The sequence below is a fragment of the Bos mutus genome, chromosome 8, assembly GCF_027580195.1.
Source record: "Bos mutus isolate GX-2022 chromosome 8, NWIPB_WYAK_1.1, whole genome shotgun sequence".
Classification (NCBI taxonomy): Eukaryota; Metazoa; Chordata; class Mammalia; order Artiodactyla; family Bovidae; genus Bos; species Bos mutus.
In genome coordinates this window covers 100081968-100226146 of record NC_091624.1, presented here as the reverse complement: position 1 = coordinate 100226146, position 144179 = coordinate 100081968, and the positions used below count along the sequence as shown (strand labels likewise).

The 144179-nt window shown below is 43.2% G+C and overlaps 2 protein-coding genes and 1 non-coding gene across 4 annotated transcripts; 2 read left to right on the top strand and 1 right to left on the bottom strand.

Annotated features, from left to right (window-relative positions):
* Positions 1–6633: 6633 nt before the first annotated feature.
* RIGI (RNA sensor RIG-I) lies at positions 6634–54971 on the top strand. Its single transcript, XM_005909148.3, has 18 exons — positions 6634–6874; positions 13079–13213; positions 16157–16338; positions 17293–17440; positions 18480–18599; positions 20066–20167; positions 20569–20722; positions 21470–21728; positions 23865–24027; positions 26309–26428; positions 29832–29989; positions 30925–31060; positions 32148–32296; positions 35066–35156; positions 37712–37882; positions 39337–39488; positions 49671–49814; positions 52072–54971. Exons 1-18 carry the CDS (start codon positions 6769–6771, stop codon positions 52408–52410), a joined length of 2829 nt encoding a protein of 942 aa, XP_005909210.1. The 5' UTR covers positions 6634–6768; the 3' UTR covers positions 52411–54971.
* Positions 54972–59867: 4896 nt separating this feature from the next.
* On the bottom strand, positions 59868–124777 carry ACO1 (aconitase 1). Of its 2 annotated transcripts, none has more exons than XM_070375985.1 (21): positions 124634–124777; positions 98741–98859; positions 94936–95104; positions 93415–93552; positions 86915–86984; positions 86612–86795; positions 85956–86095; positions 83773–83944; positions 82237–82337; positions 81165–81281; positions 79897–80056; positions 78242–78377; positions 77192–77276; positions 76267–76423; positions 75004–75128; positions 73322–73426; positions 72445–72587; positions 68695–68842; positions 64800–64922; positions 61494–61679; positions 59868–60724 (listed from the first exon to the last, which is right to left on the bottom strand). In XM_070375985.1, exons 2-21 carry the CDS (start codon positions 98835–98837, stop codon positions 60611–60613), a joined length of 2670 nt encoding a protein of 889 aa, XP_070232086.1. In that variant the 5' UTR covers positions 98838–98859; positions 124634–124777; the 3' UTR covers positions 59868–60610. The 2 variants fall into 2 exon arrangements, with proteins under 2 accessions (XP_070232086.1, XP_070232085.1); XM_070375984.1 differs by lacking the exon at positions 124634–124777 and adding an exon at positions 124171–124192.
* Positions 71866–71938, top strand: TRNAE-UUC (transfer RNA glutamic acid (anticodon UUC)). Its single transcript has one exon. It is a non-coding gene; the product is annotated as a tRNA-Glu (tRNA).
* Positions 124778–144179: the final 19402 nt, after the last annotated feature.

Sequence of the window (144179 nt, the reverse complement as noted above, 5' to 3'; positions counted from 1 at the left end):
CTGGGTCTGGAAGATCCCATGGAGAAGAAAATGGCAACCCACTATAGTATTCTTGCCTGGAAAATCCCATAGACAGAAGAGCCTGGGGGACTTCTGTCCGTGGGGTCACAAAAGAGTCAGACACAGCTTAACAACTAAACAACAACAACAACAACAAAAAATTAGAATGGCCTTATATCCAGTAAAGAAATTGAACTGTTATGAAGAATCTTCATGTATCAATCTAGAGGGGTGGGAGATGGGAGAGAGGTTCAAAAGGGAGGGAATATATGTGTACCTATGGGTGATTCATGTTGAGGTTTAACAGAAAACAACAAAATTCTGTAAAGCAATTATCCTTCAATGAAAATAAATTAATAATAAAAGAATCTTCAAACAAAACTCCAACCCCAAGTGGCTTCACTGGTGTATTCTGTTAAATATTTAAGGAAGGAACAATACCTGTCTTATACAAACTTGTTTTATAAGGTCAGCATAAGCCTAAAATTATAAGAAAATGTATGACCATAGATACAAATATATAACCATAGATACAAAATATTAGCAAAATGAATCCAGAAATATATTTTTAAAAGGGTGCTACTTCATGATCAAATGTGATTTATCCTGAGAGTTCTAGGTTGATTTAATATTAAAAAATCAATAAATGAAATTCAGCATATTAACAATATATGATCACCTCAATAGATACTAAAAAGTTGAGAAATTTGACACCTATTCATGACTTAAAAAAAATAACTGAGCAAAGCAGAAATGAAGAAAACATCAATCTGATAAAAGGCATCTAGGAAAAACCAATAGCCAACCTGTTTACTGAATCCAAGCTTGTACCACTCTCTGTATGACTGGCCAATAAATTCAGAGACAAGTTGCTGGGGCAGGGAATAATGACTTTGTTTGGAAAGCCAACAGACCAAGAAGATGGTGAACTAGTGTCCTAGGGAACCATCTTTCAAATGTTAAAACTAAGCCTTCTTTTATATTATGACTTCCCTGGTGGTGCAGATGGTAAAGCATCTGCCTACAATGCAGGAGACCCAGGTTCGATCCCTGGGTCAGGAAGATCCCCTGGAGAAGGAAATGGCAACCCACTCTAATACTCTTGCCTGGAAAATCCCATGGACAGAGGAGCATGGTAGGCTAGAGTCCATGGGGTCGCAAAGAGTCAGACACAACTGAGCAACTTCACTTCACTTCTTCTATATTAAAAGGGGAAGGGGTGTGGCTGGTGGTTGCAAACTTCATGGCATTGGAATCCTTTGTTCTTACTGCTGTTGACCTAGGTCTGGCATAATGTTCCTACAAACCTCCGACAAGACAAATATTATGCTCTGCTTTCAAATTTTTATCTCTCTATGAATAGAAAGGTGTTACACCTCTAAAGATCGGAGTCTTGAGAATGGACTATCCTGTATATTTCAGGCTCAAGGCAGCATTCTTTTGAGTTTGAGGAGCCCTTGGTGCAGAGTCAGTATGACTAAGCACAGGCGACAGACCACACAAGTTAGAGCTAAAGGAATGGATTCAGTATGGAATCAGGTTTGTTCTTCTCTGTTAGAGTTTGTAATTAAAGTGAACATTGATTGTTTCCCTGCTGAGATTAGTAATAAGGTAGGAGAAGGCAATGGCACCCCATTCCAGTACTCTTGCCTGGAAAATCCCATGGACGGAGGAGCCTGGTAGGCTGCAGTCCGTGGGGTCAATAAGAGTCGGACACGACTGAGCGACTTCACTTTCACTTTTCCCTTTCAGGCATTGGAGAACGAAATGGCAACCCACTCCAGTGTTCTTGCCTGGAGAATCCCATGGACAGAGGAGCCTGGTGGGCTGCCGTCTATGGGGTCGCACAGAGTCGGACACAACTGAAGCGACTTAGCAGCAGCAGCAGCAGCAAGGGTGTCAACTCACTAGTTTTATTCAGCTTTCCTTTGAAGCCGTGCTGCTGCTGCTGCTAAGTCGCTTCAGTCGTGTCCGACTCTGTGGGACCCCATAGACGGCAGCCCACCAGGCTCCCCCGTCCCTGGGATTCTCCAGGCAAGAACACTGGAGTGGGTTGCCATCTCCTTCTCCAATGCATGAAAGTGAAAAGTGCAAGTGAAGTCGTTCAGTCGTGTCCGACTCTTAGCGACCCCATGGACTGCAGCCCACCAGGCTTCTCCGCCCATGGGATTTTCCAGGCAAGAGTACTGGAGTGGGGTGCCATTGCTTTAGTAGGTGCCATATGGGAAAGAAGCAAAATAAAAGGTATAAAGATTGGAAAGAAATAAAACCCTGTATTCCCAAATGGCATACTGTTTACATAGAAATTTTTAAGAACTCTACAGAACATTAACTCTAGAGCTAATAAGTGAATTAGTGAATTGCATAATACAAGCAAATTAGTAAATTCTATATACCAGCAACAAAAAATTTAAAATGACACTTGAAAAGCAATTCAATTTACAGAAGCATCAAAGAATGTAATAGTTAAGAATAAGTTTAATAGATATTTAGAAGATCTATACTTGTAAAACTATAAAATAATGCTGAGGGCAATTAAAGACCCAGATAAATGAAAACTTACGTTCATGGATTTGAAGGCTCAATTCAGTTCAGTTCAGTTGCTCAGTTGTGTCCGGCTCTTTTCCACCCCATGAATTGCAGCACGCCAGGCCTCCCTGTCCATCACCAATTCCCGGAGTTCACCCAGACTCACGTCCATCGAGTCAGTGATGCTATCCAGCCATCTCATCTTCTACTGTCCCCTTCTCCTCCTGCCCCCAATCCCTCCCAGCAACAGAGTCTTTTCCAATGAGTCAACTCTTCACATGAGGTGGCCAAAGTACTGGAGTTTCAGCTTTAGCATCATTCCTTCCAAAGAAATCCCAGGGCTGATCTCCTTCAGAATGGACTAGTTGTATCTCCTTGCAGTCCAAGGGACTCTCAAGAGTCTTCTCCAACACCACAGTTCAAAAGCATCAATTCTTCGGCACTCAGCCTTCTTCACAGTCCAACTCTCACATCCATACATGACCACAGGAAAAACCATAGCCTTGACTAGATGAACCTTTGTTGGCAAAGTAATATCTCTGCTTTTCAATATGCTATCCAGGTTGGTCATAACTTTCCTTCCAAGGAGTAAGCGTCTTTTAATTTCATGGCTGCGGTCACCATCTGCAGTGATTTTGGAGCCCCCAAAAATACAGTCTGACACTGTTTCCACTGTTTCCCCATGTATTTCCCATGAAGTGATGGGACCAGATGCCATGATCTTCATTTTCTGAATGTTGAGCTTTAAGCCCACTTTTTCACTCTCCTCTTTCACTTTCATCAAGAGGCTTTTTAGTTCCTCTTCACTTTCTGCCATAAGGGTGGTGTCATCTGCATATGTGAGGTTATTGATATTTCCCCCGGCAATCCTGATTCCAGCTTGTGCTTCTTCCAGTCCAGCGTTTCTCATGATGTACTCTGTATATAAGTTAAATATACAGGGTGACAATATATAGCCTTGATGTATTCCTTTTCCTATTTGGAACCAGTCTGTTGTTCCATGTCCAGTTCTAACTGTTGCTTCCTGACCTGCATACAAATTTCTCAAGAGGCAGATCAGGTGGTCTGGTATTCCCATCTCTTTCAGAATTTTCCACAGTTTATTGTGATCCACACAGTCAAAGGCTTTGGCATAGTCAATAAAGCAGAAATAGATGTTTTTCTGGAACTCTTGCTTTTTCCATGATCCAGCGGATGTTGGCAATTTGATCTCTGGTTCCTCTGCCTTTTCTAAAACCGGCTTGAACATCAGAAAGTTCACGGTTCAGCTGAAGCCTGGCTTGGAGAATTTTGAGCATTACTTTACTAGCGTGTGAGAGGAGTGCAATTGTGCAGTAGTTTGAGCATTCTTTGGCATTGCCTTTCTTTGGGATTGGAATGAAAACTGACCTTTTCCAGTCCTGTGGCCACTGCTGAGTTTTCCAAATTTGCTGGCATATTGAGTGCAGCACTTTCACAGCATCATCTTTCAGGATTTGAAATAGCTTCACTGGAATTCTATCACCTCCACTAGCTTTGTTCGTAGTGATGCTTTCTAAGGCCCACTTGACTTCACATTCCAGGATGTCTGGCTCTAGGTCAGTGATCACACCATTGTGATTATCTGGGTCGTGAAGATATTTTTTGTACAGTTCTTCTGTGTATTCTTGCCATCTCTTCTTAATATCCTCTGCTCCTGTTAGGTCCATACCATTTCTGTCCTTTATCGAGCCCATCTTTGCATGAAATGTTCCCTTGGCATCTCTGATTTTCTTGACGAGGTCTCTAGTCTTTCCTATTCTCTTGTTTTCCTCTATTTCTTTGCATTGATCGCTGAAGAAGGCTTTCTTATCTTTTCTTGCTATTCTTTGGAACTCTGAATTCAGATGTTTATATCCTTCCTTTTCTCCTTTGCTTTTTGCTTCTCTTCTTTTCACAGCTATTTGTAAGGCCTCCCCAGACAGCCATTTTGCCTTTTTGCATTTCTTTTCCATGGGGTTGGTCTCGATCCCTGTCTCCTGTACAATGTCAGGAACCTCATTCCATAGTTCATCAGGCACTCTATCTATCAGATCTAGGCCCTTAAATCTATTTCTCACTTCCACTGTATAATCATAAGGGATTTGATTTAGGTCATACCTGAATGGTCTAGTGATTTTCCCTACTTTCTTCAATTTAAGTCTGAATTTGGCAATAAGGAGTTCATGATCTGAGCCACAGTCAGCTCCTGGTCTTATTTTTGCTGACTATATAGAGCTTCTCCATTTTTGGCTGCAAAGAATATAATCAGTCTGATTTTGGTGTTGACCATCTGGTGATGTCCATGTATAGAGTCTTCTCTTGTGTTGTTGGAAGAGGGTGTTTGTTATGACCAGTGCATTTTCTTGGCAAAACTCGATTAGTCTTTGCCCTGCTTCATTCCATATTCCAAGGCCAAATTTGCCTGTTACTCCAGGTGTTTCTTGACTTCCTACTTTTGCATTCCAGTCCCCTATAATGAAAAGGACATCTTTTTTGGGTGTTAGTTCTAAAAGATCTTGTAGGTCTTCATAGAACCATTCAACTTCAGCTTCTTCAGCGTTACTGGTTGGGGCATAGACTTGGATTACTGTGATATTGAATGGTTTGCCTTGGAAATGAACAGAGATCATTCTGTCGTTTTTGAGATTGCATCCAAGTACTGCATTTCGGACTCTTTTGTTGACCATGATGGCCACTCCATGAAGGCTCAATACTGTTAAAAATATCATTTCTCCTCAAGTTCATCTGTAGGTTTCATGTAGTTCTGATCAAAATCCCCATATGCTTTTTTAAAAATAAGAATTAGCAAACAATATTTCATGAAAGTAACAGTCACTCAGAGGTGTCTGACTCTGGGACCCTTTGGACTGCAGCCCGCGAGGCTCCTCTGTCCATGAGATTCTCCAGGCAAGAAAATTTCATAGCAAAATCCAAAGATCCCAGAACAGTCAATATACTTTTTTTCTTTCGTATTTTTAAATTTATTTGGCTGTATCAGGCCTCAGTTGCAGCACACAGGATCTTTAGTTGCAGTATGTGGGATCTTTAGTTGCAGCATGTGGGATCTTTAGTTGCAGCATGTGGGATCTAGCTCCCCACAAGACATCACACCAACGCCCTCTGCACTGGGAGCAAGAGTTTTAGCCACTGGACCACCAGGTAAGTCCCAATATAGTCTTTACAAAGAGACATAAAGCAGTATCAACAAATAGATAAGTGGAGCAGAGTAAAGTTAGAGTAGTGCACAGTCAGTTGATTTTTTTGACAAAGGTGCCAAGCCTTTTCAAAGGGAAAAGTTTTCGAGGAAGCAGTTTGTGTGAATCAAGTACAAGTATGGAAAAAGTGAAAGCTTAACCTCTACCTCCTCCCACAACAAAATTAATTTGAGATGCCCATAACCTAAAGGTAAAAGCTGAAAATACAAAGACCCTAAAAGAAAACACAGAATATCTTTAGTAGGCAAAGATTCACCAAAAGGACACAAAAGGCAGTAAACAAAGAAAAAAGTGGCAAATTAGGTTTCACCAAAATAAATTGATGCTCAAAAGACACCTTAAAGAGAATGATCTAAGTCGCCGACTGGGAGAGGATATTTGGACTACATATATTTGACAACAGCGCACTATTTCATACCAGGCAAAAGCCCAAACCAAACAAGCGAACAACAAACTGACCAGCGTGTGTATTTCCTGGGCTTGCATCCCCTGCAGCTCTCTCACACTCCAGGTGGGAATGCACCACGGGATGGCCACTTTGGAAAACAGGTGGCAGTGTCCTGTGAAGTTAAGACACTAGACCACAGGACCCAGAAACCTGGGCAAAGTGGTGACACCCGCATGCATTTCCCCAAACTCAGAGAATTATAAATTAACACCTATGCATGTTACCGTATCTAAATTTCATGGCTCTAAAAGCCAAACACAAAGTAGGATGAAGTGAACACCAAAGAGCAACTCGCAGGGGTCCCCTTGGGTCCCTCGGGATCCGCGAGCTGGCGAGGAAACGAAAACATAATGGCGCAGGTTGATCACGGAGCCTGGGGGGTGCCCTGCCCCTAGTTTCAGTTTCGATTTTCCCTCCGCAGCCCGGCTTCCCCTGCAGCTCCGCCTCCGCGCTGGGCGCTCTCCTCGGCAAATTTCTCGCGCTTCACGGCTGTATTTAGGAAGAGCGGAGCCGAGCTCAGCGGAGCCCAGCAGAGCGCAGGCGAAGCAGGGGGTCGCGGGGAGCGGAGCCGCAGGCATGACGGCAGAGCAGCGGCGGAATTTGCACGCCTTCCGCGACTATGTCCGGAAGATCCTGGACCCTACCTACATCCTGAGCTACATGACCCCCTGGTTTAGGGACGGTGAGTGGTTGCCGCCTGCCCCTTGGTGCAAGAAAACAGTTCAGGATTTCTTTCTTATTCCACTGCTCAACCCCCATCCCGGTCTTTCAATCAATACAGTTAACGCCAGGTTTGTGGCGAGATCTTCGCAATATTTTAGACTGGGGATTATCAAGAGTTTGAGAAGCCCTTGGAAGCCCACATGGGGAAACTGAGTCCTAGCGAAGTGAAATGACTTGCTTAGAGCTGCACATTTGTTTAGACTTAAAGCTGGGGAAACATGTCGCTGTCCGTTTCATTTATTTCTACTAATACTTGTGTCCGTCTACCGTGTTGGTCTTTGCGCTGACATCAGAGATTCAGAATGAGATACAAGCCCTTCCTTCAAATACTTTAAAGTCCAAGGGGTTGGTGGAGACAGGTGAGGACCGAAGAACACAAATGATAAGTTGAGACTCACTCTGCCAGATCTGGATCTTATCAGCAAATGACTGGAAACTTTTATAAATTTGATTTTTATTTTATATTGGGTATAGTTGATTTACAATGTTGCACTGGTTTCATGTACAGCAAAGTGATTCAGTTATACTTACACCATTCTTTTTCAGATTCTTTTCTCATATAGGTTATCACAGAATATTGAGCAGAGTTCTAGGTGCTATACAGTAGGTGGTGCTCCGTAGATTACCTGTTTTGTATTTAGTAGTGTGTGTATGTTAATCCAAGACTCTTAATTTATCTCTCTCCCCCACCTTTCCCCTTTGGTAACCATAAGTTTGTTTTCACAGTCTGTGAGTCTATTTCTGTTTTGTAAATAAGTTCATCTGTATCATTTTTAAGATTCCACATATAACTGATATGATATGATATTTGTCTTTCTCTGTCTGAGTTCACTTATTATGATAATCTCTAGGTACATCCATGTTGCTGCAAATGGCATTATGCCATTCTTTTTTATGGCTGAGTAATATTCCATTGGATATATGTACCATATCTTTTTTATCCATTCCTCTGTCATTGGACACCTAGGTTGCTTCCATGTCTTGTCTACTGTAAGTAGTGCTGCAATAAATGCTGGGGTGCATGTATCTTTTCAAATTATGAGAGGATCAAGACTCACTGGAGGGAACGGCTTTAGGCTTCAGTTCAGGTGTTTCCCCACAGCGAATGAGTCCCATGATGATGGATAATGGCCATTTTACAGATTTGTATTGAGGTACTTTGTGCCAGAGGTGAGCAGAGCCTTGGGGAGAAGAGAAGGGAGGGGGTGCCTGGAAAGAGTTGAGATGAAAGAGGGAGTGTGCTCCAAACGCCTACATAACTTTCCTGATGTGAGGCAGTTTTTTGAAACTGTATTAAAGCAGACAGGTAACTTGCGTGCTAATTGCTGCATACAACCAAAGCACAGGTTGTGGAGCCAGGAGTGAAAGAATGCCACCAACACGAAGGACTCCCACTTTGTAGCTATGCTCAGAGAGAAGTAACAAAATAACATCCTAATGATGGTAGAGAAGTTGGGGCCCTTGAAGAATGTAAGCCATGCAAGCAAGACATCTGTCTCTTCCAGAAATCCTCCAAAGAGTGAAATACTATCAGGGATGTGAATCCCATTCTTTCATGTACTGTGTAGTGATTTAATAACCAGCAACTTAGCAGTTAAGGTGTGCGTCAGGCATTAGGCTAGCACTGGCTAGCATTAACACACATTACTACACGTATTAGTTAATAGGAAGCATCCTTTTAGGAAATGAAGGATCGATAGGAATGGTTCTGCCCTGAGATTAGAGTGCCTGTGCGAAGTCAGGTAACTGAACTTAATAAAGTGTGATGAGTGCGTTGATGGAAAACCACAGTGTGCTTATGGGAGTGCATGGGTGGGATTGTTTTTTAATACATATTAACTTTAATTTATAGTTATAATACAACACAATAAAAATACCAAAAGTTTCTGTGGAGTATGTTATCTCCCTGAATAAACCTTAAAAAAAAAAAAAAGACAATAAACTCCTCATAAAATAAAAAAAACCCAAAAGGTAAGTTTAAAAAGTGAGCTTGAGGTAGCTCAAGTGGTAAAGAATTGCTTGTCAGCGCAGGAGACATGGACTCAATCCCTGATCCGGGAAGATCCCACGTGCCGCGGAGCAACTAAGCCCGTGCGCCGCAACTATTGAGCCTGTGCTCTAGAGCCCGAGAGCCACAACTGCTGAGCCCCCTGCCACGACTGCTGAGGCCTGCATGCCTAGAGTGTGCTCCACAGCAAACGAAGCCACTGCAGTAAGAAGCCTCCACACAACTAGAGAGTGGCCTCAGCTCTCTGGAACTAGAGAGCCGCCCACGTGGCAATGAGGACCCAGTGTAGCCAGAAATAAATAATTTTTTAAAAGCAAGCTTAAAAATACTGTGTATAATATTATCTTATTTTTGAATGTTAACAATACCGTAGAGTTCTTATTTCAAGTCCAGCCCCATAGACAGCTGTTCTCATATAGTTGGTTGACATCTTTCCTGTTCATTTCTTTGTATTTTATCACATAAACTCTTTGCTTTTCCACCCCACTTTTTCTGTTTCTGTTACACTGATTAAATTATCTATCCCTCCCCTGCCTTGTTTTCTCAGCTCTTTTGGTTAAATCCTAACCCCAGGCTTCAGAATGTGACCTTAAGACCCAGCAATCTTGTGCCTAACAGTATATGTACTTAAGAGAAATGAATATATATGTCCACACAAAAACTTGTACATGAACGCTTATAACATTACTGTTCATAAAAGACAAAATGTAGAAACCTAAATGCCCATTAACTGATGAACAGATAGACAAAACTGGTATATCCATACAATGGAATATTATTCAGCAAGGAAAAGGATTAAATATGATACATGATTACAACATGGATGAACTTGAAAACATTATGCTAAGTGAAAGAACCCAGCCATAAGGACCACTTACTCTATGATCCCATTCATATGAAATATCCAAAATAGGCAAATCCATAGTTGCCATGGGGGATATGGGGAATGACTGCTAATGGGTATAAGATTTCTTTCTACAGTAATACAAAGGCAGTAAAATTATATAGTGGTGATGGATTTACAGCTCTAAAAGCCATTGAATTTTATACTTTAAAAGGGTTTGTTTTATTGTTGCAGAGACCTTGGCAGAAAAGGGAGGCGTTCCTTCCTGTCTTCTTACATTCATTCAGCATACCTTTGTTAAGTGTACATTGAGTACTAGGTCTTCTAAACTCTGAGAATACAGAGGTTAACCTGCCAGACAATTGGAATTACTCCTTAGAATTTACATCCCACTGGCACTAGGACTTCCCTGGTGGCTCAGATGGTAGAGCGTCTGCTTACAATGCAGGAGACCTGGGTTCAATCCCTGGGTCGGGAAGATCCTCTGGAGAAGGCAATGGCAACCCACTCCAGTACTCTTGCCTGGAAAATCCCATGGAAGGAGGAGCGTGGTAGGCTACAGTCCATGGAGTCACAAAGAGTTGGACACGACTGAGCAAGTGACTTCGCTTTGCTTCGACAGTGGGGAAAATTATCAAATGTCGGGTCATACGAAGGTAACTGTTTGGTTATCAGCCCAGACATGGAGTTACTGTGCAAAATCAGTAAGACCACCAGCTGGTTGGTGGATAGTTGTCTGTTACCTGGCCTCACTGTGTCTTCTTTAGCTCCTGCTTTTTCTTTTCTACCATATTTCCTATGGGCATGAAATAAATAGACTGTCAGATATTTCTCCAGCAAAGACACACTTTTTCAGGATCAGCAGAGAACTGCAGTCTGGAATCTGCAATCACGGCAGCCCCATGCAGGTCCCTGCAGGGCAAAGGAAGAACACTTTAATAGAGGAGAAAAGGAGTCTGGGAGGGGCTGTAGTAAACAGTCATTGGCTTTTCCCTGGCTCAGTCCTTGCCAGGAAGGAAGTCTGACTTCTTCCTCTTGGGCTCTGCTATGGGCACAGGGCATGAGAGCGCCCCCTTCTGGTCTCCTGACTCTATTGTGATTTCTGTTTACTAATTTTTTTTTACATGTCTTAGCAAAAGCCTCCGAGAAGGCAATGGCATCCGACTCCAGTACTCTTGCCTGGAAAATCCCATGGACGGAGTTGCCTGGTGGGCTGCAGTCCATGGGGTCGCTAAGAGTCGGACACGACTGAGCGACTTCACTTTCACTTTTCACTTTCATGCATTGGAGAAGGAAATGGCAACCCACTCCAGTGTTCTTGCCTGGAGAACCCCAGGGACGGGGGAGCCTGGTGAGCTGCCGTCTATGAGGTCGCACAGAGTTGGACACGAATGAAGTGACTTAGCAGCAGCAGCAGCAAAAGTCTGGAAATAGGACCATGAAAGGACCTCTGTTTATTCTAACTCTGGTTGCTGTTTAGTTCAGTCACTCAGTCGTGTGTGACTGTTTGCAACCCCATGGACTGCAGCATGTCAGGCCACCCTGTCCAACACCAACTCTCGGAGCTTACTCAAACTCATGTCCATCGAGGTCGTGATGCCATCCAACCATCCCATTCTCTGTCGTCCCCTTCTCCTCCTGCCTTCAATCTTCCCCAGCATCAGGGTCTTTTCAAATGAGTCAGTTTTTCGAATCAGGTGGCCAAAGTATTGGAGTTTCAGCTTCAGCATCAGTCCTTCCAATGAATATTCAGTACTGATTTCCTTTAGGATGGACTGGTTTGATCTCCTTGCAGTCCAAGGGACTCTCAAGAGTCTTCTCCAACACCACAGTTCAAAGCATGAATTCTTTGGTGCTCAGCCTTCTTTATAGTCCAACTCGTACATTCATACATGCCTACTGGAAAAAACCATAGCTTTGTCTAGACGGACCTTTGTTGGCAAAGTAATGTCTCTGCTTTTTAATATGCTGTCTAGGTTGGTCATAACTTTTCTTCCAAGAAGCAAGTGTCTTTTAATTTCACAGCTGCAATCACCATCTGCAGTGATTTTGGAGCCCCCCAAAATAAAGTCTGTCACTGTTTCCCCATCTATTTCCCATGAAGTGATGGGACCAGATGCCATGATCTTAGTTTTCTGAATGTTGAGCTTTAAGCCAACGTTTTAACTCTCCTCTTTCACTTTCTTCAAGAGGCTCTTTTGTTCTTCGCTTTCTGCCATAAGTGTGGTGACATCTGCATATCTGAGGTTATTGATATTTCTCCCGGCAATCTTGATTCCAGCTTGTGCTTCATCCAGCCCAGCATTTCTCATGATGTACTCTGCATGTAAGTTAAATAAGCAGGGTGACAATATACAGCCTTCACATACTCCTTTCCCGATTTGGAACCAGTCTGTTGTTACATGTCCAGTTCTATCTGTTGCTTCCTGACCTGCATACAGATGTCTCAAGAGGCAGATCAGGTAGTCTGGTATTCCCATCTCTTTCAGAATTTTCCACAGTTTGTTGTGATCCACTCAGTCAAAGGCTTTGGCATAGTCAATAAAGCAGAAGTAGATGTTTTTCTGGAACTCCCTTGCTTTTTCAATGATCCAACAGATGTTGGCAATTTGATCTCTGGTTCCTCTGCCTTTTCTAAATCCAGTTTGAACATCTGGAAGTTCACGGTTCACATACTGTTGAAGCCTGGCTTGGAGAATTTTGAGCATTACTTTACTAGTGTGTATGAGTGCAATTTTGCGGTAGTTTGAGCATTCTTTGGCATTGTCTTTCTTAGGGATTGGAATGAAAACTGACCTTTTCCAGTCCTGTGGCCACTGCTGGGTTTTCCAAATTTCTGGTTGCTGTGTCCACTGTAATTGTCACTGATGACAGGAGTGGCCCTGTCCTCACACCCTTTTAGTCCTACGATTAATTCAGACTTTTGAACCAGAAACTTTCAAATGTTAGAAGAAGTCATGGTTTTTCTACCTAACCTGGTGCTACCATGAGTTCTCACTTGTTAAGGGGAGACTCTTGCAGACATCTTTAAGAGACTCCTTTTCTTAAGGACTGCCCTCCAGTGTGTGTCCAGACTTCCACAACAGACTAGGAGAAGTTTCCAGAGAGGCTGGGGGTAGGGTTGGGGGTAGTGAAGAATGGGTATGATTGACCAAGACGGAGAACTTGCTGCTTTCCTGCAGGTCCTTCCGTTGCTGTGAATCCCCAGCCCCGTTTGAGAAGATCTGACAACCCTTCCAGTGATTAGTGGTTTTACTTCCAGTGATTAGCGGTTCTGCAGTTTGATGAGTCCCTCTTGCCTCTGTTTGTAGATGTGGTGCAGCACATTCAGGCCAAGAAAAACAACAAGGGGCCCATGGAGGCTGCCTCCCTTTTCCTCCAGGTCCTACTGGAGCTCCAGGAGGAAGGCTGGTTCCGTGGCTTTTTGGATGCCCTTCAACAAGCAGGTTAGTTCCTTCTTTTTACTCACAAATCAGAGTTATTACTTGACTGTTTAAAGATTCTGTAAAGGTGAAATTCTATTAATTTATAAGTATCCACGTTTAGTTTATGTCTCAATCTGAGGCAATGTAAAGACTATTTTCAGGCAGATGCTATAACTGCCTACTTGAAATTTCCAAAGGAATCTGTAGAGAGGTTATTACAACTAATGGAACAGTTTAGCATGTTTATTGGATATAAGATCAGTATACAAAAATTAGTTGTATTTCCACCCACTGGGAAAAATGGCAAATGTAATCCAAAATAAAATACCATTTCTAATAGTAACAAAAGTTATATTTAGCAATAAATCTAGCCAAAGGTGTGTGGAGTCTGAATAGAGAAAATGACAAAAGGTTTTTGAAAAAATAAAAGAACTTCTAGGGAATTCCTTGGTTGTCGAATGGTTAGAACTCTGTTCTTTCACTGTCATGGCCTGGATTCAATCCCTGGTTAGGGAACTGAGATCCTGCAAGCTGTGCGGCAAAACCGGAAAAAAAAAATCCTGGCTAAGTGGAGATATATACCTATGCACGTGGAGAGGAAGACCATAGAAGTGTCAGTTCTCCCTACACTGAGCTATACATTCAATACAATTCTAAATAAAAATCCTGCATGCTACTTTGTGAACTTGACAAGCAGATTCTAAACTGTATGTCGAAGAATTATGACCCAAGAATAGTCAGTACACTTCTAAAGAAGAATTCAGTAGGTTGGGGGTTCCTTTTTTAGATATCAAGATCTATTAAAAGTCACAGGCATTGATACAGTGTGATGCTGGTCCTGGTATTGAACAACTGACCGATGAAATAGAATGGAGAGCCTTCAATCAGACTCGTATATTTATGGAACTCTGATGTACTGGAGATCACTGGGAAAAGAGGATTATTCAGAAAGGAGGGACTTTTTGATACATTGCAGTGGGCCATTTAAAATGGGATAATGTTAAAAACCAGGCAAATCCTAACTTTCATATCCATGTGGATACAAATAAACTTGTCTTCCTTACGTCATTCCATGTACATACATACACTTGCACACACACAATAAGTCAAAAGAATTCAAGACTTAATTCATAATAGCAAAAGATCAACTATTTTAGACCAGTATATAGAAGAGCATTTTTCTGACCTTAGAGTATGATAGGATTTATGAGATAAGACATTAAAACATTAACCTAAATTGATAAATTTGAGGATATTAAAATTAAGAGTATATGTTTATCAAAAAACACTATACAGAAAGTGAAAAAATAAGAGACAAACTAGGGGAGGATATTTTCAAACTACATTATCACCAAGGAATTAGTATCCATGATATATTTAAAAGGCTTAAAATCAATTAAAAAAAAAAGAAAATATTTACAAGGCAAAAGATGTGAAGTGAGTTTTCAAAGAATAAGAAGCATGAAAGGTTAATACACATGAGAAAAGACTCTCAGCCCAATTAGCAATTAGGAAGTTGTACATTAGGAACATAATAGCAAAATCTAGTAAGTCCAACAGTGGGAAGGCTCAAAGAGGATTTTTAATAATGGGAAATCTGAAGGATGACAATAGGGAGTGTAAATGCTACAACTGTTGAAAAACAATCGGCATCAGCTCGTATAGTTACAACTCTCCTTCTGTCCAGCAGTTTCAGTATTAAGTATATGCCCAGAGAAATTCTTAACACATATATTCCAGAATGCACATACAAAGAATGTTCATACTATAATCAGTTGGTAATGCCAAAAACAAGCAAGCAAAGAAACAAAACTAGAAGCAACACCAGTATCCTTCAGAAAGAGAATAGATAAATCCATTTTGTGACGTTCACACAAGAGTCGATTATCCTGCAGTGGAGATGTACGAACAGAGCTACAGATGACAGCACAGGCGAAACTTAGAAATGCAATATTAAACTTTCTAAAAAGTCAGATAAAATTGCATTTAGTGAAGAATAAAATTAAAACATTTCAAACAAGCTTAAACTAAACATGTATTCTTTAGAGAATTGAGCATATGCCACACAACTATTCCAAGAAATCAAGAGTGATAAATCAAATACAGGATAGTGCTATCTTTGCAGGAAGATAGAAGAGCGAGAGAGAGGAGACACACACCCACAAAGGTACTGGAATATTCCAGGTATTATGTCATATGTGCTAATATGGTCTTTATAGCCCAGTGAAAAGAGTGTGGGCCTGATAGTCAGACAAGCCTGGTGGTTCTCTGAAGAGAAACTTAGAGCCAAGCATTCCTGGATAATTCTAGTTGGAAATAATTTTTTCACTCAAATTTCCCATTGTACTTACTATTCTTTCCTTGGAATAATGTAGGCAGTAAGGCCCTGAGGGGCAGGAATTAACATTTATATTTCTTTTTGCCCTTTTTACTACTTTGCACTGAGAAGATACTTAGCATGATGGTTTGACTCAATTGAAAGGCAGATCAGAGATTGTAGGTGAAGTCCATGGGGTACCTTGGAAGGAAGAGGTCTTACTAAGACCAAATATAAGACCTCAAATTTATTCTCAGTGAAAGTGTTAGTCACTCAGTTGTGTCCAACTCTTTGTGACCCATGGACTGTAGCCCGTCAGGCTCCTCTGTCCATGGGATTTTCCAGGCAAGAATACTGGAGTGGGTAGCCATTCCCTTCTCCAGGGGATCTTTCTGACCCAGGGATTGAACCCAAGTCTCTTACATCGCCTTCATTGGCAGACAGGTTCTTGCCACTAGCTCCACCTTAAATGTGGGGTGCCTAAAATGAATATTGAATTTTCTTTTTGAAAGATCATAAATAATGGAAGTGATTTACAGTTGTTTTCAGTTCTCTCACAATACATACAAACATGACTTCTAAATTTTAATCTCAACATATTTTTTTAGTTGGTGTCCTAAGAGCCCCATTTTCCCCCTACTTTTCAGGTTATTCTGGACTTTATGAAGCCATTGAAAGTTGGGATTTCCAAAAACTTGAAAAATTGGAGGAGTATAGATTACTTTTAAAGCGTTTACAACCAGAATTTAAAACCACAATCAATCCAGAAGATATCCTTCCTGAAATATCTGGATGTTTAATTAATCAAGAATGTGAAGAAATTATTCAGGTATTTTACTTAATATTAAATATTGAATTTGGGGGAAAAATTTGACCATGAGGAATGTCTTCTGTTTTCTATGTTATTTTAGAACTGAACAAGATCATTTAAAGTCCTCAAATCTAAGGCATAATTACCTAGAAGGATACTTTTATTTGTGATCTGAGTAATCAATTTGTGTCACAGATTTTTTTCAGGTTTGCCCTATTTTCAGTTAAAATTACTTTACTACTTTTGTGAATAATGTTTTATACAAATTTAAATAAAATCAAACAGTTTAGCAAATAAAAAGAAAAAAGGTTATGGACTCCAGTGGTTAAGTATTCAGTCTCTGGACACAGATCAATTTTGTTAATCCAAGCTCAGCCACTTACTAGTGGTGTGATCTTGGGCACATTTAGTTTCTCTAAGTCTCTGTTTCCTGTATGAAATGGGAATACTAATGGTACCGTATTAGTCAGGCATTTTTATAGGCTTTGAATGAGATAATATATGTAAAGTGCTTATAAATCTCTGGCACATAATAGTAATTGCTCAATGAATTTTAATTATCATGATTAATAATAAGAACCATGTAAGTCTCACTATCCAGAAAAAACTATTTGTTAATATTTTGTTATATCCTTCTAAATATGCCTATGCCAGTATACCCATATTTTGAATAGGTGTGAAGTAGTTTGTTTTCCTGATATAGCTGATGTTAATATAATAACATCTCAGAGGAGGTAAGAACACAGGGCTTGACATGGTGATATCATGTGTAAGAGGACAAGGATAAAGGGAAGTGTATCTTAAAAGATCAAGTTGCACTGGGGCAAGAACGGTCATGAAAGAGACCTAGTGAACCAGAGTATACAGTGATCTTAAATTTGATAGTATTTGAATTGACGTTTCTTCAGTAAAAACTCATAAAATGAAAACTTTTGAAACACTTGATCAGTCCACTACAATTGTCTTCCTTAGATAAGTTCCAACAAGGGGCTGATGGCAGGTGCAGAGAAAATGGTTGAATGCCTTCTCAGATCAGACAAGGAGAACTGGCCCAAAACTTTGAAACTTGCATTGGAGAAAGAAGAGAGCAAGTTCAGCGAACTGTGGATGGTAGAGAAAGGTAGGATACTTGGAAGGGTGCGAGGGTCTGAAAATAGGCCCTTCTTCATAGTTCTGCTTGGAGCTTCTTGCATTCTACCTGCTTTTCACTCACTGTCAGAAGCATTTTCCCTTCAAATACTCTTGGCTATATTTCTAGTGAGAGGCCCGCATGAAGTTGAGTTCTGGGAGGTAGGTGGTTTTTTTGTCTACAGAATTAGTTGGGTTGTATATATCCCCTGAAAATGGATCAGGACAAACCCTTTCATCCAGAATTAGCCTATCTGCCCAGAGTATTTGGGGGAAAGGCAGAGTCTGAGCTCACTCTCTGGGTTTAGATGATGAGAGAAATAGGTTGAAAATTCTAGAGTTAAAGGTTCAAACTCCACAACTCACTGCCTTTTCAGAATAGAATCATCTTAGACACTATATGGTGGTTCTCTTGTTTAGAATCCATCTGGAACCAAACTAGAACAAGATTGAAAGGAAGAATCTGTTTCGATTAAGTGGCTGAGCTATCCCTTGTCTTCCTGAAGCTAATAACATCTTCTCAGAGCATTATTTTAAGAGCTGAGTTTGATAAACCATCTGAGTGTCTGGTCTTAGCCTTTCAGAGTCTTCTTTAAGATCATAAATTGTTTCAGAAATAATCTGTCAAAATACACATCTGTTGTCTTGGGTCGGGTCAGGAATGGAAGACAAAAGTGTTTCTGCTAATAGGGCTTGTCTTTGGTGTGGTTGTGGATCACCTAGGGATCTTGTTAAAATGAAGCTTCTGATTCAGTTGGGGCTCAAGAGTTTGCATTTCCAACAAGCTCCTAAAGAAGTTGCTGGTCCGTGTTCCACACTTTGAATAATAAAGTCCTAAATGACACTGGAGTTCAAACTTCAAATCAAGATTTCAAATTAAAAAAGATTTCATTTAATTGTTTTAAAAGGTAGAGGGAATGGTTATAAGAAGTCGTAATGGAAGTTTAAAATTTTATGACCTCTTTGTAGGGCTTTCACCATCAAGATCATAATCAGATAAAGATTATGAGATGTGTTTTGTTTTCATAAAGGTGCAGAAAATGTTCAAATGAAAGATCTTGAGGATGATGAAATGAAAACTTTGGATGTACACATTGTCTACAAAGAAGAACCAGAAAGCCAGAATCTTAGCCAGAATTCCTGTTCTTCAGGTACTCAGCATTGTTCATTCTTCTCCGTAATGATGCTCTTGAGGTATTTCGAGTAGGGTCGTGTCTTGCAGTGCCAAAAGTCATAGCCTAATGGAAAGGTTTTTAAGGAAAAATCAGAACAAAAAGAGAATATATGTTAAAACAGATATTTTCCCTACAACTAGAAATACCATTCTCTCCCTTCCATGGCACTTGCCAGCTTCTCCCTTTTCTTTTTCCTTCTTTTTTTATCACTAAGGATGTGCATGTCTACATTGAAAATGCAAATAGAGTCCTCCCAGAAGCTCAATACCTGTGACATCTGAAATCAGCCCTGCTTTCTAAAGAAATGCTTCTGCTCTTTGTGAGTCACTTGTTCAGTTTCCTCTCAAGATCCCAGGGCTGCAGTGTATGTTGATAAGTGTGTGCACTGTACAAATGTGTGGGCCTGAGAGCTTGAGCTGGGGCTGGGATCCAGCCTGTGTTGTTTGCCAGCGCAGCGCAGTGAGGGGCTATATCCTCCGAAAGGGAGTCCTTTCTCTAATTCACACAAAGGCACTGTGAGTTAACTGTGTCCCTGTAAGGCCCACTTTATGTTTCTAGAAGCATATTTTCACAAGGAGACCAGAAAGCAGCATAACAAATTAAGCAAAGAGTTATTTATAAAAGGGCATCAGAGAAAAACATAGGATCAATAAAGAAGTGTTGGAAGAAGGATGTGATTTGGGGATAAGAACATAAGGTGAGAATTGATGGACTGTTTCTGCAATAAAATGATACACATTTTTGTCACTCCAGAATAAAATCAGTGACTGTCAATTGTTTTAAGTTTTCTGACAGGTAAAGGTCCTTAGCGAACTCACTTAACCATTTAGAAATTTCCATTTACTTTAAAATAGGTAGGTTCGACTCAACAGATGATTTCCAAGGCCTTTCTAGCTCTTAACATTCTGTACACTTATCTGTTAGTGAGATACCTCTGATTATTTTTTTAAAACTTCTGATTCTGTTAAGAGAGAATACCATGTGAGCGCCTGCAGAATTTTAAAGCACGGTTGCTTGTCAGTAAGAGATTGCTTTGGAGTTTGGTATTCAGTTTGGTGTTTTTCAAAGACCTTAGAGGGATTTGTTGTTGTTTTGTCTCATGCAGCATTTCCTTTAATCGGTGGCTATCTGTTTTGCCCTGGATTAGGCCATTCTTGCTTTAATTTCTCCTGATTAGTCTTCCATGATTATTTCAGAAAGAAATCTTTGTGGTTTTTTTTTTTTTTTTTTTCTTCCTGCCATTGGTACTTTGTTATTGACGGAGAATTCTGTATTTCAAATCAGTTTAGAAGCTGGAATGGTTAATTAGAGACAAGAATTCTAAACTTTCTTAAATGAGGTCTTTCTTGCTAGAGTCAAATTTCTTGTCCTTTGGAGGATAGTGTTGACTTGATTCCTCAGAGTGGTCACTATTTGCTAACTTAGTTTCTGTTGTATTACAGAAGTGCCTCCTACTTATAGCCCATTGAAACCAAGAAATTACCAACTAGAGCTCGCTTTACCTGCTCAGAAGGGAAAGAATACAATAATATGTGCTCCTACTGGTAAGCGGATGCAATTACTGAAATAGTTTATTTCTCTGTTTGCTTCCTTTTTTCCACTTTATTGAACACTGGGACCAAGTAGCAAGTTTCAATTGTTTCATTTTTCCATTGATCTTTTGAAAAAAACATTATTCATATGGTTTCGTGGTGTTTTCAGGGACATGAGGAAGGAGAGAGAATGCTTTTTTTTTAGCTTCCTGCAGTCCCTGGCTGTGTGCGAGTGCCTAGGAAGTAGCTTGGGTTTTGAGTCAGAGTGTGAGTTCTACAGTTGTTAACCTACCCTCATCATCCGTTTGCTTTTAGCTCTGTGGTTTTAGAGGAGCCCCCAATAATGACCTTTCTACAGAAGCATTTTACTATACTATTAGTTACGTGTTGTCTTTCTCTTTATATGTTAAAAGGTTGTGGAAAAACCTTTGTTTCCCTTCTTATATGCGAACATCATCTTAAGAAATTTCCACAAGGACGAAAGGGGAAAGTTGTCGTTTTTGCTGTTCAAGTCCCACTGTATGAACAGCAGAAATCTGTGTTCTCAGAACATTTTGAAAGATTTGGGTAGGTATAAGTTGGTCCAGCTTTTTTTTCTCTAGGTCATGTAACCGATGTGTTTTGTGCTTTGTTTTGCTTTTAGAAAACCATGATTCAAAAAACTTATGGTAGATTAAGCTTTTTTATTTTCTAGATATAACTCCTTCATGAATACACCTGAAATCCTAAACTCCTTTGGTTAGCTCTTGTAGAGTGAGTAAATGACTTAAGGTGAATTTTATATTATAATGGAACATTTAACTTTTTAAATGATTTTATAATTTATTTAATATTACTCTTTTCTATGTTCTTTCACGGTGGCTTGAAAGAATTATGGTTGGCCCTCTGTATCCTCAGGTGCCACATAGAATATATTCTATCAATACTAGAAATTCTTCCTAGATTATGTTTATTGATCACTTACTATATGTCAGAGACAGGAAAGAATCTACCAACAGTGCAGGAGATCCCAGTTCAATCCCTTGGTCGAGAAGATCCCCTGGAGAAGGGAATGGCTACCCACTCCAGTATTCTTGCCTGGAGAATCCCATGGACAGAGGACCCTGGTGGGCTACAGTCCACGGGTACCAGAGTCTGACACGACTAACACTTTCAGTTTTTTCACTTTACTGTGTGTCAGGCTTTGTTCCAAGCACTTACCTTTTCTCCAAATCCATTCCTTTTGGACTTAGGGAGAATTTAATTGACGTTCTGATCTTTGTGGTTCCTTATTCACATCATGGTTGCTAATGGGAAATCTCTGTCATCTTCCAGGTACAAAGTTTCAGGCATTTCTGGAGAGACAGCTGACAATATCTCTGTGGAACAGATTGTTGAGAACAATGACATCATCATTTTAACACCACAGATTCTTGTGAACAGCCTTAAAGATGGGACTATTCCATCACTCTCCATCTTTACTTTGATGATATTTGATGAATGTCACAACACCAATAAACACCATCCATATAATATGATCATGTTTCATTATCTGGATCAGAAACTGGGAGGATCTTCAGACTCATTGCCCCAGGTGTGTCCAAAGTCAGATGGATTTCTTCCTGAATCGTCTTTACTTACCCTTGTGGCCATATTGAGGATGTCCTTCTTAGATCCTTGCATACTGTACAACTCATTAGGTTAGTTTTGATTGGTTCATTCATTCATTCACTTAACAAATATGTATTAGGTACCCCCATGTGTCATGCCCTGTGCTGGGCACTGGGCCACAAATATAAAAAGATAGTCCTTGCCTTCAAGCAGCTTAAGTTTTGTGGGGAGCCAAATATGTGAGAATTATGTCATAATTTATGGTAATAACACGCAATGGAGTTGTACAGAAAAGAAATGAAAGTGATCTTAAATGTGCTATGAAAGTAAAGTGAGACCTAATAGAAGTTAGGATAGGTAAAAACTAACAAGAGTTTATAAGGAAAATAGCTGGATGGTTTTCAGTAAAGGCTACTGTGTGTCTAGAGGCACGGGGATATGAAAATGCACAAGGGCTCGAGAAGCTTAAAGTTTTGTTTTTTTGTTTTTTTTGGCTGTGCTGTATGGCTTACGGGGACCTTAGTTCCCCAACCAGGGATTGAACCCGGGCCACAGCAGTGGATGTGCTGAGTCCTAACCACTGGACTGCCAGGGAATCCCCAAGAATCATGAAGTTCTTAATATTGCCTGAGTGCAGAGTATGAAGCTGTAGATAGCCACCAGTGGGGCAGGATGGGAGGGAGGGAATGATTGGCAGAACAAGATGCCAGGAGAGACGAGCGGGTATGGGCTGCGTAGGTGCATTAGTACAGGAGAGTGGACGAGGCATTGTTTTTGGTGTCGTCAGAGGGGAAGGGCTGAGAGGAGTCAAGACAGAGAATAGTTTATAGGTGGGGGCAGGAAGGGTATGGTATCCCTGGCGTTTTCTCTTGAATGAAGGAGAGAGAGATGGTTCACTGAGAATAATCAAGATGAGAATGGAGGTGGGAGCTCAGGGTGCATGGAGAAGATTTGAAATGGGAGACACAACTGACAGGAGCACAGATGAGTGGCCTGGTATTACTGAGGCCGAATGAGGTTGGAAACCACGCCTCTGGTTTACCAGTCTCACCTCTGTGTTGCACTGTCTAGGCTTAACAATTAACCATTTAGGAAGCACAGGTTAGAAGAAATCCAGTATGGTGCTCAAAATTCAGACAGAATTTAGTAGAAATCACATTTCTTACAGTTTTTTCTTTTAGAATAAAATTGATAGTTAACTAGATTCCTTGTTTATTTGAATGATTCAGTCATTCAGTCATTCAATATTTGAGTGACTCTTAGAGGAATAAATAAATATTTATTAGAAGACCATTAAACTAAATTCTTTACAAATGTCATCTTATTGAAGTCACCCAGCTACCATTTTTTTTTAAATTGAAGTTATCACATTTTTAAAATTGAAGCTACCATTTAAAAAAAATTGAAGCATATTTGATTTACAGTATTAATTTCTGTTGTATTAATTTTTGCTGTACAGCAAAGAAATTCAATTGCTTTCATATTCTTTTCCATTATGGTTTATCACAGGATATGGAATATAGTTCCTTGTGTACACAGTAGGACATTGCTGTTATCCATCCTATATATAATAGTTTGCATCTGCTAATCCCAAACTCCCAGTCCATCCCTCCCCCACCACTCTCTCCCTCGGCAATCGCAAGTCTGTTCTCTATGTCACACAACTTCCAGTTTAAATGGCTAAAGTTCCCCAACTTTACAGAGAGAGAAAGATTTTTGTCCAAGACACCCAGCCAGTGTGACATGGCTGAGATTGAAATGGAAGCATGTCTGATTTTAGTCCTTGCCCTTTTCAGCATATTGTTCTATGTGTCACGGGGAAACAAACATAAAGTTGAGAGCAGTCCTGCCTGGAAAGGGTTTCTTCTCTGGGCTTCTGTGCTGATTCGTGTTCAGCTGCAGAGCAGTGATTCCCGCATTTACTCAGTGCTTCACCTAATGGGGACCTTTCCATTTTTGATGTCATAGAGAATGTCAGAAAAAAAAAAAATTCTTGTTCTTTATCTGAGGTTAGTTTAAAAAATAAAAACCCTACATTATCAGGAAAGAGTTACATGAGGGACTGTGGAAACATCTTGCTATTTCCCAGACATCTGACGATTTGGAATGCTCCTCACAGGTCCTTGGGCTGACTGCCTCAGTTGGCGTTGGAGATGCCAAAAACACAGCCGAAGCCACAGAATATATCTGCAAACTGTGTGCTTCTCTCGACACAGCAGTGGTAACAACAGTCAGAGACAACTTGGAGGAACTGGAGGAGGTTGTTTACAAGCCCCAGAAGTGTAAGTGGGATTCAGTCACAAGCCCTTTGGGACTTTGTTACCCTCTGCTATTCTTAGTTCAGGGTCATGTAGATGAACACTGAATTCTTACCCTTTCTCTGTTTAGAGCAAAATATTTATCTGCAAACTTGGAAAATAATCATATTTCCCGCTTCTCTCCCCAGTGAAGCTCAGGAGTGGCCTGTAAAAAGCAATCATTCTTACTCTTCATTTCCATAAACCTTAACAAAGGTACTGGCAGTGAAAGGTGCTGAAAACATCTTGGCACGCACGTGGCTCGGTCCTTCTTGCCTTCTGTGCCTGAGGACGATACTGAGTTCCTATCCATTATTTGAATTTGTATCTGGAATTTTGGTTGAAGTGAAAGTATCTGAACTCATCCTGTCCTTCCTCAAAAGATCAGAATATGATTTGATTACTAAGATTGACTAACAAAGATTGATATTTCTTGAATATCAATGCTATACTAACCCAGCAAGGGAGAGAGGGTACGGAAGACAAGTATGACTTCACCCCTTGCTCTCTAAATAGCACACGACCAAATGACTACAAGGCAGAACAAACGCACCAAAGACGGTCAGGGCGCTGGCTGTAAGGAATTTAGACAAGGCACTCAACCTACCACTTTTGATGTCGTATACAAATTTCTTTGGGCTTCCTCGATGGCTCAGCAGTTTAAAAAAAAAAAAAAAATCTGCCTGCCAATGCAGGAGACACAGAAGACGCAGGTTCGATCCCCAGGTCAGGAAGATCCCCTGGAGAAGGAAATGGCAACCCACTCCAGTATTCTTGCCTGAAAAATCCCATGAGCAGAGGAGCCTGGTGGGCTACAGTCCAAAAGAGTTGCAAAGAGTTGGGTAGGCACAAATTTCTTTCTCATCTGGTCTCTCCCACACGCTGAGCTTCATCTCAGCTTCACCTCCCACAAACCCAACCAAGTTGCATTTCTCTGGGCTCCTGGGATGGAGGAGTCACGTGTGTTCTCCCTCTAAGCTTTGTCCATCCCAGCCTCTGCACATGACTGTGTTCACTCCTCCTCGCCTCTCCCCTGTTTATCTCCTGACATTGCCGCCCCAGGAAGAATGAGAGGAGCCTCCCTGTGCTCCATGGCACTTTGCACCTACTGTGTCACAGCTCTCTGCCTGGTCATCTGGCTGTGTATCTTTCTCTGCTAAGAAGATAGCCTTCTCTGGAGCGCAGAGCATGTTCTTTTCAGCTATCACCAGAACCCAGCATGTTCTGTGGATACTGCAAAAATGAATATTTGGAGCATTGTGAACACCCCTGGGGGTTAGGTGGGAAGGGAGAAGATCAAAGAACAGAGACAGGGCTTAAAATATGGTATTTGCAGAAACAAGATGGATATCAGCCTAGTCAGAGCAGAAGCTCTGTGTTGAGTTAACAGGAAAGCCCGAGTAAGAAGTTGAATTAGGGAAAGGAAATGGCAACCCACCCCAGGATCCTTGCCTGGGATATCCCATGAACAGAGGAGCCTGGAGGGCTACAGTCCATGGGGTCATGAATGAGTTGGACATGACTTTGTGACGAAAAAGCAGCTGCGGGGCATTTTTGAGGGAAGAAAACAGTCCCAGGAAAGTTGAGGTGCTCGCCAAAGGCCCCAGAGCTTTTGATGCAGAGTCTAAAGTGTGGCTGAGGACTCCCAGCTCCCAGGCCTCTTGATTCTGACCTCTTTCACCAGATACGCATGTGGAAAACTAGAATCTAAAATGTGCCTGAGGACTTCTCTGGTGGCTCAGTGGTAAAGAGTCCACCTGCCAATGCAGGAGACACGGGTTCAATCCCTGTTCCGGGAAGATCCCACATGCCATGGAGCAGCTAAGCCCTTGCACCACAACTGCTAAGCCTGAGTTCTAGAGCCTGGGAGCCGCAACTACTGAGCCCACTGCTGAAGTCCACATGCCCTCGGGCCTGTGCCCCTCAACAAAAGTCACCACAATCAGAAGCCCACGAACTCCAACTAGAGAGAAGCCCATGCAGCAATGAAGACCCAGCACAGCCAAAAATAAATAAATAAAATTATTTTAAAAAAAGTTGAATTAGACTTGGACCATGAAAAATGTTAGAATGAGTGCATTAAACACTAGGGAGTGGCTGAAGGTGTCTTGAGTATTTGTTTCATCATTCAGATGACCTGCCTGTGAGCTTGGGGCCTCGGGTTTTACAGAGGAAGAGACAAAGGCAGAGAAAGGTTTGGAGATACCTGCTTTGAACTATGATGTGTTCTTCCTGAGAAATACTAACTTTCCTTTGATGGCTCTAGTTTTCAGGAAAGTGGAATCACGGACTACAGACAGATTTAAACGCATCATATCTCAGCTGATGGCAGAGACAGAGGCTCTAGCAAAGAGTATCTTTGAAGAACTTGGGACTGTAACTCTTGGTGAGAATAACCTCATTTTGTCTTCTCTCCATCTGGGAACAGCCATTTGTTGTTCACTGGGGACTTTTTGCACTTTTCTTAGTCCAAATAATGTCAAGACCATACCCAGAGTTTGACTTCTTGTTTATGTTATTCAGGAAGCTTATAAGTCCTCCTTTATTTTCTCTTGCTTTTTTTTTTTCCTTTTTAAATCCAAAGTAAATCCACCTAGACACACACACCTGAAAAATACCATATTTAATTCAATTCATTGCTTTCTTGACCTTCCAAATTTAGCTTTTCATTGTATGAATGAAACCACCATTGCCCTAAAGTCTTGGATTCAAACCTATGGGTGACCTTTGATTCTTTATTCTTTTGAGACTCTCTTGAAGTTGCCAAGTTCTCTTCTCCTTTTTTAAATCAAGTAATTAATTCATTGGGTATTGTGCCAGGTACTATGCTAGGTAAAGGAAGCACCAAGATTAAAGACAGTCTTGCCTTCAAGGAACTCACCATCAAACAATGAGAATCAAATGCGAATAGTTGCCCTGTGGCAAGGCTGGGTTACACACTGCTATTATGGGCGCACAGGGGAGCTTAGGCCAGGACTGGGCTGTAGGGAGGTAATGTGTGCGATAGATCTTGAAGTCAGCCAGGTTAAGAAGGAGAGGTGATCCAGTGTGGTCAAAGAGACAGCAGTTGCAGAGGGAAGAGAGAGCACAGTGAATTTTAGAATCTGCAGGATTTCATGCTAATTCTAACAGGTGACTAGTAGAAAGGAGAGTGGGGCTGGGGGAGAGGCCGGGGGCAGACAGTGAAGGTGTCCTGTAGGCCATGCTGAGTTTGAATTTTATCCTAGCAGTGGGACTTCCCCGGTGGTCCAGTGGCTTAGACTCCACACTCAAAATGCCGGGGGCCTGGCTTCCATCTGCAGTCAGGGAACTAGATTCCCACGTGCCACAGCTCAGAGCCAGCGCTGCCAAATGAATAAATAAATATCCTAAAAGCAAATGGGAAGCAACGCACGATTTTGAACTGCTAAGTTCTGTGATGAGAAATGACGAGAGCCAAACTGAGGCAGTGGAGATGGGCTAGTGAAGGAAGCCAGCTCGTGCAAACAGAAGCGTTCGGATTTAAGAGCTCACTGGGTTTGGGTGGGAGTGAGCGAGTGAGCGAGTGAGCGAATGCGGGGCTTCTCTCTTGGCACCTGTGTGTGCACCGGCAGGTGTTACTCCAGGTGTTACTCGTTCTAGAGCAAGGAGCAGCTTGGGCAGGCACAAGTGAGTGTAGAGTTTCGGAGATGTTGAATTCTCGTCTCCAAGGTAACTTCTGTGTCTCAGCTTCTCTCACGCTTAACCTCTCTTCTTTCTTTCACAGCTTGATTTCTAACAACTTATTCTAACAGCTGCTTTGCCCGCCTCTACCCTCTTTCCCGTCGAACCCCCATTACCCAGCTCGTCTTCCTGGGATTACCTGTTTCATCTCGCCAGTGTCCTGCGGGCAGTCCTCGTTCTCCCAGGCAGAGCTCTCACGCTGGCCGCTCACCCGGCCGTGCTTGCCCTGCTTGCACAATCTGGTTCTGCTTCTCTTGCCAGCTTTCCACTCCTTGCCTATTAGCCTCGAACGAATTCATTCTCTTGTTTGTTCATTCAGTGCTGGGCTAAGTGCTCGGTGGTGGGAACACAGCGTGGACCCTCAGACACAAGCCCTGCCCTCACGGCATTTTCGGTTTGGCTACCGGCAGTGCCAAAGGTGGGTGAGTGACAGTAGCGAGGCAACACGGGGCAGGGGAGTGGTGGGAGTGAGGGGAGTGAGGGGTGTTTCAGGCAGAGGAGACAGGTGCGTAGAGAGAGTCTGGGGGCTTTCACTAATCCTGAGAACTGTAGGAAGGAAAGTCTCTAGAGAGGAGAGTTGGAAGCAGGTAAAGGCCAGACCACAGAGGCCCCTGAGGGCCAGACTAGGAGTTTGGCTGGAGAAACCCACTAAACACTTGTATTTTATTTTTTAAAGCATTTATTATTGTTATTTTTAACATTTATTTATTTGGCTGTGCTGGGTCTTCGTTGGCAGCGTATAGGATCTAGTTCCCTGATCAGGGATCAAACCCAGGCCCCCTTCGTTGGGAGTGCAGAGCCTTAGCTACTGGGCCACCAAGGAAGTCCCTCAAGACTTAAAAAAAATACGTGTATTTATTTATTTGGCTGCACCGAGTCTTAGTTGTAACACGAAGGACCTTTGTTACATCATTTGGGACCCTGGTTCTCTGACCAGGGGTCAAACCTGCACCCTCTGCTTTGAAAGGTGAAGTCTTAACCTCTGGACTGCCAGGGAAGTCCCTCCCTAAAGGCTTTTAATCAGTGGATTAGCATTGTCTCTCTTCTGCAATTTTGGAAATTCCCTCCGGTTGTTGAATGGAGACTGGACTGGAGGGAAGGTGGAAGGAGGTAAGGAGACCAGGTAGGAGAAGATCATGGTATTATCCAGAAGCGTTAGGACGTGGTCAGGGTTGTGGAGGTGGAGAAGGGTGGGGAGACATGGTTTTCTGCCTTCTTATTCTTCTCGTCTCTTATACCCTCCTGCCATCTCTTCACCTGTTCAGACGCTGCCAGCTGCTCACTGCCAGGTGGCCTGGCTCATTTTTGCACCCACCTAAGTTCAGTAAATACCTGTTGATTGCTTTAGTTTATTGATAGCCTCCTTGTTTGTAGATGGGGCTACTGCTACTTGTCTGGGTAACCGCCTTTGTTCCTCTGATTAATGATGAATGGGTGAGGGGACTTCCCTGGTGGTCCAGTGGTTAAGAATCTCCCTTCCAACGCAGGGGACGAAGATTCAAACCCTGGTCAGGGAGCTAAAATCCCATATGCCCTGGGGCAGCTAACCCCGTGCACCCCAGCTAGAGAAGCCCACACGCAACTGCTAGAAAAGCTCCTGTGTGCTGCAGCAAAGACCCAGCGCAGCCAAAAGGCAAAAGGGTTGGGGGGCAGTTAGGTTTTATTCCATGGCCGTTGTTTGGCCTCTGGGCTGTTTGGTTGTCAGCTCAGAGAACCAGTAGAGCTTGGGTATGGGACACATCTGGGTTTGAATTCCTTGCTCCCTCTATATACTAGCTGTGTGACTTGGTGTGATGATTTGACTTCTCCGAGCTTCCGTTTCCTCATCTATAAAGTGTATCTACGTCATGGCGTTGTGAAATGAAATTATAAATACAAGACATGTTGATTCTTGGTACGTAGTCGGTATTCAGTAAGCAATTGTGTTTGTACGTAGACACACTGCTGAAAACTGTCTCAAGAGAAATACTCTGTGTACCAAGAGTAAGGAATCAAAATTAGAAGGCGAGACATGCTTAGGGCCTTAAATGACTAGCCAGATGACACAATGGAAAACTGTTTTTGTTTTTGTTTTTGTTTTTTTCCAGAAAACTTATCTCGAATTCAAAATAGGAATTTTGGGACACAGAAATATGAACAGTGGATTATTGCAGTTCAGAAAGCATGCATGGTGTTTCAGATGCCAGACAAAGAGGAAGAAAGCAGGATTTGTAAAGCCCTGTTTTTGTACACGTCACATTTGCGGGTATGTGGCTTCTTTGGAAAAGGATATTTCCATTGTAACACCTACTGGGAGCTGTGCTGTGGCAGCTGAGAGAGCATCATTTAGGAACTTTCCCGGTGGTTCTTATGAAGCAAATGCCAAAAGCTATCCTATTCAGCATCTGTCTTTGCTCTCTGAAACCTAGCCCTAGAGGCCATGGGTCTGTGCTGTACCTCAGTATCTCCATATTTGACCTTGGGGGTGGGGAATATTACTGTAGATACATGACCAGGGACAGCCATCTTTAAAGTCTTTAAATCAGTAGGTGGGTCGTGTTGCCATAGCCTGAAGCATGTTTTCCTACCTTTGGTCAAACCACATGCTGAGAAGTCCAGAGTCTGTAGTCGTTTGCTGGTTAACCAAGAACTTAAGCAACAGTCACCACCATCACCTCTGCTTATCGTGCCATTGAAAATATTTTAAAATACATTCAATCCATATGAATTTGTAGAATTTTAACGGACTTAACTGAATATCTGGTGTAAGGGGTCAGCGCCATCATTCTGAACAGGTGCAATTCAGTGATGGTTTTGGATGTACAAAGAGGTTAAGTCGAATGTCTAAATTATGAAGCAGGTTGATGTGGAAGTTGCTTTACTTTAATTTTTGTGATTTAATCTTTGACATTTGTTTTTCATGTAATTTTGTCTTCCAAGGATTCTAGGATCCAAAGTGATCTGAATTAATGACTAATTCTAGCTAATTGAGGTATTTTCTTGTTTTTTTTTTTTACAGTATGGTTCTAAGGTTTTATAGCAGTACTGTTAGAGATGATTCATCTTTAAAAACTAAGTTGGAATAGACTTGAGACAAGTTTATTATTAAAGTTAATTCTGTGTTGAGTACAGTGAAATGAACTTAAGTACAGCAGTTGTATTAGACATTAGAAACATACTGAAACTTTCCATTTTCAACAGAAATACAATGATGCCCTCATTATCAATGAGGATGCACGGATGAAAGATGCTCTGAATTACTTGAAAAACTTCTTCAAAAATGTCCGGGCAGCAGGATTTGATGCAATTGAGCAAGATCTCACTCAGAGATTTGAAGGTGGGTGGTGTTTCCAAGGGGAGGAAGCCAGTGGAGCCTGGAGACTCCAGGGGCAGCGTACACAGATGATGTCACACTTAACAACACCTGGTGATGCTCAGGGACTTGTCCTGGGATTAAGAAGATAGGATACGCGGCAGGACTGTGATACTTCAGGGAAATCTGCACTTAGGAAAAGAATCTGCTGCTTACACTATTTCCTGTTTTGAAGAAGGAAAAAATAGTAGGATTTGCAAAAGATACATCCCATAGAAATAGTCAATTGATAGGAACATTTTTTGGTTTAACTTTTAGTAATTTTATAAAGATTTAAAAAATATAAAAAAAGTTTTAATGATATTAAGACTGTAATTTGAGCTAACTCTGCGAGATAGAGAAGGACAGGGAAGCCTGGCATGCTGCAGTTCATGGGGAGCAAAGAGTTGGACACGACTTGGCGACCAAACAAGATTGTAATTATGTACTTCTATATAAAGAAGAAAACCAATATGGCTCTTGATGCCACTGTGTCCATATTAAGAAAAATATAGGAAAATATTAAGTGAAAAGTAAGTCTTTCTTCTTTCTCTCTCAAATGCCTTTTTCTAAATAATAATTTTTTTGGTCTTTTTTGGTTAATACCAAAGTATTAACTATACATATGCTAAATACTGAACAACTAGCTCTCTGGGGGGAGGGGAAATTTATGCATTTATTAGTGTATTCAGTGTATGCATTGCATTGGTGGTTATTTATCATACAATTCTGGTCAGAGATTGAGAGATGAAGTGTTTGAACTATAGCTAAAGGTTGCAGTGTGTTCTAAATTACTAGAATTTGTAAACCTTTTGTGGGCTCCCAGGTGGCACCAGTGGTAAAGAACCTGCCTGCCAGTGCAGGAGATGCAAGACAGGTGGGTTTGACCTCTGGGTCAGGGAGATCCTCTGGAGGAGGGCACGGCAACCCACTCCAGCATTCTTACCTGGAGAATATCATGGACAGAGGAGGCTGGCAGGCTATCGTCCATAGTATAGCAAAGAGTTGGATATGACTGAAGCGACTTAGCACACGCACATAAACCTTTTGTAAAATATTCCCCTTTTTGCAGAAAAGCTGTTGGAACTAGAAGGTATTTCCATGGATCCCAGCAATGAGAACGCTAAACTCAAAGATCTCTGCTTCATCTTGCAAGAGGAATACCACTTAAACCCAGAGACCAGAACCATCCTCTTTGTGAAAACCCGAGCACTGGTGGATGTAAGCTTCTTCCTCCTTGTGGATACAAGTTGGCCCAGTACTATTTTAATTAAAAGATTGTCCATTCTTCACTTCTTTGCAATTAAGCATCCCTATAGGGTCTGTGTGGGTCTGTTTCTGGGCTCTTTATTCTATTCTGATTTTCTGTTTGTTTATCCTTACACTAATACCTCACTGTCTCAATCACTCTGGTTTATAATGCCTTGATACCCTCACAGCAAGCATTTCACAAATTTTTATTCTTTCCATCAATTAAAAAATTTTTAGCCATGTCTGTGGGCACCTAGTGGTACCTCACTAAGGTTTTAATTTGTATTTCGCTAATGACTAATATGATTTATCATTTTTTTCATATGCTCATTAGCCATTCATGTATCTCCTTTGATGAAGTATCTGTTTACATCTTTTGCCCATTTTAAAATGGGATTTAACTGGGTTATTTATTATTGTTGAGTTTTTAAGTTATTGTTGTTAGTTTTTTGAGAGTTCTTTTTTCTGACAAAAATGTCCTCTATCAGAAATGTGATTTGCAAACATTTTCTTCAAGATCTTTTCATTGTCTTAACTGTATCTCTTACTGAAAGTTTTAACCTTTGACAAGTCCATTTTATCTTTTTTTTTTTTTTTTTTTGTGGATTGTGCTTTTGATTTTGTGTCTAAGAAACCTTTGCCTACCCAAGAGCACAGCTTTTCTCCCATGTTATCTTCTAGAAGTTTTATAGATTTAGATTTTATATTTAAGTCTACAATTCATTTTGAAGTATGGATTGAGATTTTTTTCTCTTAGCATGTGGGTATCCAGTTATTTCAGCATATATGATGAAAAGACTATCCTTTCTCCATTGAATTGCATTTGTAACTTAAAAAGATCAGTTGACTCTCTTCATGTTGGTCTATTTCTGGATTCTATATTCTGTTCCATTCATTTGTACATCTATCCTTTCACCCATTCTACGCGGTCTTGATTACTGTAGCTTTATAGTAATTAAGTCTTGAAATCAGGTAGTGTGAGTCTTCTGACTTTTTAATTTTTTTCAACATTGTCTTAGCTATCTTTCTTTACCTTTCCATTTTTATTTTAGAATAAACTCACCCACATCTATGAGAAAATCTATTGAAATTTCATTTGGGATTTCACTGAACCTATAGATAAAACTGGGGAGAAATGGTATCATAACAATGTATCTTTTTTATTTATATAGGGCTTCTGTATTAGTTATCTACTGCTGATAACAGTTTATTGCAAAACTAAGTAGCTGGAAACAACAGACATCTATAATGCATATGGGTCAGTAATCTGGAAACCACTAACTGGGTGTTTCCGTCTCAGGATGTCTCATGAGGCTCCAGTCAAGTTGTTGGCCATGGCTACAGCCATCTCAAGGCTGGGAGGATCAACGTCCAACCCAACTTGTGTGGTTTTTGGCAGAAGATGTGCTTAGCTCATTCATGGGGGCTTCCCCAATCACTCAGTGGGTAAAGAATCTGCCTGCAATGCAGGAGACACAGAAGACACGGGTTTGATCCCTGCGTCAGGAAGATCCCTTGGAGAAGGAAATGGCAACCCACTTTAGTATTCTTGCCTGGGAAATCCCATTGACAGAGGAGCCTGGAGGGCGACAGTCCATAGGGGTCCCAAAGAGAGTTGGACATGACTTAGTGACTAAGTATGCACACACATGCTTAGCTCATTCATGGGGGCCTCTGCACAGGCCAGCCTCACAGAGAGGTGCTGGCTTCCCCTAGAGTAAGTGATCCAAGAGAGGTGGAGAGGGCACCTAATATCAAGGTCACAGTCATGTTATAGCTTCACCTTGGAAGTGATTCCCCTCAGGTCTGCCTTATTTTATTCATTAGAAGCAAGTCAATAAGTTCAGTTCACACTTGAGGGGAAGGGATTAAACAGGATCTGAATTCCAAGGGGTGGAGATCACTTACAGCTACCTTAGAGGCTGCCTGCCACATCTTCTTTGGTTTCTTTTATCAGTGTTTTGTCATTTTCAGCATACAGATTCTGCACATATTTTGTTAAACTTATACCTAAGTGTTAATGCTATTATAAATGATACTTTTGTTTGTTGCTGGTATTTAGAAATACAACTAATGTCTGTATATTGATCTTGTGTCCTGAGATCTTTCTAAAGTCACTTATTTTCTACCTACCCACTATTCTGAACCTTGCCTTTTTCACTGAAAAAAATGTCTTAGAAATTGAATCATATCGGATTACAAAGATAGACACCATTATAGTTATCTGTTGCATAGAATTCAATCACAAGAAGCTTTTGATTCCTCAGGTCTGTTAGTCTGAAAACTACTTCGGCGTACTTGTCTGTATACTTTTTAAAAATTGAAGTAGAGTTGATTTATGGCATTGTATCTATTTCTGTACCGCAAAGCGATTCGGTTATACATATACATACATTCTTTTTTAATTCTTTTCCATTATCGTTTACTTTAAGCTTTTTTTCTACTTGCATTGTTGTTTAGTCACTAAGTCACGTCCAACTCTTTGTGACCCCATGGACTGCCACATGCCAAGTTCCCCTGTCCTCCACTATCTCGTGGAGTTTGCTCAAATCCCATGTCCATTGAGTCAGTGGTGCTATCTAACCATCCCACCCTCTGCCATTCCCTCTTTTTGCCTTCGTTCTTTCCCAGTATCAAGATCTTTTCCAGTGAGTCAGCTCTTCAAATCAGGTGGCATATATTCAATATTGAATTAATACAGATAATATACAAATAGTGACAATTTCTTTGTATTTTCAGGCCTTAAAGAACTGGATTGAAGAAAATCCTAAACTCAGCTTTCTAAAACCTGGCATATTGACTGGACGTGGCAGAACAAATCAGACAATGGGTATTTATATATAGTGCATTAGATCTAATATATATATAAGAACATATATATTTTCATTCTTAGTACTTGTATCAGTCAGGGTTCAACCAGAGAAGCAAAACCAGTAGGAGATTATAAATACATTCATATATATATATAGCAACACATGTATACTGTACACAGACAGGCACACAGGGATTTAGCACAAGGAACTGATACACACCTGGACTAGCAAAGCCAGTCTGAGTCTGCAGGGCAGGCCAGGATCAGGTGGAATCCCATAGGCATGAGCTGTCCAGAGTCTCTGAGGTCACGGATCACCTCAGTCCTCTTTTCAAGGGCTGCCTTGTTTAGGTCAGACCTGCCTAAAATGAAGTCCCTATTGAGTAACCATATCAACTGATTTAAGAAGTTTAATTACATCTGCAAATTCCCTTCACAGAAACACCTAGGTGAATATCTGGGGACTGCAGTTCAGCCTAGCTCAGTGGACACATTGAAAAGCCATCACCATGCCCAAATGTCAGAAACTTGTAGACTTTCCTCCTCCTATATGTCCTGCAGACAAAACCAAATTTTTGTTTTGTTTTTAATATTGTTTGAGTATATTACTCTCTTGCTCAAATTTTCAACCAGTAGATTAACTGGAAATAGAAATGCTGTCTATTTTATTGTTATTCTTTAAAGTGTAAAAAACTTACATGCATTTTGTATTTTATAATTTTAAAAAGTCCTAGAGATAATCCTAAAATCTGGGTAGGGGGGTTAAAGGATGAAAGGCTACCTTTGATCCTCGGTGGTCAGTCCTCATGCTGACATTCTCACAGCCTTGCTCCCCACGCCTCAGTGACAAGCAACGACAAGTCCTCACTGTATCTCTTATTTAGTGCTCTTTATAATAAACAGTCCTGCTCTCAGTCCTCGGTCATCACCCTTGAAGTTTCCCTTTATGCAAAATTTAAGCCTCACTAATCTAAAAAGCAAAGTCAGATTTTGAATAGTTGGCTTACCAAATGAGGTTGTGGTTGGAATTCAGAGGCTTCTGCCATATGACTCCAGCATGAGTCCAACTTGATTTTCAAACTTTGTTATTCATCCATACATAAGCACCTAGAAGATATTTGTTTGTCCATCCCTCCATTCATCCATCCATTCATTCATTCATCTGTCCATCCACCATCCACCCACATTCATTGAGAACTCACTCTGTGCCAGTAACTGTGCTTCTGCCGGGCAGCCTCCCCCTCCTCCTAAGTCTAGACCACTAGGGCGGAGTCTCCGTTGCCCACATCCCACAGCACACAGTTCTGGCTCCATTCATTGTCATCATATTGAATTATACTTTCCCATGTATAGCCTTCTTCTACAAACTAGGAGCTCCCTTTAGATAAAAATGAACCTTTTAACCATTCTATCCTTATCTGACAAACCATAATTGCAGAATAAATGTTTGATGAACAAATAGTTAAGTTCAGAAATTAGTGAAGTGTGGTGTCTGTCTTGGGCATGTTCATTGTTCAGTAGATCATGTTGAAAAGAAATTGTTTTGGCCTCAGCAAAATATATCTCAAGATTTTGCTGCCAATATACTGGGACAGAGTTGGAACTTTTATAAATTCTGTTAACTCTGAGGTGGAGACCACTTAAGTTCCTGCTCTTCTCAGTGTATCAGTGGCTGGAAACTGCACGGTGGTAGGGTCCTCAACTTAAATCCCAAGCCTGGTTTTGCTAGTTAGCTGTCAGTTTACCATCCCTCCAAAACCTCCAGGTTTTCACCTGTAATAAAGGGGAATCATAACATTTGCCATATCAACCTAAAAAGGGCCTTGTGAAGTTGCAGTGAGTAAGTAGATGTGAAAAGGTCTTGTTAGCTGAGGACTCCTGTATGTGCACAAAGGTGTTACAGTTAGCTATTGATATATTTTTAAAATTTTTATTGGAAATAGTTGATTTATTGGAAATAGTTGCGTTACTTTCAGGTATACAGCTAAGTGAATCGGTTACACATATACATACAGCCACTCTTTTTTTTAGATTCTTTTCCCACAGAGGCCATTACAGAGTATTGAGCAGGTTCTTATTAGTTATCTGTTTTGTATGTAATGGTGTGTATATGTCAGTCCCAGTCTCTGTTTATCCCTCCCCCCTTACCCTCTGGTAACCATGTTTGTTTTCTACATGCATGACTCCGGTTTTGTAAATACATGCATTTGTACCCTTTTCTTTAGACTCTACACATAAGTGGTATTATATGGTATTTGTCCAGCTGTTGGTATTTTTTCAAAAAGTTTAATATTTGTTTTGAGATATCGTGACTGAAACCACATAGCTAGTAGGTGCTGCAGCTGGAATTTGAGGTCAGGCAGACTTGTGATAGAGTCCAAGATGTTAGACCCCCACCTTATCTTCTCTAAAGCAAGGACAGGGATAGGCCCTTCCCCGAGGGGTGTTGTGAGATCATGAATGTAAAGCACTTATCACAGTACCTGGCATGTCGTAAGCTTTCCATAATTAACGGCTGTTTTTCCAAGGGTAAAGGTCCCTCTTGGTGAGTTATGTCATGCCCTCTGACACAGGAATGACGCTCCCAGCACAGAAGTGTGCACTGGATGCATTCCGAACCAACAGAGACAGCAAGATTCTAATTGCTACCTCGGTCGCCGATGAAGGCATTGACATTGCTCAGTGCAATCTGGTCATCCTCTACGAGTATGTGGGCAATGTCATCAAAATGATCCAGACCAGAGGTAAGAAGAGCTGTGATGCCAGGACTCAAAGGCTGCCATCTTGTCTGACTTGTGAACGTGTCTGTCCTTCCAGCTCTTCTCCTTTGCTGTGACTGGCGGCACGGTGGCCCCTTCTATCACCGGCCCTTATGGTGACCTACGTGGTCAGGATGGGGTGGCTACAGTTTTGTCCACAATGTTGTCTGTTTTTGTTCTTGTTCACAATGAATATTGCTTACTTGGTTAATATTGGCTGACATATTGATGGAAGGAAAATTCCAGCTTTGAGGCTTCGGCAGTCACATGTGAGCCGTTCATGGCTGTGCTTAGGTGCTGGGGGGTCCCTTGTGTGCCAGAAAGGATGTGCAAGGAGTTCTCCCACTGGAACTAGGCAGCCTCCTAACTAGTCTTTCTTATTTTTTCTTAATTTCCATAACTACAGCTGCCACATTATTTTTCCTGAAAAACAGCTCTGAGCATGTCACCTCCCTGTATAGAAACTCCCATGGTTCCCAAATCTTCTTGATGTTAAAGCATTTTCAAAATCTGGCACCCTCTTATGTTTCCGACCTTATTTCCCATTCTTCCACTTTGTGCATTATCCACTTCAGCCTCCCTGGCTTCATCCTTTTTCCTGTTTGAAGGACTTGCTCATGTATTGCTGCTGCTGATCTTTGTTTCTCTTCCCCTGCTTCCACATCACCACTTCCTCAGTCTCCCAGCTGGCAATCATCTCTAATTTGAATGCCCATGGCCCTTTTATCCATCTTTCTTATACCACTTCTCATTTTCCACCTATATTCTGGTGGTTGTGAACATGTCTCTTTTTTAAAAGTTTTATTTATTTATTTTTGGCTGTGCTGGGTTTTCCTTGCTTTTTGCTCGGGCTTTGCTCCAGTTGTGGTATGCGGGCTTCTCGTTATGGTGGGTTGTCTTATTGCAGAGCACAGGCTCTAGGGTGTGCAGACTTCAGAGCACGTGGGCTCGTAGTTGTGGTACACAAGCTTAGTTGCCCCGTGGCACGTGGCATCTTCCTGGACCAGGACTTTAACTTGTTTCCCCTGCATTGGCAGGTAGATTCCCATCCACTGGACCACCAGTGAAGTCCTGTGAACATCTCTTATTTCCCCATTTCCCCATCTGTTTATCATTCATCTTTGGGGCCGTCACAGTGTCATCCGGGAGGTGCTTGCTGGGTTGTTTTTAAGCAGTGTCTCTAAGAATGTGTCTGTCCCATCACACTGCACCAGGGAGACCCTGAGCAAGCAGCCTAAAGTGGGCTCCTTGTTTGTCTGAATGTTTAATGTGCAGCTGCACACCTGCGTTTGACTCCACACCCTACCAGCTCGGCTTTTCCAGAAAGTGGGATTCAGTGAACCAAAGTTGAATTTTAGGAATAGCCCTGCTTCGTTCACATTCTCAGATTTGTCAGAGTTTTACATCAAAGACACCGTAAAATGTTTATTTTCTAACAGGCAGAGGAAGAGCAAGAGGGAGCAAGTGCTTCCTTCTGACTAGTAATGCTGATGTAATTGAAAAAGAAAAACTGAACATCTGCCAAGAAAAAATGATGAATGAGTCCATTTCAAGGCTGCAGGGATGGAATGAAGCAGTATTTAAGGAAAAGGTAAGTCTTTGCATCTGTGTTACTCCTTCAGAATCTAACTGTAAGCCATGAACAGGGACCTTGAGCATGGTTGGTACCTGTTATCATTTTGCTCTGTTTCTTAGGTTATATTTTTATTTTTTTAAGTATTTGTTTATTTGTCTGCATTGGGTTTAGTCGCAACACGTAGGATCTTCGTTGCAGGGTGCAGGCTTCTCTCTAGCTGTGGTGCACAGGCTTAGAAGTTGTGGCAGACTAGTTGCCCCACAGTATGGGGGATCTTGGTTTCTCAACCAGGGATCTAACTCTCGTCCCTTCCATTGGAAGGTGGGTTCTGAACCACTGGACCGCCAGGAATTCACCCCACAGTGAATATCAGGTTCGTTCTGCTTTACTTCTCAGTGAGCTAAAATACATTTCATTAGCGCCAATGCTTGAAGCTATGCTTTTAGATATAAAAGGGAAACAGCTAGAATAGCTCCTACACGGACAGTTCATTTTGAGGACAACACCCTAACACTGCAAGACACAGCTCTTAGTCTTTTCTTCACATCACTTTCTAACATCTGGAGTCCTCAGGGAGAAGGTCCTGGTGCACTGCGCCTGGAGCTGTGCCCAGTATTGGAAGGCCTGTTTACACATATGGATGATACAGTGGACCTTGAAGTAGCATGCTGGCTCAGTCCAGCCTCTCAGTCGTGACCTTAGTTTGACTTTAATCTTCTTTATGACACAGCATGGAAGCAGATTAGGGAAAGAGACACACACACAGATACCCCCACACACAGACACCCATACTTTCTCCAGACTGTTTGCAGAGACTTCATCTCAGACTCTGTGGAAACACTGGACTCTGCAGGCCTGGGGAAGAGCTTTAACGTTAGAATCAGTGGTTCCAGTCTCCACTCTGCCACTTACAGAACGTGTGACTTCAGGTAGTTCCTCTTTGAAATTATCATTCTTATTTGTAGAACTCACAGGGTGGTTTTGGAGATAAAGTGAGATGTATGCACTGCTTCCTACAGTGCCTGGTTTAAAGTAAATGCTTAAAACGGGAGTTGTTACAGGACAAGGGTGAGAGGCCTACTTTAACTTCATGAAGATGAGTCTTACAATTCAGTAGACTAATTCCATAGGGTTCATAATTTTGAAAAGTCATAATCTGTATGCTCAAAAAAGTACTGAGAAGGAATGAACTATTGAAAGCAAACTAATGCTTACTTTAGGAAAAAATTACGATATTATGTCAGTGTTGACTCATTTTAAAAAACATTTCTCCCTAAAGTTAGGAGAACAAGATATTTGAAAACACCTCATCTACATTTTCACTGAGAATTGCAGGGAAATTCTTTAGTTCCTCTTAATTTCCCCCCTTAATTTTACTTAGGATAGGGTTTTTTCACTGAGCCACTTCTCCATTTTGTAGAATATAGGGACGATGCTGATTAAAGGCTTTAAAACCTTTTTAGCTTTGGCATACTATTTTTTATCTCCTCCACTAGGTAACGGTGTGCTTGCAGTCACGTGTGGCAAAAGCAATAGAGTAAAAGCCTGTTGAGGAAGACAGAGGCTGGAACAAACATATAGGCATTATTATTATTTTTTAATAATTTTATTGATTGATTTATATTATTTTTGGCTGTGCTGAGTCTTTGTTGCTGCCAGGACTTTTCTCGAGCTGCAGTGAGTGGGGCTACTCTCTAGTTGAGGTGAGCAGGCTTCTCATTGCTGTGGCTGCTTTTATTGCGGAGCATGGGCTTAGGAAGTGAAGGCTTCAGTAGTTGTGGTTCTCAGGCTCTGGAGCACAGGCTTAATAGTTGTGGCACACGGATTTAGTTGCTCCACAGCATGTGGGATCTTCCTGGACCAGGGATTGAACCCATGTCTCCTGCATTAGCAGATGGATTGTTTACCATTGAGCCACCAGAGAAGCCCTAGAGTTCAATATTTTTTTTTTTTACTTTTTAAAATTATATTTTAAATTAAAATTTAATTTTTCTGTCTTTTGACTTTTTTTTTTCAAACTTTCTATTTTGTATTGGGGTATAGCCGATTAACAATATTGTGGTGGTTTCAGGTGAATAGCGAAGGTGCTCAGCCATATGTTCTTTTGTAGCCAACGCATCAGGCAGGCCATAGAGTGCAGTGAGGAGAAAATAGACTATTGTTAAATATCTGTTGAATTAGGCTATTTAATAGCACTGGGGAATTCCCCTAACATGCATCGATTGAAAATGGGCAGAGGTGGTAAAGAGTGAGCAAGGACCCAGCTCTAGGGTGGCCAGGAGTCGCTGCTAGCTGGTAAAGCCGTGGCAGTCAGGAGCTCAGAGTCTTGGTCTCATCTCTGTCCTGCTGTGGCGACCAGTGCACACTGCCATGTTGAAAGAGGCAGGCTTTGTTGTCAAGGGCAGAGGCTTAGGAGAAGTATACCAAGGTAGGGGAAACCTCATTCTCTTAAAAGTCAAAGGATTTATGGTTCTTGGAGTGAGCCCCCTGTCTGTGGTGTTTTGAAAAGGGAAAGACTAGAGATCTCTTCAAGAAAATTAGAGATACCAAGGGAACATTTCATGCAAAGATGGGTTCAATAAAGGAAAGAAATGGTATGGACCTAACAGAAGCAGAAGATATTAAGAACAGGTGGCAAGAATACACAGAAGAACTGTACAAAAAAGATCTTCACGACCCAGTTAATTACAATGGTGTGATCACTCACCTAGAGCCAGACTTCCTGGAATGTGATGTCAAGTGGGCCTTAGGAAGCATCACTACAAACAAAGCTAGTGCAGGTGATGGAATTCCACTTGAGCTATTTCAAATCCTCAAAGATGATGCTGTGAAAGTGCTGCACTCAATATGTCAGCAAATTTGGAAAACTCAGCAGTGGCCACAGGACTGGAAAAGGTCAGTTTTCATTCCAATCCCTAAGAAAGGCAATGCCAAAGAATGCTCAAACTACCCCACAATTGTACTCATCTCACTCGCTAATAAAGTAATGCTCAAAATTCTCCAAGCCAGGCTTCAGCAATACGTGAACCATGAACTTCCAGATGTTCAAGCTGGTTTTAGAAAAGGCAGAGGAACCAGAGATAAATTGCCAACATCCACTGGATCATCAAAAAAGCAAGAGTTCCAGAAAAACATTGATTTCTGCTTTATTGACTATGCCAAAGCCTTTGACTGTGTGGATCACAATAAACTGTGGAAAATTCTGAAAGAGATGGGAATACCAGACCACCTGACCTGACTCTTGAGAAACCTATATACAGGTCAGGAAGCAACAGTTAGAACTGGACATGGAACAACAGACTGGTTCCAAATACGAAAAGGAGTACGTGAAGGCTATATATTGTCACCCTGCTTATTTAACTTATATGCAGAGTACATCATGAGAAATGCTGGGCTGGAGGAAGCACAAGCTGGAATCAAGATTGCTGGGAGAAATATCAATAACCTCAGATATGCAGATGACACCACACTTATGGCAGAAAGTGAAGAAGAACTAAAAAGCCTCTTGATGAAAGTGAAAGAGGAGAGTGAAAAAGTTGGCTTAAAGCTCAACATTCAGAAAATGAAGATCATGGCATCTGGTCCCATCACTTCATGGGAAATAGATGGGGAAACAGTGGAAACAGTGGCTGACTTTATTTTGGGGGGCTGAGGAAATATTTGAGGTTATTATAATGCAGTGAGAGACTTTATTTTTTTGGGCTCCAAAATCACTGCAGATTGTGACTGCAGCCATGAAATTAAAAGACGCTTGCTCCTTGGAAGAAAAGCTATGACCAACCTAGACAGCATATTAAAAAACAGAGACATTACTTTACCAACAAAGGTCTGTCTAGTCAAAGCTATGGTTTTTCCAGTGGTCATGTATGGATGTGAGAGTTGGACTATAAAGAAAGCTGAACACCAAAAAATTGATGCTTTTTAAAGTGTGGTGTATTCTTCACAGAGCTAGAACAAATAATTTCACAATTTGTATGGAAATACAAAAAACCTCGAATAGCCAAAGCGATCTTGAGAAAGAAGAATGGAACTGGAGGAATCAACCTACCTGACTTCAGGCTCTACTACAAAGCCACAGTTATCAAGACAGTATGGTACTGGCACAAAGACAGAAATATTGATCAATGGAATAAAATAGAAAGCCCAGAGATAAATCCACGCACATATGGACACCTTATCTTTGACAAAGGAGGCAAGAATATACTGGATTAAAGACAATCTCTTTAACAAGTGGTGCTGGGAAATCTGGTCAACCACTTGTAAAAGAATGAAACTGGACCACTTTCTAACACGATACACAAAAATAAACTCAAAATGGATTAAAGATCTAAACGTAAGAGCAGAAACTATAAAGCTCCTAGAGGAGAACATAGGCAAAACACTCTCTGACATACATCAGAGCAGGATCCTCTATGACCCACCTCCCAGAATATTGGAAATAAAAGCAAAAATAAACAAATGGGACCTAATTAACCTTAAAAGCTTCTGCACATCAAAGGAAACTATTAGCAAGGTGAAAAGACAGCCTTCAGAATATGAGAAAATAATAGCAAATGAAGCAACTGACAAACAACTAATCTCAAAAATATACAAGCAACTCCTACAGCTCAACTCCAGAAAAATAAACGACCCAATCAAAAAATGGGCCAAAGAACTAAATAGACATTTCTCCAAAGAAGACATACAGATGGCTAACAAACACATGAAAAGATGCTCAACATCACTCATTATCAGAGAAATGCAAATCAAAACCACTATGAGGTACCATTTCACACCAGTCAGAATGGCTGCGATCCAAAAGTCTACAAATAATAAATGCTGGAGAGGGTGTGGAGAAAAGGGAACCCTCTTACACTGTTGGTGGGAATGCAACCTAGTACAGCCACTATGGAGAACAGTGTGGAGATTCCTTAAAAAAACTGGAAATAGAACTGCCTTATGATCCAGCAATCTCACTGCTGGGCATACACACTGAGGAAACCAGAAGGGAAAGAGACACGTGTACCCCAATGTTCATCGCAGCACTGTTTATAATAGCCAGGACATGGAAGCAACCTAGATGTCCATCAGCAGATGAATGGATAAGAAAGCAGTGGTACATATACACAATGGAGTATTACTCAGCCATTAAAAAGAATACATTTGAATCAGTTCTAATGAGGTGGATGAAACTGGAGCCTATTATACAGAGTGAAGTAAGCCAGAAGGAAAAACATAAATACAGTATACTAACGCATATATATGGAATTTAGAAAGATGGTAACAATAACTCTGTATACGAGACAGCAAAAGAGACACTGATGTATAGAACAGTCTTATGGACTCTGTGGGAGAGGGAGAGGGTGGGAAGATTTGGGAGAATGGCATTGAAACATGTAAAATATCATGTAGGAAACGAGTTGCCAGTCCAGGTTCGATGCACGATGCTGGATGCTTGGGGCTGGTGCACTGGACGGCCCAGAGGGTTGGTATGGGGAGGGAGGAGGGAGGAGGGTTCGGGATGGGGAACACATGTATACCTGTGGCGGATTCATTTTGATATTTGGCAAAACTAATACAATTATGTAAAGATTAAAAATAAAATAAAATTAGAAAAAAAAAATAATAAAGTGTGGTGTTGGAGAAGACTCTTGAAAGTCCCTTGGCCTGCAAGGAGATCCAACCAGTCCATCCTAGAGGAAATCAGTCCTGAATATTCATTGGAAGGACTGATGCTGAAGCTGAAACACCAGTACTTTGGCCACCTGATGTGTAGAACCGACTCATTGGAAAAGACACTGATGCCTGGAAAGATTGAAGGCAGGAGAAGAAGGGGATGACAGAGGATGAGATGGTTGGATGGCATCACCGATGCGATGGACATGAGTTTGAGCAAGCTCCAGGAGTTGGTGATGGACAGGGAAGCCTGGTGTGCTGCAGTCCATGGGGTTGCAAAGAGTCGGACACAACTGAGCTACTGAACTGAACTATTTAATTGCATTTTAGTGTATGATTGAACATCATTAGATGTAGGTGATTTTTTTTAATTGGATGCCCAAAGGGCAAGTTTATATTTTTACCTTTTTTCCCGTCACATTCCCCCCACCCTGAGCCTGCCTTAAGTAATGATCAGAACCATGTCTGAGAAATTAAAATTCCTCATAGGAAAATGTAACCCAGGAATTTCATTTCTAGAAATTTACCCAGAGGAAATAACGAGGTAAATGCACACATCATGCAGCAGTTTTACAGCAGTGAAAATGTGAATTGGAAATAGGGCACATTAAGCTTCCTTTATGCTTACAGAAACAAGGAAGATAATTATAGGTGGGATGGAGTAGAGTGGGGAATCGGGGGAGAGAAAATCATATTTTGATTGCTTTCCTGACCTATATTCCAGGCCTAAATTTTTTTTTTAATATAAATCAAGTTTTATTTGAATTTGAAGTGCTTTAGAGATCAATGACTTCTCAAAGGGTGATCAGTAACCAGTACAAGGTATACAGGGCTGGGACATTTCTGCTCACAGTGACAATAACTGTCTCATCCATGCAGAATATGGGCTCTCCACCAAGCCCTGCAAATGCTTATTTTTATCAACGGGTCTCACAGTGATCCATGTGGTCAAGCCTCTCATAAAGTCACGCTCTGGGAGGGAAACTGAGGCATGAAAATTTTCAGTGTCAGTAGATCACACAGCTAGGTCGCGGTAGAGCTGGCAGAGTCCATCTGTCTAAACTCTGCATCTGTTGGCCTAAGCAGAAATGTTTGAAGCATAAATAAGGACAGCTAAAAAAATTTTACCGAGCAATAGAAGGTAAATTAAGAGAAAAGAAACCCTGGGACTACCCTGGTGGTCCAGTGGCTAAGACTCCGAGCTCCCAATGCAGGGAGCCCACGTTCAATCCTTGGTCAGGGAACTAGATCCCACATGCTGCAACTAAGACCCAGCACAGCCAAGTAAAAAACTTTTGAAAAAGAAAGAAAAGAAACACCATTTTCTTGAATGGAATGACTGGATATTTTAAAGATGTGCATTTACTGCAAATTCAGTTGTGCATTTATCATAGCCCATAATCAAAATATAAATGATATTTTAGCTTTGTAAAATGGCTCCAGAGTTTATATAGACACATACATAAATGAAAATAGTGATGACATTTCTGAAAAAATAACTCATGAACAGGTATTGCCCTACCCAGTACTGAAGTACAAGTCACCATCATTAACATTTTCATGGTTCTCGGCAAAAGACTAGCCTAACAGACCAAGACGAATACCAAGGAGCATTAAAGCTATGCCAGGCAGTCCTGATCAATTATTAACTCATGTTACCTCCCAACAACCTAGGACGTAAATGCTATGACTATTCCCATTTTATATTTGAGGCACTTGCCCAGAATGACACAGCTGCTCAGTGGTAGGAGCAGGGCTTACACCTAAGCTGTCTGGTTCCACCTGGAACCCTAGATAAAAAAGAGGCAGCCCCGCAGACCAGCGGGGCAGAGCAGACCCTTCCACACACAGCTCTGCTCTGTGGTCACCATGCTTTCTTCCTTTATTTTTCTGTCATGTTCTTCTCTTTGGAGAACTTCTTTTTGCTCTTTTAGGGAAGGGAACGTCTGCTGGTGCACAGATTCTTAAAATAATTTGTTTTGCTTCACCTGAGAATGTCTTGATTTCCTCTATTTCTGAAGTATATATTGAGGAGTATATAGGCATTTGGATTGACAGGGTTTTCTTTTAGCATTTGAAAAATATCGTGTCACTTTTGCCTGCTGTCCACATTCTCTGGTGAGAAATCTGGTGTCATTCAGATTGTTTTTCCCTTGTAGGTAAGGTGCATTTTTTTTTTTTTTTTTTGGTTTGCTCTCAAGATTTTTTTCCTGTGTGTTTAGAGAACAGACTTGTGTTTGCCAAGGAGGAGTGGATCGGGGAGGGAAGCTTGGGATCAGCAAATTAAATGTAAACTATTATATATAATAGTTTAAACAGCAGTAGAATAAACAACAAGGTCGTACTGGATAGCACAGGGAACATATTCAATATTCTGTGATAAACCATACTAGGAAAAAATGTGTCTATATGTGTGTAATTGAGTCACTTTGCTGTACAGCAGAGATTGACATAACATTGTAAATCAACTACACTTAAATTGAAAAAAATTTTAAAAAGACAATATAAATCAAAGGATCTGGACTTCCCATAGGATAAATCTCTTAAAGGTGAAATTACTACATAAAAAAACCATGTAAATCCAGAAATGGATAAATACACGAAGGTAAGGGGCAAACCATACACACACACCAAAGTGTTTCCCTGTGCCTTTAGTTTTCAGAAGTTTCATTATAATGTGTCTTGGTGTGGTTTCTCTGCATTTATCCTGTTTGGATTTGTCCAGCATCTTATATCTGCAGGGTTCTGTTATGTAAAATTTGGGAAATGTTTAGTCATTGTTTGTCTGAGTACTTTTTAAGCTCTGCTCTTTCCCCTCTCCTGTCATAACTGTTACATCTTTTTAAAATAGTCCTAAAGTTACCTGAGGCTCTGCTCATTTATTAATTTTTTTCTATTTACTTTCTGTTGTTTAGATTGGGTCATTCCTGTTGTTCTGTCTTCCAGTTCACGGATTCTTTCCTTTGTCCTCTCCATTCTGCTATTGAGCCCATCCACTAAACTTTTTGTTTTGGTTATTGTATCTTTTAGTTCTAAAATTTCCATTCTGTTCTTCTTTATATCTTCCATTTCTTTATTGAGCCTCTAAATTTGTTTGTTTCAGGAGTGTTTATGATGACCCATTGAAGCATTTTTATTATAGCTAGTTTAAAGGTTTTGTCAGATGATTCTCAAATCTCTGTCATCTCAGTAACATCAACTGGTTCTCTCTCTCTCTCTCTCTTTTTTTTTTTCTATTCAATTTGATATCTTTCTGGGTTTTGGTATAAAGAGTGATTTTTAAATCAAAACCCAGGGGTTTTCATACCAGATGATGAAATTTGGGGTCTTAACCTTCCGTGCTAGCTGGCGTCTTCTGATACTGATCTGGCAGGGGAAGTAGGTGACCCTGCTTCATAACTGCCGGGTAAGGGCAGAAGTCTGGGTTTCCTACTCAGCTGCTGTTGATGTCAGCAAGGGGAGGCTGTTTGTAACTTCCGCTTGGGGATGCAAGTTCTGGCCCCCAGCGTGATCCCTATGGATTGTACAGTCAAGGGGGGCTACCATGTGGCAGGACTGAAAATCCTGGCTCCCTGTGTGGCCTTCTCTGACACCACCAGGGGGGAGTGTTGAGATGCTTCGTCTCAGCCCTCCAAAGTGGAATTCTAGGTTCCTCCCCACTAGATTCAGGGTTCTTGGTTCTTGTTTTTTTTTTTGTCATTGTTGTTGACTTCTCCCTGTGGAACAGCTATTGTCTAAAAGTTTTCTGTCTTGCTAGTTGCCCCTGTCTTCATCCTTTGGCTAGAGAGACAGGCTTTTGTTGAGACTCTCCGTGTGTGCCGAGAGGCATTTCTGGTTGCCAGCTTCTTTGGCCCCATGTCTAGGATACACAAGGCAAAGAAAGACAGACCCCAGGGATCTCACTCCCACGTGGTTTCTAGGGCCCCATGGTTCCTAGCTGGTCTGCCTTCTCTTCGTCCTTCAGAATCTTATGTTTATTTTATATATAATGTTTCAGCGTTCTTAGTTGTACTTAGCCAAGGCCTAAATTTTGAGGTAGAATGTAGTCATCCTATTTAGACATTTAACTTTAATGTAATTCAACAATATTCTTTGTGGTTTAGAAGGGAAGAGAGAAAAAAGATTTTAGGTGGTGGGGGACTCTTCTGCCTGCTGTTCTATTCAATGGGTTTATACCTTGGGAGTGGGTATTTTATTCCTAAAACAGTCAATGCATATCATAAGGATTTTAAAAGTTTTACCAACTACTAATGTAGAAAGCATGGTTCACATGACTATTTTATGGACATCTTTCATGCTTTTATGGATCTTTGATGAAGATATTGGAAAGACTAATTGGAGAGGCCACAGTTAAACACTAACAAAGAATTAGGAGAATCAAAATTATCTGTGGGATTTTTATAAACAAAACCAGGTCCTGTATGTTCATAGAAGTTGTATAGGAATAAATTATTATGTACGTGTGTGTGTGTGTGTGTGTGTATCTTAATTATACCCAGAGTACACATTTGAAGGTTTTTTGGTCTGCTTTTTTGCACTTAGATTCGCCAGATACAGATTCAAGAAAAATTAATCAGGGATAGTCAAGGAAAAGTAAAACCTGTTGTTGATAAGAAAAATAAAAAGCTGCTCTGTGGAAAGTGCAAAACCTTTGCATGTTACACAGCTGATATAAGAGTGGTGGAGGTAAGCAACCTTTTTCACAAACAGCACTGGGTCCTTTTTTAGCACTCATTAAAGCTTGTCTATCTGCGAGAGAATTATAGTAAGAATACTCTTTTTTCTTTTATTATCCTGGCCAAGGTCCACGTATTTTTAAAAGGCTAAAACATGTAAAAGAAACCCTAAATATTCAACAATAAAGGAATACTTTAAAAGCTGCTGCTTAACTAAATATTGTATAGCCATTACAAATAATCGTTATGCTATATGCAATGTGGTATTCTGGATTAGATCCTAAAACAGATAAAGGTATTATTAGAAAAAGTAGTAACATTTATAGCTTAGTAAATAGTAATGTGCCGATATTAATTTCTTAGTTCTGACAAATATGCTATGATATGTAAGATGGAAGTGCTTATTAGGGAAGCTAGGTGAAGGGTACACAGGACAATCTTTCCAAGTTTTCTGTAAATCTGCAGTTACTCCAAAATAAAATTTGTTAAACAAAATTATTAGGAAGCTTATGTAGTATAAGGAAAAACTTTTTACAAATTAATGGCAAAGTGGAAAAAAACCCAGGATATGTATTAAATATGTATTAAATATGCTATGATCAGAGCAGTATGAAATAATAGCAACAATACCACCATCACCACCACCAATAAAAACACTTAACGTTTGTACCAAAAAAGGCTAGCAGAAGTATACTAAAACATACTCACATTTTGCAGTGAGACACCATGATTCTTTTCTCTTTCTACTATTTTATGTTTTCTTTAAAAAAATTTTTTTAATTGCAGTACAGTTGTTACACAGTGTTGTTTGAGTTTCTGCTGTACAACGTGAATCAGCCATAAGTACACACGTGTCCCCTCCCTCCTGAGCCTTCCTCCCACACCAATTTTACGTTTTCTAAACTATCTTTTGGGGATATGGATCACTTTTACAATGGAAGCAAAATCTCCTGATTTTAAACACATCTGCAGCTTAGCTTTCTATTTTTTTTTTCTTAAAACTTGTAGATAAAGGATTAGAAGAATCTCCAAAGACAAAAATTGGACGTAACTCTATTGCTGCTGACTGGGGACAGTGGAGGGCCTGGGCTGGTTCACATGATGAGTTGTTACATTACGTTAGCTGTTACATGTAACAGGTGTAATAGGTGTGGGAGGAAGGCTCAAGAGGGAGGGGACACGTGTGTACTTGTGGCTGATTCACTTTGTTGTACAGCAGAAACTCAAACAACACTGTATAACAACTGTACTCCAGTTAAAAAAATTTTTAAAGAAAACATAAAATAGTAGAAAGAGAAAAGAATCATCGTTTAGTCTTCTGTTTAGTCTTCAGAAAGCTGAAGTCTCTAGTCAGTATAACACTGGAGCAAGAAACACATTTAGGGCTAATACTAGCAAGTTCCCATACCTTCCTGAGTCTTTTTCTTTAGCTGTAGAAGGTCCTTTCAGCTCCAATTTGGGTGATTTTCTCTTGAAATAGCCCTTTTAGACTCTGTTTTCCTGAGGGCCGGGTTTGTAGGATCTGTATTTGTTCTGTGCACTGTGAGCTTTATTTGTGTTTATTCTAATGTTGTGGGCGGGGCCAGTGGACAGCTTAGTCCCTGAGACTCTTCAGATACACACTGACCCTTTGTTGTTCTCTGTATCCTTGGGATTCTTCCTGTCAGGGCCACTGGTGAACTTGGGCTTCCCAGATCTTCAGCAAATACCCCTTTGTCTCTGAATTAATGAGTATCTATTAATATTTTCAGGGGTTTCCCTGATGGCTCAGTGGTAAAGAGTCCACCTGCCAATGCAGGAGACTCAGGTTCGATCCCTGGGTCAGTAAGATCCCCTGGAGAAGGGAATGGCAACCCACTCTAGTAGTTTTGCCTGGAGAATCCCATGGAGAGAGGAGCCTGGCGGGCTACAGTCCATGGGGTTGCAGAGTCAGATGTGATTTAGCAACTACAACAATGACGGTCTGTTTTCAGGAGCCAGGTTGCCTGGAAACTTTTTAGTCCTCCTCAGCATGAGGTGTCCCCCATCAACTCACTGGTGCCTCCACGCCCACCCTCACCTCCACCTGTGTGGCTGGGAGTCAGACTGCATGGATTGTACTCTAGTCTTGAGGCAAATTCACATTTCCTCCCTACTCCATCTGTAAAAGAAGTGGGATCCCGCCTCCTTGTCATCTCAGATTATTGTGGAATTTTATTTTTTAAGTCACAGTTACATTCTGGTTCTAACATTCTGTTTTGGGTGCTATTTGATCCCTTTATCTGTAGGAATGCCATTTCACTGTGGTTAGAGATGCTTTCAGGGAGTGCTTCGTGACTAAGTTACACCCCAGACCGAAGAAGTTTGGGAGTTTTGACAAGAAAGCTAAGATCTTCTGTGCCAGGAAGGATTGCCTCCATGACTGGGGAATTCACGTGAAGTACAAGACATTCGAGATTCCAGTTATAAAGATCGAAAGTTTTGTGGTGGAAGATGTTGCGACTGGAGCTCAGACACTGTATGCAAAGTGGAAGGACTTTAATTTTGAGAAGATCCCATTTGATGCTGCAGAAATGTCCACTTACGCTCAGGACCTCAATCTGCAGGGAGTGGATGGCCTTGAATGAAGAAGTTAAACCTGCGTGTAAATCATGGGTCTCTTTGTACTACGGTCAAGTTATTTTTCCTATGGCTTGTATCATACGGAGTATGTATCACTCAACTTCTATTCGTTTTCAGCAGTTTGTACTGATGCTATATCATGTCTGTCAAGCACAAGTGAGTGGATTAGAGCACTCGATTCTTTGTTGGCTGGGAGAGCTTGGGAAAAATGAATAAGCCTTAACTTGTTGCCATCCTTCCTTTCAGAACCCAGTGTACCCATAGCCACTCAGACACACTGGGATCAATGAATGAGTGAATGGAATGTTGAAACCTTTTCCATACTTCCTTTTCCTTAACCCACTATGCTGAAGCTGAAACTCCAATACTGTGGCCACGTGATGCAAAGAACTGACTCACTGAAAAAGACCCTGATGCTGGGAAAGACTGAAGGCGGGAGGAGAAGGGGACAGCAGAGGATGAGATGGTTGGATGGCATCACCGACTCCATGGACATGAGTTTGAGTAAACTCTGGGAATTGGTGATGGACAGGGAGGCCTGGCGTGTTGCAGTCCATGAGGTCGAAACAACTCAGACACAACTGAGCGACTGAACTGACTGACCCACTGAAACCGACTTTTGCCCTTAACGATCTATTGAAATTATTTTTGTCAAGGTCATCAGTGACTCTGGTTGTCACATCCATTGGGCACTTATGAGTCCGTCTGATCTTTTTCTGTTTTTGCCGTTAGATACTTCTTTCTTGGAACTCTGTCTTGGCCACTTGCTCTTCTAACTCTTCCCCAGTCTTTTCTATTGGCTTCTTTTTCTGATCCCCCACGTTAGTAATTCCAAAGGTTCAATGTATATACATATCCATAGGCGTAAGAGTCACATATACTTGTATTCTCTGTGTAGCAACATGTGGCATCTATTATTAAAATTCAGCAATGGACTTTTTTTTTCTTTGTTGGCTCTTGGACCTTTCTCCTTTAAAGTTTAGTTCTTTTTCTTCGTTTTAAAATTTTTAAATTAATTTTTATTGGAACATAGTTGCTCTGAAGTGTTAGTTTTTGCTGTAGAGCAAAGTGAATCAGTTTTACATATACACATAGCCCCTCGTTTAGATTTCCTTCCCATTTAGGTCACCACAGAGTACTGAGTAGAGTTCCGTGTGCTAAACAGTATGTTCTCAGTGGTGGACAACTCTTAGTAATGGGGACATGAAAATGATACAGTAATCCTTGCAAAGTTGATTTCTGTTGTTTTAGTTTATTGTACATCTTGCCCAATTAATTTTTTTCTTAATCTGTGCCATTGTTCCCTCCGATTGGTCATCTCAAGCCATTTTCCAGTAATAGTTGATGGTCAACATTTGGACTGTGTTCTCAAGTAGGTCCCTTGGATGATACTGAAGGGGCAGTTTAATTTGGCTGTCCATTCTGTTTAAAAAATTAGAACGCATGCAAAGGTATCCTGTGCCGTTTAACAGGGTTTGCTGATGCTCCAGAGTTTAGTTTGGTGTGTTCCAGACACAGAGACACCTGAGTTTTGCTGTCTCCACCCAGGCCAAGGTATTGTATGTTCAGCTCAGGGTAGGCTCTGTAGTAATTTAAGCAAATTCCTAAAACACATGAGCTGTTTGTAATCCGCTAGGATCGTCAATGGCTTAAACAAACTTGCAAACATCATAAAATGTTAATATGCTCAATATAAGGGATCACATAACTTTTCAAATAGCACCTATTTATATCTGAAGGCTATTTGGTGTCCAAGAGACCACTCACAGTACCCAGATCAATCCTGGAGATCAGTGGGTTGACGCACTACAACCACCTCATCCTGGTTTTGATCTGATGATTGGTTTTGCAGGCAGAGTCAGAGAACTTGCTATTTACCTAACTACTCCTTGGCTTAATTTTCTTCATCTGCAAAACAAGGATCATGCATACCTGTAAGGATTAATGGAGAGTTTTTAACTGAAATAACATATGAGAAGTCCTTGATTATACATAGTAGCTTGATCATGGTTACTCTTAGAAGTATTCTTAGTAAGACATACTAAAAATGAGTTATTTAAGCCGACTTACTTGCTGATTTTTATTCATTTTCCATTTGTATTTTATAAGAGTATTAAGGTTCTGATCACCGATTTTAATGTGGGCTTTTTCCCCACACCACCAAGCAATTTATCAACAGGGTGTCTTACCACTCAACTCAGTTCTGACATTCTCTGCCTGGAGATGGCATCAGAGGCCTTACAGGTTAAGGGCTCAGTCCTACAAGACTGCCTGCCTCCTCCCTACAAAGTGCCATTACCTGTGCTTCTGACCAGTTGCCAACAAAGGTCCATCTAGTCAAAGCTCTGGTTTTTCCAGTAGTCATGTATGGATGTGAGGGTTGGACTATAAAGAAAGCTGAACACTAAACAATTGATGCTTTTGAACTGTGGTGCTGGAGAAGACTCTTGAGAGTCCCTTGGACTGCAAGGAGATCCAACCAGTCCATCCTAAAGGAGATCAGTGCTGGGTGTTCATTGGAAGGACTGATGCTAAAGCTGAAACTCCAATACTTTGGCCACCTTATACGAAGAGTTGACTCATTGGAAAAGACTGATGCTGGGAGGGATTGGGGGCAGGAGGAGAAGGGGACGACAGAGGATGAGATGGCTGGATGGCATCACTGACTCGATGGATGTGAGTCTGAGTGAACTCCGGGAGTTGGTGATGGACAGGGAGGCCTGGCTTGCTGCAATTCATGGGGTCATAAAGAGTCAGACACGACTGAGTTACTGAACTGAACTGAACTGACCAATTGAATACGGATGAAAGTTACAGCAACCTCCTCTGTGGGCTTAATTAACTTGCTAGACTCATAGGACTCAGATTATTGGTTTATTGTAAGAGGAAATAACTCAGTGTAGGGATTGTTTCTACAAATTAGCCAAGATGGCAGTGGTCAGGCTCTCTTGCCCCATGACCTTTTGCTGTCACCCCACATTTTGTAAATAATGCCTTTGCATGGTTATGTAACAGCTGAGGTCACTTACAGAACTGCGCATGCATGCCATGATGTACTCGCGTGGCCTCGGGCCACTTTTTGTTCTGTAAAGCTATATAAGCCCCACCTGAAAAGCTCTTTAAGGGGAGTAAGAGTTGTATTGAGTTGGGTTGCGTAGTTGTTGCTCCTATGGCAGTCATTAGAGAGTAAAGCATGTCTGCCTTCCCACAGTGAGTAAAGAAAGTCTGCCGTTCCTTCCCAGGTGGCTCCGTGGTAAAGAACCCACCTGCAATGCAGGACACCTGGGTTTGATCCCTGGATTGGGAAGAGCCCTTGGAGGAGGAAATGGCAACCCACTCCAGTGTTCTTGCTGGAAAACCCCATGGACAGAGGAACCTGGCAGGCTACAGTCCATAGGGTCTCAAAGAGTCAGACATGATTGAAGCGACTAAGCCTGCATGTTCACAGTTCCTACGGCTCCTCACATCTTCTTCCAGCTTCCTTGCCCATGCCTTGTCCTCCCTGGGATCAGTGAACAGTGAGATACAGCGAGACAGTTGGCATAGTCAGTCGGATACAGCTAGACACTCAGGAACAGCCAGGTGAAAGAGATGCATAGGGTAATTATGCAGAAAGGGTTCAGAATTTCCATGTCTTCTCTGAATCTCTCCGTGTTCATACACCTGGAAGCTCTTTGAACCCTGTTCTTTGGGTTTTCTGAAGGCTTCATTTGGGAAGCATGATTGATTAAGTCATTGGCCATTGGTAACTTGTTTAACTTCCAGCCCCTCTCAGCCCCTGAGGGCAAGGGATGAGACTGAAAGTTCTAACCCTCTGATCCTGTGATTGTTTTCCTGTTAACCAGTCCATCCTTAAGTGTTAGTTGCTCAGTCGTGTCTGACTCTTTGCGACCCCATGAACTGTAGCCTACCAGGTCCCTCCATCCATGGGATTCTCCAGGCAAGAATACTAGAGTGGGATGCCATTCCCTTCTCCAGGGGATCTTGCCAGCCTAGGTCTCCTGCGCTGCAGGCAGATTCTGAGCCACCAGGGACGCCCACCCTCCCTTAGGTGTGGTCCAAAGGTCAGTCATTAACATAACCAGGACACCTTTGTTGCTGTTATCACTTACGAAATTCCAAGGGTTAACGGAGCACACACACACACACACAGCAGATTTTCAGTGCTGGAAGATCTGCTGGAAATCTAAATAATTCAGTTTGGATGAAGGTGAGTAGCCCTTCCTTCTCGACAGCCAACTGAAGAATGCAGACGAAAGCTGAAACAAGAAAAACTGAGAATTTCCTTGTTTCACGTTAGCCTGAAGTCAAGCCCTTGCAGGTATAGAGCATGGAACAGAGTAGGCATTTGGTCAAGACTTGTTGAAGGAAAGAAAACAGTAGTAAGGATTTAAGAATTGCATACTCTTGACTGATGCCCAAATGGTCACTGGATTTCTAGATCAGAGGCTGCGTTTCAGAACCAACTGGGAGTCTTTTTCTTGGGCACATGCCTAACCCCCTTAGAACATCCTGGCAGGGTGGTAGCTTTTGAAGTTCCTCAGGTGTTTCTGATATAATCTGATACAACCGCTCTTTTGTTAAGTGTGGTCCCCACCAGTGCTGACCTTGTGATATTTCCCTCTGAATGCCTGATTGTGTCACAAGGCCAGTAAACTGATTCCCACCCTTAAAACTGAGATTATTATTTGAATTTAAAAACAAGCAAGCCAGCAGGTCAGTGTTGGCTCAAGTGTGACCCGTGGAACGTGGAGCTGTGCGATGCTCTGCAGAAAGCAGTTCTGCGGGCAGATAGGCTTCCATGTTGTCTGTTGCCCCCTCTCCCCTCGAACGACTCGCAGCGCACACGGCCATTGTGTCCTGTGTCAGCTCTGCAGTAATAAGGCCTGTGTAACCCAGTGGTTCCCAACTACACTGACCCTAGACCCCCCCATATTCATGGCACGTTATCAGTAGAAGAACCACAGTAGCAGATACTCATAAGCCCTGATGCCAATCAGATGACGAACCAAATTAGAGTATTAATTTCAGGATCATACCAATAACTCATTTTATTATATCATGTAATAAAACTACAAATTCCACTCAATAAATCTGTATTTAAAATGTAGACCTCAGTTTTGAGGATTCAAATTATTAAAACTGTTAAATATTGACTATAATTATATAGTCTTTGTACAGGTGAACAAAAACGACTTGGATGTTAAATTCTGTTTGTGGTCAGGACATTTAACAGCTTCCAAAGAAGGCAGCCCATGGAGCTTGGGTTCCTGTTTTTCAGAAGCAGCTCTCATGGCTCCGCCACACTGTCCTAACTCAACCCTGAAAGGCCAGCTGTGCCCAAAATAAGGTGCTTCATTTAGGTGACTAGGAAACTCCCAATATTTTTAGCCTAGGGTACACTGGGATCTAAGATAACAAACTATTAACTGTTATCCCAGAGCCAGTGGCCATATCCCCCAGCACACGGACTGGCCCAGAGTGAGGCCATCACAAATGGAAATGAATTAGGAGTGAGTCTGAGTCGCTAGATCCAATCACCCCTGTGGCAATGGCCACCTTGGTTCTTGAGCCAATTTTTTTTTGTTTGAATTATGCTTCTAACACTGTAACCAAGAGTCCTGTCTAATATATCCTTCTCCTAGATCACTTTCCACCTACATGAGCTGTTCCATAGCCAAAGACACATGTGCTTACTCACTGCAAGAGAAATTCGTCAATGAACTCACTGTGCGCCAGGGGCACTTGTTTCTCTAGGAGGGATTAGGCAGATACGAATTTAGAAAACAGTAGGAACCAAGGAGATGGGAACCCCATAGACAGGAAGAAGGGGCTGGGCCCAGCACGCTTCTCACCTGCAAAGTAAGTGCCCAGTGCCTTCTTGAGAAACCAGGTGAAAGGGGTTTATTTGTGCAGCCTGGTTGAGAGCAAGGATGGGACACTGGCCCAAGACACTTTATTAATGAACACGATAGAGGGTGTTTGGAAGGGAGAGGAGGGAAATTCAGAGGTGAAGGGACCTCATTCCAGAAGTCATAGCTGTAAGAATAAGCACTGAGGGTGGGAAGTCAGGCTGCTCCCAGGCTCGGCAATGGAGGCCTGAGGGGTGGATGTGTTTTTTCAGCCCTTAGTGTTTTTATGCTAGGACTGATTTTAATATGTGGGTCACAGGATTTTATTGTACATCAGGATTCTGTTTGTGATTTTTATTTATGAACAGAAGCTAGACCCCAGGATCTCAGAGGCAAGGATGCTCAGGAACCTGCCTTTTCCATTATTTGTGGGGAGAGCTGGGGGTAGGATTTGATCCTGGGTGTTCTGGAGCTAGTGGTAAAGATTCCGTCTGCCAGTGCAGGAGAGAAACAAGACATTCGATCCCTGGGTCAAGAAGATCCCCTGGAGGAGGAAATGGCAACCCACTCTGGTATTCTTGCCTGGAGAATCCCATGGACAGAGGACCCTGGTGGGCTGCAGACCATGGAGCTGCAGAGTCAGACACGACTGAGCGAGCACACAGGCCCAAGTTCTGCTGACCAGCCCACAGACCCTGAGTGCTGAAAGCTGAGACTTAAAATTCATTAGAGGGAGATTAATTTGTAAGGTATAGGGTGCCCTGTTATGGACTGAACGTGCCCCCCCTCCACCCCAAATTCGTATATTGAAGTCCACCCCCCACTGTGATTCTGTGGAGATGTGGCCTCTAGGCTAAGTTTAAATAAAGGTCACGAGGGCCGGGCCCTTGTAAGAAGAGACCCCAGAGAGCTTGTCCTTTCATCCTTTATCTGCGCATGCACTGAGGGAAGGCCACTCGAGGACACAGGGAGAGGTGGCTGGCTGCAAGCCAGGAAGAGAGCTCTCACCAGAAAATGAATTCGCTGGAACCTCAATCTTGGACATCTATCCTCCAGAACTGTGAGAAAATAAATTTCTGATGTTTGAGCCACTCAGTCTATGACATTTCATCATGGCAGCTGGAGTAGACTACGACACGTGCCTGAAATGACTTCAGTGATGAAAATGAGCAGATAACCCAGCTGAAGATTAAAAACTATTATAGTCTGTTCACCAAGCTACACTGTCACTGCTCCCAGGCTATTGCTACCTTCTTGTGTGCTTGTAAATGAGGTTCAACACAGCCATTTGACCTGCATATTACTGATGTGGTTACAAAAAAGAGCTCGAGAGACTTACCTGGTGATCCAGTGGCTGAAGACTCCGTGCTCCCAGTGCAGGGTGCCTGGGTTCAATTCCTGGTCAGGGAACTAGATCCCCCGTGCCACAGCTAATTGTTCTCATGTTAAAACTAAGACCTGGCACAGACAAATAAATATATTTTTGGAAAACAAACAAAACTCGAAGATCATTCGGACTTCAGGAACCTGCAGTCTGAAATTTGCTCTGCTCTAAATACCACAAAATGAGGGCCACGCACGCAGCAGAATTCAATACCAAAGTCAAAAAGTTTTCCTTGAAAATAGATTTAATCTTATTCAAATTAGAAATGTTCTGCATCTCTCTCCACCAAAACCACCTCCAAAGTTCTCCTCCTGATATATGAAAAGTTTTCTAGGGAAACTTTATGAAACTACTGAAAGAAATCTCCGTATTTCTTCAGTGTGGATCTGTCAAAAGGTACACAAGCAAAAACTTCAGTGTCTGAGCTGTTCATGAGGTGCCTGGGTCACTCACTGGAGGAAAGGGCGGGGTGCAGGGACTAGTCACCACGTGCGAACACGTTCCCCTCTGCCTTGTCAGCTAACACTGGTGGCGCACACAGAGGCGAAGGACTCTCCAGGGGAAGGTTTCACTGAGCAGAGGGTAACAGAGAGGAGCCAGAAACTGGGCAGGAGACGGACGTGTGTTCACCTGAACATTAGAGGCTAAGAGTGAAAAATCAACATTCAGTGATCAGTGACCTTAAAGGGCTCAACTCTCCCTTCTTGGCACAAGTGACAGTCCCACCATTCTAAGCTCCCCAATTCTACAACAAGATAAAAAGATTAACAAAAATAGAGCATGTAGAAACTGCTGATTCTGTGTGCACAGGATCCACACTGGAGCCTCAGGGCGCCCTGGGCAGGCAGCACCCCTGCGTGGAGGGGAGGGTCGGGGGAGGAGGCTGGGGCGGGGACGCTGCCAACCCAGGGCCTGCGGGCTGCGGACGCTGTGCTTCCTCCTGCCACCGGGCAGCTGGGACACCAGGGCCTACTTGGTCATCTTGCGGATCATGTAGTTGAGGATGCCCCCGTTATGGAAATAAGTGAGCTCCACGTCGGTGTCAAACCTCATGACAGCCTGGAAGGTCTTCCCGGTATCCAGCTGGGAGGATGGATAAGCAGAGAATTGCTGAGGGAGGAGACGAGCCAGCCCTCAGACTGCCCCTCCAAGTGCAGTCCATGCCCTGGCAGCACCCAGCACCCAGAGCAGGTGCCCGCCGGCTCCAGCCCAGACCCGCTGAGCAGTAAGCTGTGTTTTACTTAACAAGATGCCCCAGGTACTGATCTACAAGGTAAAGCCCTGCAGAGCATCTGTGATGCAAGTGAGAGACACTGGAGAATTAGAAACAGCCTCTTGGGGCAGCAATTACTAGCGATTCGGAATATTTTCGAAGCCTTCACCAGGGACGGCCCAAGGAAGGAAGTGTTGGCAGCCAGCAGGCACTTCACTAAGGTTGTCCCCTAGGCGCTGGCCCAGAGGCTCGCCCTGGGACACGGCTCAGCAGCTCAGTCTGCCTGGGCGGCTAGATCACCCTGGGACCACGGTGGCGCACTTCATCCTCGGCTTACCCAGGGCTGATCTGTCGTTTTCACCTCAGTGCTAATCAAAGCCAGGGCGAGGTGAGGTGCAGGAATGGGGTGAGTGTGTCTGTTCACATTTTTATCATAAAAAGGTGTTTTAAACGCCCTGTCCCTGAGCTTTTCATCACTATTCTCCCAATGCAGGAGACATGAGTTCAATCCCTGGGTGGGGAACTAAGATCCTGCATGACCTGCAGTGTGACCAGATTAAAACAAACAAACAAAAAAAGACTGATGACAAACACGGGGCCCCTTTTAGCTGGACCTGGCCTGGAAAGGCACTGACTTACCTTGATCTGGACTTTCATTCGTGGTTTCAGGGTTTCTGGAATGCTAATAGTGTATCGTTCACGCCCAGTGAGTCCCAGGGTGTCTGCATTCTCCCCAGGGAGGTACTCGAGAGGGATCACCCCCATCCCGACCAAGTTACTTCGGTGAATGCGCTCGTAACTCTCTGCTAGGACAGCTCTGATTCCCTGAGAAACCAAGAGAGTAAGTAGTTCGGACACAGTTTTTCTTTAGATACACAGACACCTTACAAAAGGGTTCTTAAGTCAAAACTCTTCTCCTGCCTAAATTCTTCTTAAGTACCAATTAATCCTTTACATAAAATGTTGTCATTATAAATAGCACCGTAGCTGACCAACTGCCTCCACTGGATAAGCAGCATGTAGGCAATGAAATGAACTCTCTGCTTCTACCTCCACCAACCCTGGATGGAGACACTGGTACCGTGCCCCGCACCCTGGGAGTCAGTGGTCTGTCAGATATTTGAACCCACAAAGTCTAACCACACACTTAGTTTGTGATACAAACTCCCATTGTGTCTGGAAACCACACTACAAAGAAACACAAAGAAAATTCATTTCCCCCCTTGAATTTCGGTATTATTGTAGGCTGTATTAGCAGACACAGAAGATTTAATCAAAACACAACTTTCAGAACATACTACAGAGAAAGAAATTGATCACCTGCTGTGTGCCGCTTTTATACCTCCTGTTTCAAGGATCAAATTGCACTGAATATAATCTTGATATAAAGCTTCCTATGAAGTACATTTTATTGATAACATATAAGTGACAATATACAGCAATGATCAGTAAACCAGGATACCTGATTAACTAAATACCCAAATCTCAAATATTAGTTAACTGTAATATAATATTAAGATACCCGTAAAAGCTCTCAACATCCTTTCAGATCCCCTGAATCAGGGTCACTCAGGAAGCTTGTTAAAAAATGTAGATTCTTGGGTACTTACTACCCCTGATCTACTGTATCAGAATCTCTTACAGGAAGCATGGGTGGGAGAAGATGGGATTCTTTTAAGTCTGGAGAACCATGGCTAGACAGAGGTGTTCTAAAACTCTGCTGATATTACAATCACCAGGGGAGGCTTTTAAAATCCAGACGTCCAGGCCTTTCACCTTACCAACCAAACCAGAATGTCTGGGAATGAGATCTGGGCATAGGTATTTTTTAAATCACAAAGTGTTTCCAAGTTTAAAAGTACAGATTTAAAAGAGTAGATTCTTTATGACAGTAGGTATTTTGTATAGATTTATGTACATATGTACTGTGTATTCATTTGGGGGGAAGGGGCAATGGTTGTAAAGACAGGTTATTCACGCCCCAAGCTCTGTGAGGAGGGCTGTGTGGGGCTGCAGGTCACACTGCCCGGCCCTCTCTGCCTGCGGACAATGTGGCTGAGGCTGGCCAGCTACAGAAGGAAGTGTGCACGGCTGTCTGGGCAGACAGAACTCAGGGCAGTTCTGTAGAGAAGCTGACACTTGCAGAGTCAGGACCCTAAAAGAGGGCTGTTCCCTTGTTCTTTGTATACCCGCTGCTCTCCTGGTCGGGCTTCGCCTCCGCCCTACTCACCTGCGTGCTTGCCCTCTGCCCCTTAAGCCAGGACGGCCCCACCTGTTAGTTCATTAAAGGGAAACACTTATCCTCTGATGGCTGTTACTTGAGGGGCTATGAGGGACATGGCCCAGCTCTGGTTTCCCTGGTAACTGACAGCCAACCTGATGTCAATCCCTGCTCTAATAAATGGGAGGAGCTGCCTCCTGCTCCCAGGGGTAGAAGTGTGTCCTGCCTGCAGTCAGCTGCGCCCCACCCCCATGCTTCAGATGTGTAAGAGCCTCCCTCTGTGAGACCACTGTGAGGTCTCTCTAAGAGCCTCCCTCTGTGAGACTACTGATGCCTCTCTCGCCATCGCCAGGCTCTTTCTTTGGCCCTGTGGCTGGTGCAGCCCCACCAGACTCAAGAGCCCCCCTGTGCCAGGACTCGTCTATCCAGACCTTACTGTCTCCCGCCCAGCCCCAGACTGCTCCTGCTCTCACTGCTGTTGCCAGTGCCTGACTCCCTTCCTAAAATCCTTCCTTTTGTAATTTCTTAGGTTCTTTTCAGCATTTTCTAGAAAAAGCAGGCCTTCGACAAATTACCAACTAATAACATATCTTTTCTCCACACCCCGTATCCACTGCAAACTGATGGACTTAAAAAAAGTGGGGCGAGTGTTGATAAGACCTGGGCATCTGGAGGGCTGTCTGCAAGACAGCCATGTATTTTTTACTGCACTTGTGGATATCAACTGACCTAGCGTTTGCCAAGTGCAGTGATTTGCTCAAGCCATTGTTATTTGAACGGATATCAGCTAAGCTATTCTGCCCCCCACTGAGGACTGAAGCCAGGCCCTAGGAGTGGCCCTGCTTTCATGGCCAGCAAAGGGGCCAGAGGTAAAAACTCCTGTGGGGCCCCCTCCCACAGGGACAGCTTACGGGTCAAGCCCTGAAACGGCTGAAGGTTCTGAGGAGCTGTCTACACACAGAGAGGGCTTCCTTTTCTAACTGAGCCCGTACGCAGACCATTCACTGGCAGTGAAAAGCAGCTGTAAAAAGTGCATTCCCTGAGTTTATTCAAAGCTCAGGCTCCTGGGCTTCCCTTGTGGCTCAGCTGGTAAAGAATCCACCTGCAATGTGGGAGACCTGGGTTCGATCCCTGGGTTGGGAAGATCCCCTGGAGAAGGAAACGGCTACCCACTCCAGCATTCTGGCCTGGAGAAATGCCATGGACTGTATAGTTCATAGGGTTGCAAAGAGTCAGACACAACTGAGAGACTTTCACTTTCAGGCTCCTGATGTTTTCCCTTCTGTGAACCTAACAGACAAGGCAGTAGCCACAGCTTACTCCTCACACTGACCTGGGACAAGGGCCTTAGATAAGCTTCAGGTGCTAACCTGAGAGCATTATGAAAACCATGAAACTTTCCCCATTAAAAAAAAAAAGACATACATTCCACACTTCTGGATGTAATTTCATAGACTTCAAGATCCTCCCCTCAACTGTTGTACAGACAGTTGATCCATGGCTCCCAGGGTAGCAACATTCGATGGTGGGGAACCGGGTGACTCTACTTCACTCAGTGAGGGAAGCCCCGATCTACCAAGCGAGAGGCGAGAAAACAGTCCACGCCTCCCCGAGCTTGCTTTGCTCTCCCACAGCATCTTCTTGGAAAGTAAAGCCTCGCTCCCAGCTTCCCTTCTGGTTTAGGGGAGCAGCTGCCTGCAGGGCTGTCTCTATGTCCTACTCACCAGGAGGAAAGGGCCCTTGGCGGCCCAGTCTCGGGAGCTGCCCGAGCCGTACTCTTTGCCGGCCAGGACGATGAGGGGGAGGCCCGCCTGCTGGTACCGCTCAGCGGCGTCGAACACATCAAGCTGAGGAGGAGAGGAGGAAGGTTTTACCGACAGAGTAAAGGCACAGCGTGTAGACAGAGGCCAGTGAGTCCTGGGAGGACATGCAGGAGTGTCTGCAGTCGGCCAAGCCACTGTAAATTCAATGGCAAACTCAACCAATCAATTGCCTGGTCTACAAATTTCCAGTTAATGCCATCTATTAATACTTACCTCTGTCAAATTGAATTTTATACTCTTAAGTGAAATGCCTTATTGTCCTAATTTTAGAAAAACATTCAAATCCTAGGGCATCAGGGGGAAAAAGGAAATTAGATCAGTTTTTTTTTTTTAACTCTTCTATTGATTAAAATATTTTAAAGCAAAAGCAGATAATCCCACCTAAATCTGGGTTTTGATTCTGTACCAGAGACTTGGTGATGGTCAGCTGTGAAGGGTGGCCAAACACAAAAAAAGGTCACGTGTTTGGAAATTACAAAAATGCAGACTTTTATTCATCACCCTCCTACGTGGAGGTCAAGGAAACGATAGTAGAAACACTGATGAAGCACCAATCAATAAAGGACAAGAAAGGGATAAGGAATCTCTTAGTATGTATGAGAAACAGCTTTAACAAACAGATTTGTTTGTTTCTCATAGGAACTCTGAACATTCTGCTGAGCTGAGGCTTCACAAAGACAGGTGATATCATTGATGGTGAGTAATGAAATTTTTTTTTTGTCACTACTTAAGTCAGAAAATAAGACCCCTCCAAAGAGTCCAAAGGAGTGTTTGATTTGAAAGGAGCTCTAGAAAGGTATATAATCAAACTCTCAAGTAGGCTTTCACAAATTACTATTGTGGTAAAAGGATGGAGACTGTGGTTAATGTCACACGGCACTGCCTAAATCTAAGTAGGGTTCTGTCTGTCTTCAGATGAACAGAACTCACAAATATAGAAACAGTTGGAAAAAAACACAAAAAACAGAGTAAAAGCCTGCTCTGTCTAACCAAAAAGCCTGGATGCTTTCAAAGACCAGGAAAGAAACAACCTACCCGATATTTTCAGAGGTATCTATTACTAGTTTGGATATTAAGAATGTGGGAGTGTGTGTCTTAAAGTGCTTTCAAAACTACCACAGAGCTGACAAGCCCAAGGCAGAGCGGCTGGGTTGTGGAACCCAGCTGTGTGGACTTGGCAGGTTTGAATTCCGGGCTCCTGGCTTTTCTCTTGTGTGCGTCAAACTGAGAGTAGCAAGCAGCTTATAAAGCATCGGCTCCCTGCACTCTCCCTCTCTTCTAAAGAAAGCATCAAGTTAGTGGTTTCTTCTGATATCTCACCTCTGGATCCCTAAGTATATAATCAGTCAGTTCATTTCTCCTTTTTTTTATTATCCATTAAATTCCTACTTAGAGGATTTAGTTCTTTCAACTACCTCTCTTGTAGGGCCCTCCCCCTCCCAACCTCTCCTCTCCAGGGCCTTCTAATATCACTGTCTTTTTTTTTTTTTGGCCATATGTTTTGATGACGTACATGCTATTTACAGCTGAGCCACATAATGGACTCAGATTTCCTTTTCTTGGCAATTGAAAAAATTTTTTTCCCACTGGAAATAATAAATTTGTATGTGTGTGTGCACAGGTGTTCACCTGTTTCTGTGTCCCTACCAATTAACTAACGAATATACTACCTAAAGTATCGACATAAGTCTTTTCTGGAGACATTCACATCTGTCAGGCAATTTACTTTAAAAGTCTTTTTCACGTGGTGTCACTCCCTACGCCCTCATTCCTGTGTGGAGCGCTGACTCTCTGAGGCGTGTTTATGTGACAGAGGAGACTTCCTTCCCCGGCATCCTGGTGATTCCCTGCATTTCCTTTTCCTGGATCCTACATCTTCCCCTATATTTGGTTTATTCTCTCGTTTTGGTGGAACACAATTACCAAGTAGCTTTCTGAGACTGGGGCTGACAGATTATTTTTAAAGCTTTTGAATATCTGATTGTGTTGTTACTTTACCCTCACTTGGCTGGTCGTATGAGGGATACAGACTTTAGAGTGCCAACAATTTTCCTCAGTCTAAGTCCCTGGGTTGCCCTGAGTGCGTCTGATCCCCAGAAGAGTGCACGTAAGCTTTTTTCCCCCTCTCCGAAGTTTCTAGATCTTCTCCTTACCTCTGCTGTTCTTAATTTCACAGTGATGTGACCTGGAGTGAGTATTAATCATGTGGCTGGGTGTGGTCAGTGGACCTTTTGATCTGGAATCTCAGATTTTGCACTTGAAGAATTTCTTGTGTTAACTCTTAACAATTTCCTCTCAGATTCTATCTGTTCTCTTTAGCATCTTTATTCAGTCAGATGCTGGTCCTCCTCGGTTCAGGCTTTGATTTTTCTTACATTTCCTAATTTCCCCTTTGTCTTTCTACCTTCTGGAAGATTTTCTCAACTAGTCAACTTTTCCTGTGAAATTTTTTAGGGACTTTTTTTTTTTTAAAGAGCTCCTTCTTGTCTTCTGATTATACCAACAGAAAATCATCCCTTATCACTCTGACGAAATAATTGTTTTTCTTAGTTTTCTTCTACTCTGTGCATTATCTGTTTTTCTCTTTATTCCTCTGTTTCTTGTCTAGGTCTGTCTTTCAAGTTCAAGGCCTGACTCCAATGTCTCTTCATCTCTGATGCTGTCTCCTTATTTAAGCTGAGGCACTAACCATCTGACTAGGAGTTCTGTGCACGGTAGGGCTGTCAATGAGGGATCCCACCATGACAGCTGGCATCCTGGAGGCCCTCAAAGTCTATTAACTGCAAGTCCCTCCTTGGTCTCCTGGGGACTTCACCACGCGTTTGTATCCTTTTCACTTACTCGTCTGTTGTCCCTGCTGGGCCCTGAACAAACACGTCCTGGGCACTTGCTCTGTGCGGGATGGGCTTCCCAGGTGGCGCACTGGTAAAGAACCCGCCTGCCAAGGCAGGAGGCACAAGAGATGTGGGTTTGACCCCTGGGTTGGGAAGGTGCCCTGGAGTAGGAAATGGTAACCCATTCCAGGATTCTTGCCTGGGAATTCCCATGGACAGAGCAGCCTGGCAGGCTATAGTCCATGGGGTTGCAGAGTTGACTAAGTGACTGAAGCATGCATGCCACCCAGGGTTAAGCCTCAGAACCTTAAAAACCAGATATTATTTTACTTTGCAAGTAAGAAAAGTGAAGCTCAGAGAGGTAGACAGATTGCTGAAGAAGGCTCCACTGCTGGTCTGAGGTGGAGCTGGGACTTGAACCCAGGCTTGTCTGACTCCAAGGGCAGGCTTTCCCACCTCTCCCCATGCCTGCCCTCTGTGAACAGACAATTCCAGCTCTAATAAACCAACTCCACGGGGTTCCTACTGGGACCCAAGCAGGCCTGCACAGTCCTCTGTATCCTTCCTTCCCTAAGGTATGATTGATTAAATGTTACTGAAGTCATAAAACAGCACTTCTTAGGAAATATCCTCCACCTTAACCTGGAATTTCCCCTTCAAGTATTCTGAACTGATGAAACCTCAATCGGAGGCTTTTTAAGCTCAACCCTTAAGAAACTAGATTTAGTTAAAGCATGAAGCAGAAATCTCTAAGTAGGAAAAGGCCTCTCAGTTTAAAGGGACTCTTCTTTAGGGATGAACTCTACATATATGGGACGCTTGGCAAGAGGGGTTATGTAAAGCAGGAGGTAGGATGAGGTGTGGGAAAAAATAAGACCCAAGGGGAAGTGGCAGTGCAAGCACTGAAGCGCCCAGAGCCCGAGAAATGCTGGCTCTAGCGGGAGCACAGACATCATACTCACAATTTCACCAGAAGGCAGGTGGATAGTCTGCGGTGCCTGCTTGTTCAAGAATTTGTTTAATAAGCGGATGTTGGCAAATGTCCCCCGCGCCATGATGGCATCATTCCCTCGGCGGGAGCCGTAGGAGTTGAATTCTCGAGGAGTCAGGCTGATAACGAAAGCAGGAGAGAAGCTGGTTTAGGGAACTGAGAGATGAAACCTGGCTTACACCATGAAAGGGGGTAAAAATCACAAACCTAGGTGTTTCTGTAAGTCTACCAAGTCTTGTTCTCCAAGGTGGAAACACTGTTTCAAACCATAGCTTCGACCGAGGGCACGATGAGAGGCAGCAGGTGCGATGGTGAACCTATAGCCTCCCAGCAGCAACCTACAGTCTTATAAGTCTGGGTAGAGCAAGCGGGAGGAACTTTAATAAGAGTATTTTATTTATTCAGTAAGGTAGCCTATAAAGTTTCATTAAAAGTAAAATGTTAAAAATGGGTAGGAAAAAAAAAGGAAGCAAAGGGAATACTCCGGGTAGGTCAGTTTGGTGGAGCCAAGAGTGGGGGACACATAAAATACATTCTATAAATTAAACAGAAGTAAGTTCAAATTTGTCCAGGAACTCAATGCAATTAAAAAACACGTAACTGGCAACATGACTTAGTATTGTTGTAAGATCAAAAGCAGGGCAGGGACGAAGGAGCAGAACAAGAACGGCTGGTCCTAAAATCAAAGAAAAGTCTGGTCTGTGGGTCCGAACGAAAGGATGTTTTGAGATGTCAGGAACAACATCTTAACAATGAACAGTGACCAGTTCACTGGGCTGTTTCTTAAAATGCTAGAAGCCATGTGTCTTGATGATTTATTCGTTAGCTCAATTCTGAAGACTGAGAATCTACGCATGGGCTTCAGGAGTAGGTAAGTGTGTCTATGAACCCCTGAAATTATGTCCAAATGTGGATATGTATTTTTCGGGAAAGGTATATTTCGTTTCATGCTATTCTCTAAAGACTATCAATAACCACCAATCAAAAAAGGTGTTGGTTACTTCTCTCTTCCTAGTTTTCTTCTTCCAGCCTCAACTCTGTTTCTCTAGTTTCTCTGTCCTTAGAAGCCTTTCCCATTCATTCATTCAACAACTTTTCACTGAGCACCAACTGCATGCCAGGAGCCGTCAGGTGCCTGGGATACAGCAAATCCCTGCTTTTGCAGGGCTTACATCCTAGAAGGTAGAGACAGAGACGTTTTTTTAAAAGAGCACCCTACACAAGTGTTACTAGATTGTGGTTAATACCTAAGAAAAAGTAGGCCAGGGCAAGAAAGAGTATGGTGGGCATGACCTTATGGAGGAAGACTTGAACTTGGCGTGGGAGTTTGTTAAGAGGGTATCTTGGGGAAAAGCATCCAAGAGGAGAAAAAGGTGAGCTCACCCGAAGGCTCTCAGGCAGAGGGGTACTTGGCCTTGTCTGAACATTCAGGGAACAAGGTGGTGGGCAGCGTGTCCCAAGCAGTGTGGGTGAGGGGAAGAGTAGGAATCACCGACCCACCTTGAACATCTGCCCTTTTCTATTTGCTGATGGACTTGCATCTCCCACTCAAGACAGAATCATCCCTTTAAAAGCTCATAATAGGGATGGTATGGGGAGGGAAGTGGGAAGGGGGTTCAGGATTGGAAACACGTGTACACACGTGGCGGTTTCATGTTGATGTATGGCAAAACCAATACAATATTGTAAAGTAATGAGCCTCTAATTAAAATAAATACATTTGTTAAAAAAAAAAGAAAACATACAGATGGCCAATATGTACATGAAAAGATGCTTAACATTGTTAAAAAATAAATAAATAAATAAAAGCTCATAACATGAGGACTTCCCTTAGGCGGCCCAGGGGCTAAGACACCAGGCTTCCAGTGCAGTGCGCCCGGGTCCCATCCCTGCTCGGGGCCCTAGATCCCCAGTGCAGTGCGCCCGGGTCCCATCCCTGCTCGGGGCCCTAGATCCCCAGTGCAGTGCACCCGGGTCCCATCCCTGCTGGGGCCCTAGATCCCCAGTGCAGTGCACCCGGGTCCCATCCCTGCTGGGGCACTAGATCCCACGTGCTGCAACTAAGACCCGGCCCAGCCAAACAATAAAACAAATAAATGTTAAAATCTCGTATGTATGACGTTGGCCAAAAAGTTTGTTTGGCTTTTTCCATACCATCTTAACAGTAGACAGCCCTGAGTGAACTTTTTGACCAACCCGCTATCTGTGTATGGGCAGTTGCCATGCATTTAAAAAAGTAGTTGCCCCAAGTTAAAGAAAAATCTCGACACAGACCACTGTGCGTTCACCTCCGTTAGATCTGGGCTGTCTTCTTAAACTCACAACACGCATATCTCGGTCTGAATGAACAGACTGTCCCATGGGATGCACTAGGAAAAGGCAGAGACTGAATGCGCGTGAGAGAAGGGGAAAGTTGTGAAGAGAATGGGTTACTCGCCCAGCAAGTGAGAGGAGGGGCAAGGTAGCTGTCCTCTCCCACTGGGAAAAAAGGAAAAAAAGCTTCAATTCTGTTTCTCATATTGGGTCTGGGCCCTGACTCTGAAGAAGGTGACTCAGCAAGTGGGGATAGGGCCAGGAATGTTCATCTCCCCAGACGAATCTCAAGGAGTCAGATCTGGGAGGGACACTGACTGATATTGGTGCACTGTGGTGGTGGTTTAGTGTCTGACTCTTCACGACCCGTGGACTATAGCCTGCCAGGCTCCTCTGTCCATGGGGACTCTCCGGGCAAGAATACTGGAGTGCGTTGCCATGTCCTTCTCCAGGGGATCTTCTTGACTCAGGGTTTGTTAAATAGCAGTATATAATATTAGTGTGAAAGTGAAAGTGAAGTTGCTCAGTCATGTCTGACTCTTTGCGACCCCATGGACTGTAGCTTACCAGGCTCCTCTGTCCATGGGATTTTCCAGGCAAGAGTACTGGAGTAGATTGCCATTTCCTTCTCCAGGGGATCTTCCCAACCCAGGGATTGAACCCGGGTCTCCTGCATTGTAGACAGACGCTTTACTGTCTGAGCCACTAGGGAAGTCAATATGAGTGTAATACCTGTTAAAATAGGTATATGACTGAAGGATTGCTGAATGGATGTGTAAATTGCAAATCCTCAAAGCTGTTCTCTGTAAAGAACATGTCTCTTGGGACTTCCTTGGTGGTCCAGTGGATAAGACTCTGTGCTTTCAATGCTGGGGTCCTGGGTTCAATCCCCAGTCAGGGAACTAAGATCCTACGTACTGCAACCAAGCCCACACGCCACAACTACTGAGCCTGTGCGCTCCAGAGCCCACACGCCACAACTAGAGAGTCCATGGGCTGCAACAAAGACCCAGCGCAGCCAAAATAAACAGTAAACTAAAACACAACATATGTCTCTCAACCAGGAAATGTAAATGCATTTCTGGTTAAACCCCTGCCAAGTGCTTCAAGTATAACCAGACCACACAGGGGAAGAGCCTTGTACATAAATGATCAGCCAAGCTGGTGGCAGGGATGATAGCTGAGTCTAATAAGTAGACTTGCTCAAAAAGAAGGTCTCCATGTGCTGAGGTTCATGTGCTGGTGGATTCTCTAGTAGCTTCAAAGCTACAAACACAGTGATTGGTTTTCAGGCTCCAGGGTTCAGTGAAAAACTGGAGTCTGCCTCCAAACAGACCTCATGAAAAGAGGACTAACGACCTCATGCTGTCCCTTTTGTCTTCAGGCCTCCCCCCACCCCATTACTTACCCTCTGTTAGTTAAGTAGCGAGCAGCAGGGCTGTTTCTTGCGATGTTTCCAGCTGGAGAGATGTGGTCTGTTGTTACTGAATCTCCCAAGTTTAATAGCACATAGGCATCCACAATAGACTTAGGGGGCTGAAGATCCAAAGTCTAGCAAAGAACACAGGAAGTCAGTGTTTGCCTGGCTTTTCTCCAACGCATCACCAGGGGAGCCTCAACAGTAGTGGTCCACGGATCTGACCCTGATGATAGCCCCACATCAACACATAGAGAATTCTAGTTTTATTGGGTTTATCGGGGTGTTTAGTAAAGCAAGTGAATTTATGCAAAATATTCATATCTCATCCTTGAAGGAGGTGAAGTATTGGCACTATCCCCTCAAAAACAAAAGGGATGATGCTGCAAATGACATTCTTCCTCCACATCCAGAGAAGGTCCCAAATGCTGGGTACGGCAGGAGTCCTGCCTTCTACTCACATCCTCTCATCCCCTCCTCCCACTGGGAGAGCACAGACTCCTGATCATCAGTTTCAGAGAAGACGTCCCTTGTTTGTAAGGGTGTAAGGCTGAAGTACGGCAGGTCCTGGAGCCTGTTCTCCGGGACAGTCCCCCTCAGACGTTACTGAGTCTCTATCCCAGTGACACTTGATCTCCAGGGGTCTCTGCACAACCACGTGGAAGCCCTAGACAGACAAACCACAGGCCCACTCCAGCCAAATAACCCAGCTTCCTCAAGCTCTCCTCAGTGTTATCTGCTCAGGTTTGTAAAGGTTTCAACAAAGTAGGTAGTCAAAGCGAGGGTACTGGTTAATCAAGTAGATTTTACAAACCAAGAAACTTTTTGAAGAACTCATTTTGTTAAAAAAAAAAAAAAAAAATCCTACCAGGTCTTCAAAGAATGGTGGTGATTTAATGTATGTAGATTTGGGATTCCAGCAATATAGCTTATCTGACGGGGCTGCTAAGGCATTCCAGCTCTCATTCACAGTCTTGGGGAGAAAGAAAAAAAGGAGAGGCAGATCTAACCACAGTTCATCCTGAGGAAGACTTAACATGTGAACATAATATTCAAGCTAAGAGTATAGTTAGACCAATTCTTAGTCTAAATGGTCACACAACATGTCTATACAAAGATAACACCATGCTAAGTAATTTAAAAATACACATACCCTGTGACAGGCCATCTCTAAAATGACCCCATGGACCTGCCTCCTGGGAACCCTACCTGTAAATGAACCCTTCCTGCTGAGTGAGGGCTGAGCCTAGTGACTCATTTCCAGGATTAGGTTACAGAGACTGCCTTCTGTCTCTTCAACCTCTTACTTGCTCTTGCTGGCTCTGCTGGAAGCCAGTCACCATGCTGTGAAGAGACCCACCAGTAAGGCCCTGAGGGGGCCTCTCGCTGACAGTCAGTGAGAAGCTGAGGCCTTCACCCACAGCATGCGAGGTCCTGTATCCTGCCAGTGACCACACGAGCGGTCTAAGAACTGGCCCCTCCCCAGTCGAATCATCAGGTGAGGCCACAGCCTCAGACGTCACCTGGAATGAAGCCTTGTGAAGGCAGACACTCCCTGTTAAGCCGCACCTCCACTTCTGACCCACAGAAACAGATAAAAAATGTTTGCTGTTTTAATTCACTAAGTTTAGGAGTAATGTGTTGCAGAGCAACAGGTAACTAACCATATAATTTATGAAATAACAATCCAGGTTGTACCCGAGGAGAAATTATTGATGCTCTGAAGATTTGGGGAGGTAGACTTCTGGTCACAGGAACATTAGATAGTAAGTGTCGGCCAGTATGCGTTCCAGTTGGCTTGAATTTGCTCCACGTCATTAACTCAGCCTCTGGAGAAATGCATTCAACCCAGTATCCACCAAACTCCCTTCAACCATTTCCCAATGAGCAGCTTGTGGGATTCACAGTGTGTGAGTGTGATTCCCATTTGAATCTGCTCCCCAGTCTGCCCTCATATTTCAAGCCACCAGCCCCAGCCAGAAGCCCTGGGGTCAGCCTAACACAGAAACCAGGGAAAAGGGTAACATTCGAGTCTCGGAAAGTGATATGGAGCCCCATACATTCCCCCTCTGTTTGTAAAATGCACAGCAAGTTTTTTTTTTTTTTAATTTCAGCAGCTTGATAGTTTGGTCCTTCCAAGCGAGTGGCTTTTATTTGTATTACTCTTTGAAGCAGGCAAATAAATCTGAGAGGTGCGTTCAGCCATGTGGCCCCTCAGTGACACATTATAGTGATATCGAGCTCCTCAACCACAGCTCATGCTCACCCCGGGCTGTCAGAGGAAGAGGGGAGCCATGCAGAGCTAGCCAGGAGCCACATCCATGCCGAGTCCATGCCTCCTGAGCTTGCTGCTCATGTGTCCAAATCTGGGAACATCTGGGGAGAGGGGGGTCTGGAAGAGCCTGAGTTGTAGGAGCAAAATGACTGTCCCACTTTCCCAGTTATCTGAAGAAATGCTACTTTGTCTAGTTGACACCGGCACTAGCCTCAAGGTTGGCAGAGAAGACGCAGAGGAGTGACCTCCCCATGACACTAGGGCGGGGACCTCACCTCTATTTTCTGGTAGACCTCCTTAAACATCCCAGGGATCACGTACTGACGTTCCACTGCCTGGATCTCATCTCTGGTCGGCCAGATATCTTTCAGAAATACTTGCTGTCCCTTGGCATTGACACCTGGGGAGAAAATGTTTATTAGTGAGATGAACTTCATCTCATATCCAATTTTCATGGTCACAGGCAGTAAGCCCAGTCTCATTGCTCAGGGCAGTTACGTTCAGTAAATTCTCCGCACACTTAGAAAACACTCAGCCACTGCCTGCAAGAAACACACAGGTTAGGCTCCCAGGGGTGTTTATCCACAGCACTGTTGTCAACTGATCAATACGTAACGCTGTCTCATGTGTTTCTGTGTACATACTGTTGATGTATTCACACTGAACTCGGGAGCCCAACATGAGGCCTGTCATAGCCTTCCTGAGCTCAGGAATACTCCATAGCACTTTAGCCCTACTCTCAGGTCATTTTAAACAGTAAAACCACCAAAAAAAAGCACAAAACTATGAAAAACATGATGCTATCCAGAGCACAAACAGGACACTTGTTTGCAGTATGAGACCTGAAATAAAAAGACAGAGTGTCACCTTGCTTGACCTCAGCTGAGAGCAGGCACGGTGAGTGACTCAGGGATTTCACCACCTCGTGCATGTCTGTGAGTGACCATGGGAGTGTGATGAGCACTGATTTTGGGGGTGAAAATCCACTTCAAAGAGTAGTCAAATTTGAAAATATGGAATACATATGTAATGAGGATCAGCTGCACGTCTAAAGCTATGATTTCCTTAAAGTAAATTCCAGGGCACCGTTTTCATATTATCTAATCTGCATAGCATGGACTGAGGAGGGCACACCAGGAGGCCAGGGGAAAGGAAAAAAGCATCACGTCCCCCAAGCTTTGAGACGCTGCATACTCTGGACGTGTTCCTACAGCAGAGACATTAAAACCAGGCTATCATGAGATTGAAGCAGGAACTGGAAAGGGAGGGACCGAAGCAGAGGCCAGAATGGCAAGACCTCCACTACTCTAGGTGTTTCTTTCCCTGTTTGCCCCTTCCCCTTTAGTAAATTCTTGTTTAGCTGTTTCAGTTATGTCTTAGCTGTGTGCTGGGGAAGGAAGCAAAGACCCTTCTTTCTCCTATGATCTTTGGAGGTTCTAGGCTTCATTATTTATTAAGGAAAGCAATAACTTTTTTCCAGTAATGTTTTCAAATTCATTGGGGGGAAAAATACTGTAACCCCACAAATCAGATCTTACCTAGTGGCTCTTTCTCAAAGTCGATCCTGATGGTCCCAGCAATCGCATAGGCTATTACTAAGGGCGGAGAGGCTAAATAGTTGGCCCGGGTATTGGGGTGGACTCGCCCTTCAAAGTTCCTGTTCCCAGACAGTACTCCAACAGCTACGAGGTCCCCCTGTGTGAAGCAAGGGGGAAACAGGTCGCAGAGACAACAGACGGCCTGGGCTTCCTAGACCCATCTGCTGAAGTCCTCCTTTAAGTCAAGGAGCCCTTTAGGCTTCCCCTGCACTTGGGCTTCTTCCCGGAGAGGGAGACCACAGGGTGAGCCTGGGGGAGACATGCTGGGTCAAAAGCAGCAGAGAGACGCACTGGATGATTTCTGCTCAGGAGCGAATACCAGGTGGGTCAGAAGGCAGCATCCTAGTTATTCTGCAGCCAGGGGCCCGAGAACAGGTGGGGAAGATGACAGGTTGACAGTTAGAGGCAGCCACACTGGCTGACAGGGATTCCAAATCAGTGCAAGCGGACCAAACAGTATTTTTCAATACTATAGAATTTATGGGACAAAAATCAAGCCGATGAGTTTATGTTCAGCTGTCTGACTTGGAACCAGCCTGCAGACAACAGGAACAAATGATTCCTTCACATGTGTGGGGCATGTGCCGGCCAGGCACCACACTAAGTCCTTTGTGTCCACTATCACCAGAATGCTCGCAGCTTTCTGAAACATATACTATTATCACTTCCCGTTTACAGTTGTGAAAACTGAGGCACAAAGAGGTTCATGAACTTGCTCAAAGGTATATAGTTAATAAGTTTAACTCAACTCTAAAGACCATTCTCTTAACCGCACCCCATGCTTCCCTGAACTTTCTTTAAAATTAGCAACACTTCATCACACATCATATGAAAAAGAAAGACCCACAGGCTGCCCTGTAATTACCTGTACGATGGCTTCTACCACAGCTTCCGGTAAGGGCCCGCTGTTGCCGATGCAGGTCATGCAGCCATAGCCCACCACGTCAAACCTGGTGCGGGAGAGAAGCACGGGATGCAGAATGACTCTCAGTGGGCCCGCCTGCTGGTGCCTGGCAGCCCACCAGGCTCCCCTGTCCCTGGGATTCTCCAGGCAAGAACACTGGAGTGGGTTGCCATTTCCTTCTCCAATGCATGAAAGTGAAAAGTGAAAGTGAAGTCACTCAGTCGTGTCCGACTCCTAGTGACCCCATGGACTGCAGCCCACCAGGCTCCTCTGTCCATGGGATTTGCCAGGCAAGAGTACTGGAGTGGGTTGCCATTGCCTTCTCCATCTGGTCTCTCTATTCTAGTCCATATAATTTGCTTTTATAAGTAATTCACTTTTTAAATTTATAAGTAAATTATGAGGAGACTACCTAAATGATCTGTAATTTTTAAAAGTCAAAATCAGATATCTGATATCTTTATTCACTACTCTTATTATATACTCCCAGGGACTTCCAACTTTTATGAGGTACATGATAAAGATCTATGTCAACTAAATTAGTAATAGTGTGTTACTAGGAGAAACTGTATTTGGAAACAAATAATTGACTTCAGTGAATCACAACATTTCTAGGCATGTGAAATAATTATTTTTTAATTAAAGTATACAGAGGGCAGACTTAAAGTATACACAGAGGGCAGACTCTCTGTGGCAGATCCAATATTAGCCCACAGCACACCTTCATGCAACTGAAAAAGCTGCCCCCTCCCCTGGGAGGGCAGTGCCACAGTGGAGCACGGGCTTGATATCAGCCCATGCTCTCTTCACAGACACCCCTGTCTGATGAACAACCAGCACAACTGTACAGGGGCCCTGTCTGTTGGAAAGCAAGGGTTTAAGTCTGCACTGACGAAAGACTATGCAATTAGATACCATCAGATGAGCTTACATCCATTTCAAGGTGACTGGGCAAGGTATCTGTGGAATACAATGCAACAAAAGCAATGGTGTAAGAGACTTCTCCCTCACCCAAGCTGAGATAGGTAAGGCATGACTCCGCTTTCCCGCAGGTAGTAGGTGACCACACCACTGCCAGGAGACAGGCTAGTTTTGATGTAAGGCTTCACGCTCAGGCCTGCATCCACAGCCTTCTTCGCTAACAAGCCTGTGAAATGGTAAACACAGACATGGTTGCGGGCTGCCCGCTCCAGGTGCCACAGACAGTTCAGGAAACACTGACTCTGCTCTGCACTTCCTGCACCGCCTGACAGGACCCCTCTCTTGCTGGTGCTTTCTGCCATTTTTGCTGCCTAATAGAAACCAAAGCCTGACGTGCTGTGGTCTATAGGGTCGCAAAGAGTCGAACATGACTGAGAGACTAAACGATAGAAACCAAATGCTCACTAGCACAAAGTCATTCACGTTTGTTCAGTAAGCTCAAAATGAGCCATGGACATGAATGACATAAAAAGAGAAGTGCTTTTTGTTTTTTAAAGAGATAAATAATTCATGATTATATTATAGTGTGAGTTTTTAATTTCTGGAGGGAAAGCAATCTTTCTAATTATATTTAGATAAAAAATAATTGGCAGGGCCCCTTCTTAAAGTATACGAATTGCCTACTAGTTGGTGAGGAGTACAGTCCACCTAGATGTTAAAAATCTTGCTCTCAGATATTTCTTAAAGTGGAAGATCAAGGGCTGCTGGGTCACTTGATTCTGGCAAATCCAACTGTACTACAGGGACACTTGGGTGCTCTGCCTTAGGACATCTCATGGAAGTAGGAAAGAAATAAGGAGTGTGGGTATTAAGAGACAAGAAGCTACAGACAAGCTGGGGTCTTATTTTAAGGAAACTTGTTTGTCCAAAGCTTAGGGGGCAAAAGACGAATTCTTGGACAAAGAAAGTTTTCCTTATGCATTTGTCTACTTCATAAAGAAAGAACTATTTGTGTGTGGACACAAGAGGAACTCTTCGGGATGTTTTAAAATTTGGAAACTAAAGGGACTTTACATTAATGAAACTCTGCATGTAAACATTAAATAACCAGAACTGCATAATAGGCAGATAAGTTGTATCAACCAAGTGCCCTGTGTGCTAATTCAGATGCACTTGACAAGGTATCTAAGACTAAATGCCACCATATAAAAAGGGATTTTATGAAGAACAATCTGTGGCATGAAAACATTTTTTCCTTTTTCTAAAATCTGACACAAGATTCTAGGCTTTACCAGAAATTCATCTTTCTTTCCTCTCTTTTCCTTATTTTCTGTGTTAATTCTAAAGACTATACTACTTTAAATATTTTGTATTGGGCACTACTTATTGAATAAACATTTCTAGGCCAATTAGTCTGTGCATCTGGGAAGGATAAGGTTCAGGTAACTATGAATCAAAGTGTTAGTCACTCAGTCATGTCCGACTCTTTGTGACCCCATGGACTATAACCCACCAGGCTCCTCTGTCCAGAGGACTCTGCAGCAAGAATACTGGAGTGGGTTGCCATTCCCTTCTCCAGGGGATCTTACCAACCCAAGGATCAAATCTGGGTCTCCTGTACTGCAGGTAGATTCTTTGCATTCTGAATCACCAGGGAAGCCCCATACATAGAAGTTAATTAAGCCCTTGGGTTATGTCTTGGAAATTCCCACCCACATGTCCACATGACCATCAGATGCACTTACCTGCCCCTAACATCACAGATGGATTACTGGTGTTTGTGCAGCTAGTAATGGCAGCGATTACCACAGAACCATGAGCAAGGGTGAACTTGCTGTTATTATAGATAAATGTCTTATGGTCATTATGATGGTCTGGAGCAACCTGGAATCCTTTAAATCCTTGCTATAGGAAGAAAAAAAGAAAAAAAAAATATGGTCAAAAGTTTTCACTTTGGAAGGAGAAGAAGCACTTTGGTAATTATAATTCTTAAAACATAAACATCTCAGCTCGTAAACTCTGAAATGCTACAGAAAAATGAAAGTTCCCTTTCCTCTTTTAAAATCTTTATAAAAGGGAGTCATGATTTCTGAATCTTATTTTGCTTTGAAATTATTAACAATTACCTCCTTCCCACTTTAAATACTGAAATGCTAAAACTACAAATTTAGCTTAAAGTTAGTCTAACTAGAGCAAATTAGTACAGATTTAATGGCAACAGAGGGCACAGACACTAACCATAAGGAAATTTAGAAAAAGTGCCCTTTTGGCCAGATTCAAGCATGAGCAATGAGGTGAACACAGTGCAGCTGAACATTTGGTAAAATGCTGATGTCCCATGGATAAAACCCATCACAAATCTTAATCATTCATTTGGGAAATGTTCACTGAAAATTTGCTGTGTACAAGATGCTCTGCTGGGCACTGTGTGGGATACAAAGGTGACTGCAACATAAATCCTATCCTCAAACTTAAGAGTCTAATAAAAGAATCAGACATGCAAATAATATAAAGTACCAACAATGAAGTTAAAGGATATGAAACGCCATCACAGGGGTTTAGACTGATGCCAGAACGTTCAAATGAGGGAGAGATGACATTGTGCTATGAGATCTGAGGTCATGCTGTGGAGGAGCTGAGAGATTGGGGCATGCTGGTGAGGAAGGGCATGTAGGCAAGGGTGGCATGAACAAAATTAGTGGCCAGAATAGCTTGTTCAAGCAGAGTGAACGCTGTGGTGAGAGTCATGTGAAGAGTGGATATGCTTTGGAAAAGGAGAGTTAGAAAAAATGAAAAGGAGGGTTGAGTGTGTTTATAGGCAATAGAGGGCTGTAAGGAAGCTGCTCAGCTCTTAGCTAAGGTGGGAGGAGGCACCAAGAGGTTCAGTTTGGAGAGGAAAGGCCTTCAGTACTAGGCTTCAGGAAGATTCATCATCGAGAGGTGTGAAAAGAAGCCTGTGCATGAAGAAGCCAGGCATGGGGAGGGTCTCCACCCACCTCTCCCAGCTCCCTACCTTGGCCCCCAGGCAGCTCTCAAAGTCCTTTTTCATATCAGACACGGCAACTTTGTCCTGAGGCCTTTTGGGTCCGCTGCAGCAAGGCACTACTGTTTTCAAGTCTAATTCCACAACCTGTCCACCCAGAAGAAAAGGAACCATAGAACTGGCATTAAACCCACAAAGAAAAAAACACAGCTGTGCCAGAGAATTTACACCACAACAATAAAAACTAACAAACCAAACTACCACATTCAAAACCAAGAAAGTCAGGGTCCCTTGTTAACACTGAAGGGAATTTCCAGAGAGCCAGATGAGCACTTTGGTAGCATGAGACAGGCAGAAGCCTTGCCCACTCTCAGAAAGACCAGGGTGGGCACTAGGCTGCTGTGGTCTTCCACCTGGCCCTCTTTATAACGTAGCTCATACATCCTTTCTATTGCTGAAGTTAGTCTGAGATGTGTTTCCTACTGAAACGACAGATAAACCATTGTAATTTTTCTAAGATGACTTGGGGGGATGTTGTCATTAAGTCATCAATGCCAAGAAATGGGCCCTAGTCTGATGGAGTATTTCCTTCCCTCAGTGTATTAATAATAGGAAAGGAAATAATAGTCCCACATCTGGTTTACCCTCCGATCTTGGCTGTAGAGAAAAATGTGGGTTTAGTTTGCACCCTAGACAATGAGTAAAGATAAGCAGTGGATAAATCTGAACTGATTGGCTCACACTTAGTTGATTGGCTTGCACTTTCATTTCTTTCCCATCTATAATTCTGATGAGCTTATCAGCCTTTAAATAGATCCAGTCCTTCTAAACTTCTTATCCAAGGGTTGTCTAAGTAAGAGGAATAAATCAAAAAAGGAGACACTCAACTTAATGGCCAGGAAGAACGGGGGAAGTTATGTTACTTTGTTATGTCTGCAATTCCTTATCTTTTTTATTTTTTCAGCCTTTAACACCCTGTTTTTTTGTGATAACTTGGCAGTGACTAATTTCCTACAAGTACACCCCCCTAAGAAAAACTTTCACAATTAAAACCACAGGCTTGAGGAAGAGGAAACGTGTTCAATGAGAGGTGTTCCCATACCTGGGCAAAGTCTGGGTCTTGAGAGGAGTCACTGAAGTCCCGAAACATTCCTACAGCCTGAAGATACTGTTTAATATGCTTTACTTTTTCTTTGTCACGACCTAATGGGCATTTTAAGAACAAGCAACAGATGTCAGTATTTTCTGATGAAACTAATACCTTTAGCAGCAACTGCATAAATAATGGGGATTTCACTTAAAACACTCCAAGCCCTCTGCTGACACTGCAGCCTGCAGGCTCATGGTCTGACTTTCCAAATGATGCTGCTGTTTACTAGGGACCATGAACCAATCTGCTGTTCTACCGAAGGGACTGTTTTCTGAAAAGGATTCTAGTCTTGGTTATAAGTACTCCTCTCTCTGGGTTATAGTTCTTTTTTTTTTCCCCCCAATTATTTGGCGGCACTGTGTGGCATGTAGGATCTTAGTTCCCTGACCATGGATGAAACATGCCCCCTGCATTGGAAGCATGGAGACTTAAATCACTGGACCACTGGGGAAGTCCTGATTATGGTTCTTAATTAAGAGGCTCCTAAGGCTCAGCAAATTGCCAAAGTGCCCCTCCTATGCATCTGCCTTCAACTGGCCATAGACCCTCAACATTCTACATTAGTCCTGTTAAAATAGTAATTTCCCCTCATCTCCTACCACAGACCACGAGCTATGTGCCCAGCGCTGTGGGCTATACTTTTTCAATGCATTATTTCAATATCTAATCCTTTATCCCGACATTCTGAGACAAACATTATTATTATCCTCATGTACAGATGAGGCAATAGTGGCTCAAGAAGATTAAATAACTTTTCCATGGAACACAGGCTGTAAATGGCAGAACCAGGAACCAAAGCTGAGTTTAACTCCAAAGTTCAAAGTCCTAACTCATGATACTGTATCACCAAGAATATGACCCCAAATGCTCTGCTGTTTCATTCAGAAAGCTCCTGGTTGCAGGAGATAGTACGCATGGTTTGCCCAAATGGACATGCAGTCCTCCCATTTCTCTGACAGTAAATTAAGACTGCTGGAGAGCTTGATTCTTGGATCCACATCAGATCAGCATTTTTTGTCTGCCTGTTCACTTTCACTGACTTGTCAAGGTCATCAGCTGTCAGCATGGATCTTGTAACAGATGACTGTCTGATCTTCATTAGCATATTTGTCGTGACCTGTTGTTGCGTTCCAGTGTTCACTACACCCCGTGTCACCCTCTCCATGAAAACACATGAGAGAAATTTCTCTTAGGTTTCCGTTTAAGAAAGGGTTCGCCTTCTCTAAAACCATTTGTTTCATTTCAGTAGATGTTAGAAATTCAGTACCAGATCAGTAAGAGGTTCAGCGACCACCTCTAGATCACAGAAACCAATCTTATCTCTGGGCGTAGTTTGCAGCTTTCCCCTCCCCACCATCTCTTCCCGTCTCTTTTTAGGGCGATGCCTCTACTGTTTAATTGAGGGACAGAGGCAGAAGGTAGCACCCCGATTTTCAGCTTTCTCTGAACTATACAAAGGACCTTCTGTTCTCAGGGTTCTGCACTTACCTGTCTGCACCAGGTACTTGATACTAACTTCATCAACTGGGAAAAAGGCGGCAGTGGCCCCATACTCTGGACACATGTTGGCAATTGTAGCTCGGTCGGCAATGGACAGTTGGGCTACTCCTGGCCCAAAGAACTCGACAAACTTGCCTACTACCCCAACCTGGCGGAGGTGCTGAGCAACAGGATAATAACAGAATTTGAGATTTGATAACCCACATTTTTTTTCAGTATTTATTTACTCTTTATGGTCATGCCAGGCAGCATGCAGGATTGTAGTTCCCCAATCAGGGACTGAACTCGTGCTCCCCACATCTGGAGGGCAGAGTCTTAACCAGTGGACCAAGAGAGAAGTCCTGATAACTCATTTAAAATGCAGAACTAGCCCCTTGCAATTTTCATAAACCAGCCTTGTGAGTCAACACAAACTAAATTAGCCCAATATATTTTGGATTATGGGCTTCCCAGGTGGCTCAGTGGTAAAGAATCTGCCTACCAATGTAGGAGACGCAGGTTGGACCCCTGGGTTGGGAAGATCCCCTGGAGTAGGAAAGGGCAACCTGCTCTAGTATTTTTGCCTGGAAAATTCCATGGACAGAGGAGCCTGACAGGCTACAGTCCATGCGGTCACAAAGAGTCAGACACGACTGAGCACACGTTATAGATTACTTTTAAAAATAAAACTTAAAAAGCAAATCAACTAATACAACATGGTACCCTGCAGTAGATCCTAGAACAGAAAAGGGACATTACTAAAAAGACTGGTGGAGTTTCTAGTTTAGTTAAAAATGGCATACCAATGTTAACTACTATTTCTGGTAAATGTACCATGGTTATATAAGATGTTACCATCTGGGGGAGCTGAGAGAAAGGTAACAGAACTCTGTATTACCTTTACATTAAATCGCCTATAAATCTAAAATTATTTCAAAACAGTTCTTGAAAAAGAAAAAATAATATAAAAACACAATATTAAGAAAAGTTTTTCAAAATGAGAAAACTTTCTAAAGATTAAATAAATTCTTTCAACTTAAATAAAGTTACGATTTGCACTTGCTGAGTAAGCAAATGCCTTGTTTCCAAGTGTATAATGAATGAATATCCTAAAAACAGGTATAAGGTAACCAAAAGATTCAGGCAGTCTGACTCCCACATCTTTTCCATGCAAGCCATCAGCCAGAGCTGCAGCATCAGTGACCAGCTTGGGCCTGCATGAAATCAGTTTCATGAACTGTGGACAACCATGTAGACAGGCTCTTCTGATTATGTGGAATTCTGCCAAATTTTGTGGGTAAAGCCTATGTTATTCTACACTTGAATGATGTGGACATCTCTGATAAACTATAATATTCAAACATATCCAATTCTGATTTCCATGAAGATTAAATCAAAAGTATAGTATCCATCCCAAACACCCCAAGCCTCCAAACTATACAACCAGAAAAAACTTTGTGATAATAAAAAAAATTACTTTTCTAATAATCTTTCAAAATGAAACTGCCTTCTTTTTGCAAAGCAAGCAAATCATCATAAAAGATTACTTCCAACAAGGGAAAAAACAAACAAACAAAAAAAACTAGTATTTTCCAGCTTGGAAAAACATCCGTTACAATAATGTAACTTAAAATACAGAGAAAGAAATTTTAAAAGTCAAAAATTATTCATAGAAAGAGTTTGTTATTTACATACAAAGAAGAACCACATGGAAAAAGTACAGAAGTATAAACATATGCATGGAAATGATTTTGTACAACCTCAGCATAGTGATTATCTCTAGAAATGAGGAGGGTGGCTTCAGCCATAAACATTACATTTCACTTCTTTAAAAAATGTACATACAGAGACAGCTCTGAAGCAAAAACAGCAAAATGTTACCATCTGTTAAGTTTATGCGGTGGGCATATAAGTGTCATTTTAACTTCTGCGTATTTAAACTATTTCACAGTTTCAAAAACATTTTTTTTTAAATAAAAAGATCCATGCAGCAACAGAAGAGTGACGTGAACCTAATGATTTGAAATTTGACCACAGAATTCTCGCCTTGTTGCCTCTCTTTTAAAGTCATCAACGTACTGTTTCCTAGCATTTCTAGAGCACGTGAAAACCAAGAGAGAGTCCATCAAGGACTTCCTTCCAGTTTGTCACTGAGACTCTCTAAGACCCGAGAAGAGGCAGCACTTGGGTACCTTGGTGATGGTGAGCACGATGTCAGTGGATGTGACCAGGGGGTGGGGATTTCCCACCAGCCTGTAGCCGATCACCTGGGGAAGCACCATGCTGATTGGCTGGCCCAGCATCACAGCTTCTGCTTCGATACCACCCACACCTGTATGTAATAATGGTTTCATGACTCCTCAGGCATAGTTCAGTATCATTAATAAGTAGTCAACCCACTTACAGTATTTTACTAGTGTAGAGTTATATTTCCATAAAGAACGGTTATCTTTCCTCTATTTCCCTCTACAGAATTTTTAACAAGTGTTTCTCAGAGTGTGGTCTCCCAACATCTAGATCAAAATCCCCACGATTCCACACTGAAAAGGAGAGTGAGGGTCAGGAGTATCCATTTTTAACAAACTCTCCAGGTGGTTTTCATTTATTTCAAATGTCCCTAACCCCTTGTTCCAATTCATTCTTTCAAACATAATACTGACTGCGTAAAAGGCACAAAACACTTTTCAGGGTACTGGAAATATAGCAGTAAGCAAAACAGACAAAAATACCTCTCCGATATTTGTTGGTCACTCAAATTCATGCTGCTGGAATGTAATGGGATCAAAGTATATCGAAGTCCATGCCACAGACCAGCATATACGGAATAGGAACCCGAAAAAGCACTCACCCCAACCAAGGACACCCAAACCATCAATCATGGTGGTGTGCGAATCTGTGCCCACAAGGCTGTCTGGGTAGTAATATCCATCCTGATCAAAGACCACTCTTGCCAAATACTCCAGATTCACCTGGTGGATGATTCCTGAGCCCGGTGGAATAATCCTCATGTTGCGAAAGGCCTGAGAGCCCCACTAGGGTTGAGAAATGGGAGGAACACTGTGAATGCCAGACACACGTTTATGCAGCTCACCTCTCCCTCACGCCCCACACATATGAAGAATCAATCAATGGAACCAAGCTCTGCCCGTACCTTTAAAAATTCAAATCGTTCTTTATTTCTTTCAAATTCCAAGTCTTGATTCTTCTTTAAACTGTCTGCCCTGTCAAAGAGAACAACTAAACAAATAAATTTTAAGGCTTGAAATGTTACCAAAGTTATTGATGATAATAAACCAAATGGCATATCATCTGTAGGCCTGTTGGGTGGTAATACATTTATTCACATGGCAAAGAAGAGTTAATTAAAGGAAAAACAACTTTATTTTTGATTCAGGTGATTTTTTTTTACAATGCCTTTAAACATGGTAGGTAGAAAACATTGAGTAAATCTAAGTAAAAACTATTCTAATCATAAAGTCTGAGTCTTAGGAACAGACTTAAGACATTTATGAGGAGAACAGCAGTTTAGATTCTTAAAGAAGCCTTCTTTCCATACATCCTTTCTCATCTGTGGCTTTGTTACGACACCTCTCTGAGCTGAGCCATGCCTGGGCCTGGCATTTTCATCTGTTTTATGTTGGGGACAGGAACCCAGTGATGCCAGGAGGCACAGGAATTTGTAGGATCACAACCTCCTATCCTCCAAATGGAGGTTTACAGGGCAGATGGTGCCACCCAAGAACATCTATAAAACCCAAAATACATGCCAAAGTTTGCTCAAAGTCATTCCATCCATCAGGAAGGACATGGACAATGCAGAGCATCAGGAAGCTTTTCTAGAATTTTTATAATCAAACTACATTGTTTTGAGTCAAGGTAGAGTAAGTCATAGTGGTAACTCTGCATGCTTAGCACACAGGAAGCATTTGTAAACTATGTGTCATGGACTGAGTGAACATAGGAAAGGACAGTAAAATTAATAGCTAAGAGCCAAGTCAGGCCTCACTAATTGATAGTTAACGCTCACTGACATTACAAGAGCTAGGCACTAAAGTGCTTTACATTTATTTTCTAATTTAGTCTTCAAAATAGCCCTTCAAGTTAGGGGCAGTTAATATCCACATTTTTTTCAAAAGGAGACAGACAGAAGGTAAGGTGCTCAAGACTACCCAGCAAGTAAATGATGGAATTGGTACTGAAACCCAGGCAGTTTGACTCCAGCATCGATGTTCTAAATCCCTATACTGTCTCCTTGCAATAGTAGTTCCAGAAACTGCAGCAGTGGTGCTGGTATTGTAATAGCGACAACTACCATAATAATTACAGCAGAAGCCAAGATGCGAGATCGCAAGAGGCATACAGACTTTACACACATGAACTCACTCAATCATCATAACAACCCCTCACGTAGGTACTACTATCATCCCAATGTATAGAAGAGGAAGCCAAGGCACAGAAAGATTAGATAATTTTTCCAAGTACACTGAGGGCTTCATCCCTCCAGTCCCCACTCATGTCTTCAGGTCCTCCACCTTCATCCTAGTACACTGAGGGCTCCATCCCTCCACCTTCATCCTAGTACACTGAGGGCTCTATCCCTCCAGTCCTCTCCTGTGTCTTCAGGTCCAGATCCATATTCCCAATGTATCCTGAGCATCTACACCAGGAACACTTTGGGCACCACAAATGCAACAGGTCAAATCCTAATGTGTGACCTTCCTCCCTGCATCTCCTTCTTGTTCTTATCTGTCCATCTCTCATCTAATGATCTCCTCTTCTCTCACTTAGTACCTACAGCTATCAGAGTATTTATTCCAGAAACAGCCTCCTGTCTTGTTTCTCTCAATCTAGTCAACCTATCTTTTGTACTGTCACCAGAATTTGGTTTTCCAAAATACAGATCATCACAACCCATGCTGAATCTGCCAGGGGATCCCATTTTCTAAATAAAGTACAAATCCTTTTCTTTAAAAAACAAGGTCCTTCAGTCTGACCTCAGACTTCCTTCATGCACTCTCTCCCATCCTCCAGTCCAAACTTTCAGCTTCAGCAGCACTGTGGCCTTCATACTCTCCCACACCACACTTTCCTCATGCCTTCGCATGCTCTGTTGTCTCTGTGTAGAATGCCTTTCCAGTTCCTTGTGGTAAACATTCCTGGGGACCTAGATTAAGTGATACTCCTGGAAGAATCTCCAAACTCTCCAAGTTAGAAATTTCATTCCTACACTTATTAACTGCATTCAAGCTATGCATTCTCTAATCTCTCTGCTTTTCAAGAAACCTGCTTCTTGAACAAATACTAGCACACAATAGGTCTGTTAAATAGAATTATTTTTAATAAAAAAAAAAGGAAAGGCATCTTGGAACATTATTTTTAATCATGTATGGCCCTGCTCCATCTCTTCTGCCGTACTCTGAGCACACAAGGACTCCCAGTCATTATGCCTCATCCTCCTGTCTCTAGAAGGATATCAGAGCTCCTTACAGCAGAAGCAGGGCTGGAAGAAGATCATTTAACCCGCAGAATTTTGGGACCATCAGTTTGATATAAATGACACAGTCACAGGACAAGCAGAAGCCAGAATGTTTAGGCTGCTTTATAATATGTTAATTCTAAGTTAAAAAAAAAAAAAAAAGAAAAACCCACCAACAACAACCCTTTTAGTCACTAAAACAGAACAACTTTCATGCTAACCTTGGCTCTTTCTTTAACTTAGTTCTAGTTATTCAAATGAATAAACAGACCTAGAATTCAGAGTTTTCCACCACTCAGAACTGCCCTACATTTACCCAACCTGGTGAGTTTTTAATAAGATCTCTGAATGTGAATGGCCTCACAGATTAAAGAGGAAATGTCCCCTTATTTACATAAGTTGAAATCAGATCTGGATGTAGTTCAAAGTTTCTGAGTATTACATTTAATGGTACTCCAGAAATTCACAGAAAATATTTATAGAGGAAATAGTTCGTAGTTCGGACATGCTTGAAATCTGGTTGGAAATTGTTATATTCTTTTTGGGATTTTAAAAAAGGTTATTTCTGAGATAACTTTGCAAAACATTATAATTATGCATTAGTTAGATCCTTGATCCCTAAAGATAGTGTGAAGCCAATTACTAATATTCAAACCAAGGAAAAAGTTTAGAAATACTTAACTGAGAAAATTCACCATCCTGCCACCCCTTACCCAGTTGTACTAGTTCATTTCTGGAAATAGCTGGAAAAAAGCCCACAGCACAGAGTTCCACAAAAGCTGAGACGTATCACATTTAATTCTTTACAAAAATGAGGAAACAGACTGGGAGGTCAAATTGCAAAACCAAACTCAAGAAATAAAAACAAAACACTAGCAATGAAAATGCTTCTTACAGAAATGTTTCTCTTGAATTAAAAAAAAAAAAAGTGTTTGTTAGATTTGGGTATCATTTTGGATCAAAGCTCAACCTTGGACTTTGCGTTTTTCAAAACAATATTTTCAGTGTTACAGTGTAAATGAAAAAGGTCCATAAAAAATTGAAACCAGAGTTGATAGATGTCACAGCTTAAAGAGGAAACCAAGTCACAGTTGGTGCTGATTCAGATTCTTGACCTACTTAGAGAGTCAGGAGTTCTTTGAGTTTTGCGTCAAATAACTTCAGACATTAAAACAACTGCAATTTTGTCTCCACCAGTATTTTTACCTTCCAGGCAAGGGAAATAAAGGTAAATCCATGAAGACCAATAAGAGTCTTCAAGAAAGATAAAAGTGGCCTATGATTTTGTGAGGTTGTTGTTCAGTTGCTAAACCGTGTCCGACTCTTTGTGACCCCATGGACTTCCTTGTCCTTCACTATCTTCCGGAGTTTGCTCAAACTTGTGTCCATTGAGTCAGTGATGCCATCCAACCATTTCATCCTCTGCCACTCTCTTCTCCTTTGCCTTTGTGAGCTTACTTTTTATTCATTTCTCAAGTGGGACTTTAGGAAACATACTTACTCTTCAATAGGACAATAGTTTGTGTATTTTTAACTCTTCCCTTTGAAATCAAAATATTAGATTGAGCTCATGTAATTTAAGGGAAAAAAAAAAAAAAGCCTAAGGATGGGTTTAGAGTCCAAAGGAAAGGAAAGAGCTGGCAAGTATCCAGTCTGCTTGTTCCAAGAACTGACAGTTCAGGAGACAAAGCAGATTTCTCTTGATTCCTGAATTTTTCTGGTTTGGATATTGTCAATACTAATTTGAGAATGGCCAGTTTCTATGATTCTCTTAAGCCTGTATGGAACCCGCTTAAATTGCCAAGGAAGCAAATAAAGGTTTTGGGTTTTTTTCCCCTTTGTGCGGTTGGTTTCACATTCTTAAATGAACTTCTATTATAAAAACAACAGCTTCTTATTGTAAAAATAAAGAATAGTTACAATCGCTTAGCAGTTCGGCACCTCTCTTTCCAATTCTTTAACCTCTGCCTAGCTTTTCATTGCAGAGAAGGCAATGGCACCCCACTCTAATACTCTTGCCTGGAAAATCCCATGGACAGAGGAACTTGGAAGGCTGCAGTCCATGAGGTTGCTGAGGGTCGGACACGACTGAGAGACCTCACTTTGACTTTTCACTTTCATGGAGAAGGAAATGGCAACCCACTCCAGTGTTCTTGCCTGGAGAATCCCCAGGGACAGGGGAGACTGGTGGGCTGCCATCTATGGGGTCGCACAGAGTCGGACACGACTGAAGCGACTTAGCAGCAGCAGCTTTTCATTGAACTGAGATCACTCTACACAGGCAATTTCTACCTGGCTCCTTGAGCTAACACATGAGCATGTTCCAAGTGTTATTAAGGATTTAAATATAACCCTAAAGGTTACTTAATATATTTATTTTAAGGATGTATATAATTTAATAAATCACTCTCGTTTGTTGGGACACATAGAATGCTTTTAGGTTTTCTCTATTATAAATAATACTTTAAAGAGCACTATTTAGTCACTAAGCTTCTGCTGAATTTCAGAAATCTATAAAGGGTATGTTTAGAAGTAGAAATCGCAGGACAAAGGATATGGCAATTTCTAACGATCCAAATACACAGTGCTTTCATTATTTCTAATTTCCAGCTCTATCAGCAGTGTATAAAAGTGTCTCCATCATGACACCTTTATAATTAGTAACATTTATTTTCTAATCTTAACTATGTTGATAAGAGAAAATGGTATCTCAAGGGTTTAATTTACCTTTTTATTACTTGTAAAGTTGAAAAGGCTTTATATACTGTTTACCATTTTCTTTTACTGTGACATGTCTACTTCCCTTTGCCCATTTATTTGCTGGGTTTTACTGTTTCTTTTTTTTTTTTTTAATAGGTTACACATACTCTGTATATATTAAGGCTATTAACTCTATTGAAAATATTGTTCAAGTTATCTCCTGTTAGCTTTGAAGTCCTTACATCTATAGTTTTTGTGCCTTTGTTTCATTCATTGCCTCTCAATTGAGAAAAGTCTTTCTCATCAAGACATCTGACACATATAAAGTTACATTTTCTTCTAAATGTTTGATGATTTAATTTTAAAAATATTAATGCTTTCAATCATAGGTACTGTTTTTTCTACCAAAGAATTGATTTTCCCAGCATTGTATGCAGAACAGTTATTTCCTTTTAACTAAGGTTCTATCTAAAGTTGGAAATAATTTTACTTAGTTATATTTCTAGGTGAAGGTATCAGCCTTCTAGCAGTACCTGGCTGCCCTCCCTGTATTCATATCCTTGTTGTGTAATCTTGCAGTTACTGGAGTGTATGCCTCCACCCCTGACTTTGGGCTCGACCTCGGGCCTTGCTATGATTAATGTCATTGTGAACAGAAGTGATCAGACGTCAGTCCCTCATCAAGGCTTCGACAGATACTGCAGGTTCCCGCTTGCTCTCTCAAGCCTCTGTGATGCCCAGACAGCTGCTTTCTCCTTTAGCCTGGGCTCCCAAAGCAGCCCACAGAGAATGGGGCAGGCCCAGCTGCCCTGCAGGTGTGCAGTGTAAGCAGTCAACCCAGTCAAGGCTGGGTGAGGCACAGTTGCCCAACCGCACTCAGCTGAGGTTAGCGGACCTCCCAACTAATTGGTAGATGTTTAAGAGATACATTTTTATCATCTACCGACACTGAGATTTTACTGGTAGGTTATTGGTAGGGTTATGGCAGGAAGAGAGAAGCGGGCATCCTGAACAGTAGAAGGAACAGCGGAAAAGAAAGGTACGGACATTATGGACACTTGTGTGGAGAGGCAGAGATGGCTAGATATAAAATAATTACTTGGAATTAAAAGAAGAATAAGGATCCAGTGGTTAGAAAAAGCAAAACAAAACACCAAAACTCTTTTAAGGTCACACACATACTTGTACTAACAAGCTCCCCTGGCAGAAATCTGTTTGTGATTTTCACCCAAACTTCAAGCTTAAACACAGCCTGCTCCCCCGAAGGAAGTAAATAGAAAGAAAAAAGAGATTAATGTCCCCATCACTAAAAAAAAAAAAAAAAAAAAGGGAAAATATATAGTAAGTTTGAGTTTTTCTGAATATATCTTTTAAAGATTTTTCTTCTTTTATTTAACGATACACACATACACAAGACTTATACTCCAAGATTTTGCACAAAGCAGAAAACCCAAATATTAATCCTGGTCTCTCACCTTCTGTTGAAATCAACCTGGATGGAATGATCAATGACAAGATCAGCAGGACAGATGGGGTTTATTTTCTCTGGATTGCCTCCTAACTTTTTCACAGCATCACGCATGGCAGCAAAGTCAACCACAGCTGGCACACCCCTAAGAAATGGGAGAATTAAGCAGAAGACAAATCTGTTAAACAAGTGTTATGTGGGTTTTTTCCAGCTTTTGTTTCTACTGAAAATATTGGCAAGAGGGCTGTCTCACCAGTGGAGCAAATGATAGATGTCAGAAAAGTGAAAGCTGCTAAATATATTTCCTTGAGTGGAAATCACATCAGTAATGAGCATCATGGCTGAGTGGTACCTCTATATGCAATTTTATTCCTGCATTAAAGTTCACAACCAATGTGGTTTAGGCAGAGAAACTGTCAGAAAGCTGGCACTTAATAACTTGGGAACTTTTTCTGTTATTACTGTTCCCTACTCACATGGTGGGCTAGCAAAGTCCTGGGCAAGACAGAGATCACACCCTTCAACTTCAAATTTAAAGGAATGGATGTAACTCAGAAAAGCGGCTGTGAATCAAGTTTATATTAAATGCATCCTTCCTTTTTATTATATTAGAGACTAAAATATGAGTAATCATCCTCTAAAAAAATGAAATTTGGTCGCCAGAAGGAATAAAATAACATTGTTTAAAAAAATGAAAAGGTAGTCTGTGAAGGGGTGAAGGGCTTCCCTGGTGGCCCACTGATTGAGAACCCACCTGCCAATGCAGGGGACATGGCTTCAATCCCTGATCTGGGAAGATCCCATATGTCCCAAGGCAACTCAGCCTGTGTGCCACAACTACTGAGCCTGTGCTCTAGAGCCCAGGAGCCGCAGCTCCTGGAGCCCATGTACTGAGAGCCTGTGCTCTGCAACAAGAGAGGCCGCCGCAATGAGAGGCCAGCATACCACAACTATAGAGTATTCCCTGCTCACTGCAGCTAAAAGCCCGAGGGCAGCAATAAAGACCCAGTGCAGCCAAAAATGAACAAATAAATAGATAGATTTTTTTTTTTAAGTGAGGCTGTGATGGGAAGCGGTTCTTGGGACTAGCAGGGTGTGAGCAGAGACTTAACAGCAACACATCAGGCCTTGCAAACTACTTCTCCCCTCCGGTGATACATATCAACATTCCAAGGATGTCTGTTTAAAACCTGGCTCCCTGGGTGACAGGATGTGGGGGAGAAAAGATTCTAAGACAGTTCCACTTCATGCTGTCTCTTTCACCTTTTTTGCTAGTACACTGAGGACTAGGATCTTCAAGACCAAGGACAATGATCTCTGCCACTGGAAAAGGTGGATGAGTATCATCCCTGAGATTATCTCTTGCCATCTGGGATGACCGCCCTCTTTTGCTTTCAAGTGTCTCTGAATATTGAGTGAAAAATCACACAATCACTGTGTTGTTTTTTTGTTTTTGCCTTTAAAAAGCCTTCTCTACAGGCCGACAAGGGAGGGAGAGAAACAGAGAGTAAGGTGACACGAGGCTCACGTAAAGTCCTGCAGGATGACTCGGGCAGGCTTAAAGGGCACTTCTATGTTCTTATGCTGCATGACCTTCCAATTCAGGATATTTTCAACATCATTTTTCTTCACCAAAAATTGATCACAGTTCCGAATGGCTGCCTCCAGGAGAACTCTGATAGAAAATGGTAAGGATCCTAGGAATAAAAGGAGAAAGCATAACAAAACAAACAAAAATCCATGAGACATCTTATTATCAGAGCTCTTTAAAGCCAATCTCCATCCAAACTTGATACAAGGCAACATCCCCGGTAGTCTTTCAACAAGGAAAGAGAGTAAATTTAAACTGATTTCAACAATTTGAAATATAAGAATATTGAATGGGCTTGAGACATTCAGTTATTAGAAAATACCTGCAGCCTAGGCAAAAGTAAAATATTACAGTTAATTCTTTCATAGCCAGTGGCTGCCTAGCCTTGGAATCCAGTAACAGAGCTTCCCTTAAGTTATCATGAAGGAAATCAGTCTAGATTATTTAATTTGCTGTATTACTGTTAGTAAAATACACATACACACATACAGAGTAGTATTTGTTATGAAACCTCAGTGTGTAAAAAATGAGAAAATAACCCCTTTACGATGATTAAAATAAGACCAAAGAATAGTCATATATACCTTTCAAAGGAAATAAACACCTAAACTCCATGGAGTATGGTCATTGGTAACCATGTTTTTTAGAATAAGACAATGGTAATTTTTAAGAAAATTTATTTTGCTTATAAAAGAAGTGGTTCAACTTGATACATAAGAATTATTCACTAGTATTATCCAGAGAAGGAAAGAGTACAAAGGCAGAAAAGCATAGGAGTTGGGACAAAACAGGCTTGTGTTTTCATCCTCTTCCGCTCTTTTTGTTGCTGTTCAGTTGCCAAGTTGTGTCTCACGCTGCACACCATGAACTGTAGCACGTCAGGCTTCCCTGTCCTTCACTATCTCCCTGAGTTTGTGCAAACTCATGTCCACTGAGTCAGTGATGCCATCCAACCACCTTATCCTGTGTCGTTCCCTTCTACTCTTGCCCTCAGTCTTTCCCAGCATCAGGGTCTTTTCCAGTGAATCAGGTGGGCATCAGGTGGACAAGGAATTGGAGCTTCAGCTTCAGCATCGGTCCTTCCATTGGATATTCAGGGTAGATTTCCTTTAGGTTTGACTGGTTTGATCCAGTGGATGTCGGCAATTTGATCTCTGGTACCCCTGCCTTTTCCAAATCCAGCTTGTACATCTGGAAGATATACTTACTGCTAAAGCCTAGCTTGAAGGATTTTGAGCATTACCTTGCTAGCATGTGAAACGAGTACAATTGTGTGGCAGTCTGAACATTCCTTTGCATTACCCTTTGGGATTGGAATGAGAACTGATCTTTTCCAGTCCTGTGGCCATTGCTGAGTTTTCCAGATTTGCTGGCATATTGAGTGCAGCACTTTCACAGCATCATCTTTTAGGATTTGAAATAGCTCAGCTGGAATTCTATCACCTCCACTAGCTTTGTTTGTAGGAATGCTTCCTAAGGCCCACTTGACTTCACACTCCAGGAAATCTGGTTCTAGGTGAGTGATCACACCATCGTGGTTATCTGGGTCATTCAGAACTTTTTCCGTACAGTTCTGTGTATGCTTGACACCTCTTTTTAATCTCTTCTGCTTCTGTTCGGTCCTTGCTGTTTCTGTCCTTTATTGTGCCCATCTGTGCATGAAATGTTCCCTTGGAATCTCTATTTTCTTGAAGAGATCTCTAGTCTTTCCCATTCTGTTGTTTTTTCTCTATTTATTTGCATTGTTCACTTAAGGCTTTCTTATCTCTCTTTGCTTTTCTCTGGAACTCTGCATTCAGTTTGGTGTATCTTTCCCTGCCTTTCACTTCTCTTCTTTTCTCAGCTGTTTGTAAGTCCTCCTCAGACAACCATTTTGCCTTCCGGCATTTCTTCTTCTCGGGGATGGATTTGGTCACCACCTCCTGGACAGTGTTATAAACCTACGTCCATAGTTCTCCAGGCACTCTGTCTACCAGATCTAATCCCTTGAATCTATTTCTCACTTCCACTGTATAATCATAAGGGATTTGATTTAGGTCATACCTGAATGGTCTAGTGGTTTTCCCCACTTTCTTCAATTTAAGTCTGAATTTGGCTATAAGGAGTTCATGATCTGAGCCACAGTTAGCTCCAGGTCTTGTTTTTGTGGACTGTATACAGCTTCTCCATCTTTGGCTACAAAGAATATAATCAATCTGATTTTGGTATTGATCATCTGGTGATGTCCATATGTAGAGTTGTCTCTTGTGTTGTTGGAAAAGGATGTTTGCTCTGACCAGTATGTTCTCTTGGCGAAACTTTTGTTAGCCTTTGCCCTGCTTCATTTTGTACTCCAAGACCAAACATGCCTGTTACTCCAGGTATCTCTTGACTTCCTACTTTTGCATTCCAGTCCCCTATAATGAAAAGGACATTTTTTGTTGTTGTTGTTAGTTCTTGAAGGTCTTGTAGGTCTTCATAGAATTGTTGAACTTTAGCTTCTTTGGCATTAGTGGTTGGGGCATAGACTTGAATTACTGTGATGTTCAATGGTTTGCCTTAGAAACGAACAGAGATCATTCTCCCATTTTTGAGACTGCACCCAAGTACTGCATTTCAGACTCTCTTGTTGACTGTGAGGGCTACTCCATTTTCTTCTAAGGGATTCATGTCCACAGTAGTCAATATAATAATCATCGTTATTAACGTCTCCCATTCCCATTTTAGTTCAGTGATTCCTAAAATGCCAATGTTCACTCTTGCCACTTTCTGTTTGACCACATCCAGTGTACCTTGATTCATGGACCTAACATTCCAGGTTCCTATTCAACACTGTTCTTTACAGCTTCGGACTTTACTTTCACCACCAGACACAGCACAATTGGGCGTCCTTTCCACTTTGGCTCAGCCTCTTCATTCTTTCTGAAGCTGTTTCTCTGCTCTTCCCCAGTAGCATACTGGACACCTACAGACCTGGGAGGCTCATCTTTCAGTGTCATATCTTTTTGCCTTTTCCTTCTGTTCATGGGGTTCTCAAGGCAAGAATATTGGAGTGGTTTGCCATTCCCGTCTCCAGTGGCCCATGTCTTGTCAGGCCCTGACTAGCAGGCACATGCCCTTCCGCTGTTCCATGTAGCTGGAGGACATGCCCAGTGCCCTGGCTGTCCCACTGCTGGTTCTCGTTGAGTGTGTAAACCTTCACTGGCTGCTGGGCGTGTTGGCCAACATTCCACCCGGGGGCCTGGGCAAAGGCCCTGCTGGAGCTGTTGGCTGGAGCTGACTGATGTTGGAGGAAACCCAGGAGCGCAGGGCTCCCCAGCCTCTCTGCTGCCACTGCTCGTCCTAGGGCCAATCCGCCACCCAGCGGCCTGACTGTTGCCACTGGCTGCCTCCTACCTACATAGCTGTTATTTAACCATGTCATTGACTCTCTCTGGGCCTCAGCTTCCTCAGGACTTTTTAATGTTTTTGAATATAGCCTGACAGGCTTGTTATTCAGATTAAATAATATACATGTACAAACACTCTCTATACCAAGTGTTACATAAATGTTATATGTATATAATCATTATCTACTTGAAAATGAGCAATGTAAGAAGGGTGTGTGTGTGTATTTCTGTAGTTAATCCAAGACCATTCAGCCATTCTCTGCTACTCCCTCTTCCAACTCTCCTAAAGGCTGATTTATTAGGTAGTTTAGTTATTATGCAACTGATATGCCGATTGCTATCAGAGCATTTATATCAAAGAGCCATGTACCTACCATATCTGGAATCCTCCAATTTATTCAAATTGAAGAACTTCTTTCCTGGTTGTGCAGGATCCAAAGGCTCAACAAGGTGTGCAAATGGGTTGCTCATGATTCCTGATGACCAGGTGTCCCTGAAAAGGACAGAGAACATTTAATTTCTCCTCTCAAAGCTGGATCTTATTTATTCCAATGAGTATTTGCCCTCTTTAACAATTATGATACACACTGACTTCAAGAAATCACTTATTATCTTTTCAGAGTGGTGGGAAGGTGGGACACAAATGAATATCAGAATGATATTCTTAGCAAAGAAAATGACTTCTGTGAAGCTCCCGTGAAAGCTAGCATTTACCTCTCAAGAGTGTACAATTCCAAACTTCTTTTGTCTTATATCTACAACTTTCCAACATGATTGCACTGATAAGACATGAGGCAGAAGGGAAATGAAGGAAGTGTCACACGGGAAATTGCCAACACATGAACATCTGAGCTGGATTCATGCTTTGCTTGACAGGAGGTAAGAGGTAGGAGCAGGTGACATTGTACAACTACATAAAACCTGAACTCTGGGAGAGCAGGCTTGAAAACAGCTGGTTTCTTCTGTAACTGCCTCTGCAGCATTTTAAATAAACTTGTTAGTTAGAAGTCTTGTGGACTCACTTTTACATAATGGTAGCAAGAGTGTGTTCACATCAAGGAATCTTTAAGGTACCTGGTGGATGTATAAAAGGCCAGACTCCCAAGTAAGTCTGGAGAGGACCCTTTACCCCAGCTCTGGGCAGAACTTCTCCTGTATCTTTTTATAAATTGTAAGCGGTGAACAAAAAAGATCTGGCCTGAACCATACAGATAAACAGTGATTCAAATAACTATACGACTTAGAGCAAAACACTCCAGCGTAGGAGCTGGAAGACTTGCTTTCTAGATCTACCGCTTTGGCGAAAATCCTTACCAGTCCACTCTTCAGTCTTAATTACTATATAAGAATAGTAAAATTTCCTTACTTAATCCAAGGTTTTATGAATAAATATGAACTTTTGTCCAACCTTTTTTGGGGATGACTGATATGAAATGATCAACATATTACTATAAAATGAAACAAATGAAAAGATATGTATCTAGACAAACCCATCATAAATTGGAAATACCATAAGCTGAAATGCATTTAATGTACTACGCTACTGAACCTCACAGTTTAGCCAAGCCTACCGCGGATATTCTCAGGACTCTTTAACGCTAGCTTACAGTTGGATAAGATAACCCAACACAGAGTTGAATATCTCACGTAATGTATTGACTACTGTACTGAAAATGGAAAACAGAGTGGCTGTTTGAGTACAGAACGGCTGTGAGGTTGTTCATCCCGGTGATGGCGTGACTGACTGGGAGCTGCGGCTACAGCTACTCGCGATCACAGCAGAGTACAGTACTGCGTAGCACCAGCCCAGGCAAGGATCAAAACTCAAAACTCAAAGTGTGTTTCTACTGAGTGCCTATCGCTTTTGCACCAAAGTGGTAAAAAAAAAAAAAAAAAAATTGTAAGCTGAACCATTGTAAACCGAGGACAGTTTGTAGAGAAAACAACTGTTTGTGAGGATGAACAGTGACAGTGGCCCTTGTCTCCAGAGACAGGCCCATGTTTTCATCAAGACACAAAACAGACTGGTTCCTTTAGGGAATGAGTGAGTTAAAGTTGCTCAGTTGTGTCCAACTCTTTGCGACCCCATGGACTGTAGCCTGCCAGGCTTTTCTGTCCACAGGATTCTCCAGACAAGAATACTGGAGTGGGTTGCCATTCCCTTCTCCAGGGGATCTTCCCAACCCAGGGATCAAACCTGGGACTCCTACACTGCACGCAGATTCTTTACTGTCTGAGCCAAGAGGGAAGCCCCTTAAGAGGGACAGAGGCCTCAAAGTCAGGACTGTGAAGACGACTCACATTCATCGAATATCCTTTGGTATTGTTTGCATTTTAAACTGAGGACAAATAAAGTTGTTTGAAAATGAGTTGAAACTTGAGAGCGAGAATGTGTTCATTCACTCTGTCTGAAGTCCAGTGCTGGGCTGTTCTGATGAGAGGCAGCTGAGTGAGGAGTAGCCCTGCCTTCCTGGAGTTCCCCGTGCAGGAGGGCCAGGATGGTCTGGGCACCTGTAATGGAGGGAGAATGCAGTGGAAAGGCATGTGTGTGTGAGAGAGACAGTGTGTGAGTGTGTGTGTCTGTGTAGAGGTGGAGTGGGTGGGGTGGGGGCGGGGAAACGGATCTGATCAGCACCTTGTTGCCAGGAGTGGCTTCTTTCCCCTGGACACACATTTTTTTTTTTTTTTTAATCTTTATTGAATTTGTTATAGTATTGCTTCTGTTGTGTATGTCCTGGTTTTTGGGCCTCAAGGCATGTGGGATCTTAGCTCCCCAACCAGGGATCGAACCGGTACTCCCTGCATTGGATGGCAAAGTCTTAACCAGTGGGCCACCGCCGTGGAAGTCCCATCCCACGTGGTTTTTGCTGGAGCTGCAATTTGGTGGGGAGACTAAAGGCCAAGGGACTGCCTTCTCTAGGAATTCTGGAGCTGAAACTAAAGAAAAGGCCAGCAGGGGACGCTGGGGCATGCTGCAGCTCTATTTACAAAAGCACGCATCCCAGGTCATCTGCGGGAGAATTACCTGGGGATCGTTCTTGTTAAAAATAGACTCCTGAGTCCCAACCCCGCTCCCCAAGCTGCTGAATCAGAAGGGACTGGGGAAGCAGCAGGACCCAATAATCTCCCAGGTGTCTCTAGAAGGTGCCCAGTCTGAGAATCATTGCTGGACGGTGTGGAGGGTCAGGTGAGGAACGCCCACTTAGTTCAGAAGGCGGTGAGGTACCATGGAAGGGAGATGTGTAAGATGGTGAGGGAATGAAACCAAAACACCACCCCAGTTCAGGAAGGGGCCCTGAACAAGGGAAGCAGGCAGCGCCCGGCCAGGCAGCTCAGGCATTGCTTGCCCAGCCAAGGGAGCAGCACCCACTTGGCTCCAGCCACAGGCTGCATGCAGGAATGCCAGCCCAGTGTGGACGGTGTTCAAGCGAGGCTGGCAATCTGGATTTCCACCCAAACTCTCTTGATTTACAAATGTTGGTAACTAAATTTTCCTAAACGACTGAGTGGGCCTGCACCACAATGACCAAACCAAACACGCTCATGGGCGAGCCCTGCCCTGCGTTCTCACTCAGCCTGGCAGATGTTCTGGAGGAATGGTAAGAAACTAAAGAGAAAACTTGGGCCAGAAAACTCTGGAAGTGGTGGGGACCTTTTGCTGAACCAGGCATGGTGGGCAGGTCATACCTTTAAAAATTCTTAAGTAACATTGAATCATTCCTGTTTCTCTGTCAAGCCCTAAAGGGGGTCAGTTTGCCAAAATTTGATGGGCAAACCAGTTGCTAAATTGTACCCATATTTGCCATGATGCGGTGAGGACTCAACATGTCAGTTCGCTTCCCTGAAGCCTACAAATGTGGGCTTCCCAGGTGGCGCTAGCCGTAAAGAACTTACTTGCCAATGCACAAGGCATGAGACGCAAGTTTGATCCCTGGATCAGGAAGATGCCCTGGAGGAGGGCATGGCAACGCACTCCAGTATTCTTGCTTGGAGAATCTCATGGACAGAGGAGCCTGGCAGGCTACAGTCCATGGGGTTGCAAGGAATCAGACATGACCGAAGTGACTCAACACAGCTTACAGATGCCCCCAGCAGAGCTCTGGAAGTCTTACATGATTCTTGCTGTTCCTACCATCCTACAATGCCAGCTGGTATTTCAGGATGCATATATGTCTCCCTGGTGGCTCAGATGGTAAAGAATCTGCCCACAGTGCGGGAGACCTGGGTTTGATCCCTGGGTTGGGAAGATCCCTTGGAGAAGGAAATGGAAACCCACTACAGTATTCTTGCCAGGATAATCCCGTGAACAGAGGAGCCTGGTGGGCCACAGTCCATGGGGTTGCAAAGAGTCAGACATGACTGAGCGGCTTTCACTCATTCAGTCACATGTGGTGACCAATGTGGCTCTTATAGAAAACATGTTGTGTAACGCACTCTCCATCTGCCTCCTTTTTTCTTAAAAACTACATAATTATCTAGTTTCAGTACATAAATGAAGGAAATCTTGCTTGCAGAAGTTAGGAGACAGACGAACCAATTACTAATTACTAAGTATCAGGATGTACCATTGACTTCATACCATCTTCTATAACCCTGGCCACAACTCTGTAAATTTCAGCCTATCATTACTCTCATTTTACAGCAGAGAATAGTGCAGCTCTGAGACATGGATAGCTCACCGCAGGGCAAACATCCAGTTAGAGGCAGAGCTAGGCTTTGATCTCTGGCTTTCTCTACCAGCTCCTTGGGGCCACCTCTCTAGGTGTGGCAACTCCTCATCTGAAGGAGGTGCTGGCTGGAGGCCACCAAGCAATCCCTAGTGTTGATAAAAAGCCAAGAGACTTGCGGGCCTGCAAAATTCTCCTATAAGCCTCAGTTTTGAATACTTGAGTTGCCTTTCCTTCTTTCTAGGGCTCAGCCAGCACAGTGGCCTGGGCTGGGCATTGACTGCCACATGTCCCTTGCCACTCTGAGCCCCAGGTCAGTGGAAAGCAAGAGCAGCTGTGTTTTTGCAACCCCAAACTGGTTTTGCTTGGAAGTTGGGCAATGTCTACTCCCCGCCCCCCTCCCCCAACCCCCGCTTTAAACCTGGAGGGTTCTGGAAATCAGAGCCACTCCACAGTTTCACTCACTTTATCATTTGTATTTCATATGACATTATAGGAGTTCCCAGTGCTTCAGGAACCCCAAGAGGGAGCCAAAGTGACCACAGTCCAAGCAGGGTGTGAGGAGAAGGATCTCTGCCTTGGGGACAAGCCAGACCAGAATAGAATCTAGGTATCAGGGATATATGTAGGTCTGCCTGACCCTCTCCAGAACCCTCAAACCCCATCCCCAAGCCTCGAGTATTATTACTGCAGGATCTGCAGGCCCTAAATTATCCCGAGATCTGTGATTTTGCTAGAAACCCCACCAAATGGCCAGGGAATCCTGTCTACTTCCACATTCAGAGAAACCACAGACCCCATGGTTTCAATTCCTTTCCTATCTGCTCTGCATTGTTCCCTTTCTTCTGTTTTATCTAACCCCCATTCAATACTAATAAAAGAGAGGAATGAACAAACAGGATTGTTTTGGAGAGAGTGGAGTGTTATCCTAGGTTTCTTCTTTTATGGAAAGAGGAAAGGTTACTGTATACGTGGAAATATGTTCGGGTTGCTGCCTCTTCTGTTCCACAGAATAAGGTGGTACTGCATGGAGGCAAAGGATAAAAAGAGGAAAAGAAAAGCAGAAAAGAGATTTTTTTTAAAAAGAAAGGAAAGCAGGGGAAATGTTATATTTAAGCAGCGAGTGTGCAGCTCATTCAGCACTTGTCCTTCCTGAATACTTGTGTTGAGGCCAGAATTGCTGACCTTTGCCTCTGAATCAAGTGGGACCCAGGGACAGTTCTTGAACAAAAGGAATCCAAGAAGAGACCTTTGTACTATCCCTGAAACCCTTTACTACATCTGTGCAGATTTTGAAAGAAAAGATAATTGTTTGGTAGAGAAATGGGTGTTTCTCAAAGCTAACCCATCCTGAAATACCAGCTGGGTCACTTGGCATGATCCTTACAGGTACATTCTGTGCACAGAGGAGTGGGAGTGGGGTAGGGAGTGCTGGACACCAGAATTTTAAAGTAAATCACTAAAAATACTAAACAGTAGGCATGGGTGGGCAGATCTGAGACATTTACCAAGTGAACTGTGCTCCTTGTAAAAAGCTCCGTGCAGGGATCCTTTCCAGCTGCAGACAGTGTTGCTGCCAACTGATCTTTGGCCTTAGTTTAAGACATGGGTGGGAGACTTGGAGAGGCACCTTCACTCTGTGCACTTGCCACATGGCATTGACCCATCGCCACGCCCTGTGTGCTTATGCTCCGGCGCTCAGTCACGTCCGACCCTTTTGCAACCCCATAGACTGTAGCCCACCAGGCTCCTCTGTCCATGGGAATTCTCCAGGCAAGAATAGTGGAGTGGGTTGCCATGCCCTCCTCCAGGGGATCTTCCCAACCCAGGGATTGAACCCAGGTCTCCCGCATGGCAGGCAGATTCTTTTACCATCTGAGCCATCAGGGAAACCCACCACTCCCTAGGTGAGTATAGTAGATGCTGAGGATGTAATGAGATAAATCAGGGAATGTTGAGCCTTCCTTGAAAGAACCTTAGATATCACTAACATTCCCCCAATGAGGAAATAGAGGGCCTAAAAAGAAGGTGATAGCCTGGGGGTCACAGGATTGTAAGTGGCAGAACGAGGAAGAAAATATATCTGATTTGCCTTCCAATTAAAAGTACATTTCCTTGGCAGGGGGTGGAAAAAAACTTAAAATCCTCCATAAATAGAGTTTAAAAAGTACTACTTAGACATATTACAGTCTTCTGGCACTCTCATGAGTTAGCTTTATAATCATTCACTGAACCTTCTATGATTCAAAATTCCAGAGAACTGACTGACAGCTAAACTTTGGGAAAACAACTTGTGGTTAAGTTTTTAACCATCTGGATGTTCTGGATGACTAGTTTATTCCAAGAGAGGCAGACGAGTAAGGGCAAATCAATCCTATAGATGTAAATATCAGACTCACATACTATTGTGTAAGTAAATAAATAAAAAAAAGAAAGATATAAAGTTAAGGTATACAGATAGTTAACAGGCACATGAAAAGATGTTCAACAGGGCTTCTCATCAGAAAAACGCAACCCAAGACCACAACGTCAGTGGCTTTGCAAATCAAAACCAGTCTCACACTGATAAAAGTGGATATCATGAAAAGAAGACATACAGATGGCTAATAAACACATGAAAAGATGCGCAACATCACTCATTATCAGAGAAATGCAAATCAAAACCACAATGACGTATCATCTCACGCCGGTCAGAAAGGCTGCTATCCAAAAGTCTACAAGCAATAAATGCTGGAGAGGGTGTGGAGAAAAGGGAACCCTCTTACAGTGTTGGTGGGAATGCAAACTAGTACAGCCACTGTGGAGAACAGTGTGGAAATTCCTTAAAAAACTGGAAATAGAACTGCCTTATGACCCAGCAATCCCACTGCTGGGCATACACACTGAGGAAACCAGAATTGAAAGAGACACGTGTACCCCAGTGTTCATCGCAGCACTGTTTATAATAGTCAGGGCGTGGAAGCAACCTAGACGTCCATCAGCAGACGAATGGATGAGAAAGCGGTGGTACATACACACAATGGAGTATTACTTAGCCATTAAAAAGAATACATTTGAGTCAGTTCTAATGAGGTGGATGAAACTGGAGCCTATTATACAGAGTGAAGTAAGCCAGAAAGAAAAATACCAATATAGTATACTAAAGCATACATATGGAATTTAGAAAGATGGTAATGACAACCCTGTATGCGAGACAGCAAGAGACACAGATGTAAAGAACAGTCTTTTGGACTCTGTGGGAGAGGGAGGGTGGGATGATTTGATAGAATAGCATTGAAACATGTATATTACCATATGTGAAACAGATCGCCAGTCCAGGTCCGGTACATGAGACAGGGTGCTCAGGGCTGGTGCACTGGGATGACCCTGAGGGATGGGATAGGGAGGGAGGTGGGAGTGGGGTTCAGGATGGGGGACACATGTACAACCGTGGCTGATTCATGTCAATGTATGGCAAAAACCACCACAATATTGTAAAGTAATTAGCCTCCAATTAAAATAAATAAATTAAAATTAAAAAAATACATATAGCATTAAAAAAAAGACACAATCTCATAATCTTTCAAGACAGGTGAATTAATAATATAACTATTTTTCATGAGAAAAAAGAAAAAAGACCACAAATAACAAGTGGTGGCCAGGATGTGGGGAAAAGGGAACCGTCACATGCTGTTGGTAGGAACGTCGATGGATACAGCCACTGTGGAAAGCAGTATGGAGGCTCTCAAAAAAAACGAAAACCAGAACTACAATACGATCCAGCAACTCCACTGCTGGGTATATACCCAAAGGAAACGCAAACACTAATTTGAAAAGATACATGCACCCCAACGTTCAAAGCAGCACTCTTTACAATAACTAAGATTTGGGAGCAACCTAAGTATCCGTCAACAGATGAATGGATAAAGAAAGAAGATGTGAGACACATATACACACATATGTAATATATATGTGTAATGGAATACTACTCAACATGAAAAAGAATGAAATTTTGCCATTTGTGCAAACTAGACTTGATGGAAATAAGTCAGACAAATACTATATATTATCACTTACACGTGGAATCGAAAGAATAAAACAAACGAATGTAACAAAACAGAAATAGCACAAAACAGACACAGAGATCAGCAGGGAGGAACAGAGGGCTCAGAAATAAACTCACACGCTGATGGTCAGTTAAGGAGGCAAGAATATACAATGCAGAAAAGACACTCTCTTCAGTAAGTGGTTCTGGGAAAAGTGGATGGCTACGTGGAAAAGAGTTAACATTAGGACATTTTCTAATACTATACACAAAATAAACTCAAAGTAGATTAGAAGCCTAAACGTAAGACCAGAAACCATAAAACTCCTTGAAGAAAACATCGGTGGAACACTCTCTGAGTTAAGCCACAGCAATATATTTTTGGACCTGCTCCTAAAGCAAAGGAAACAAAAGCAAAAATAAAAATAAATCACAGGATGTAATTAAATATATAGCTTTTGCACAGCAAAGGAAACCACTGGCAAAATGAAGACAACCTATGGAATGATAGAAAATATTTGCAAATAATATGACCAATAAAGGGTTAGTTAAAATTCAAAATACATAAACAGCTCATACAATTCAATACCAAAAAAACACACAAAAAACCCACCCAAACAACTCAATTAAAAAATAAGACCTAGAATAACCTATGTGAAATCTTAAAAATTAAACAAATTAGTGAATATTTAAAAAAAACCAAACTCACAGACATAAACAAGCCAGTGGTTAACAGTGGGGAAGAGAGACGGTGAGGAGAGCGAGACGGGGGAGAGGACTTTGAGGGATAAACTGCTATGTATAAGATACGCTACAAAGATGTACTGTACAGCACAGGGACTATAGTCAGCATTTTATAATAACCATAAGGGGAGTATAACCTTTAGAAATTGTGAATCACTATGTTATACACCTGAAACTTAGAAAAAGATCAGAAAAATATTGGTACAGTAAAATAAAATTTTAAAAACAGATATTCATTGTGGAAAGATTAGGATATGCAAGTGAACAAAAAGAAGAAAATAAGTCATCTGTAACACCATGGTGTGGAGTTTCATTTACCATGAATTTTAAATGTATTTGGATTTAAAAAAAAGTGGATTAGACCTCACATTGTTTTGTAAACTGCTTTCCCCCTACTCATCAGTAGACCACAAACATCTTCATGGGGCCATCACGTGATTTTTTTTTATATGGTATTTTATATCACTTTTAACTACACCATAAAAATCTCTCCTTCAGACATATAATAATTTATTTAAATTTCTTATTGTTAAAATATGTAGGTGGTGTCCAAGCATTAACATTCAAACATTGCTTGCAATCTTTGTATACACTTCTTTAGATAGGTCCTTAATCCAGTTCCTCAAAATAAACCCTGAGCTTTCAGTTCCTAGAAGTAGGACATCTGGGTGGAAGGATCCAATGGCTCCATTCGGATGCACATCACCAGGCTGCCAGGGAAAGGCTGTACCAATTTTATGACCCTTCTCTGAAGCAGAGAGTAAAAACAGAAGTGCCTAAACCAGGGAACGTAATTTGTCTTTATCTTTTCCAAATTGAGAGATTAAAAAGTTAATCTTAGGCATTTGTCTAATGGCTAGTAAAGGTGAGTACTTTTCCATCCTTCTGTTAGACATCTGAATTTCTTCTGTTAGCTCCCTGTCTGCCAGAAAGGTCAAACTGAGTGACGCTGAGATGGCTTCTGGTGACCAAATGTTCTCATATCCGAAGGGATGTCGCTGAGTTATTCCTGTGGATGAGACTCAGCTCTGTAATTCGGGAGAGGCAAGGACTGCCCTTGGCTTCTACCTGATCTTGAGACCTGCAGTCTACAAGATTCCCCTTTACAAGAAGGGAGCCCTGACAATCTGATGCACAACTTGACCCCATGCTCACGTGCACTGTGAACCTTGCTGTTTAGAGCCGCGCAAGTGACCAATTCCTGACATCATGGGCAAAATCTTTACTGGGATCAGTGAACTCTCTACCTATAACCCAGACCATTTCCAAGCCCAGGCAGCAGTCTTGCTAATGGCTTTTGTGAGGGAGACTGAGTAGCTTATAACTGTCGCTCTTGCTAGAAGACTGTTATTGTAGTTGTTTAGGTGCTAAGTCATGTCTCTCTATGACCCCACGGACTGCAGCACACCTTCACTATCCTTCACTTCCCTGTAAAGGACTGTCTCCCAGAGTCTGCTCAAACTCATGTCCATTGAGTCAGTGATGCCATCCAACTATCTCATCCTCTGTTGCCCTCTTCTACTGCCCTCAGTCTTTTCTAGCAGCAGGGTCTTTCCCAGTGAGTCAGCTCTTCACATCATGTGGCCAAAGTATTGGAGCTTCAGCTTTAGCATCAGTCCTTTCAAGGAATACTCAGGGTCAATTTCCTTTAGGATTGACTGGTTGGATCTCCTTGCAGTCCAAGGGACTCTCAAGAGTCCTCTCCAGTACCACAGTTAGAAAGCATCAGTTCTTTGGTGCTCAGCCTTCTTTACAGTCATCCAACTCTCACATTCATACGTGATTACTGGAAAAACCATAGCTTTGACTAGACGGACCTTTGACGGCAAATTGATGTCTCTGTTGTTTTTTTAAAGATTTATGTATTTGGCTGTGGTGGGCCTTTGCTGCTGCACACAGGCTTTCTAGTTGCTGAGAGCAGGGGCTACTCTTCAGTTGCAGTGCTTGGGCCTCTCACTGCGGTGGCCTCTCCTGCTGCAGAGCACAGGCTCTTGGGTGTGCAGCTACAGTAGTTGTGGCGTACGGGCTCTAGAATGCTGGCATGTGAGATCTTCCCGGACTAGGTATTGAACCCATGTCCCCTGCATTGCAAGGTGGATTCTCAACCACTGGACCACCAGGGAAGCCTTGTCTCTGCTTTAGGTTTACGCTGTCTAGGTTTGTCATTGCTTTTAAGGAGCGTCTTTTAATTTCATTGCTTGCAGTCATCATCTGCAGTGATTTTGAAGCTCAAGAAAATAAAGTCTGTCACTGTTTCCACTGTTTCCCCAACTTTTTGACATGAAGTGACAGGACTGGATGCCATGACCTTAGTTTTTTCTATGTTGAGTTTTAAGGCAGTATTTTCACTCTCTTTTTTCACCCTCATCAAGAGGTTCTTTAGTTCCTCGTCACTTTCTGCCATAAAGGTGATGTTATCTGCATATCTGAGGTTATTGATATTTCTCCCAGTAATCTTGATTCCAGCTTGAGCTTCATCCAGCCTGGAATTTCTCAAATATACTCTGCAAAGAAGTTAAATAAGTAGGGTGAAAATATACAGCCTTGACGTACTCCTTTCCCATTTTTTTTTTTTTTTCCTTTCCCATTTTGAACCAGTTCATTGTTCCATGTCCCATTCTAACTGTTGCTTCCTGACTTGCATACAGGTTTTGCAGGAAACAGGTAATGTGGTCTGGTATTCCCACCTCTTTAAGAATTTTCCACAGTTTGTTGTGATCCACACAGTCAAAGGCTTTAGCATTGTCAATGAAGCAGATGTTTTTCTGGAATTCCCTTGCTTTTTCTATGATCCAATGGATGTTGGCAATTTGATCTCTGGTTTCTCTGCCTTTTCTAAATTCAGTTGTACAAACTAAGTTCTTGGTTCACATACTACTGAAGTCTTGGAGGATTTAAGCATTACCTGCTAGCACGTGAAATGAGTGCAACTGTGCAGTAGTTTGAACATTCTTTGGCATTCTTTGCCCTTTTTCGGGATTGGAATGAAAACTGACCTTTTCCAGTCCTGTGGCCACTGCTGAGTTTTCCAAATTTGCTGGCATATTGAATGCAGCACTTTCACAGCCTCATCTTATAGGATTTGAAGTAGCTCAACTGGAATTTCATCACTTCCACTAGCTTTATTTGTAATGATGCTTCCTAAGGCCCACTTGACTTCACATTCCAGGATGTCTGGCTCTAGGTGAGTGATCTCACCATTGTGGTTATCTGCATCATTAAGACTTGTTTTGTACAATTCTTCTGTGTATTCTTGATACCTCTTCATCTCTTCTGCTTCTGTTGGGTCCATACCGTTTCTGCCCTTTATTGAAGGACAGAAGACTACCTGGCACCACACACCAGCTGATAGTGATGGTATCTGTTTGGCACAGTCAGCTTTGTAGAGATGTTTGCAATAGGTGAATGATTTTAGCTAAATGCCAATGATTGGATAAAGTAAGATTCACCTTTTCAGGTCTCTTTCCAGGCTTTGGAGTATATAATTCTAATTACATTTAGCTGCTTCTGCTGTCAGAGTTGAATCCTCTTAGCTTATTTTGTAATAGAGAGAGAAGCATGGATGTGAACAAATCCTATGACCAACCACAGGATTCCCAGGCACCAGCAGGAAGGAGCAGAGGAAAACTGTAACCCAGGCAGCAGAACTCCTGTCAGTAGTGGGGTGGGGTGTCTCTTGTGCCATCCAAACACTTCATTTAGGAAGAGAAGGGAAGTTGGGGACAGACAGGTATACACTGTGTATTTAAAATGGATAACCAACAAGGACCTACTATACAGCACAGGGAACTCTGCTCAATGTTATGTGGCAGTCTGGATGGGAGGGGAGTTGCGGGAAGAATGGATACATGTATATGTATGGTTGAGTCCCTTTGCTGTTCACCCGAAGCTACCACAACACTGTTAATAGGCTGTACCCCAGTACAAAATTAAAAATTAAAAAAAAAAAAAAAAATAGGTGGGGAGAAAGGGTTGGGGGTGGGGTGGAGACTGTGCATATAAGTTCCCTGGAAAGTTGGTATAGTTTGAAAGGCTTTCAGGTGATTCACTGAGAACCTCTGTGCTATGGTCTAAAGTACAGACAACACGCCCTCTGAATTATTTATTGAGCACATCCAAGACACACAGAGTGGATTTTTAAAATCTGTGCAAACATCAGAAAAAGGTTTATTCTGTAGTTCATATGGTTTATTCACCTTGCTTCTCATACTTTCCTAAATATACCCTTCCTGATTTTTCCTAGCTTCCAATCCAAAGTAACATAACATCACTGCATCTCTTAGAGTTTACTTCAGTTCACTCTCAAGATTAGCTGTGCTTCATTTTCTTCTGTTTAAAGAGAAATTAATTGGTCCCGCTCCCAAACTGACTGCTGTGTATCTAAACATCATGCTACTTATAAACAGCTTTTTGTCAAAAGTGAGATTCCAAGGATGTCTATGTAAATATAAACAAGATTGAGGTCAGAAGCATTCAGGCCAGCAAACCACCATGGCTAGTCGACTTGGTTCTTTTACAAACGAGAGAGCTAGAAATGTTAGTTTTTTTTGCTTTATTTGATGCAGATGCATCTGGGAAGCTGGAAGAGCTAAACATCTCTGAATATTCCCAGCATGTGTGTGTTAGTCACTCAGTTGTGTCCGACTCTTAGCGACCCCGTGAACAGTAGCCAGCTAGGCTCCTCTGTCCATGGAATTCTCTAGGCAAGACTACTGGAGTGGATTGCCATTCCCTTCTCCATGGGATCTTCTTAACCCAAGGACTGAACCCAGGTCTCCTGTATTGCAGGCAGATTCTTCACTGTCTGAGCCACCAAGGAAGCCCAATTTTCAGAGACCAAATCATTTCTTTGATCTTCCTAGCTGTTCATAAAAGTACTGGGGGAAAAAAACACAAAAAATAATACAAAAATCTCTTAAATGTGATACTTGGAACCAAAAGAATTTTAAAGGAGAAGTCATAAGTGCAATTATCTATTTTGGGAGAGAATGGAAAAAAAAAAAGGTAGTGCTGTTGTATGAAAAATGGGGCAAGAAAGGATGGTCATGTCCTAGGTCTCGAGTGGCCAAGTGAGGGCCCTTGGCGTTATGCAGGAAAGAATTCAAGGTGAGCCACAGTAAAGTGAAAATGGGTTTATTTAGAGAGACACAGTGTGGGCAGTCTCAGAAGGTGAGAGGTGGCCCTAGGGCATGGGGTCCTCTTGGAAAGTTAGACCAGACCCCGGGTGTAGGGGTGGTTAGTTTCTATGGGCTGGGGAATTTCACTGGATACTGGATGAGGAGGAGGAATATTCTATCTTGGTGAGGGGGTGGGGATTTCCAGGAATTGGGGCAATTCCCGCTTTTTGACTTTTTATGGTTGGCCCTATAACTCTCATGGCACCTGTGAGACATTTAGCCTATGCTAATGTATTACAGGGCTTCCCTGGTGGCTCAGATGGTGAAGAATCTGCCTGCAATGCAGGAGACCTGCATTCAATTCCTGGGTCAGGAAGACTCCTGGAGAAGGGAATGGCAACCCACTCCGGTATTCTTACTGGCAAATTCCATGGACAGAGGAGCCTGGCGGGCTGCAGTCCATGGGATCTCAAAGAGTCAGACACGTAGCATTAACATGTTACAGTGAGCGTACAATGAGGCTCCAGGTCTGTGGGAAATAGAATCTCCTGCCATCTTGAACCTAGTGGTTTCTACCCAGCTCTGTCATATCCTCAGGATGTTATTCTTTCAGAGGTTGCACCCTGTCCTCTTCCCTCCTGTCTCAGTGCAGAAGGAGGATCTTGGAGAAGGAATGGCTTTATAACAATATTAGCAAATCCATCAGCACATTTTTCTTGGGCACTAATTAATGCAAGGTGCACTTTACAAAAATTAATGAGACTCTGCCTTCAGAAAGCTTTGCAGTCACACAATAACTTGTCACTCTGGGTTACAATTCTAGCTTATCACAAATTAACTTATCACAACTTAACTTATTATAATTTTAACTAACTCTTTTGTCTCATCCTGGACCACTGGCCAGAGCGCTCCAAATATATTCCTAGTTTTTTAAAAAGCTGTAACAGTTTTTGAAGGATTTAGTTTCATTCGATGGAGAAGAAAATGGCAACCCACTCCAGTACTCTTGCCTGGAGAATCCCAGGGACAGAGGAGTCTGGTGGGCTGCCGTCTATGGGGTCGCACAGAGTCGGACATGACTGATGCAACTTAGCAGCAGCAGCAGTTTCATTCGAAATAAGCCACAGAACCTTTCTGGGCCTCAGTTTCCCAGTCTGTAACACAGGGTTACTTGATGATCTAAAAAGTCCCTTCTGAGTGAAAAAAATTCTATAATTCATTCATCTATTTGTTCAATATATCTTTACATTAACCATGTAATATGTTTTAGGCACTCAGGAACAAAATTGACAAAGCTCCCTCATGGTGCTTCATTTCAGTAGGGGGAGACTAAACAAATAAATACAGAAACAGAACGTCAGACTGTGACCAGTTCCATGGATAAAGCAGGACACGGCAGTAGGGCATGTTCTGTGAAGCGTTATCAGGAGATCAAAGAAGACCTCACTGACATGGAGCCACTTGAGAAAAACTGTGGAGGAAGTGAGGGGAATCTGGAGGAGGGGTCAGATCACGTGCGAAGGCCCTGACGTGGCGTCTGAGGGAAGGCAGAAGTGGGTGAGCGAGGGCAGAAAAGGAGAAGACTGAGGTGGGGTGTAGCAGAGCCTGTCACTGTAGGAACTCGGGCTAAGGGACAACCACAAAGCGCGCTCCTAACTTTACACGTGGTTTAAGCTCTACATTTCCAACACCAGAATTTAGGTTTGGTAAGATGTTAACTCATAATATGAAAACATCTGATTGTCATTTAAGAAGTAGCTACTTCCTGAAATCTAACCTTTCCGTTCTCCAAACTTCATTAAGTCACATTGGAAGTTTTCAGGATGTATCATAGAAGTGATCATGACTCACTCAGCAGATGTGCACAGCCACAGCCAAAGGCAGTGGTCAGAATCTGTGTGGACCAGCACCCTGTGACCACGGCACTGTCTGATCAAGCCCCCCTAGCCTCTTTGAGGCTCAGTGCCCAAGAGGGCACAACATCATATGCAATTCCCAACACAGAAAGCTTGCCTGACACATCTTTTAAGCTCATTTTAAATTAACTACAGTAGCACAAACATAGTTATTTTTATTTTCTGGTATCACTATGAGCTAATATAGATAGGTTCACAAGAAAGTCTTGGTGAACTTCACATTTATTATTCTGGAGATGCACTGAGAAAGGCAAGTCACTGTGGGGTCATGGAACATTTGTCCAGAGAATACAGAAAGAAGCAGGGCAGAGAGGGTCTTCCTTGGTGGTCCAATGGCTGACTCTGTGCCCCCAGTGCAGGGGGCTCCAGTTCGATCCCTGGTCAGGGGACTAGATTACAGGTTGCAACTAAGACCCGGTTCAGCCAAATAAATAAATAAATAACTTTTCAAAAAGGAAGCAGCAGCAGCAGCAAGGGCAGGACCCACCAGAACCAGGCATCCTAACTAGCCCACTCTGGACCTCATCCTCTTCTCTTTGAGGCCAGTCCTCTTTAAGGCTGCCCTTCTTAAACTGCGGTTCCCTCCCCTGCAGCAACCCACCATCACCAGTACGGTTTCCAAAACGAGACCTGCAGAGACCCCAGCCAAGCCCTGATGTATCTGAGTCCCAAGGGCAAGGGAAGCGACGTGAGTCCCTCGAGCTCCTACCTCATTTAGTAGTTCCTTGGTAATGAACTTCCCTAACTCAAATTTTAGAAATTAGAAAGAGTGTCACCACAAAAGGTGGTGGCAAGTGTCAGGCTGCCAGAGGTCACTCTGGGCAGCATTTCTCTCCATGAATTCACCGAGGTTCTGAAGTGATCTGCCCCCACCCACTTCAGCACTGCTGGGATCCAACAGTGATGACTCATGCTGGTCAAGTTCGCAGAAGTTTGAGCTATAAACCCACATTTCTTGGTTTTCCAGAAGAAAGGCAGCTGCAGGGAGGACCTGATGCTACTGTTTTCTTTCCCCACAGTCAGGTGGTTAGGAGCGGGAAAGCAGCTGCCAGATAGCAGGCGTGCTGAAAGGGAACTCAAAGTCAAGTGCATCCGCCCTTAAACCCAGCTCTTGAGCAATAATGCTCTAATCCCCTCTCAGTGGCCCACAGGGCCACGTAGCATCCACATGCAATGGCCACTTCACTGAGTCAAAGATGGGACAAGTATTAGAGCAGCATTTGACGACGATGCACCTGGTTTCTGAGCTGCTGGTTTGTCCAAGAAAAGGCACTATTGCAGATTCAGTTTTACATTCGACCCTGAAAGACACTGATTTGACATTGATGGGATAAAGACATAAGCGCTCCCCCCGCTTCCCCGCCATCTTCAGTTACACACAGACTGGTCAGGAGGCTATGACACGATCAAGCAGTCCATCCTGCAGCAGTGGTGGATGCAGGCCGATAAAGGGAATTCTACGGGGGATTCCCTGGCGGTTCAGTGGTTAGGGCTCCACACTTCCACTATAGTGGGCATGGGTTCAATCCTTGGTCAGGGAACTAAGATCCCACATGTCTCACGATGCTGCCAAAAACAAACAGACAAAAGAAGCATCTAAGGAGAGCACCTGATCCAGTATGGGACGGGGTCAGGAAGGCCTCTGGGGACAGGTGACACCATGCAGGAGACTTGGGGAACTACACTGAGGGAGGGAGTCAGGGAAAAAATGTTCTGGGCAGAGAAGACAGCACATGTGAAGGTATGGAAGTGAGACCCTATGGATGTCACAGAGCTGTTCCACGAGTCTGAAGGAAATGTTCATGATGGCGGGGCTCAGAGGAGAGGGGAGGGGTGGGGCCCGTATCACGAGGGACCTCAAAGAAAGGCACAGAAAAACTTGAAGGCAGGCACGTTAAAAGGGTCTTAGCTGAAATCTTCAAGACCTGATTGGATATTATACATTACTCTGGTAGAGGTGGCTTCCCAGGTGGCGCTCATGATAAAGAACCCACCTTCCAATGCAGGAGACATAAAGAGATGCGGGTTGGATCCCTGGGTAGGGGAAATCCCCTGGAGGAGGGTATGGCAACCCACTCCAGTATTCTCGCCTGGAAAACCCCATGGACAGAGGAGCCCGGTGGGCTACAGTCCATAGGTTGCAGAGTAGGACACGACTGAAGCGACTTAGCACGCACACACGCTGGGTGAGGTAGGAGCTGACTTGGGGGAAGGATGCTAGATTGGCGTCAGGGAGGCAGGTTATGGTGCTGTTGCAGTCATCAAGTCAGAAGTGGAGGGCAGGGCAACAGATCCCAGGGACAGCTAAGAAAGGAGAACGGGCTGAGGGTGGGGGAGGAAGAGAGAGATCTAGCATGGCTCCGTGTGCCCCATCTGGGCAAACTGGCAGAGCTAATGACCGTGATACACCTGGGTACTGGTTTCAGACGGTGAGTTTGCCTTGAAGAGGAACGGCAGGCAGCAGCATACATGGGCCTGGAGCTCAGGAGGTCTGGGCTAAGAGAAGTGTGGCAGGCACCCTGCTCTGAGTGCTACATCACTCTATAGCACTGCAGCCAGCTGACGTGAGCCGAGCCCCGGTGGAGTGCCCGACACTTCATCCACAGCGTCTAATATAGTCCCTCAACAACTGTGACGTAGGGATCACCACCCAACTGTACAGATGAGAAGACTGAGGATCACAGACGATAAGTATTGATAACTTGTCAACACCCCATGGCTGGAAGGTGGCAAGTTTGTGTTTTGTTTTAGTTGCTCAGTTGTGTCTGACTCTGCAACCCCAGAGTCTATAGCCTGCCAGGTGCCTCTGTCCATGGGATTTTCCAGGCAAGAATACTGGAGTGGGTTGCCCTTCCCTTCTCCAGAGGATCTTCCCAACCCAGGGATCAAACTCGTGTCCCCTGCATTGGCAGGCAGGCTCTTTACCACTGAGCCACCAATGGCCAACTCCCTTGCCCTACGCATTTCCAAACAAGCAGAGAATCTTATAGTTATTCCTCATCCAAAAACCTACATTACCAAATAGATTAAAAAAGTTAAATCTCACTTTAAAACAATCTTCCAACTCTAAAGTACATATGTGAGGACTAGATAATTTGGATATTTTGAGGTAGTCGTGTCTGACTTTGTGACCCCATGGACTGTAGCCCACCAGGCTCCTCTGTCCATGGGATTCTCCAAGCAAGAATACTGGAGTGGGTTGCCATTCCCTTCTCCAGGGCATCTTCCTGACTCAAGTATCAAACCATGGTCTCTTGCATTGCAGGCAGATTCCTTACCATCTGAGCTACAAGGGAAGCCAATAGAGTAGTGAGGACTAGATAGTTTTCCTCTAATTGCCCCTAAAATACTGTTGATTTCAGTATAAATTTGTATAGATGTACATTTCAGTATAGATGATTACATACAGTAATCATACATATAGATTAAATTACATATAGTATATGTAATTTCAGTATAGATGATTACATACAGTAATCATACCTATAGATTAAATTACATATAGTATATGTAATTTCAGTATACATGGGTTCTGAAGTATGGGTTGATGTCAAAAATCCATTATCAGGCATCACCAGCCTTAAAATGTAACTGATTCCTTATCTGAGTAGATAAGGTTTTATGAAACATAACAATTCTTATTGTTTTGGCTCTGCCACAAGGCTTGTGAGATCTTAATTCCCTGACCGGGGATAGGATCTGTGCTTCTTGCAGTGGAAGCTCAGAGTCCTAACCACTGGACTGCTGGGGAAGTCCCAGCATAACATAGCAAGTGCTGGTCTTGATGCCACCACTATTACAGAACTGTCCTGAGTATGTCTGTGTAGTTATCACATGTAACCAACTGTCCACAATGATTCGTTCACATCTCTTCACAACCCAAAGTTCAAACCTGGTAAGTCTGCAGGAGAACTCTTTCTTAGGCCGACACGCCTCCTTCATGAGCCAAGCCACAATGTGTACTTTGCTTTGTAAGTCTACAGTCGTGATCATGAAAGGATGATGAGGTTCAAGAATAATGAAATGCTCCATCTGTGTCAGTTTGAGCAACAGCCCAGGCAATTCACACAGTTCAAAGTTGGGTTTCCCCAAAGTTTTGAAGTCACAAAAACAGAATGAGAGAGAACCCCACTAGCACTCATACAGAGCAGCCTTGCCAATTCATCAGAAAGCAGATCAACTTGTGCAACAAAGACTAAAGCCAAACCCAAGGCATTTGGAAAGTGATTGGTTCAGAGAGTGTGCTATCACTTTGGTAGTTTTATGCATCAAGATATACACACTGACTTCAAGAATCTGGTCTGGCTCCCAAATCCATGTCATGTTTAGATAGTTTCCTGGCTTTGCACGTTCCCCATAGCCAATCCCAGAGAAGGGGGCGACAGAGGGTGAGATGGTTGGATGGCATCACTGACTCAATGGACTTGAGTTTGAGCAAGCTCTGGGAGACAGCGAAGGACAGGGAAGCCAGGCATGCCGCAGTTCATGGGGTCAAAAAGAGTCAGACACGACTTAGCAACTAAACATCCTGACTTCCACAACCTGGTCTGGCTCCCCAGTACACGTCCTGTTTAGACAGTTTGTCTTTGCATGTTCCCAACATTCAATCCCAAAGCCTTTGGTTTCTAATCTGCTCTTAAAATCAGACTCTGCCACTTTCTGCCATAGACAAGATTAACTCTAGCTGTCTAAACCTCAGTTTACTTTTTGCAGATTTAAGGTAACATTACCTGGCTGCACTGCTCTGCCCAGCTCACAAGGGCCACTGTGATTATTAAGGGAGGAACTAGATGAAAAGATGATGAATACTGGAAATGACTCTACACCCAGGAGCTACCAGTATTCATGACATTGACTGATATCAACTTACTTCATGGGGCGTGTGGACCCTACATGTAGTCTGTTTCTTTTACTGAAGATTTAAGCCTACATCTTACAACACGATAGATATTCTAAAAGAGAGTCACTCTTTCCTTTTGAGGAAAAAAAGCACTCCAGAATCAGAGAGGTCTTCCAGATACATGTGAAAAAATGACAACAGATCAGAAAGATAATTTCCTCAAAAAAAGCTGGCTTTTTTATGTCGGCTCAAATTGGAGATTCTTTTTGTTGCAGTTCTTTTAAAAATTATGCGGATAAATAATTTTATGTGCATAAAATTATTATGTGGATAAAACATAAAAATGTAGATAAAACGTTTGTGGTCCTAGACAATATGGGAAAAATTTCCCTAGAAATGATGCATTTCTCTTGTAATCAAAAATGTTCTCCAGTGAACTTGAGTTAAAGTAATTTAGCATCTATTTCTTGAGCATCTTCTTTGCACAAAGCATTGCTTCCCTGGTAGCTCAGTTGGTAAAGAATCCACCTGCAATGCAGGAGACCCCGGTTCTATTTCTGGGTCAGGAAGATCCCCCAGAGAAGGGATAGGCTACCCACTCCAGTATTCTTGCCTGGAGAATCCCCATAGACAAAGGAGCCTGGCAGGCTACAGTCCACGGGGTCACAAACAGTCAGACACGACCGAGCAACTAAGCAACTAAGCACAAGCAGCATAGGAGAAAGGGAGAAAGGAAAACCTTGCTTTACTTGAATATGACAAAGATGATGATCTGACTAAGGAGACTGAAATAAGCTTGCCGTTTGCAAAGGGTCGTAAGAGAGGCCAGAGGAAAGAGACAGCTATGACTAGGGGAGTTGAGAAAGCCTTAAGAGAGCAGAACTGGGAGACAGGAAGAAGAAAGGCCAAGAGGCAAGCAAATGCAGAGGCAGAGAAGTGGGACCACATAGCAAGTGTGTGAAGTCCACTCCAGGGGTTCAGTCATGCTGACTGCAGGGCACAAGACTTTAAGATTTTGCTACAGCAGTCAGTACATGCTTGATACTAAAAAGACACAACAAAAATATTCCTTTCATTAGTTTATACAGTTGAACATAAAGATGTTAACTCTTAGAAGAGGGGAAAAGAGTGAGTTCCAGGAAAAGTCTAGGTGAAATAAGATTGGCCAAGTGCTAATGTTCATAACTGTTGAAGCTGGGGATTTATACTCTCCATTTCTTTGTATGTCTGAAGTTTTAGCCATTAAAAATGGCTAAAAAAAATTAATGAAGGCCAGTGAGTCTGGGAAGATGGTCAGCTGATGGCTTCTCGGGTGATGGTGCAAATCCAGTAAGAACTATCTAACCTCTGGGTCACTTGGAAGGAGCGGGCAGGGCTGAGATTGGAGCTGATCTTACAGGGGGAAGTAGACACCGCACAATGTGACTGAGGGCTGTTTTTATTTCCCCCTGAGTTGCTTTCCACACACTTCTTTCTCCACTTCCCACTGGGAGGAAGGGAGTAGCAAGGGTCTGCTACTAGCCAGGTTGCATGGTCCATCTAAGAAAAACGAAGGCAATTATGTTGTCCTCCTTATATAAGTAACTGTAGGGGTTATTTCTGGTCATATCAAGTTTAATACTTGTTTAGTGGTTGCTAGCAACTATTAATCGGAGAAGGCAATGGCATCCCACTCCAGTGTTCTTGCCTGGAGAATCCCAGGGACTGGGGAGGTCTATGGGGTTGCACAGAGTTGGACATGACTGAAGCGACTTAGCAGCAGCAGCAGCAGCAACTATTAATCGGAGAAGGCAATGGCAACACACTCCAGTGTTCTTGCCTGGAGAATCCCAGGGACTGGGGAGCCTGGTTGGCTGCCGTCTATGGGGTCGCACAGAGTCGGACACAACTGAAGCAACTTAAGCAGCAGCAGCAGCAGCACCAACTATTAATAAGCAAAGTGAAGATAAATAAAAATCTACTGTACTCCACCACCAAGAGAAAGCTACTTGGCATGTGGGCATATCCTTTGCCCCAGTTGGTACATGGGCACATCAGAACGTACACGAACATGCTTTCTCTTCTCATAACTGTAGGATCAAGGAGAAACAGTCTTGGGTATTACATTTTTCAGTTTTAAAACTGTACTTCATGACATTTCATGAAATAGCATTTTACAACAGCAGTTTAAGGGGGGTATGATGATCCACTGAAGAACAGTCTGATCTGGTGGCTTCTAACCTTACACCAAACTATACTGTTCAAGAATGTTTTGATCTCAGAGGGCTCTCTCTTAGTATCATTTTGACTTTATATATACTAGTATCACATATACTAGTTTGGAAATGTGATGTAATAAAGTAATTTGTTTTCTTGGGAGAGAGGGAGTAGTGGTAACATTCTTATCAGAGAAATAATCCTATCTTCCTTGAAAAAGTGTATGTTGTTGGGATTTCAGTTTTTGTTTTCAGGTTGTAAAAGCAATACAGGAATGCTGCTAAACAGGCGGTCATATGGTATCACAACGAGTAACAAGGAGAAGGTTCCTGCCTTTTTTTCTGACTCCATTGCCCAGAACTGACTGTTAATGGTTTGGGATGTCTGTCTTCCAAACATTTATAAGGCCATGGTGTGTATATGTGTGTCCAGTTGCTAAGTCGTGTCTGATTCTTTGCAACCCCGTGGACTGTACCCTGCCAGGCTCCTCTGTCCGTGGGATTTTCCAGGCAAGAATACTGGCGTGGGTTGCCATTTCCTTCTCCAGGGGATCTTCCCGACCCAGCGATCGAACCCCATCTCCTATATTGGCAGGCAGATTCTTTACCGCTGAGCCACAATGGTGCTCTTATAAGGCTATATATGTACCTAATTTCTATCTGGAATTTGTGCTGACAGAGCAAGAAGCCAAGGAAGAAATCCAGTGAGGGGCCCCCACCTACCACACAGCAGCCTGCAGGACACTGGGGTCTGGCAGAGGCTGAGGAAGGGCCACCCACAGGGACAAACACCCCCCCGCCCCCAAAAGTGGAAAGGGAAAGAGCACCAAGACTGGGAAATCATTTTCCAATAAACGCAAGGTTGCACAACCACACACAGAAGTGATCATGGAGGAAAGGGAGGCAACAACATGCCTCCCTGTTCTCTTTGAAATCACTTCTGACCCACTTGGAAGCTCTTGAACAAACTCCTCCACACTTGGCACCGGCTCCCTATGGGCATGTCTCTGAACCCATGGGTCCTGTGTGCCATATCCCCGCTACAATCTGAAGGCATACACAGGCCACCTCTGCAGGCACAGAAATAACCCAAGGCATCTGAGAGCCTTGCCAGTTTTCAGGAGGCGTGCAGGGCTCATTATCTTCTATGTGGGGACACAGTACTTGGGTTTCCAGAGTGAGGTCAGCTTGGTTGCAGCTACCAGAGGTTAACCATCCTTCCTTGGGGTGATGCGTGTTCCCATTCAGAGGAAGGATCACAAACAAGAAGCGGGATCAATGACTTGAGCCCCTGACTCATTTCCTACTCCAGTGGTTCTCAACGTGTGGTGCAGGGGACTCTAGGGATTCGCAAAGTCAAAACCACTTTCTTAATACCAAGATGCTATTTGACTGCTTTTACCCACACACGTTCAGGAGTACACAGTGGAGTTTTCCAGAGGCGATATGACATGTGATACTGCAACAGACAGTGCAGAAGCAAGATATAAGAACCCTAGCTGCTACTTATTAAAACTGATATGAAAAAGATTTGCAAAAATATAATACAATGACATTCTTCTTCTATTTTGAAAGGTATGGTTATTTTCATAAACACATATCAACATATAATGCATGCATGTCTGTGTGCTCAGTCATAGCAGACGCTTTGCTACCCCCATGGACTGGAGCCCATCAGGCTCCTAAGTCCATGGGATTCTCCAGGCAAGGATACTGGAGTGGGTTGCCATTTTCATATCCAGGGGATATTCCCAACCCAGGGATTGAACCCACATCTCTTACGTCTCCTGCACTGGCAGGTGGATTCTTTACCACTATTTTTAAATGAGATACTAAATATATTGAAAATTCTGTTTTAGTTATATATGATAAATATTGAGACACATAACCCACATAAAAGCTCCTTAATATACTAATTTTTAAGAGTGTATAGGGGAGTTTGAGAACTGCTGAGAGGCTGTTTCCGACTCTCTGCCCCCATCCCCGCAACACACACACACAGACACACACACACACACACACACACTCACTCACTCACTCTCTCTCTCTCACTCCTCCCTGAGTCTGTGAATCTTTAGGATGGACTCTGTCCCCACTGCTGAGAGACTGTTTCCGACTCTCTGCCCCCATCTCCGCAACACACACAGACACACACATTCACTCCTCCCTGGGTCTGTGAATCTTTAGGATGGACTCTCCCCACCCCTTCCACCGAGGGTCTCTTTCCCCCCTCACTCCATTTCCTTACCACCTGGTGTGGACTCCCCGATCTGTCGGAACCCCAGCAGGAAATGTCCCTACCTCGCCATCCCCAGATCGACGAGAACTCCCCGGCGAGGGCCGCACACCCTCCTTGGGGGTAAGACTCCCCGGTTCAGTGTGCCGGGACAAGTGGCAGCGTGGATTCTCCTGGCGGCCCCCTCAGCCTCGCCGACTCCCGGGTGAGGCCCGCACAAGCTCGGCGCGGACTCTCCCGGCGGCCGGCACAGCCCGGGCGAAGGAGGCCGAGGAGAGCCATTTCCAGTCCCGCCCCCGTCCTCGGCGCGGCACTGGCTGGGAACAGGGCGGAGGGGTCAGTCCCCAGGAACTAGTCCCGATTCTCCCGGCTGCCTTCCCGCTCCCCCAGATCTCCCCTGGGCGGCCCGGCGCGCTGCAGCCCGGCTCGGGGAGGCGGCTCGGGGTTCCGCCGACCCGGATTCCCCTGCCGGGGCAGGGCGGCCGGCGCTCGGGCCCGGGGACCCGGGTTGGGCCGCGTCGTACTCACCGCGGAGTGCACGGAGGACTCCGACTGGCGCGGGGAACCAGGCTGGGGGCGCTCTCTGCGGCTGAGTCCAGCTGCTGGCGCCGCTCCGCCCCCTGTCGCCGCGGGGCCGCCAGCCGAGGGGCGGGGCCGGGCCGGGGCCTGAGGGAGGGGCGGGGGCGGGGCCGGGGCCGGGCCCGGGGCGGGGCCTGCAGGCGGGGCGGGGCCTGCGGGCGGGGAGACCTCGCTGGGAGGGAGCCGGGTAGCTGGGGGTCAGCGGCCGGAAGGCGCCTCGGGGACGGGCTCCTCCCATGCTGGCCCAGGCCGGGCACGCTCACTCTTGGGCGTGGAGTGTGACTGCCCAGCTCGCAGGGAGGGAGCTGAAGGCGCATGTTAGAGATGCAGCTTTTAAAAATGATTTGACCATCAGTGGAGGCTTCCCTGTCCGACACCCCGGTACGTGGTCACCTCCCCCTCTCCCCTTTGCCCCCAATCCGCCCCCACCTTAGCGCCTGGCAGAGAGAGCCGAGTGACTGCCAGGACTTCAGAGTTTCCATGGTTATGGAGTGCAAAGTTTCAGTGTTTAATTTTTTTTTTTTGTCTAACAACACTTCCTAATGCAGGCTGTTCACCTGTCAGAAGTCAGAGAAATGACTGAGTTGACTCAGCAGGCCTTGGTCACTGCACCTAGTTTCTATAGGTTGGTTGGAGTCGCGCCTGCTCAGGCAAATTTGACTTATTAGATCTTTCTAGAGAAAAGGTGAGGTTTTTGCCCAACTTATATGAAGAGTTATTGTACTTTTCCATCTTGAGTATATGGATATACGGCTTATAGAAGGAATAAGTAGTGACTATCCCCATAGGGGCCAACCTGTGTAACGTAGCATTTTCAGCTTCCCAGGTGAGGCTAGTGATAAGGAACCTGCCTGCCATTGCAGGAGACATAAGAAAAACAGGTTCATAACCCTGGGTCGGGAAGATCCCCTGGAGAAGGAGGAAATGACAACCCACTCCAGTATTCTTGCCTGGAGAATCCCATGGACAGAGGAGCCTGGTGGGCTACAGTCCATGGGATTGCAAAGAGTCCGACACTGCTGAGCAACTAACACTGCTACTACTATATTCAAGTTTGAAGAAGGACATATTTATTGTGTAGTAAACATTGCTTCCCAGGTGGCTCAGTGGTAAAGAATCCACCTGCCAATGCAGATGGAGGCGTGGGTTGAATGCCTGGGTCAAGAATATCCCCTGGAGGAGGAAATGCCAAACTATTCCGGTATTCTTGGCTGGAGAATCCCTATGGACAAAGCAGCCTGGTGGTCGCAAAGAATTGGACATGACTGAGTAACTGAGCACACACACATAACAAGCATTATATTTTTACTATATGGGAGAAGACTTTCTTCCTACCCACTTTCTAAACTGTTTCCATTCACATCCATTGAACAAACTTCCCTTGAGTGGACTGCGGTCCCCTTAGAGAGTATGTAGGGAAGGCTGAGGGGTAGGGAGAAAAGACATCCAGCTAAATTTTGATTCTTGACCAAGGCAGCCCTTCACAAAGCAAAATTTCTTAATGTTCAATGATAACATACATGTAATAGGAGGACTGGTCAATCGTTGACAGGAAATAATTAAATCAGAACTATAAAAGGAATTGAGATTTATTAGTAAACGCTCTGGCCAAAACTGTGAAGGAGACAGTTCTCACATCGCCCTACTCTTGTGCGCTTGGGCCTGTCGCCAGGAACGTGTGGATCGCAAAACCCAGTGACCTCTCTTCTGTTCTTGCCTTGCTGACTGCTCTGTGGTATTTGATACTGGTAATAGGTCTTTCCTTGAAATTTAACCTCCTTTTGGCTTTAGAGGCTTCTCCTCTCATGATTCACCTCTTCTTAATTTGGCCCCTCTTTCTTAGGCTCTTTCAGTACACCCTTTCTCTTCTCACTTTACATGTAACTCCACACACTGATGAAGTCTTCATCATCTATTTTCTCTCTACTCAGACTTCCAGCTAAAGTCTGCTCTGTCTCCATCATTGACCTTAACCTTCTTCAGATCTCCACACTCTTTGACAGCAGCTATTTGTGGAGCATTAGCACTTGAGTCAGAGAAGGCAATGGCACCCTACTCCAGTACTCTTGCCTGGAAAATGCCCTGGACGGAGGAGCCTGGTGGGCTGCAGTCCATGGGGTCACACAGAGTCGGACACGACTGAAGCAACTTAGCAGCAGCAGCAGCAGCAGCAGCACTTGAGTATTCCCAAGGCCCTTGCCATACTTCACATCTAAAGTGGCAGTTCAGTGTCTTCTCTTGCCATCTGTCTGTCCCCTCCCACTCATCCAGTTTCTTCCTCATCCTGAATCCCACATCCTGGATATTTTATCGTATATTGAGAAAGCTAAACATTTACGGGGGTTCAAACCACATCACTATACTCGTACAAAGTTCACCGGATATATATTTCTGTCATGATACAGAAGATTCTGCCAGTGGCCCAGAGGAGTGTGTAGACTTGAAGGGCCTTCAGAGAGGAAGCCATCCAGGTGTGGTCACTGCCCAGGCACTGTGGATCTGCTCCAGGGGCAAGTGGCAGAAGGGCCTTTAGTGAGGTAACAGCCTTACCTGACAGAAGCTTCTGCTACTGTAAAGGGAATCCTAAGGCTTTGTTTGGAGACCTGTTAAGCTGTGAGGAATGCCTCATTGTACTTCACAGTGACTTTAGTTACATGTGTAAACTGGACCATCCTAAAAACTAGACACCACCTTTGCATCTTGCTTTGTAGTTCATAATGCATTTTCATACATATTATCTAATAGAAAGGAAGTGGTATAAGAGAAAGGCAGTCTACGGATTTCCCTAGTGGTCCCGTGGTTAAGACTGTGTTTCCACCACAGGGAGCAAGGGTTCGAGTCCTCACTGGGAACTAAGATCCTGAATGCTGTGCGGGATTGCCGAAGAGAGAGAAAGGCATGTTCCTGCACTGCACTCTTAGGGAGACTGAGTGTGAGGGTCTCACCACCCTTTGAGTGCTACCAATGGCATTTCCCAGACTGTGTTAGAATCACCAGAGGAAACATTAAAAATACAGCCTCCTGCATCCCCACTTTGTAGAATTAGGTGAGGAGTGGGATCTGAGCTCAGAGTCAGAGCACTCTGTATACTGCAGGAGATCCTGCTCCAGCAGGTCCACAGATCGGCCCCAGGGAGCTGCTACCTGGAGACACATCCTCCATGAAGGTGGGACCACGTCACTATGCTCATCACCCCTAACAGGAAGCCTGGCACATAGATACTCAGTCTGCTTACTGCCCTCTGCTCTGTGCTCTACGTTGGCCTGCATATTCTTCCGTGTTCTCTAGCATAGCAGAGGGGGAGATATCTGTATGGCAATGAATGAAGTATAAGGTGGTCCCTCCTAAATTCCTGGGCTTCTCTGTGCTCAGATAGTAAAGAATCTGCCTGCGAAGCAGGAGACCCTGGGTTGATACCTGGGTCAGGAAGATCCCCTTGAGAAGGGAATGGCCACTTACTCTAGTATTCTTACCTGGAGAATTCCATGGGGTTACAAAGAGTTGGGCACAATGACTCAAGAATGCCTAAGTTCATCACTGAACGTGTGTCTTCCTCATACCAGAGAAAGTTTGAAATAAATGTTTTCTGTTCCTGTTTTTTAAAAAATGCTACATTCATAACAGGAAAAGGCAGTTCTTGGGCTCATCTTGGCCCCCCACAAGGGCATTGCCATACCCTTCCACACCTGTCAATGTCTTAATTTTCGTGCTCTCTTTCTTACCACCTAAGTGCCCGAATCCTTGAGCTGCTTTGCTAGGGAACCAGGATTCCCTGGCCATCTGCTTGTCAGTTAAGCGCTGTTCCCCTAAATGAAGTTAATAATAAAAGCCAAATGTGATTAAATGTCCCATTGACTCCACAACAGCTCTTTGAGCTGGAGGCATTGTTATCATTTTGCAGCTGAGGAAACTGGGATTCAGAGTGACTGTATGATTCAGGTCACATAACTTATAAATGGTGATGTTAGGGTTTGACGAAAGGCTGGTCTTATTCTGGAGCTTGTGCTTGATACTCTGTGCAACCAAATATACTTGTTTGCTCGGAGAAGGCAATGGCACCCCACTCTAGTACTCTTGCCTGGAAAATCCCATGGGCGGAGGAGCCTGGTAGGCTGCAGTCCATGGGGTCGCGAAGAGTTGGACACGACTGAAGCGACTGAGCAGCAGCAGCAGCAACAGGACTTTGCTGGTGATCCAGTAGTTGAGAATCTGCCTGCCAGTGCAGGGGCTATGGGTTTGATCTCTGGTCTGGGAAGATCCCACGTGCTGCAGGACAGCTGGGCCCAGGCGCCTCAGCTACTGAAGTCCATGCTGTAGCGCCCATGCTGTGCAAAAGAGAAGCCACCGCAATGAGACACCCGTGCATTGTCACTAGAGAGTAACCTCTGCTCGCCACAATTAGAGAAAACCCTCACGCAGCAACGAAGACCCCGCACAGCCAATAAACGAATTTTAAAAGTATATAATCATTTACATGAAATCATTGGATACTCTGAGGTTATAAGTTACTAGTTCTTTACAGACAAGAAGAGGAGCTTAAATGTTCTAGGAGCGAACTTTGGTCTGTTCCTATATGGTCTAAAATTCCTTACTCATTTATTTTTAGGCCTGTGTCTCCCTGTTTGACAGTCCGGAGTTCCCTGCTACAGCTCTGTAATTTAGGTGCACACAGGTAAAGATGCTCTCTATCCTGGGGATGGAGGTGTTAGAAATCATATCACAGTCGTATTTCTGTTCTGAGTCCGCTGCTACTGACTTATTTAATATTTTTTTTCTGGATAATGATCTGTAATAAGTCTTTCATTGCTGAACATATTGTTATTGTTGTTCAGTTGCTCAGTTGTGTCTGATTCTTTGTGACCCCGTGGACTGCAGCACCCCAGGCTTCCCAGTCCTTCATTATCTCTCAGAGTTTGCTCAAACTCATTTCCATTGAGTCGGTGATGCCATCCAACCATCTCACCTTCTGTTGTCTCCTTCTCCTCCTGCCTTCAATCTCTTCTAGCATCAGGGTCTGTTCCAGTGAGTCAGTTCTTAGCATCAGGTGGCCAAAGTATTGGAGCTTCAGCTTCAGCATCAGTCCTTCCAATGAATATTCAGGACTGATTTCTTTTAGGATTTACTGGTTTGATCTCCTTGCAGTCCAAGGGATTCTGAAGAGTCTTCTCCAACACCACAGTTCAAAAGCATCAATGATTCGGTGCTCAGCCTTCTTTATGGTCCAACTCTCACATCCACACATGACTACTGGAACAATCATAGCTTTGACTATATGGATATTTGTCGGCAAAGTGATGCCTCTGCTTTCTAATATGCTGTCTAGGTTTGTCATAGCTTTTCTTCCAAGGAGCAGGCGTCTTTTAATTTCACGACTGAACATATACTTGGTATTTATGTTTTACCTACTTGTAAATGCTCATGAGGTCCAGAAGAGATTCTTGCATTCAGGGACTGTGGCAGGTAGAGAGGCAATCTCTGTTCTCTTCCCAGCAGTCCTGCAAAAGAATATAAAATCTGAGAGGAAATGGAAATTATAGCTCTAAGGACTTAAAAGGAAGAGGCTTGGAAAGGCAGTTTCCCAGTACAATATCGCCACCTGCCGGCTACAGTCTCTAAGTACACCCATTTTAAAAGGAGGAGTAGCAATGGCACCCCACTCCCAGTACTCTTGCCTGGAGGGTCCCATGGGCAGAGGAGCCTGGTAGGCTACAGTCCATGAGGTCGCGAAGAGTCGGACACGACTGAGCGACTTCACTTTTCACTTTCATGCACTGGAGAAGGAAATGGCAACCCACTCCAGCGTTCTTGCCTGGAAAATCCCAGGGACGGCGGAGCCTGGTGGGCTGCCGTCCATGGGGTCGCACAGAGTCAGACACGACTGAAGCGACTTAGCAGCAGCAGCAGCAGCAGCAGCAGCAGCAGCAATTGATGTGTTGCCAAGTGCTGGTTGAAGATGAATGCCTGGTCCTTACATAAAGGGCTTAGGCCTCTGCAACCTTATGTCCCCATTCCTGGGTGAGCTAGCTCAGATTTGACAACCAATAAGGAAAAAGTCAAGGGGTTCCCTAGTAGCTCGTCAGTACAGAATCTGTCTGTAATGAAGGAGATGTGGGTTTGATTCCTGGGTCAGGGAGATTCCTTGGAGGAGGAAATGGCTACCCGCTCCAGTATTCTTGCCTAGGAAATCCCATGGACAGAGAAGCCTGTTGGGCTACGGTCCGTGGGGGTCGCAAAAGAGTTGGATATGACTTAGCGATTTAATAACAACAAGGAGAAAGTCCAGTCTACTTGTTAAATGGAGATTGTATGGCCTGGCCCCAGCAGCATCTTAGTTTATTTGAAAAAATGGCAACTATTGCTGATAGCTTACGGTGACCGGTGCCGCTGGATTCGTGGTCTCTGAAGGAGAAGATTTAACTCCAGGACCAAAGACAGTCTCAGTCACTCAATGCTTCGTGTAGATTTTATTTAAAGTGAAAATGACAGAAAAAGCTTCTGACGTAGACATCAGAAGGGGGCTGGCAAGTACCTGCCTCACTAGTTTAAGCAGGGTCTTACGCCCTTCTCAGACTTCCCTGGTGGCTCAGACGGCAAAGCGTCTGTCTACAATGCGGAAGATCTGGGTTCGATCCCTGGGTCCGGAAGAACCGCTGGAGAAGGAAATGGTAATCCACTCCAGTACTCTTGCCTGGAAAATCCCATGGATGGAGGAGTGTGGTAGGCTACAAGTCCGTGGGGTCACAAAGAGTTGGACACGACTGAGCGATCCACCTCTCCCATAACATTCATCCAAAGCCCAGAAATTAAAAAAAAAAAAAAAAAAAGGCTTGTCCTTGAACAAGAGATATTGCTGCTTACAAGGCCTTCTTGTCTAAGGCAAAAGAATGCGAAAAAGAATGTTTACCTCCTCCTTAAAGGGCCTTAGGCTTGGACTCCTTATCAGCCTGCCTAAGTTAACTCTCTCATTGTTTTGGAGACACTTTATTCTCCATTATACCACCTGAAATAAATCCATCAGTTTATTGGGGCCCTTTGTTCACAGAGGCGCATCTTAATGCCTGGTTCACTGATGGTTTGGCTAAGTTGCATCCTGTTAGTGCCCACTGGCCTGCTTCCGATGGTCAGTGGCTGCTCAATATATGCCGTCTTGAAAACTGGTGTGGTTGTCCACTCAGTGGGCAGAACTCTAGGCCATTCTCATAACTCTGGCCAATACTCCTTTTGATGAAAGAAATTTTTTTTTTAAACTGGTCCTTGGGATTTTGCCAACCATTTAGCCGACTGGCCTACTCTCTGGCCCGCCACTTGGAGTACGCGTAGATTAAACAACTCTGGCATGTCTGGTGGGAACACTTTAGGCCCAAAATGCGTGAGGGTGGGGACAGTTCATGATATTGTTGTCCCGCAGATCCACCACTACCACTGAGTCAAATAACAGCTGCAGCTGACATTCTGTGGACGTGGCTGGCCCTGCATTCCTCTGCCCGATGACAGATGCTCGCTGTCATCAGTAGCAGCTCTCCACATGGACCCCCGTTTACGCAGGTACAGCCTTGTTACATCGTGACTGTTAGAAATTCACGTGCTTTTCTGATCCTTGAGAGGTCTTTGGTTATGCCGTGTATGGAAAAGGAGTCTACAACCCCTATAACACTGCCCATATGATGTAACCAGCACTAAAGCTGATCCAAATCAAGTTTATGGAGAAGGAAATGATAACCCACTCCAGCATTCTTGCCTGGAGAACCCCATGGACGAGGAGCCTGGTGGGCTACAGTACATAGGGTCGCAAGAGTCGGACATGACTTAGCGACTAAACCACCAAATCAAGTTTAATGAAAAACTTGATTGGAATTACCTGTGGCCATTTGGGTTATATGTTTGCATGTGGCTGGAAATGGCTCATAGGATATTTCTCCATTGAGATTTGATTTTTTTTTTTTTTTTGCTTACCTATTGCCTTCTGTAATTGTTGGCAATGACCCCAGAGATCTGAAGGTTAGTGTAAACTCCCATGGCTTGTAGTGGATATTAGACAGCCTTACACTAGGCTGCATCCTGACTGAAATAAAATCCCCTGGTCTCCCCAAGGACAGTTGCCTGGGTCCCGGATTTTATCTTGCCTTTGGAGCCCTATTGACAGAAGCCTTGATTAAATGCAGTATGAGAACATTTGAACTGATTTAGTTCTAGCTGCTGTTGGTTAGATTAATGAGAGTGGTCAACAGTGTGGCATACTTCTGTGATTTTTGCCAGAAGTCAAGACATGGAGGAACAACAGGTGGATTGTTGGGGAAGGCAATCTTCCATGGCCCCTGCACATTTTTGCTGGGTATGCCAAGGACACAAGGTCCTGACTGCTGTTTACACATGCCATTCCTTAGGGTGGTGTTTACAGAGAGCAGAGATTGTTAAAATTATGTAAAGTCAGGCATGTGCCTCAAAATTATTAGGTGAGGAGAGGAATTGAGTGAGACTATAGATGAAACAGTGTTGTCTAAGAATTTATGATCGTTGAGTCTGGATCATGGGTGCATGTGAGTTCAAAGTGCAGACTTTGCTATCACTATGCGTGCGTGCATGCCTGCGTGCAGTCTCTTTAGTCATGTCCACCTCTTTACGACCCTATGGACTGTAGCCTGCCAGGCTCCTCTGTGCATGGGATTCTCCAGGCAAGAGTACTGGTGTGGTCCCATGGGAGGTGGAACAGCCCAAGTTCCATGTCATTCTTGTGAATTTCCAAGCTCCTTGCTCCTCCTCTGCAGCACAAACCTACTGTATGTATTACATCCTTCTGGGGTCCTCCATGTCACTCACCATGGGACCCGAGGCAAGGACTTGATCCTCATGCCGCTTGCTGTGCCTTGAGTAACCAAGTTTTTCTATGACCCAGGAGTCTCCTGCCCCCTGCCAGTATTCATAAACTAGTAATAGTCTCTTATTAGCTTGGAAGTACGATATAATCCCAAACTCTCACAGGTATCTGTGTTTTGGGGGAGGGCAAAGGATGTTATGATGTTTGCTCGAAGTCACCAGGCACAAAGTTAGTTGTGTAACTTTGTTTTTACATTGAGGAAAAGAATTCAATTCATTAAACTTGTCCTGAAGCTGCACCAAACTGCAGAGCTTGAAATTTAGCACTTTTTAATTCAGCCACTTTTTAAGTTTTATTTAAAAACTTTAAAATAATGAAAGGTCTCAGCCATTTACAAAAGTAGAGAGACTAGAATTGTGAGCACCGATATAGATATCCCTCAGCTTCAGCAATTTTCAACTCATAGCTAATCTGATTACTTCTGTATCTGCCTCCCATCCTTGATAACTTGAAAGCGTATTTATGAAATCATATCACTTCATTTTTAATATATTTTAATTTAAAATGATTGACTGGAATTTGCTTTGTTTTGTAGTATCTATATTCTTTGAATTTCCAAGAACTATTTTGTGAACATAAGATATATAGGACCACTAATAATAACTAATGGAAAACCATCACAATTCTCCTCTCCCTGATCTCCGAAATATTTTACAGGAACCCAAACTGTACATAGTGGTAAATGTATGTTGCTGTTTAGTTGCTAAGTCGTGTCAGACCCTGTGACTCCATGGACTGTAGCTCACCAGGATCCTCTTTCTTTGGGATTTCCCAGGCAAGAATACTGGAGTGGGTTGCCGTTTTCTTCTCCAGGGGATCTTCCTGACCCAGGGATCGAACCCATGTTTTCTGCATTGGCAGGTGGATTCTTTACCACAGAGCCACCAGGGAAGCCCAGTAAATGTAGAGGCTTGAGTTTTTTGGTTATTTTAAACATATGAAAAAGGATATATAACTTTATAATGAACTTCCATGTGCCTGTAAACAAAGAGAACACCTTGAACAAAGAGTGTCACCTTGACGCTGCTGCTGCTGCTAAGTCGCTTCAGTCGTGTCTGACTCTGTGCGACCCCATAGACGGCAGCCCACCAGGCTCTCCCCGTCCCTGGGATTCTCCAGGCAATAACACTGGCGTGGGTTGCCATTTCCTTCTCCAATGCATGAAAGTGAAAAGTGAAAGTGAAGTCGCTCAGTCGTGTCCGAATCTTCGAGACCCCGTGGACTGTAGCAAAGGGTTAAATAGAAAATCCCTTCAGTCTCCCACCCAGAGCACACAGGAGGAAAATTCTGGGCGGAGAAAGAACGGCGGGGGGCGGGGGTGGGGTGGGGGAGGAGGGGAAGCCTTCTTTGTTTTGCATATTGTGCAGCTAGATGGTTAAGATGCATGTCTAAGGAAGAATTTTAACTACCCCAGATTCTTGCATCTTTCCATTCATAGAAAAACGCTAAAGTCATTAACTTGAGAGATCTGTGTTTTTTTGTGTGCGATTATCAGTAATCTTTTACTAAGATAGATGCTTCACTACCTGCATTTTTCTGCAAAGATTCATACAAAAACAAGCTCCTTCCCTACTTCCTCAGAGCAGTTCCTCAGGGCTGAAAGGCTGTCTCCTGGGTTGTCCTCAGTAAGGTCCCCCAAATAAAACTGAAACTCACTGCTTTTACGTCATTTTTTTTTCAGTTGACATAGCCATGACCCAGACTCAAGTCTTTAGACAATATTGTTTCTTCTGTGTCCTCACTCAATTCTTCCTCACACCTGATAGTTATGAAGCAAATACCTGACTTTATACAATTTCATGTATTATATATTTTGTTTTAACCACAGTATCCTCATATAACAAAGTTAAAAATAATTTCAGAATATCATAAAATATCTCATCTGTGTTCAAAGTTCCTGTCTTATAAAAATTTTAAAACAATTTGCTTGTTTAAATCAGGCTTATTGTATTTTCTCTGCTAAATCACAGGTTTACATGCTATTTTTTGATTTGTTGAAGTAATAATTGTGTTCTACCACCTGTATTTTGCTGATTGCATCTCTATGATGTCATTAATATGTTTGTCCTCTGAAATAGATGGGTTTCCCTGATAGTTCAGCGGGTGAAGAATCTGCCTGCAATGCTGGAGACCCTGGTTCGATTCCTGGGATGGGAAGATCCTCTGGAGAAGGAATAGGCTACCCACTCCAGTATTCTTGGGCTTCCCTGGTGGCTCAGCTGGTAAACAATCCATCTGTGATGCAGGAGACCTGGGTTTGATCCCTGGGTTGGGAAGATCTCCTGGAGAAGGGAAAGGCTACCCACTCCAGTATTCTGGCCAGGAGAGTTCCATGGACTGTATAGTCCATAGAGGTTGCATCTCTATGAGATCATTAATATATTTGTCCCCTGCAATAGATACATGTATATTGAAGTGTGATTAGATTATGGTTCCCATGTTTTACACAAGAATACTTCATCATCTATGTAATCATCTTATTACACAAGAATACTTCATAGATGATGTGCGTGTGTGAGTGCTTGCTCAGTCGTGTCCGACTCTTTGTGACTGCATGGACTGTAGCCCACTAGGCTCCTCTGTCCATGGAATTTCCTAGGCAAGAATACTGGAGTGGGTTGCCATTTCCTTTTCCAGGGGCTCTCCCCAACCCAGGGGCCTCTTGAGTCTCCTGCGTTGGCAGGCTGTTTCTTTAGCAGCTGAGCCACCAGATGACATTGTGTACTTGGAGAAGGAAATGGCAACCCATTCTAGTGTTCTTGCCTGGAGAATCCCAAGGACAGGGGAGCCTGGTGGGTTGCCATCTATAGGGTCGCGCAGAGTTGGACACGACTGAAGCGATTTAGTAGCATCAGCAGCATACACTATCTGATTGTCTCATTTTATGTGTGAATGTGAGCAGGCATTGATGATCAATGCCTAGACTTATTAATCTCTATAAGTTGCAAATGAAGATATTATAATAGAGTCAAGTTGACTTCTGAGTTCTTTTGACATAACCCAGTTGTCCTTCATAGTGTCCTTGCTTTCTGGTGCAACAAGAGCTTCCTTACTTGCTTTGTGTAATACATTTTCTGTTCCAGACCTGGAACCTGCCAGCTCTCAAAGGAGTCCTGGCTCCATTTAGTGGGAACTGGTATTTAAAGATATAACCTGGGCACTAGGGGTCCTCATACCTGAATGGTCTAGCGGTTTTCCCTGGTTTCTTCAATTTAAGTCTGAATTTGGCAATAAGGAGATCATGATCTGAGCCACAGTCAGCTCCCAGTCTTGTTTTTGCTAAATATAAAGCTTCTCCATCTTTGGCTGCAAAGAATATAATCAATTTGATTTCAGTGTTGACCATCTGGTGATGTCCATGTGTAGAGTCGTCTCTCGTGTTGTTGAAGAGGGTGTTTGCTATGACCAGTGCATTCTCTTGGCAAAACTCTGTTAGCCTTTGCCCTGCTTCATTCCATATTCCAAGGTCAAATTTGCCTGTTACTCCAGGTATTTGTTGACTTCCTACTTTTGCATTCCAGTCCCCTATAATGAAAAGGACATCATTTTGGGTGTTAGTTCTAGAAGGCCTTGTAGGTCTTCATAGAACCATTCAACTTCAGCTTCTTCAGCATTACTGGTCAGAGCATAGACTTGGATTACTGTGATATTGAATGGTTTGCCTTGGAAACAAACAGAGATCATTCTGTCGTTTTTGAGATTGCATCCAAGTACTGCATTTTGGACTCTTTTGTTGCTATGATGGCTACTCCATTTCTTCTAAGGGATTCTTGCCCACAGTAGTAGATATAATGGTCATCTGAGTTAAATTCACCCATTCCAGTCCATTTTAGTTCACTGATTCCTAAAATGTCAGCATTCACTCTTGCCATCTCCTGTTTGACCACTTCCAATTTGCCTTGATTCATGGACCTAACATTCCAGGTTCCTACACAATATTGCTCTTTACAGCATCGGACTTTACTTCCATCACCAGTCACATCCATAACTGGGTGTTGTTTTTGCTTTGGCTCCATCCCTTCGTTCTTTCTGGAGTTACTTCTCCACTGATCTCCAGTAACATATTGGGCACCTACCGACCTGAGGAGTTCATCTTTCAGTGTCCTATCTTTTTGCCTTTTCATACTGTTCATGGAGTTCTCAAGGCAAGAATACTGAAGTGGTTTGGCATTCCCTTCTCCAGCGAACCATGTTTTGTCAGAACTCTCCACCATGACCTGTTTGTCTTAGGTGGCCCTACACAGACTGGTTCATAGTTTCATTGAGTTAGACAAGGCTGTGGTCCGTGTGATCAGATTGGTTAGTTTTCTGTGATTGTGGTTTTCAGTCTGTCTGTCCTCTGATGGAGAAGGGTAGGAGGCTTATGGCAGCTTCCTGATGGAAGAGACTGACTGAGGGGGAAACTGGATCTTGTTCTGATGGGCGGGGCCGTGCTCAGTAAATCTTTAATCTAATTTCCTATTGATGAGTGGGGCTGTGTTCCCTCTCTGTTATTTATCTGGGGCCAAACTATGGTGGAGGTAATGAAGACAATGGCGACCTCCTTCAAAAGGTCCATGCACGCACTGCTACACTCAGTGCCCCTGACCCTGTAGCAGGCCACTGCTGACCCACGCCTCTGCTGGAGACTCCTGGACACTCACGGGCAAGTCTGGGTCAGTCTCTTGTGGGGTCACTGCTCCTTTCTCCTGGGTCCTGGTGTACACAAGGTTCTGTTTGTGCCCTCCAAGCGTCTATTTCCCCGGTCCTGTGTAAGTTCTGGCAGCTCTGTTGTGGGGTTAATGGCGACCTCCTCCAAGAGGGCTTATGCCATACACAAGTGTGCTGCGCCGAGCCCCTGCCCCTGCGGCAGGCCACTGCTGACCTGTACCTCCACAGAGACACTCAAACACAGTTGTGTCTTAGTCTCTGTGGGGTCTTTGGGTCCTGGTGTGCACAGGGTTTGTCTGAGCCCTCTGAGTGTCGCTGGCAGGTATGGGGTTTGAGTCTAAACGTGATTTTGCCCCTCCTACCATCTTGCTGGGGCTTCTACTTTGCCCTTGGACATGGAGTATCTCCTCAAAGTTGCTCCAGCACCGTGCAGCCCCCGCTCCAGACTAGGAGCTGACTGTGGCTCAGATCATGAACTCCTTATTGCCAAATTCAGTCTTAAATTGAAGAAAGTAGGGAAAACCACTAGATCATTCACATATGACCTAAATTAAATCCCTTAATGATTATACAGTGGAAGTGACAAATAGATTCAAGGGATTAGATCTGATAGACAGAGTGCTTGAAGAACTATGAGGAAGTTCGTGACATTGTTCAAGACGCAGGGATCAAGACCATCCCAAAGAAAAAGAAATGCAAAAAGGCAAAATGGTTGTCTGAGGAGGCCTTACAAATAGCTGTGAAAAGAAGAGAAGCTAAAGGCAAAGGAGAAAAGGAAAGATATACCCATTTGAATGCAGAGTTATAAAGAATAGCAAGGAGAGATTAAAAAAAGCCTTTCTCAATGATCAATGCAAAGAAATAGAGGAAAATAATAGAATAGGAAAGACTAGAGATCTCTTCAAGAAAATGAGAAATACCAAAGGAACATTTCATGCAAAGATGGGCACCATAAAGGACAGAAATGGTATGGAACTACAGAAGCAGAAGATACTAAGAAGAGGTGGCAAGAATACACAGAACTATACAGAAAAGATCTTCATGACCCAGATAATTACAATGGTATGATCACTCACCTAGAGCCAGACATCCTGGAATGTGAAGTCAAGTGGGCCTTAGAAAGCATCACTATGAACGAAGCTAATGGAGGTGATGGAATTCCAGTTGAGCTATTTCAAATCCTAAAAGATGACACTGTGAAAATGCTGCACTCAATATGCCAGCAAATTTGGAAAACTCAGCAGTGCCCAAGGACTGGAAGAGGTCAGTTTTCATCCCAATCTGAAAGAAAAGCAATGCCAAAGAATGCTCAAACTACCTCACAATTGTACCCATCTCACACACTAGCAAAGTATTGCTCAAAATTCTCCAAGCCAAGCTTCAACAGTTACATGCACCGTGAACTTCCAGATGTTCAAGCTGGATTTAGAAAAGACAGAGGAACTAGAGATCAGATTGTCAACATCTGTTGAATCATAGAAAAAGCAAGAGAGTTCCAGAAAAAAATCTACTTCTGTTTTATTGAATATGCCAAAGCCTTTGACTGTGTGGATCACAACAAACTGTGGAAAATTCTGAAAGAGATAGGAATACCAGATCACCTGACTTGCCTCTTGAGAAATCTGTATGGAGGTTAGGAAGCAACAGTTAGAACTGGACATGGAACAACAGACTGGTTCCAAAAAGGGAAAGGAATACGTCAAGGCTGTATATTGTCACCCTGCTTATTTAACTTATATGCAGGGTCAGATCAGATCAGTCGCTCATTCGTGTCCGACTCTTTGCGACCCCATGAATCGCAGCACACCAGGCCTCCCTATCCATCACCAACTCCTGGAGTCCACTCAGACTCACATCCATCGAGTCAGTGATGCCATCCAGCCATCTCATCCTCTGTCGTCCCCTTCTCCTCCTGCCCCCAATCCCTCCCAGCATCAGAGTCTTTTCCAATGAGTCAACTCTTCACGTGAGGTGGCCAAAGTACTGGAGTTTCAGCTTTAGCATCATTCCTTCCAAAGAAATCCCAAGACTGATCTCGATCAGAATGGACTGGTTGGATCTCCTTGCAGTCTAAGGGACTCTCAAGAGTCTTCTCCAACACTACAGTTCAAAAGCATCAATTCTTCGGCGCTCAGCCTTCTTCACAGTCCAACTCTCACATCCATACATGACCACAGGAAAAACCGTAGCCTTGACTAGCCGGACCTTTGTTGGCAAAGTAATGTCTCTGTTTTTGAATATGCTGTGTAGGTTGGTCATAACTTTCCTTCCAAGGAGTAAGCGTCTTTTAATTTCATGGCTGCAATCACCATCTGCAGTGATTTTGGAGCCCCCCAAAATAAAGTCTGACACTGTTTCCACTGTTTCCCCATCTATTTCCCATGAAGTGATGGGACCAGATGCCATGATCTACATTTTCTGAATGTTGAGCTTTAAGCCAACTTTTTCACTCTCGTCTTTCACTTTCATCAAGAGGCTTTTTAGTTCCTCTTCACTTCCTGCCATAACGGTGGTATCATCTGCATATCTGAGGTTATTGATATTTCTCCCGGCAATCTTGATTCCAGCTTGTGCTTTTTCCAGCCCAGTGTTTCTCATGATGTACTCTGCATATAAGTTAAATAAGCAGGGTGGCAATGTACAGCCTTGACGTACTCCTTTTCCTATTTGGAACCAGTCTGTTGTTCCACGTCCAGTTCTAACTGTTGCTTCCTGACCTGCATATTGGTTTCTCAAGAGTCAGGTCAGGTGGTCTGGTATTCCCATCTCTTTCAGAATTTTCCACAGTTTATTGGGGATCCACACAGTCAAAGGCTTTGGCATAGTCAATAAAGCAGAAGTAGATGTTTTTCTGGAACTCTCTTGCTTTTTCCATGATCCAGCGGATGTTGGCAATTTGATCTCTGGTTCCTCTGCCTTTTCTAAAACCAGCTTGAACATCTGGAAGTTCATGTACTGCTAAAGCCTGGCTTGGAGAATTTTGAGCATTACTTTACTATCGTGTGAGAGGAGTGCAATTGTGCAGTAGTTTGAGCATTCTTTGGCATTGCCTTTCTTTGGGATTGGAATGAAAACTGACCTTTTCCAGTCCTGTGGCCACTGCTAAGTTTTCCAAATTTGCTGGCATATTGAGTGCAGCACTTTCACAGCATCATCTTTCAGGATTTGAAATAAGTCAACTGGAATTCCATCACCTCCACTAGCTTTGTTTGTAGTGATGCTTTCTAAGGCCCTCTTGACTTCACATTCCAGGATGTCTGGCTCTAACACATTCCAGGATGTCTGGCTCTAGGTGAGTGATCACACCATCAGGAGTATCTGGGTCGTGAAGCTCTTTTTGTACAGTTCTTCTGTGTATTCTTGCCACCTCCTCTTAATATCTTCTTATTCTGTTAGGTCCATACCATTTCTGTCCTTTATGGTGCCCATCTTTGCATGAAATGTTCCCTTGGTATCTCTAATTTTCATGAAGAGATCTCTAGTCTTTCCCATTCTGTTGTTTTCCTCTATTTCTTTGCATTGATCTCTGAGGAAGGCTTTCTTATCTCTCCTTGCTAGTTTTTGGAACTCTGCATTCAGATGATTATATCTTTCCTTTTCTCCTTTGCTTTCTTTTTTTTTTTAATTTTTAAACTTTACAAATTGTATTAGTTTTGCCAAATATCAAAATGAATCCGCCACAGGTATACATGTGTTCCTCATCCTGAACCCTCCTCCCTCCTCCCTCCCCATACCATCCCTCTGGGTCGTCCCAGTGCACTAGCCCCAAGCTCACAGCTATTTGTAAGGCCTTCTCAGACAGCCATTTTGCTTTTGCATTTTGTTTCCATGGAGATGGTCTTGATCCGTGTCTCCTGTACAATGTCATGAACCTCATTCCATAGTTCATCAGGCACTCTATCAGATCTAGTCCCTTAAATCTATTTCTCACTTCCACTGTATAATCATAAGGGATTTGATTTTGGTCATACATGTATGGTCTAGTGGTTTTCCCCACTTTCTTCAATTTAAGTCTGAATTTGGCAATAAGGAGTTCATGATAGGAGTCACAGTCAGCTCCCGGTCTTGTTTTTGCTCAATGTATAGAGCTTCTCCATCTTTGGCTGCAAAGAGTATAATCAGTCTGATTTCGGTGTTGACCATCTGGTGTGTTATGTTAATTGAGTGGCTTTGGGAAAGCACCTAAGGATGGGACCTGATAGCCAGAGGTGCAAACCTGTGATTAGGGTTGGAATGTTCAGTCCAACCCCTTGACCTTTAGGGAGGGAAGAGGGGCTGGAGGTTTAGTAAGTCATAGCGAAATATTTAATCAATCCTTTGTCTGTAATAACACCTCCATAAAACCCCAAAAGGGCAGGATATGAAGAGCCTCCAGGTTGGTGGACACATGGAGGTTTGGGAAGACTGGTGAGCCTGTAGAGAGCATAGAGGCTCTGTGCCCTTTCCCCTTACCATGCCCTGTGTCTCTCTTCCATCTGGTTATTCTTGAATTATATCCTTTTGTAAAAAACTGGTGATCTAGTAAGTAAAATGTTCCTCTGAGTTCTGTGAGTCATTCTAGCAAATTAATTGAATTGGGAGATTGTTGGATCCTCCCATCTATTGTCATTTGGTCAGAAGCACAGATGATAACCCATACTTGTGAAAGTGAAAAAGTGAAAGTCATTCAGTTGTGTCCGACCACCTGGACTGTAGCCCTGCCAGGGTTCTCTGTCCATGGGGATTCTCCAGGCAGGAATACTGGAGTGTGTTGCCATTCCCTCCTCCAGGGGTATCTTCCTAACCCGGGGATCAAACCCCAATCTCCCTCATTGCAGGCAGATTCTTTACCCTCTGAGCCACCAGGGGAGTGGGTTGTGACTGGTGTTCAAAGTTAGGGGTGTTAGGGGCAGGGACAGTCTTGTAGGATAGAGCCCTTAACCCATGGGACCTGATGCTGTGTCCAGGGACTGGCAGCATGCCGTTGATTTGTAGGGTGCCTAGCTGGTGTTGAAGAATTGCTTGTTGGTGTGGGGACCCCATTCCACATATACACCCTCAAGATGGAATTGTTCACTGGAACCTCTTAAAGTCAAATCTATAAAACCTGGTATATCCAGAGAAGTCTAGGTTCTGTCCCTGTCTTCTTCGGTCTATTCTTTCTACCTCCAATGGGTATCCTGGTTTTGTTTGTTTGTTTGTTTATCCATCCACTTAATTTAACAAAAGTATGTGACTTTAGTCACACTAATTAGTCACACTAATATGTGACTGTTTTCTTATTCTTTCCTTTCTTAGACAAATAACAGAAACCTACACACATTTTATCCCTCTTGCTTTTATTTTTTTGCCTAACCATATATCATGGAGATCACTCCATAGCGGTAATAGTGCCTTTTCCCATTAATTTTTATGACTTTATAATATCCTGTTATGTGTATGTACCATTGGTAGACATTTTTGTCTCCAGTCTTTGCTAAGATAAATAGTCTTTCAAAGAAAGACCATATATTTTTTACATAGAGTACTAGCAGTGGTGTTGATGGGTCAATGGGTAAATCCATATTACTTTTGCTAAATATTGCCAAATTCTTTTCTGTATCAGTGAGGTTTTGCCATGAACTGGATGTTTGTGTCCCCCCAAGATTTGTACATTGAAATTCTGATGCCCTAATGTGACAGTATTTGAAAGTGGGGCTTTTGGTAAACAATTAGATCATGAGGACGAAGCCCTCATGAATTAGAAGAGGCTAGAGAACTAGCCAGGTCTCTTTCTGCCATGTGAGGCTACAATATTAACAGCCGTAACTTCTTCGGCAACCTAGAAGTGGACTCCTGCTAGAACCTGACTGCCGGCACCTTCTCTTTAGCGTCTGCAACCATGAGCAATATTAACACATATTTGTTGTTTAAGTCACCCAGATTGTGGTCACTTGTAATAGCAGCCCAAACTGACTAAGACAAAGTCACATTTGGAAATAGAAACCACAC

What these genes read in the sequence shown, in the direction of transcription:
- RIGI (XM_005909148.3), top strand. Translation starts at nt 6,769, where the DNA reads ATGACGGCAGAGCAGCGGCGGAATTTGCACGCCTTCCGCGACTATGTC. An exon ending in ACTGTGGATGGTAGAGAAAG is followed by an intron (nt 17,441 to 18,479) that starts GTAGGATACTTG and finishes GTTTTCATAAAG; the next exon opens with GTGCAGAAAATGTTCAAATG. An exon ending in CAGAACAAATCAGACAATGG is followed by an intron (nt 35,157 to 37,711) that starts GTATTTATATAT and finishes CCTCTGACACAG; the next exon opens with GAATGACGCTCCCAGCACAG.
- ACO1 (XM_070375984.1), bottom strand. An exon ending in AGAGCTGCCTGGGGGCCAAG is followed by an intron (nt 80,057 to 81,164) that starts GTAGGGAGCTGG and finishes TTCTTCCTATAG; the next exon opens with CAAGGATTTAAAGGATTCCA. An exon ending in CTTTGAGAAAGAGCCACTAG is followed by an intron (nt 75,129 to 76,266) that starts GTAAGATCTGAT and finishes TTTTCTCCCCAG; the next exon opens with GTGTCAATGCCAAGGGACAG.